Source organism: Rhyacophila brunnea, unplaced genomic scaffold, assembly GCF_057557595.1.
Source record: "Rhyacophila brunnea isolate RB1 unplaced genomic scaffold, BYU_Rbru_1.0 scaffold_23, whole genome shotgun sequence".
NCBI lineage: Eukaryota > Metazoa > Arthropoda > Insecta > Trichoptera > Rhyacophilidae > Rhyacophila > Rhyacophila brunnea.
Window position 1 is genome coordinate 821,421 of NW_028232893.1, and position 123,681 is coordinate 945,101.

At 35.5% G+C, this 123,681-nt stretch overlaps 2 protein-coding genes across 3 annotated transcripts; both read right to left on the reverse strand.

Moving 5' to 3' along the window:
* Positions 1-7,382: 7,382 nt before the first annotated feature.
* Positions 7,383-40,954, reverse strand: LOC147069312 (pfs47 receptor-like). Of its 2 annotated transcripts, none has more exons than XM_085950474.1 (4): positions 40,768-40,954; positions 13,205-13,294; positions 11,173-11,366; positions 7,383-8,907 (listed from the first exon to the last, which is right to left on the reverse strand). In XM_085950474.1, exons 2-4 carry the CDS (start codon positions 13,245-13,247, stop codon positions 8,644-8,646), a joined length of 501 nt encoding a protein of 166 aa, XP_085806600.1. In that variant the 5' UTR covers positions 13,248-13,294; positions 40,768-40,954; the 3' UTR covers positions 7,383-8,643. The 2 variants fall into 2 exon arrangements, with proteins under 2 accessions (XP_085806600.1, XP_085806601.1); XM_085950475.1 differs by lacking the exon at positions 40,768-40,954 and adding an exon at positions 16,256-16,617 and having other exon boundaries at positions 13,205-16,035.
* Positions 40,955-45,444: 4,490 nt separating this feature from the next.
* Positions 45,445-113,226, reverse strand: LOC147069313 (fatty acid synthase-like). The gene is made up of 38 exons (XM_085950465.1): positions 113,077-113,226; positions 110,976-111,168; positions 109,881-110,001; positions 107,728-107,931; positions 105,766-106,046; positions 104,463-104,605; positions 102,959-103,162; positions 100,074-100,263; positions 99,110-99,266; positions 96,288-96,457; positions 95,018-95,169; positions 94,036-94,219; positions 92,295-92,443; positions 86,852-87,036; positions 84,250-84,369; positions 82,977-83,086; positions 80,671-80,861; positions 79,237-79,406; positions 77,534-77,794; positions 76,297-76,417; positions 74,901-75,188; positions 73,129-73,572; positions 72,223-72,378; positions 69,720-69,850; positions 67,677-67,827; positions 66,485-66,656; positions 64,725-64,837; positions 63,965-64,126; positions 61,552-61,757; positions 58,006-58,161; positions 56,468-56,719; positions 53,739-53,892; positions 52,787-52,991; positions 51,927-52,077; positions 51,539-51,707; positions 49,544-49,720; positions 49,061-49,163; positions 45,445-47,025 (listed from the first exon to the last, which is right to left on the reverse strand). The coding sequence occupies exons 1-38, from the start codon at positions 113,224-113,226 to the stop codon at positions 46,445-46,447; spliced, it is 7,227 nt and encodes a 2,408-aa protein (XP_085806591.1). The 3' UTR covers positions 45,445-46,444.
* Between the last annotated feature and the right edge of the window lie 10,455 nt (positions 113,227-123,681).

Genomic DNA, 123,681 nt, shown 5'->3' on the forward strand with positions numbered 1-123,681 from the left:
AGGCGCTTCACTTGAAGAGTTAAAAAATACCAACAACATGACGTGTAATAATAATATGTATTTTATATTTAACGAAAAGAGAAGTATGAATGAAAAAGTGTGCACAAAATTGTAGGATTGCCCAAAGCGTACCGAAACTATTATGGTTTTATTTCGGCCTGGGTTTATCTGATTTTTAAAAACTATATAACACCATATTATGTAAATTATTGTAGTATTAGTTCAATAAAAACAAATAGGTACGTATGACTCACAATGCACTATTTATGTCGGATCTTAACAGTCTACCTCCACACTTCACCACTGAGAAATAATATAATAGTATATTATTATGTATATACCTACATCAGATTGAGTATGATAATATTTATTTATATAATAATATTATTTGGTAAGTACTTATGAAATTAGAATGATTCAGTAATCTTAATATGAATTTCTTGTACCTACATACAATCCACATATACATACATATTATTATATATAGTTAATAATAATATATAATATTATAACACAATATCATGTAAACACAACAGGTTCACTATGATTATTTATTTACATATTAGGTATGTAAGTAGGTACCTACTTTATAATTTTATTATTGGTACTTGTAAAATTAAAAAATAAAAATGCTGCAAACACTATAAAATATTTTTTGCAACTGTGTGTCTACTTCATAAACAAAAGAAACTCCACGTGTACTACCTAGTTGCACTTAAATTGCATTTGCTGACTCATTATTATTTTCGGATGAAAGCTATTATTAGTGATTTACGACGACAATACAATTTATTACGGTTCAACCATGGACCAACAAAATAATGTCTCATTTATAATCTTTTATAATTAAAAAAAACTAATATAGGTAGGTATTAGTAATATCGTCAAAAAAAGGATATTTTAGAATATCGTATTAACCGCACCGCACCGCAATTTACAAAGCTACAGTTAACTATAGATACAAATATATTATTATTGATGCTAGTCATTAGAACATACCTACATTTTCTGTAGCTGTCTGATTTCAATGCAAGGTATTTATTTTAACGGGTTTAATATTTGGGTTTGAATACAACATTTGAATGGGTAGGTACATCAATATTATGAAATTTATCGCATTGTATTATTTTCCTAAAATTCTAAAACAGAATGAAATAATATTACCCTTGCCAATATTTAACATATTGCATTGCCTAATATGATAATAGTATAAACATGTAGAACATGTGAATACGCCACGCCACATGCTGTGCTGTTTTTATTTAGCCCGCTCGAGAATTTTTTTCAATTGCCTATGTCCCACAAACTGATGTAATCTTTACAAACCTTGTAGCAAGGGTCTGTATTCTAAATCCGGGAAAAAAGGTTTTATGACTTGACTAGACAATGGTCAATAGCATTGGATCCTTTTCGTTAATTGTTTATGAATAAACGCCACATGTAGCGAAGTTAACACGGTAAAATGAACACTAATAACATTGCGTTAAGGGTTGCTTTGGCGTTTATCGTCAGATGTATTTGAACAATGTATACTTCAAGGTTCGATATATTATGGGAGGCTATAACTGATTGCATTATTCACAGAATTATGTTGAACAAAGACATACATTTCTATCTCTGACTAACAAATGACATTTTAAAATAGTGTCTCATGTTTACATTACTATTATGCGCGTTTCTCTAACGTATATCTTTCTAGATAGCCCTATCACTGTCTTATCAAAATATTGATTAGACTTTCAAAAAATGATTAATTTTACATATAAAACATTCAATTCAACCACCTATATATTTTTCTTTTTATGCCTAAATATTTTATCTACAAATAGCTAAAAGTAGACGTTTATATACATAATAATAAGTGGGGTATCTATGATTTAAGGTCATTTCTAAACTGCGAGACCATCGTGGCAACGGGAGTGTTAAGGGCGGATGTGCTCAGCGTGGGTCAAAATGGAGCTTTTATTCTATTTTCAAAGCATGATCCTGGACGTTCCTTAAATGTTGTAGATAATCTATTTAAATAATTTTGAAGCCTTATTATCCTTTATATTATTTATTTTAAACATTTGATGACTGCATAAAGTATTTTTATTACATAAAATAGTATTCTTTTAAACCTCTCGCTCTAATGTTTTAGAATATAGTCATATTTCAGTACATAAATGTGCAGTGGTTAAGATTTTTTAAGTTTATTAATTTTTTAACGCATTTATAAAACCATCAGTATAATTTATGTCGACATTATTATAGTGAAATATTTACGATAAAAAATTATATTGATAATCTCTGTGATCCCAAATTTGACAAGAATTAGGCATTTTATTATTCAAAAAATGGGCAAGATTAACACATTTGAAGATAATTCTAAAGATACTCATAAGCTATGTCTTTGACCATTCAAGTGCAATAAATATCCTACGAATAATGATTGCTTTATAATAATTATTGACCTTAGAATAAGGTAGTGTTTTTTTGAAATACGCCATTTCTTTTGGCATTCCCCAGTGGAAACACTTTGTTCACTACAGAGAGATGCAATTAATGGTTAACAAGTGTTGAATACTAGAGATGGGAAAACTGGTTGATTTTGAAGATCAAGTATACTTACTACCAGTATAAAAAAATACAACTCAACTCAACTGGAACTAAAACCATCTCCATTTTAGTATTTGAAATACGTATCGGCTCAGGGAACTCAGACTGTGTATCGGCCTCAATAGAATCGCTAAAAATACGCTGAGCTCCGCTTGTCAAATAGTCCCATTTACTATAAAATTTTAAACACATTTTAAATTTATGAGTTGTTTTTCTGTTAGGTTACAATATTCTTGTTAACAAAAATGAATAACAGTGTTTTTTTTTTTTAATTTTAAACATGTTTTGAGCGGTCATATAACAAGCCTAAGCCTGTGCGTCATCTCACCACTGTGCTGCGACACAAAATTTATGACCTATTATTCATACATTCGAACGCAATAGACTAATAAATTAAAATATACCTATATTCAAGTGCTATTTCGTTCGCATGCATTTAATGTCAATAGTGTTGAAAGTCTACCAACTGGCGAGTGCACAGAACAGCGACTCGAGATGATATCACAAGTTTTTTGGAATAAGTTTATTGGGCCACACATACCGAATATGGGTAGTTTCATCCGAAACTTGAGTACACAAACTGGTGACAGTATTTCCAACTCACCTCTATTGAATACCACCAGATTGACTTGAAGCATAATTTTAATTTGGGAAGCATGAGTGGAATTAAATAAATAAAAACATTTGATTTTTTCGAAAGCAATATAATTTTACAGTTACAATTTATTGGTAGTGTTCAATAATGTCCATAATTGAATACAACACAAAAAAAATGATTCTTATGTAGGTACCTTTTACAAAAATTATTTTACAAGAAAACAAAGAGATTTATAATAATTCTATGCAATTGAATTTTTGAAAATATTTTGGGTCGAATTCTGTCACGGTGGACCGACTACGTCTCTCCTCGACTATTACCTCAGTTCTAATAAAAATTTAGTTTCGAAAAAAAGTTTCGAAAATTTGTAAAAAACAAATTATTAGTTTGAATGTTGAAGTAGTGTAATTATTAAATTCTTAATTAAAATTCAAATGAATTATCTCTGGCTTTGCAAAAATCATGAAGATCTGCCGGAAAATGTGAAGTTGCAAACATAGTACCCAAAATAAAATTATATCTTTTAAACATGATTCTCAGACCTCCCAGATAATGGGTGTCGATGAAGACTTCTACAGCGAATGATAATAGTAATTTTTGATTTTTGAATTAACACTTTAGTGTGGTAATGTAGATGCATTTGATATAAAGGCTAAGAAATTAGAAAAGACTAATATTTATTTTACAGTAAGTAAGAAAAAGATTACATTGTTTCCTTCAACCGTTTAATGGGATCATATTCGAAGAGACACAAAGAGAAGAAGCAAGAAACATGAAGAGACAAAGCTAACTGTATTATCTTAATTTTTATCAATCATTCCTGCCCAACTTTAATTAAAATACATATTCTGTAATTTTTTAATAATACCTAATATTATGTTATAGGTAATTTGAATTTAAATTCCGATGGATTTAAGTTTTATACTATTCCATTTGAGTCGTTTTTTGCGACCCGGGTTTCGCCTTTACAGCCAGAACTCTGCCATTCTTGGTAGTATTGACCTGTGTGTCCCTGACAGCTATCTTAGAAATCGGGAGCATCAGTTGTTTGTTCTCCCAAGGTGCAAAACTAACCTGCCATTGGTAATGCCAATTGGGAGAGCAATAACTCTGTTCAACCAAATTACTACGGATATTGACATATTCCACCTACGTGAGGATGAGTATACATAGATATGTGTATGTATATATATATATTTTTTTGTATTTACATTTTTCTACTGTTTAATAACTTTTATATAATACTGTTTTATTAATACTTCTTTATTTCTAAATGTCATGTTGTGTATGTATTAAATAAATAAATTGTAATGTTCACTATATGTAAAAAATTAATAAATAAAATTTGAATTTGAAAATCTTGCGGGAAACTCACCAAAAGGCAAATACACACTGACAATGAATACAGTAAACTCTAGCTTATTAACAAATTAATACAATAAAGTAGGTAAAAACTTTATCACCTACCTATTAAGTCGAAGAATAAAAAATAAAATATGAATACCTAGTTGAAGTGTTTGTAAAAAACCCCATAACTTATTACTAATAATACACTCGATAAGCGTACTCATTGTCAAAACCTAATAATAAATCATTAGTAATTATAAACGGACCTCAACATGATGGGTTGATGGGTAGATCCATACAGATTGTGAAGAAAGACTTTGACCACCTCCAAAGGGCCGCACTAGAGATTGGCTTAAGAGTAAATGAAAACAAAACTAAAGTCATGGTACAAAGCCGACAAAATCATAGTAGGCCGGGCCAAAGTTCCAGTTTTGGAAACCATCAATTTGAGGTTGTCAACCGGTTCACATACCTGGGTTCCAATATTACAAAAGAGAACGAGGAACTGGAAGAAATAGAAGCCCGAATAACCGCTGCAAATAAATCATACTTCTCATTGCTGCCCATATTCAAATCCAGAAATGTCCATAGAAAAACTAAGACGCGACTCTATAAAACCGTCATACGCACAGTCGTTGCAGTGCGAGTCATGGACGCTAAATGTGAAAGCAGCTGAAATGGTGGATTGCTTTGAGAGAAAGATCCTGAGGCGGATATACGGACCCATGAATGATGGTGAGTGGAGAATTAGGTACAACACGGAACTATATCGCTTATACCAAGATTCAAAACTCTCCAACTTCATAAAACTCCAGAGGTTAAACTGGGCAGGCCATGTCCAGGGCATGCCTGAGTCACGGATACCGAAGAAGATCCTCGAAGGAAACCCAGGGGGGAAAAGGCCAGTGGGAAAGCCACGCACACGATGGGGTGATAATGTTACAAAAGATGCCAACCAGATACTAAAAATCAGGAACTGGAAAAGACGTGCGGAGGACCGTTCCGGCTGGAGGACAGCGGTGGAGGAGGCCAGGGCTCGACTTGAGCTGTAGCGCCATCGAAGAAGAAGAATTATAAACGATACAAATACTACACCCAAGAGGTGTAAAATAGTCCATTCTGGGAATCATGGTAAGGTATTGGGAATTAATGAAGTTAACTATGTCATGAGATATATCTATGATATCAGTCTTTAAAAGGTCTTAGTTAAACAATTAATATTCAATAATATTCTTACATGGTACCTACCTACTTTTAGCATGAACATACAATTTGTCTTGACCACCCGGGCGGGTTCGTTACGAAAACTTTGTCAGGCGACAGCGTTGCGAAAACATTGCACAGGCACAGCGGTAATGTTTAGTATAGTCACACTCTCCCCCGCCAAGCTCACCCGCTCGCAGCTATATTTAGTTTATTATTGTTCAGTCATTTACATACAACGCGCATGTTCATGTTTAATAATTTTAGGGTTTAATTATTTTAAATTAATCATTTCTTGGTATATGATATAATATATGACGAAACTTTTTTTATTTACTTTTTATAATATAATTTTTTAATATAACAAATTGACACATACCTGTTATCAACAGGCTTTTGTTGGTTTCTGTAAATATTAAATAAAAAACGGGCCGAACCGCTACCCTGATCTCTATAAACAATTGAATAAAACACCTGATCTGGTTCCCTGCTCAACTACGTTAATATTTTATTCATGAGGAAAGGCCTTCGTCCGTTAAGATAAATTTTAAGTGTAAATGATGATGGATGAAAGAGATAATTTTAATACTAAATATAATATAAAAAATATAGGATTCAAATATTGTAAATTTTGCGGTAAAATCTTCGCGCGCCGGCGTCAGGGTCAGGCTCCTGATTCGCCGAATCCAAAGATCATCCGATCAGATTTGGCTAATCACGAGAGCTCTTTAGTAAGTTGGCGTGGGTTCGGAGGAATTTCAAAAAAAGGGAACCCCAAAAAAAAAAAAAGTAGTGAGCGTCCGGTTTACAAACCATACGGACCTGACGACGGCAACTGTAAAAGTACAAATATAAATTTGTGAAACCAAAATTCAAAAATATAAGACAAGACCACGTTACGAGCACGAAAGACCTTGTTTTATTTCTATTCCAATCGTTGTGAATTGTGAATGAATGAATTGTGAATGTCAATTGTGAATCCAGGGTTCGAATGACACCCGAGCTAGCCCCTGGAACCCTGGATATCTCAAAATCCACTAATATGTACATACATATACACATATACATTCGTACGCATACATTTTTTACATTGGTACACACATACATACATGTAATTTTTTAATTTAATTTCGGGTCACAAAAAACGACTCAAATGAAATAGTACAAAACTTAAATCCATTAGAATATAGATAATAGGAATGCCCTAGAGCAGCGTTTTCCAACCTTTTTTGGCTCGCGTACCACTAAGCGCGTACTCGCGTACTGACTCGCGTCACGCTTAATTGTACCACTTCAGAAAAATGATTGTATTTCGAGAAATTTGTTATTCTATTTTCATTATAAATTTTAATTTCCCAGAACTCAATTTATTTAAGTTTAAAAAAAATACCAAAGTTTTATTTTTTCTGATAAAAATGAGACATTTGAACTTTAGATATCGCAATGTTTTTTTTTTTTGCCCAAAACCAGGACATTTTTTTTTTTATTAAAAAAAAATTACATAAAATTAAATAAAATTATTTGTATAAAAAAAATGAAATGTGCCGCAGGCAATTTTTTTCCAAAAATTACCGATATTTATAGAAAATATATATATAAAATTAATTAAACACGGTAAATGTAAAAATTCTTCTGATGAAAACGAGACAATTCACACTTGCATTTTTACAAATCTACAGCAATGACGCAGGTGAAATTTTTGTTTTAAATATGATAATATTAATGAAATTGTGTTTAAAAATATTTTTATTACCGAAATTTTCTATTTATTATCGAAAATAATAGTTATGAAAGTGTTGCTTAAGATTATAATACATTGTTATCAAGTTATAAGTTTAATTTTTAAACAAATTTTACGAAAAAATAAGCACAATAATATAAGCAAAATAAATTTAATGAGATCCTTGTGCTTGTTTCGAAGAACATAATTTTTTGAAATTTGGTTCAAAAGATGCGACATCTCAAGTTACTGATAGCTAACGCGCTAAATTTAAAAGTGCACTCCAAAAATACGATATTGATTGTTGGATTTTCGATCATCGACGATACATATTAACAACTTTACTGTATATTATTAATTAAAATTATGAATTATGGAACAAATACAATAGTTTAAATGATAATTTTATGACTGATTTTTTTTAACTTTTTATGTCTGCCATTACTGATTATTTTTCGCGTACCACCAACCATCCACTCGCGTACCACAGGTTGGGAACCGCTGCCCTAGAGGGATGGAGTTACACATTATGCAGTCTATGAATTGTATTAATGAAGCCACCTGTGTAACACAGCAATGGCGAAGGGTGGAGGTAGGATGTTAAGATCCGATCTATTATGACTTGGCTTACGCAGGGCTTCATTGACTTAAACTAACCAGCACCATCTGCATCATGTATTCATAGTTTAATGAAAACAAATGATATTAATACTATCGACCGACGGTACTTGATGGAGATTGAATTTAAATTCTAATGGATTTAAGTTTGGCACTATTCCATTTGAGTCATCTTTCGCAACCCAGGTTTCGCACTTCGGCATCTTCAGGCTCTATGTGCACTCACGAACAGGTGAATACATAATGTGTCATTGTGTATTTACCTGCTGGCGAATGCACATAGTGCCTGAAGATGCCGAAAGCCGAATCTTGGGTCGCAAGAAACGACTCAAATGGAATAGTACAAAACTTAAATCCTTTAGAATTGAAAACAAATAAGGATGCACTGACAAAATTTAGTGTGCACTATTTATGTCAGATTTGAACGGCCTACCTCCACCCTTCGCCACTGTAACACTTTCATCTCTCTCCTATTATATCATATGAGACAAAATATGAACTAATTACCTACCCATTGTTTAATATTATTTTGTCTACACTCTACCAACTTGTGAAGATACTAAATAAATTGATTTCCGTATTGTATAGTCATACTGGTGTCAACCAATATTTCGTATTCTTTAAATGCTATCTCAATACCGTTGTATGGGATAAAGCATACCCCAAATTTCGGCTGGACTTTGCCGATGATCATTGAACCGTTGTAAAAGACTCTACCGGCGAAAAGCATATCGCCATCTTCAGACATTCCTGCTGTTAACGCACCAAAAGGTATTCTTGATTCACTTGTTGGGACCCATCCGGCGGTGTTGCCGCAAAGCACCTGAAAATTTGATTATGTTTATTTGTACCAGTGATATCCCTCGTGCGGGGAGGGTCGGTTTGGAGGGAACAATTAGGTAAAAATATCGCACCGTGAGTGTAAAACCAATGCATCTGTAAATTTTTCGAAATTAAATCCAAAACAATTGCAAAAGTCGTGAACCTGATAATGTAAAAGTAAAATAACTGAAAGATCATGCAACATAATTAACCAAATATTATGGTTTTTTTTTAGAAACTATTTCTCTTCACAAAACGAAGACTTCAAACACTAATATATCCAAAATATGTCTTTTGTAGATGCCTTGGTTTTACACTCACGGTGCGATATTATGGTATTGAGGTGAATCATGCGTTTTTTAAGGAGAGAAAAATTAAGGGAATAATACGAATAATAAAACATTTGAGAGAAGATTTTGTGGAGATGACATAATTTTAGCAATATTTGTAAGTGTGTAGGTATATCAGAATTTTAATAAATAAGAATGTTTGGATACCTACATCCATTGCAGAAATAGTGAAATGCAAAGGTAATGAAATTAGGTAGGTAGCTACAGATATTAATGGCGGACAATTTTGGTCTAATTATCGTTGACATTTTTTGCTTACTGATTAACATATTTCTTCGAATTTACCCGTTTGGATCTTAATATGTGCCATCTGGGTAGAGGTTCCTTGAGAATTTTGAAAATGCATCAAGAGTTCCGCCAACCAATTAGACCAATGCTATTTTGAAAACTTTTGTACTAAATTAATGTTTTGTACCTCAAATTTGATTTAATAGTCATCCCGCCTGACTACGACTATAATAAATTAAATATTATTCTTCTTCTTTCCCGGCACTACATCCCGGAGCGGGATTTGGCCTCCTCTACAATTGTCCTCCACACGCTCCTTTCCCTGGCTGCTCCTCTCCAGTCTCCAGCCCTCCCCATCTTTCTCCAGTCCTCTTCGATACAGTCAGCCCACCTCTTCTTTGGTCTGCCCCTAGACCGTTTCCACTGTGGGATCCACTTGGTCATGATTTTTGGCGTCCTGTGCTCAGGCATTCTCTCAACGTGTCCAGCCCACCTTAGTCTTTGGGATCGACAGAATTTCACCACCGTTTCATGTTTTATTAACTCTTCTAACTCGTGGTTCATTTTTATCCTGTAACTTCCATTTTCCAATGTGGGCCTGAAAATTCTCCTGAGGATCTTTCTTTCGAATATGGCCAGTTTATGTTCCTCCCTTCGAATGAGGCACCATGTCTCACAGCCATAGGTAGCTACTGGTCGAATAACTGTTTTGTAGATAAGCAGTTTGCTATTCTTGCTTAGGATTTTCGAACTCAGTAGACCCTTACAGGCGTAGAAGCACTTATTAGCAGCTATGAGTCGTATGTTCACCTCTTCTGTTGTTTTATTGAGTGTGTTTAGGTTAGAGCCCAGGTACGTGAAGCTCTGAACCTCTTCCCATACCTGCTGCTCCACACAGATATTTCGAGGTGGACCCTGCTCTCGCGTGGATACCATGTATTTTGTTTTGCAGGCATTTATTTCTAATCCAAGCTTTTCCGCTTCCTTTTTCAATGTTGTGGCATGGTCGATCAGTCTTTGTTTGGATCGGCTAGTTATGACTATGTCGAATATTAAATATTATAGATTTCCTAAAAATACTTTTAATACTAAATGTATAGTGATATTTGAAAAATATATTAATATTAATAATATGAAGCTGTTTTGTATTCGATACGTCGTTTTGATACTCCCAGTTGATACAATGCTGACACCATAGATAATATGAGTGACACCGGGTATCGATACACAAAATCTTTCGATGTAACAATCACAGTCCACAAGACACGAGGAAAAGTGATGTCAGATTCTACCGCCATGCGGCACTCGAGTTAATTTGGTGTGACCACTGAGAAATCATTATTCCCCAAATTTCCATTTTTTTAATTAAAAAAAAAAATCTATAAAACTTTGCATTATTAAAAATATTGGTGGCATATCTGAGAGAGCTTATTGCACTACATTTTATTGATACGAAATAACCATAAAATAGTATAACCATATAATTTTGTATAATTTTAATACAATATATTATATAATTCACAAATGAGTCTATGAGCGCACGAAAAGGTGATCAAGGGCACAGAGTTGGGAATCTCTTTGCTAAATGCTTAAAAGTAATTCTGCAGTTAGTACAGTGGATAACATCAATACGAGTACCTTGCCTTAATATGCAGACATATTAAATTTAGAGACATAAAAACACCAACCTTGAAAATATTTTTAGTGTGTTCCTTAGTGCCCCATGCAATCTTGCATATTCTGGTGGATAGATCGACTTCACCCGGGGTGAAGGAACCATTATGAGGTGCTTGGCCAACACCCAGATTCCTTCCATTCTCATCTACAAAAATAACGGCCCCTACCGGTATTAATCCATTGTTGATGGGTTCCCATGTCAAACCTAGCAAATGTGAAAAATGTGTTTTTTTTTAATATATATTTGATACATTCATTGCTTCATTTTAACCGTTGGTTCACAAATTCATTTGTAGTGATTATGTATAAATACCATAAATTAAATGCAATATAATACTTATGTACTATGTTTAATACATCAGTGGGTCTATTCTAACACAAGGCAGCTATCGATGGTAGTTTATCATATTTATGTATTATGGTTAATTGTTACAATAAGTTAACCATCTAAACTGTCAAAAGGTGCTATATTTTAACAGCCCTCTCTCTCGGCTGTGTTAATTTTTAAAGCGAGATAGACAGCTGTGACAGTTTAGACGACTAACTTATTGTAACAATTATAATACTCAATACATAAATATGATAAACTACCGTCGATAGCAGCTTTATGTATAAAATAGACCCGTTGTCCCGAATAGTCGTTGATTGCTCTTGTTGACAGCGAACAAGCAAACCAATCTAAAGAGGTAACGTTATCACTGTTTTGGATATATGATACACTTGAGGTATCCAAGAAACCGGAAGAGACATTTTACACATTAAGAGGCTAAGTGCATGAACGATGAATTAATTGGAGAGTAGTATGAACAGTAATTCTTATGGTTTGAAAATGAGCCTCAAGAAAACAAAACTATTACTAGTATCAAAAGCAGCGACACCAGACACCAACACAAATTTTGTCATTAACAGCGAACCAATCGAACGTGTGACCCATTATAAATATTTAGGTACATGGGTCAATGAGAAATGGGACCAGTCTCAGGAAATAAAAACTAGAATTGAGATCGAAAGAAGCGCCTTTCTCAAAATGAGACGCCTCCTTAGCAATCGAGATCTTAACCTAGGTCTGAGACTGCGTATGGTACGTTGTTATGTACTCTCAATTCTTTTCTATGGTATGGAAGTATGGACGCTAAACCAAGAGATGTCACGGAGACTTGAAGCTTTCGAGATGTAGCTGTATAGACGCATCCTCAAAATTCCTTGACTGACCGGGTGACAAATGTTGAAGTTCTCAATCGAATGCGGAAGGACCGAGAAATTCTACGTAGTATCAAAACCAGGAAACTACAATACCTCGGCCACATTATCAGAGGACAAAAATACAGCATTCCCCAACTTGTTATTCAAGGAAAGATCAATGGGAAGCGTAGCAGAGGACGGCGCCGCATTTCATGGCTTAAGAACCTCCGTGATTGGTACGAGTGCAGCTCCACCGAACTGTTCCGGGTAGCAGACGATAAAGATAATATCGCCTTGATGGTGGCCGACCTCCGCTAGGGGATGGCACAATAAGAAGAAGAATGAACAGTTTTAATGACCATCATGATCACCTAATTGAAATATGCCAAGAACAACAATTTTGCACCATTATGTTACTCCTGAGAAGAGTCTTCCCTAAAAATAGATTGCTTCTTCGTCGGTCATGTCCGCCCCTTAGCTAAAGCATATCGACACCACACGGTGCCTCCAAGAATCCCTATCGCTTGCCAGTGTTCTTGTATCGTTCCAGGTCATATCAGCATCCTGAAGCTCCGCAGTATACACTCTATAGGTAGTATTTAGCAGGCTTTCGGAACGCCGGAATCCGGTTGGCATGAAGAACAGGCAAGCCAAGTAGAGGTTCTCTTCCGGCATCCGCAGCATGTGGCTGAGCCAGGTCCAACGTCGCATCCATAGCACGATCGAGTTAGTAGCTGAATTGTTCCGTGTATTTGGTATTTAAAGTCAGTCGTTGTTCACAATGGTCAACGTGGATCTTTGTAATTAAACCTTTAGTACATTTCACCAAAATTCTCTTAAAAATTTTAAGATTTTTCTTACGTGGTGTAACCTGAATATTGTTGTCATCATTACTCTCGCCCATTAGCCTTTTGATCTCCTTATTGTTTACTACCAACCGGATGAAGCGATCTAAAATATCCAAGCAGAATAGACAAAAATTATTATTCAAAGACTGTTAAAACTGATAATGCTTTCAATTCCAAGACGATAGATACCCTCTATATCGGATTAAATAAATTCTTAAAAATCTAATGTAAAATATCCTATTTGGTTGATTATATTAAAATTATTATTAATGAATACTATAAGTTTTTTAAAAATTAAAATACAGATAGTTATAGATACAGATTATTCCTGCGTTGGCAAGTATAATTTTCCAATTTGGTCCTTATGTGCGATGACTTTTATGAGCATACTATACTGCGATTGATATATTTTTATATCTTTCTTCTGATATATTATACTACGTATATCGTCGGTGTTTTGTAAAAAGGGCGAATCAACCATTTTAGCGAAATCGAGATTTTAATGAAAATACAATATGTACCCCACTAACTTTGTTGTGTAAAAACAGCGAATTTTTATCTCCACAGGAAAGTACTTAAAAACGATAATCGACTGAAATTAAATTAATTAAAATTACGAAATAAAAAGCAAATGTGACATATTAGGCCTTTTAAAATATTATATAATAATTCCTATTATAATGACAGTATTCTTTCTAAGCTTTGTTATAAACTTGTTAGATATTTACAATCATCTACAGGTAAAAAACAAATAAACGTCAAAAGTTAAACATCCTCCTCCTGTAAAGTAGCATTTTGGTTAATTCGCCCTTTTTACAAAACACCGTCGATAATAATGTATATTTCATAATTAAAATTAATACATAATCAGAAAGAATAATGTGTATATCAGTGGCGAAGGGTGGAATTAGGCTATTAAGATCTGACATAAATAGTGCACACTAAATTTTGTCAATCTAATGTACCTATTTGTTTTCATTCAACTAGGATTACAATGTGTAGATGGTTTTTGTTAGTTTTTAAAATTCAATCAAACCTTGTCTATTCCAAGTCATAGCAGATAATAGTCAAAAAATATTCATTTATCAATAAAATATCTTAAATTATAGCATTATAATAAATATAGATTCGATCGTGATCTCATTGAACTCAAAAACATGTGGTTTTTGTTTATAACGCTATTAATTTAAAAAATTGGTTATCACTTAGTATTTATTTACCACATAATTATAGATACTGTTTCTACGTGTTTCTCTGGCTTGGTAAGCTTATACAAGGGTACATATTATTACTATTTAAAGAAGATGCCACACCCAAAACGCTCTCAAAGTAATTGGATTTTTTATTGTATTTTATTGGTCTGTTATCGCGTATTAAATTTATCCTCTATCTTTTCTGGTCCGTTGGAGAAGCCAATTTCAAGATATAAATTAATCGAAAAGTGTTCGGTTTTGCTGACATTAAACGTTTCACACATTAAAAATGCTGACGTAATTTACCGTTTATTGCGATCAGAGACGACAGATTGGACATTGGACTTTACTAAAAAGATGGAATCCGTGACGTTTTCAAACATAGCCTTTTGCCCCGATTACAATTGTTAGGATTATGGTGTATTTCAATTGCATCCTATACAAAACATGACAAGTACCTCATGTCTTATGCCTAAATCTCACGAATGAAGTCAGATTTGCGGCTTGTCTCTATGAAGTGTTTGGCATTTGTTGACATTGTGTAATGTTTTAGCCGATATGTCCTCTCATGTTCACTTACAAGTCAATAATATATACTTATCTGGATATCACCATCATCAGTTCATGATGTTGAATAGTCTTGTTTAAGTATGTAAGTATCCGTTTGCTTGAATAGCTTCAAATATGTAAGAGATAGTAATGTCGAGGCTTGAACGACATATGTTATTTGTTTATTGGAACTACCGCCATTGATAATTTAGTCTTTTTGTATAGTCACCAAAGCAGTCTAATTATTATCATGTTAATAATATTATATTTTCACTTACATCCTACAGTTATGTACTGTGCATATTCCATCGTCGGAGCTTTCACGAAACGATAAGTGAACCGTATACTGAACTGAATAAAACCAGTGTTGTTATTAGTGTGAACGTGAGTTGGTAAAATTGATTTTACATGGGACCAAAATTATTAGGGTTACCCACTATAACGTACCTACATCAAATCCAGTATTTCCCAAACTTTTTGTATTTCTTCCACCTCATTTCTAGAAACTCATCTCCAGTGTCCCTCCTCCGTTTTGTAGCTTCGATAGAATTATCAGTGACATTCTTTGGCAAAGTACCACCTTAAACCCTTAATTGCATGGTGTTGACTCTCGGACACAAAATGTACCTGTTATTTTTAATTTTTTTGTGTGAATGAAATTTTATTTAAAAACTTACTGTTCTCTGTAGTGAACAAAGTGTGATGAAAGATAGTTATAGTTTTTATTCACAGGTGCCACTGTTAATTTATAACAATATTAAAAATTGAATGTGATCAGCGATTACAAAAGGCGAGTATCGACCGCTAAAGTGACAAAGTAATAGTGTTTATTACATACATTTTGTATTGAGGTATTATAATTGTAACAATCAGTTAGCTGTCTAAAAAGTCAAAACTGTCTCTCTCTCTCTCGCTCTCAATTTTAGCACAGCAAAGAGAGGTGCCGTTAAAATATAGCACTTATTGCAACAATTACAATCAACTTATTGTAATTGTTACAATAAGTGCTATTAATTCGATACAAACCTACCCTACCCTAGCGGCTGAAAGCAGCCTTGTTTATAGAATAGACCCGCAGTTAGAAAAGTAATATATGAGGCGTCTAATTCCAAAAAGCGATAAATCCACATTTGGTCAAAATCGAGAAAAAAATACGCACGTATTCTTTGTATAATTTTACACAATATGTATTGATCTATAAATTCCAAAACACGACATAACCCTACGAAAAAAAATATTTTAAGTCTGAAATAAGTCTCGATTTATTACAAAAAGCGCCATGTTTGTGTTTCATAATATTTAAAGCTTGGTTGATTTCGCACGTGTTTAAATCAACCAATAAGGGAACGTTCAATAATGAAAATGGCGTCTCCCATGCTGTAGCATCTGGTAAACTCATGACAGTGCCACGGAAATATGTGCCTTATGCGGAATAAATTTTAAAGTGAGGTACAAACAGCGCCACGTCCAATTTTATTTTGCCTATATTTATTACATTTAAGAGTTTATCGGCTGAAACAAATTGCCATTTGGTTCTAATTTCGACATAGAATACAACAGAAAAAATAATAATTGAAGCTTGAAACATAAAAACGTTGTTTCCTGAAAATATTGAATTGTGGACTTGTCGCTTTTTGTAATTAGACGCCTCATATAGGCAAATCGAAGAGTTGCCATCGTGCATTTAAGGGTTAAGCAGTTAAATTTTAAATGTGAAGCAAATTCATTGATATATAAAAATATTTTATTTTTAGCAATCCTATTCTATTTGGTTATTAAAAATTTTAACAATGTGTAATGACTAGCCTTAGGATTCTTAGGTATTTAAATTTTTTTTTTTGAGTGGCCCCACAACCAAATAACAAAAATATCTATCTGTTTCAGACAATTTCGAAATATTTAAGCCCTATTTGTTAGCACCTATTTTAAAATATTTTTGGATAATTACATATTTTTAGATACTCTAGGTTTAACCACATATTTTCACATAAACACAAAATTTCAATGTTCCTGGACCAATTAAATAGTGTTTTAAATAAAAATAGTGGACTTCAAACGCTGCAGAATATTAAAGCTGTTTTGGAAAATCCATCAGACTCCTCAGATGTTTAAATTTTTTCTACTTCAGTGGGTCCATTCTATACTTATCGACCGCTAAAGTGAATGGCGAAGACAATTGGCGTCAATTTCGCGCCGCTGTTACAGGGTGCAGTACATGGTGAAAATCAAACATTTTTAATCATGTTTTGATTTTTTTCAAGTTGAAATTACTTTATAATAGATGTAGCTATCACTTTATGATGTTAGTTATTTATAATCATATATATTTTTGAAGAATTATTTGATTTATAAAATTTATTGTTATTTAAATTTGTCAAAATATTGATCATTTTGGTAGGTATGAGGTGTTTGAATGAGTAAAAAGCATATAATGGCCCTCCATCTTCTAAATATCTTGAAAAGTATTATATACAGCTCCAGTTTTAGTATATCTTTATTTTATCATTTAGGGGAAAGTTGGTCAAGTCTTAAGCCTTAAGGGAAACTCGCTGTAATTCCTACCGTTTCGGAATTAAAATGCAAGTCTTCACATTATTTCATACTTTATTGTGTTTTTTTATTGATTTCAATCATAATCATCATCAGCCGGGGTCAATCCAATGCTGGATGAAGGCCTCCCCAAGCTTCTTCCAACTCTCTCAGTCCTGTGTCGTTCGCTGCCACGTATTTCCGCCGAACTTTACCAGTTCGTCAATCCAGTGGCTTTTAGGGCGACCCTGTGGCCATTTCGTGCCCCTTGTGTACTTGCATTTGTCCAGCGGCCGTCCTTTCGGCAAGCAATGTGCCCCACCAATCATATGTCATATGACAATCATAATAAAAACATAAAATTTCGTTTACACGTCGTGTATTTAGTTGATTCCTAAACATTTTCCCAAGAAAAGACTGTACTACGATTCCAATAGTTAAAGATTGGAAGAATGCGCTGATTAGGTCATGTACATTGTATGAATGACCATGTATCCAATGGAGTGCAGAAGAAGCTAGCTAAAATCATAGGATAGATGGAGAAATTAATGACTGTCATATTCTTGGGGTACCAAATATAAATAATAGCAAGGTTGACACACTTTATAATGGAATCATTCTACAGTGGCACCATGGGCGATTCATAGGTGAGTGGTATTGTTTGCTACAATACCTATGTCAATGCAAGCAAACAACTCTAATACAAATGGTCTTTGCTGTACCCACAATGTGCCACTGTAGAATGATTCCAGCATACTTAACGTGGAAATATACATAAAACTCAGAAGACGTACTAAAAAAATGTGTTGTTTATGTAATTTCTACAGGCGGGCTACCAGAATGCGTTGATTAAATATAATTAATTGACACAATAAGTATACTTAATTATATTATTTAATCACTACGTCATTCAGAAATTTGATTTGTTTGCTTTTTTATAGCTATTAATTATTGTTGGCGCTTTTCACAATTTTTATTTTGTTATTAAGGCAAAGATAATTTATTATAATAAAATCTCATAAAAAAAATATATTTAAAATAATCAATACTATGGTTAACTTTCTACCATCTTTCACATTTCTTGGTGCTCCCTAGTTTGAGAATCTGTTTCAATTGTTGTTTAATTTAATTTTTTTGTCGTACTTATTCCACTTTTAATAAAAATATATAAATATCTAATATAAATAAATTAAACAACGATACAATGCAGTTCCACCATGAATTGACAGTTAACAAAATAAAAAAAATCTGTTTCAATGTTGTATTACGTGAAAAAATATCGCTTGACGGTACCGATGTTTTATTTATACATTTCTTTTAGTAGCCATAAACGAACCATAGATATTAACGAAAATCTATTTTAAAGACTTTTTAGGTAGGTTCCTATCTAGTTCAAAAAAATAGACAGGAATTGGTTTGTAATGGTCGTTTCAGTCTGTATTACTAAAAGTTTTACACAAGATGGCAATCGTCACGGCCTCAGTTTGTTTGAAATAACAGCTAGTGAGCCGACGTCGTGTGATAAACAGATGGCATGTTTATTGTCTTAACCTACGCTCTGAGAGTAAAGTGATCTTAAACAGATTCAAAATAAAATTTAAATCAGTATGTCGTAAACCAACAAACGAATAAGAGTGCATCATAAACTGTCAAAAACAAACGCGTGTGTTGATAGAACGCCGGGAAAAGTTCAGTAGTAAACTAATTTTTGTATACAAATGTATGAAGTAGGTAGATTGCACAACTCTGGAAGGTGGCAAAGAATATGAATAAACGTCAGAATATTAAAATATTAAACAATATATTTGCACTTGAGTTGACAATTCCCTGATACACGACTTAATGCGTAGTTGAATAACGATTCTATTCAACGCTTGCATTCTGACAGTCTTCGAGAACAGATGTTTGCGACAGACTCTGGGTGTGCTGTGGAGGCGACGTTGGACTTCACTCAGCCACGAGCTATGGATGCCAGAAGAGAACCTCAACCTGGCTTCCCTGTTCGTCAAGCCAACCGGATTGCGACGTCCAGGAAGGCCGCTAAATATAGAGTGTATACGGCGGAGCTACGGGATGCTAGTACGACCTGGAACGACGCAAGAAGACTGGCGAGCGATAGGGATTCTTGATTGCGTCGTGTGGTGTCCATATGCTCAAGCTAAGGGGTGAACATAGCCGAAAAAGAATAATAACTGCAGCACAAAAATTCTTTTAAAAAAGAAACAAATATCATCGCAGTCTAACGGCATAGCCTAATAGTGTCATAAAAGTTTTTTGCTAAAATGTAATTCTTGGATCGACAATAGATCTTAGAGGTGGGTCTGCAGGGTATTAACTGGACGGGTACCAGTAAGTGCTAACGTTTTCCTTGTCTTAAAAACAATATAATATTATTATGTAAGTATGTAATAATTTAGAAAGTTAAGAAATATGTAGGAAAATAAGATTACCGTCAGTGACGTCTCGTAAGGGTAGTCAGGTCATGCGTTGCATAGGGGTGACACATTATAAATGGTGGCGAATGAAGGAACGAATACAAATATCACAACTTTTGAAAGCAGTGGCGGTTTATCATGAAGCAGATGATGTTGTAGCTTCATTAGAAAGAATCAACATTTTAAGGCTATACCTCAGCTGAGGTGTGGTCTAAAAAGATCGTGACTAGGCGATGCGCGGATTGTGCAAATGACGCGAGCCGAACGAAATATAATTTGTCATAAAAATTCAACATGCATCCTTTTAATGTTATGTTTATTATTATATTTGTAATAATAACAGTATATTCATTGACATGTTTTCTTTTTCAAGTACATGCGGAACGTTTTTTAGTCTTCTTCACACGATTTATGAATATATTCATACGACTCCATCACAAAAGAAATTGTTGTGTGAACAAGTCAACTATCCATCTCCGAATGGCAACGCGGCCAAAATTTCGTTCATAATTGAAAATGTTTGTTCACATATTATAATGTATAAGTATGTTAATCCAAAAATAACCAACATACTTCGAGCAGAATCTTTAAGTTGTACGAATTTGTCCGAATTAAGAGCGTTGTAAAATTTGCAGATTTCTTCTCGACGGTGCAATTCATGTACATTCAAATATTACTTTTACAAAGGCTTTAAAGTGTAGAAAAAAAGTTAACTCTTTTCAGAAATACGATTAAAACTCGCTCACAGAAATACTTGGCGGGCCGCAGTTTGCCCAGGCCTGGGTTAGTAGATACCTAACGAATTTTCACACAATATGAAACTAAATATGAAAAGGCACGGCATTCTAAGCCTGCTTCATTATCAGACAGTTCGCATACGTAGTGTTTAAACCGAGTTCGGATGATTTGTTGATTGTTATAATTGTTATACGTAATATGCTGAATATTAATAATATAAACATGATTATAATTTTGCTCATTGATTTTTGTTTGAAATGTCATCATTTTGTGATTAATTAAAAACATACTTAGGACAAATTAATATTATTATTAAACTGTTATCATTGTGAAAATTCTAACAATAATTATATAATAAATTACATTTGAACTCGGTTACTACGATCTCGGACACAGTGACAACCCTAGACAAAATGCCGCCCCTACACAACGCCAAAATGCCGCCCCATTTTTTTATACAGTATTTTTTATCATCCTTTCATGACTCTAATATCTAAGAAATGAGTTTTATGGATATGTTACACCGAATGTGCGAAATTGACTATTACACGAAATGGGCAAAATTTTGGCTAATTCATGTAATAGTCAAGCCTGTTGCCTTATTCATGAATTAGGTAAATTTTCTGCTGAGTACATGAATTCGCCCGGGTATGGAATTCTTGAACTGTCAACATGACAGAAGAAAAAGTAAATTTAATACGGATGGTTTTATTAGTTATAATTGGACATAATATAATATTATTATTATTAGGTTAGGTTAGGTTTTGTAATTCTGAATTAAATTATTCAACTGAATGTCCATTTTGAGGTTAGCTATCAAGTGTCAACAAACTATCACAAACATTCAATCGACCATTGCACGATTGATACCCAAGCACGAATCAAATCACGAAAATACTTTTCAATAAAATTCTTCCGTTATCATATAGTTCTACATTTTTTTTGCGCATAGTAAATTGATATGAACGTCATTGCAGTTATTGATTGGTATATTTTTATATTATAATCAATGATATTTGACACATTTGTTTAGTTTGATTAGTTGCAAAAAATACCACCGGAGCGCGATCATCTATTTTGACCATAGATAATAGATAATATATGTACATTTTGACCAATGCATGAGCATTTTGATACATTTAGTTTAGTTGCAAAAAATACCACCGTAGCGCTACTATCTAATTTGTCCAATACATGAACTAGGCAGAAAAATTACTGCCGAATTCACGCACTCTCCAGATATTTTGTCTAATTCATGAATAAGGCAACGGGCTTGCATTTTTCATGATTTAGGCAAAATTTTGCCCATTTCATGTAATATTCTATTTCGCACATTCGGCGTAACAGATACATTACTAACAAAATATATACTTACCACTAAATCTAATTATTACAATGCCATCTCTACTTCAATAGACGTCCACGGTTTCAGATACGTTTAAAAAGACACCTGACCACTTTCAAAATTCGCGAGTGACTTGCAAAAATATTTAGATAAATTAATTATGTAAGTATGTACCTACATATCTATAATTCAAATATAATTTGAAAATCTACATGTGTCATTCATTGCTGGTCATCAAGGTTGACATCCAAGGAGAGTGGAAGTAAACTAGACATCGCGAACCCGACAAAAAATTACAGTCCTGTTAAACCTTTTACGTTAATCAATACATTTTGCTTCCAACCAGTGAGCTGAATTTTTTAATGGCAAAATATTTCCGTTATTACTACTACGTTTATGTACCTATCTATTTCTGTATTCTTATCGATTTACCGCCCTTCGAATAACTGCCGCCCCCAAGCGACTCTCAATCTGCCTACCCCCGCGGGAAGTCACTGCTCGGACCTGGCGAGATCTCAGATGTAATGAGGAAACATTCGTTGACATTTTGGTTTCTGATTTTCTTCATACATTTATTCACTGTTATAACGAGCAACGTATCGGATATACCGAGCTAAAATACTGTTAATGTGTCGATCGTTTAAAAACATTTCGACCCTAAGCAATGAAATCCGATCAGACAAGATGCCGCCGGGGTCGGACTGCGTTTATGACACTAGTTAAGTGTCTAAGTACCTACCTAATTGGTGTTTTCGCCGACAATAATGAAAAAGTATCCACGCATACGGTTGAAAAATCAAAGGTTTGTGAAGTCTGTAGGTACCTACGAGCGTTCATTACAATAAACAACTTCTTTTGTAGTTTATGAATGCCATGCTTGTTTCGGGGTGATTTTTACGATGTTTTTCAGATTTTTTTATTTTCCACTTTTTGTGTTATGTGACCGCTCATTTAAAAATACTTATTCTCTGATATAACGAGTAACGCTTATAACGAGCAAATTCAGTCGGTCCCATCTTCCTCGTAATAACCAAGTTCGACTGTCTATGATAAATTATGTGCGTGAATTATGTACCCATATTATGTACAACATACTTATAGAAACTTATAGATACTTATCACAAATTGAAATACAAAGATTTGTTATGATTAATAACCCACGACAAATTAGTTAATAAATTATGTATTAATACTTTCAGTGCGTTTACCGATAGTATCTGCAATAATTTCAATGTATTAGTGCACATTGGTGCACATTTGTTCCATTATATAATTTTAAATACTATCATGATGGCCGCGCGGCTGAAGCTATAGCGTCATGGGTCCCAGGTTCGAATCCTGGATCTGGCAAGTACACATATTGTTTTTCAATTTGTGTATGAGTCAGAGTATGGACCTAATAGGTTGAGCAAGCGGCTGACATCTATTTCTCGTAAAAACAAATATCTGTTAATACAAACCCCACTCTGTGGAGGCCCATATGATCTTATTAGGATCGGACATGGTCGGTTTAGTATAGTATACCCCATTTACACGTGTATAGATTTGCTTTTGACAGTACATATTGTCGCGACCATAGCAGAGACTGAGGTCAGTGTTGGGACAAAGATTTTATTCATCTAAGAATGCTATCTGATAGCTTACAAAATTCTCCACAAGATGGCATCATTAACTCATTTTGAGATTTTTATGGAAAATGATCATTCTTTCTTCATAATAATATATATGGAAATACTTTTGAAATACGGTTAAATTGTAGTAAATATATTGCAGACATAAATTTATCTCACATTTAAATGATCAATTGTTTAAACATAATATTATATTGTAATAGCTCGTTGTGCATGGATTCACTGCTGGCAATAGGTACAGTAAAAACGAAACAATGATGCGGTTCGTCGATTGTATATGTACGAATACGCGGTCATCGACTGCCAGGCATTTATTACGGCTCCCCATACGCAGGCACACTATCGACCGACCGCATTATTGTTTCGTTTTTACTGTACAAAATTATCGCGACAAAAACTATAAAATACAATAGTGTAAACACGTATTATTGCGCAAGTTGCAAGATTGCATGCACTGATCCAAAAAGTTTATGCGCAGTAGAACAATTAATTGTGGCGAACCTGCCGGAAAAAATACAACCTACACCACCTCGCAAATCGTTTGACGTTTACCAATTTACACAATCTGTCAAATAGGACCATACAATAACAGCATCGTGTATCGCTTACGCTTGAAGAATGAGATTGGCGAGACATTCAGCACTTTTACGTGTAAACAGTTGTTATCGAGACGGTTTAATTTACACACTATTGCTGTCAGTAAATAGATGCATGATTGTGTACACAGGTGCTACTAAAATATGCGGATTTTGGTTTGATTTCTTTTCTTGTAATTTTTTTTTATTATGGTTAATAAATAAGTAATAAATTCATTGGAATTAGGGGAATTGTAAACCATTTAAAGTCTACATTTTTTCGCAATTAAGAATTTTAAAAAAACTACCTATATACTATCTTTAATGAAGTTATAGTGCCTGTACCTGTGCTTGGATTTACATGCAAAATTGCTGACTGTCTTGCTTTCTTACTACGCCCCACTCGAAGCCATCTATACCATTCTGCAGAGCTGCCGAGATTGCCGACCCTTTTTTTTTTTTTGCACGAGCCCTGGGAAGATTGTCTACTTCTGAAGACACCCCAGGACGCCTCTAGTCGAAAACCGCTCGCCGGGTTGGTCTTCTCTCTCCAAGGACCGGGATATTGTTATGTTTAAATACACATAATATCATGTATTCCTAACACCGAACCCGTCCCGTGGTATGGCAACACCATTTCACACTGGCTGGCAGAGAAACGAAGCCAGAGAGCGGGCGCAAACGTCAAAACAAAGCAAGATGTCGCTGACAGGTTCCACTGTTTAGGATATAAAAAGATGATCCGGCAGGATTAAAGGACGCTTGGTACCCAGCTGCCATCGAGTTCAGAGGTTGTGTAAGGCCCCGGTGAATTAAGTAATCGGTGGGCTCATTTTCAAATCAGTGCAACATATAACTTGACAAAATGTCGGAGGAGCCGCCAACATTGAAGATGTCTAATCGCAAGTAATGTTCTGTATCGTTCCCCTGTACTAGTGACAATTGGTATCAGCACATCGTGGCCAGCTTAATTATATATATTTCACCTTAGCTTATCGTTCCATTCTACTTAAATTCCATTTAAACATGGTGTTTTGTGTTATTACCATGTCAGATGTACCTTGTTTGCATACCAGAGAATTATATTTATTATCCACTAACGCAGTTTTTTATTTAAAATAGCCTTCCACATCTTTTGTTGCTTCTGACATTGTCTCCTTCGGGAGTGGCGTCCAACTTTTATATTTCATATTTCAGGAACTTTCTCGGCCATAAGTACATACAGTAAGTATTATTTACAGGATTTGGATGGCGCGTGAGCTGGATTAGGTTAGAGGATTGAAACCCACGTCCTAAATACTAACTTTCTCCTTGCTCTCTCCGATTCCCCCTTTTCCGTGTTTTATAATCCAAATAGCCTTATATATAGTCTCTGTTCTGGCAGAACACACTAACTGGAGAATACTAGTTTTGAGTAATTTGACTTTGAAGTTGTTAAAATGTTTGAAATGGTCTATCATGTGAGTTTATTAAGTAATCGTAAAAAGGATGACTTTAAAATAAAGACTGTTTATTTATTAAGAAGGTTTCCAGGCGGTAAAGTTTGAAATAAGGAACATTTTGGTATAACTAACTCAATATGCCATTTTTTCGAATTAGTGTCTTCTGCCAGAACAGTGACGAATGATATTCTGTCCTAGTAGATCCTATTTAGGTACGCTTAATTCATATCAAAGCGTAAGCAAGACACGTTATTGTCATTGTATGGTGCTATTTGTTGATTACTGTGGAATTCCCATCTAAAATCTTGAGTGTGGTTCGATTCCGACAACTGCAAAAAATACATTTTGGCTGTGTTTGATTCAGAGCAAGGTCCAAAATTTAGTAAATATCCAAATTATGTTGCGATATTGCGCTATTGAACGGTTTCAATTTCATCGAGTGTATTTTATAATGAGAAAGTTGAGGATAAAACAGAATATCCGTTGCAGACAGGCCACCCTAAAAAATCGGGTGTAACGAATAGTTATACTGCATTTGGTAAATAAATATACCGCAGAGGTGGCCATGAGATTTTATAACTTTCTTTTTAGACCAAACCAAACCTAACTTAACCTAACAAAACCTAATCTAGGTGCTTTTGACTGGTCTTCCGCCGTCTTTATCTGTCAGTCGCCATTTTGGAATTCAGCTATCATATCAGCGGTCCAAGAAATGATAGTATTTCAGGAAAAATTATAGGACGTGTTGAAAATTTAAGTTTTTTGTTTGTCACATAAACACAACGAAGAATTCGAGAAATTCCGATGCCCTGCTTTATTTAAACACCTCTTACGACCGAAAAAGCTAATCGGCGAATTCAATTAATTCCATCTTTCCATTTAACCTAACCTAACCGAACCAAGCCCAACCTAATCTAACCGGCGAATTCAATTAATTCCATTTTTCAAAATTGTGGTATTTTTGACATACTACACTTTTTTAATAGTAGGTACGCGGATGAAAATGTTACTTTTTTAATAGTACGCGGACCAAAATGTACAATAATTATAGTTCGGTTGGCAACACTGCGATCACTCACAGATGGCAGCGAGCGACGGCGGAGAACCAGTCAAAAAACCCATAATCTAACCTACCCTAACCTAAAATTACCTCATATTATAATCTTAGTTTTTAATAATGATGCATCAAAATGTATGAAAATGTCAAATTTTCAATTAACGATTAATGGATCGAAAAGCCGATGCACCGACAAAAAAAGGTATTTATTATAATTGTCTACATGGAATAAACTGTTTTCGTAAAAGAAAAATTATAAAAGCTCATGACGTCATCTGCGGCACAATTACCCTGCATTTACTTCTTCGGCCATATCCGCCCCTTAGCTGGAGCATATGGACACCACGCGGTGCCTCCAAGAATCCCTGTCACTCGCCAGTCTTCTTGCTTCGTTCCAGGTCAAACCAGCATTCCGTAGCTCCACCGTATAGGTACACTATAGATATTATTTAGCGGCCTTCCAGGACGCCGGAATCTGGTTGGCTTGAGGAACAGGCAAGCTAGGTTGAAGTTCTCTTCTGGCAGCCGCAGCACGTGGCCGAGCCAGGTTCAATGTTACCTCTTCACTATCAGCGTGATGAGAGGCTCCTTGGTGCGTTCTCTTATCTCCTCATTACTCCTAACGCCATACCACCCGCACACCCATTATCCGTAGTTCAGTATACGGTTGCTCTGAGCCTTCGTAAGGTGCCATGATTCGCTATCGTAAAGCAACACCGTCAGAATGCAAGCGCCAGAATCCGCCAGAATACAAACCAGGACTCAAAATGTGTTGGTTCAGCGCCATCTTTAGATTAATAGCCTGAGCATATCTTTTTGCACAAGTAACAAGTGGTCCACTGTTCAGCTATCAAAATCAGATCCCAGATTACTTGACATGGTATTGATTCGCCCTTTCTCATTTGAAATTGACTTTTTAAAAATTCTCAAATCAAATAAATTACCTAACTATCAATGTTATTTATAAACAATATACATTCCTGTTATTCATCACCTGTCAAAGTCAGACTAGTCCTTCACACAAAAACCGGTGGTAATATGGTTGTGTTAATGCTAGTGTATTATTTATCATCTAACTCATCTATCCATATCAAACCATTCCTTGTGTGAACACAACAGACGCGTCAATATAAGCACTCTATAGAACAATGACAGGCCAATCATAGACAACGGGAGGCGCGGAAAAAGTAGGACCAGTCGTTGTGAATTTATCGGCTTTCTACTTCAGTCGGCAATGAATGGTTGGTTTTATTTTGTAAACGTCACATTTTCAGGTTATGTATCATATTATCATAATCATAGACTAATATACTAATATTAAGCCAATAGATAATATTGTCAATATTACTTTCACTTGATGGTCAATAAAATATTAATTTTTTTAAATATTATTACCTACCTACATCAATATTATTTTATTTTCGTAAATATTCATTTACAAGGTTTTTTTATCAACGAATAATTCACAAGATTAAAGAATGTAATATTCTAATTATTGAACATACCTACATCATTTTGAAAACACTTCTGAAAAAATGTATTATTTTGGTATTATTCCTGTTAACTACAAGCTACTAACTACAAAAAAACAACTAATTTTGTCCTGTAAGTTGGCAATTTTCTAAAAACTAAAAAGGGGCAACATCTTGAAATTACGTGATTTATGGCTTTTCTCGGTCCCGAATAAAAGTAATTCCATGTAAATAACCATACCCACCGCCATATTTAGATTGATAAAGCCTGAGCATAACTTTTTGCACAAGCAACGGGTGGTCCACTTTTCAGCTGTCAAAATCAGATCCTGATTACTTGACATATTGATTCGCCCTTTCTCGTTTCAAATTGAATTATAAAAAATTCTCAAAGCAAATACCTATATTAGGAATAAATTATAAATAATATACATTCCTATTATTCATCAGCTGTCAAAGTCAGACTAGTCCTTCACACAAAAAGCGGTGGTAGGTAATATCGATTTCCAAAAAATATGTAACATTTATCTATGCATTAAATTTTTAGGAGGTGTGTTAATGCTAGTGTATTATTTATCATGAAACTTATCTATTCAAATCAAACTATTCCTTGTGTGAACACGACAGACGCGTCAGTATCAGCACTCTATAGAACAATATCAGACAATGACAGTTCATACATATACAACAACGGGAGGGGCGGAAAAAGTAGGACAAGTCGTTATGAATTGTATCGGCTTTCTACTTGAGTCGGCAATGCCATACCACATGGCTTGTATGCCGGCGCTCCATTGGCACGCAAGTCAGACGATTTACAGTCTTCGGACTTTTTTTTCGCGTGGAGCACCCCAGGTCTGCGGACTTTTTAATCCGCAGACCAGGCTCGTTGGATTTCAAACATGTTTGATATTTTACTCGCCGAGCCGCTGAAATTCGTACGTTCACCACGCTTTACCGTCACATTATTTATATCTATGCCGACGGACGACAGCGCCATCATTATTTTACTGTCATTCAAAGTGTTCGGACATCTCACATCGATAACAACAATGGTAGATCTACGAGTGCATTCGAAAAGTTTCTTGGAAGATTTTATTAGTTGTTTTAAAGACAACCCATCGTTGTGGAAGACGACCAGCCCACTATACAAGAATCGTGATGCCAAGTCCTTGGCGTATGCGGAACTTTTGGAGATGTTAATCAAGGTGGAGCCGCAGGCAAGGGTCGACGATGTTAAAAAGAAAATACAGACATTGAGGTCGGGTTACAGAAAGGAGAGAAATAAAGTAAGGACATCATATCGAAGCGGAGCCGGCACAGACGCAGTTTATCTACCCAAACTGTGGTACTATAAAAATTTGGAGTTCTTGAACGACCAAATGGAAGGTACGTAGGAATGCTTTAAAGCTATTTATTATACACGTGCAGATTATGAAATTGTCGTACCTAGCTCTGAAAGTGACATCGCATTAGATTAGCTACTATTAAGCAATTAAAACATACAGCTATGAATCATTTCTAGTCACAATAAAATTTCTTATTCTTTGCCGAGGTAGGTAATAAATAATAATAATATATAGGTACGAGGGAATGCTTTAAAGCTATTTATTATACACGTGCAGACTATGACATTGTCGTATCTCTGAAAGTGACATCGCATTAGATTAGCTACTATTAAGCAATTAAAACATACAGCTATGAATCATTTCTAGTCACAATAAAATTATTTATTCTTTGCTGAGGTAGGTAAGAAATAATAATATATAGGTACGATCATGGCGGTGGAAGCGCGGCTTATTGAGTCGTGGTCGGGTCCCAGGTTCAAATCCTGGGTCTGACAAGTACACATTGAATTTCAATTTGTGTATGAGTCAGAGTATGGACCTAATATGTTGAGCAAGTGGCTGACATCCATTTCTCGTAAAAACAAAATCTGTCAATACAAACCTCCACTCCGTGGAGGTCCATATTATGATCGGACATGGTCGAAAGAAGAAGAAAAGAAATGATCATAAAATCAAAAATCGCTCGAGTTAGGTTCCTTCAGAGACAATCAATAAATCGTCAATCATCAATCAAAATTAATGGTACAGTTTGGTTATGAGGAATACAGCGGAAAACACATTTTGAAAATACCCGATATACTGGATTACACCAATTATACCAATATCAATATTAACCGTATGAAGGAATGGGTACTTAGGGGAGAGATAATAAAAAACAAGTTTGAGTATTATGTTGTATTTTAACAATTTACATTTTGTTTTATAGAATCGAGCTCAATATCCAGCATGGTGGACGATTTGGAAAACATGTCTCCTGATGAGAGTTACTCCAACTCGTTAAACAACGAAGATTGTATTGAGGTAAAACATTTTAACTAAATTGTTACATTGGTTTAATTTATCTATTGCTTATCATACTTTCTTGCCATGTGACAGCCCCGGTAGTATTAAAATATTTTTCGAAATCTCCTCGCGCTTTCTTAGCATTGGCAGTCGAGTTCCGATTAGTCGTTGCTTCCAAAGGCGCTAAGGTGTCCTGTGACCTCAGTCCGAGCTCTATTAAACCTGTCTCAGGATTTTCCCTATCAAGGTCATGAGAAGGAGTATAAGTATGTGTTGATTTGCGACGAAGAAAGTTGTGCAGCACACAGCAAGTTAATACAACTGTATTGATATTTTCAATTTTCATGTTTATTGGAGCTTGAAAAATGCGGAATCTAGCAGCTAAAATGCCAAAAACATTTTCTATAATTCGCCTGGCTCTGCATGTCCGATAATTATATATTCTTTTACTGTGATTTAATTGCCTTTGTGAATACGGCTTTATGAAATCGTTACGTAATGCAAAGGCTTCATCGCCAATATAAACAAATGGCAGTGCATCAGAATTAGCAGTAGGTTTTTTTGGTGCAGGTATTTTTAATCTGCCTTCGTCTAAACGTTTGAAAAAATCAGATTTTCTCAGTACGCCTCCATCAGAAATACGTCCATTTGTTCCAACATCAACATAAATAAATTCATAATTAGCATTTGCAATCGCCATCAAAACAATGCTGTGGAAATGTTTATAATTATAAAAGTGGGAGCCGGCGCCTGCAGGTGGCACGATTGCAATGTGTTTCCCATCAACTGCGCCCAGGCAATTTGGAAATTGCCATTTACTATTAAATTCTTCTGCATCGTCTCCATTTCTTCGTGCGTATCAGGGAACTGCAACAAAAAATAATCAACATTTTATTTACAGATAGAATATTCGCCTTCAACATCCACGTTGTCGACTACTCCAAGGTCGAATCTCAATAGAGCACCAGACCCCCATCGTTCAAACGAAAAAAATCGAATGATAGCGCCAACAAAGTGTTAGAATTAATCACCGACAAACTAAGCAAGACTGAAGATGAATTTGATGTTTTTGGCAAAATGATGGCAATGAAACTACGATCGATGTCACAGGGACAAAGATTGCTGGCCGAGAAGCTGATGCATGAAGTTGCCTTTATGGGACAAAGTGACAAAATAATGCCAGCAACTACTGTTCATACTCAACCAGTTTATCGTATATTAAGCAAAAATGTACAAAAGCCGGTATAATAAATTAATGTTTTTTGTATGAATAAATATCTTGTAAAAATATTTGTTTTTTTGTTTGTTTTTATGCCTATAAACCTTAGCTTAAGCGATACAACAAATGGTAAGTATTTGAGCTATGTTAGCAAACCTATATTATTATGTGGCCTCATTTAGAAATCAAATTCCATGCTTGCTTTTCGAAGAATATGACTAGTATTACAATACATTCAACAGGAATAATTAAGCAGCTTGCTTACAGCCTATATGGAGAGTCCTGGCTAGGTACAGCATTCTAATGGTCTATTGAGTATTTAGCATGTCAACGATGGCCTTATTTGTGACTATATATATACCTATCTCAAATGCATCTTGTCTGCCATTCTTATGATGTTGCCGTCTATGATTTATATAGGTAAAACAATCCACTAAACGTTCACTTTATAAGACCAACCAATGTCTACTTGTTAATGATATATTTGTAAATTTGCCCAACTTTATTAGATGACGTATAATATAATACACACCTTGAAATATTCTCCTTTCAAAACGTCAATGATGACTTGGCAAGTTTCGGGAATTATCTTGCCCAGAGTTTGTCTTCCAATCGCAGTTCTATAATGCAAGTCAGTGAATGTTCCGCCGGCAGCCAAAAATCGCAGGGTTGCACATAATCTATCATGAGGAGAAATAGCTTCTCTCATCATAGTATTTTTTTTTTTAATAAATGGGGAGACCAAATTATACAGTTCTGTGTATACATCCTCCGACATTCGCAAATAATTGCGGAAATCGCTCGGTTGCAAACGCAATTCTCGTATTAAATTTGTGTGGGATAATGTCGTTCGTTTCCTTATCCAATGTTTCACCCAGTATTTGTGTACCCTTTGCTTCGTTATTACATTATCTGCCACCCAATAACCCAAAAAACATAAAACGTCGGTATCATTTAACGCCATCACGATTTAACTGTCAGATATACGTATATTATCTATGCTGTCAAAGTCGACTGTTTTACTCGTCAAATTAATTATATACTCGTTTCGTTGAACGTCTGTTGGCCAGTAGCAGAACGTAGAAAAATCTGAAGACTTATTGTCGTCGGACTTTTGGCTCGCCAATGGAGCGCTGGCAGTAGAGCGTATTTACGATTCCTCGATTAGGTTGTCACACACAATTTGTAATAATAAACCGTTTAAGAATTAATTTTAGAACAATAAAGTTTAATGCAAAAATTAAAAAAATATATCCCACTAGTCTCGAATAATCCACACAATTAGAAATTAAAATGATGTTAGGGTTGTCACAAATAAGGATTTTATAAAATTAATGACACGATAATGTCATTGGACACGATAAATAAAAATATGTTCACAATAATGCTTTTTATTATGTTCATATAACGTAGGTATTATATTAAAATGTATCGTGCTTAAAATTAAAAACATGGTGGCGAACCTATGGTATGGAGAGCGAAAAATACCCATAATAATAAATGACAGATCGCATTGTATAAAAAAATAGCAGGCAAATACTCTTCAAGAATAAATATTATGTTTAATGTAAATATATAATTATTTAGGTTGGTCCTTAAGCGTTATGCGTCAGATATAATATAATCGCACTAACCTCATCAGGCGACGGGGGATGCCACGCCACTAACCTCTAATTTTGATCGATTTACAATGCATGAGACCACTGTAGCGAGAGAATTCCTCATCCGATCGGAGCAATTCTGGTGTGAATTTGTACGTAAAGAACCAACCTAATTAATATATTCACAAACAACCTCATTTCTAATCACAAAAATGACTGCACCGAATAAGAAACTAAAACTAGGTAGTAGTAGAGATTCTGGCAGACAGTTTCAAAATTGGTGGACCGAAATGTATGGCATAAATTGAAAAATGTGATAAAGCAAAATGTGTGCTGTGTTCTGTGAGTGGTATCTAGATTCTAGATCATCATCATTTTTTAAATAGGATTTTTAAAAACTTTTTTTTCCGGTGAAAAACTGCACGGCATGTCAGACAGTCAAAAAATAATATTTGGGAAATTTTGGCACGCGAACGTAAAAAGGTTCGCCAACCCTGACCTAGTGGATTGGTGGACCAGTGAGATGTCGCGTTTCTAGAATTTAGTTGAAACAGTTAAGTGCAAGAACGTTGTGGTCGCGCGGCGGCGTCTTGCGAAACTCAAACGTATGTATTATGCCCCAAAAAAGACACTGTCTACGAACATTTTACACACGGTTATACGTTTGAGTTTCGCAAGACGCCGCCGCGCTGTGCTTGCCTGATCACTACGGCCGAGCACTAACAGAATCGCCTAAAAACGTACGTTTCGTCATTATTTGTGTCAACCCAACGTTTATGGCGCATAGATAAACTGTTTTCACTTTCTGCAATTTTTCAAATTTCTGCATACCTATAATTAGTTTTGGTAACCAAACGAGTTACGATTTCCTCGTCAACAAAATTTAAAAAAAAAAATCTGATTCTTTGTCACCTGCGCTTAGGTTAATTTTGCACCCCGAGAGGCCATCATCGAATGAGTGAATTTTTGATTGTTTGAGTGTGTTTGAAATATATTTGTTTGATCCAAGTCTTTATTGTAGTCTAAATACTCTAAGTCTAAATCAACTAACAAATAATTATCTCAGGGCTCGAATTGGACCGGAACGCACCGGAGCGCCGTTCCGGTTCATAAAATCGCCAAAATTATCGCTCCGTCTCGTGGAAATATAAATTTGACCATCTGAGCTAGATATGTAATATAATAAAAAATCTAACAGACTTATTTTTATAAAATACATATACAATTAGATAACAACGTTAATATTTTCATAAAATTATCGAGCGCTCCGGTTCGTAAAATTTTCCATTTCGAGCGCTGAATTATCTTCATTATCAGAAATTCATCTGTATATTCGTCTTGTGAGAAGTTATCACTAAAATCACTATCACTATCCATTTTCGGGTAAGTATATACAGTGACATCCCTAGAGAGAATGCCGCCCCTAGGCAGTGCCAAAATGTCGCCACATTATTTTATGCAGTACTTTATATTATCATCCTTTCATGACTCCAATATCTAAGAAATGTGTTGTAGGGATACGTCATTACTAACAATATATGATATATGATTATATATTACAGGGCTCTAAATGGACCGGAACGCACCGGAGCGCCGTTCCGGTTCATACAATCCCCAAAATTATCGCTCCGTCTCGTTTAAATATTAATTTGTCGAGATATGTCATATTAAAAAAAATCTAACACAATCGTTTTTCTTAAATACATATATGTATAGAATTAGATAAGTAACAGTGTTAATATTTTCGTAAAATTATCAACCGCTCCGGTTCGTAAAATTTTCCATTTCGAGCGCTGTTACTAAATCTTTAAATGCCATCTCTGCTTCAATAGACAGTATTGCGAGTCTATGGTTTCAGATAGGTACACTAGTGCTCAGCCGTAGTGCTTTGGCGGGCGCGGCGCGACGGCGTCTTGCGAAACTTGAACGTAATACCGTGTGTGAAATGTTCTAGACAGTGTCTTTTTTTGGGGCATAATACACACGGTTATACGTTTGAGTTTCGCAAGACGCCGCCGCGCCGCGCCCGCCAAACAACTACGGCTGAGCAGTAGGTACTGAGCACTTCAAAAACACACTTGACGACTTCCAAAACTCGTGAGTGACTGGCAAACATATTTGGATACATTTTAAATTAGGTATGCACGTGTCATTGCTGGTCACCAAGAACGTGACGTTCAAAGACAACTGAAGTACCGTCGTGACCCCGAGCTTCGCCTGCAGTACCTTACATCGCCTATTTTAGTTAAACCTAAAAAATACCCTTCTTTCTTTGACAATGGCATTCCTACTATCTTTCCAAAGATATATTTTTTTATAGTGGTAACATTTGTGCCAAAATTTGAATCTAAGTTCATGTGGATGTGTCAGGAAAACAGCGTTGCCATGTCTACTGAAATTTCAGTAGATCTACTGATATTTTTTGCCAATATACTGAATTTTTGATTTTTTTTCGAAATTCATGAAATCTACTGATATTTGGCTATTTCCCATATTTTTAAGTCAACTGATGGTGAATTTATTAATAAAGTTGAAAAGATTTACGCACGCCTTTGTTGATTTGGATACTCACTTCTAAATTAACAAAGGACGCATTGTTACGCTACCCAATAGCGGCATTTTAACCCACTGACATCATCATTGCTTAGAAAATAATAAATTCATACCTACCTATTATTATTTATTACGTAAAACGTCACACCATAACGTAACATGACTCAAAAATCATTATATTTTAATCCTATGCTATGTGTGACCAGCAAAAATAAAATTTAATGGGGATGAACAATTGCATTATTGTTAAGTGATAAGCTGATAAGAAGGAAACCGAAGAACAAGAGACATTATTCAAACATTTCAATCACTTAGTACAAAGGGTTTTTGTCCACAAATATTTTTTTTAGAACGCAAAAATCTTATTTCTTCTGGTTTCAAATATTTTCCTTATGCACGTAAGTTCGAATGAATGATACTTTTTGGATCTGGCTCAGGATACATAAAGTTAATTTGAACATTTAATTTGGTTAGTTATTGATTACTGAATAGCAATTCTAAATTTTAGATCAGGTTTCTCAAGAACCTTTCAGTAAGTAAAGGTGAAGGTACATAATTATATGATATAACAATTTATAAGTCTTCCGATTAGTGAGAGCGGCACAATATGCTGATTTTGATATATCATTCAATATTTTTATACTGTGGTGAGCTTAGTACTAAATTCGAAAACCGGAAAATTTATGGTGGCATATCTATAACTAAAACTTTCTCATGATATTTAGAATGAAAATAAAACTGAATAAAACATCGCGAATGGAGAGATTTCCTTTCTATAACTAGGACTTATTTTAATTACACCAAACAATGGGATCTCGAAACTCGAACAAGGAACAACTGGGTACCTACCTAGTACCTACTTTTTATAGTTTTGTTTTCATCAGATTGTTTAGAGTTTAGACAGTCGAAAATGGTTTCTACTGTGCCCTTAATTTTCATCAGTTTTATTCTAGCATTCTCCGATAGCAGCAGTTATAGCAATATTAAAATTATTAATACAAGTTCGTTAATATTGCTACCTATTAATTTTGAACTTCTTAAAATATTTTTCCTGATTCATTTGTTATTCAGAAAACATTTTAAATTGTCCTTGTAGTAATCGTGAAACCAGTGATATAAAAATAACTAAGTGCCTACTTAAGTTTAGTGATAAATCGTATTTTAAACTAACATTATTTTGTGTAGAAAACAATAATAACGAAAAAAAACAATAAATAGATGGTGATGAATAGTTTTATTATTGTTATTTTATTTCATTATTATTATTACAAGACCATAATACCTATTCTAAAGTGCATCAAGGTCGTTTGTTATCTGCACAAGGTGAGTACCTTCCTTATTTTTAAATCATACATATCTGATATACTTATTGCATTTTCTAAAATCTACTAATATTTGTGTTTTCCATAATATTTGTGAGCAAATTCATGATTATGTTAATAGTAAACTTGACATGATTAATGCACTGAAATGAAATGAAAATTTGGAAAATAAGTTTGCAATGGAATATTCCTAAAAAAAAGCCCTCGCTAATTATTTTTGAACTTTCTGAATTTTTTCTAAAAAAAACGAGACGTTTATTACTTTACGCGGTATTGTACTCAAAAAAACGAGACGTTAATCACTTTACGTGTATTTTTTTGAAAATGCAGAAAAGAATTGGTCATTCAATGAGTAGGTATTCAGAATCTGAAATCTACTGATATTTTGTCAAATCTATTGAATTTTTTTGTCACATTCTACTGAAATTTTATATTTTGACTTGGCAACACTGCAGGAAAACACGTTTGTTTGTGATGCGGGAGTGTCGAGTTACGAATTGTCTTACAAAAATTTGTCTGTAAAAAGAATCTGTTGAAGGTAAGTTATTATTTTTGTATTCTATAGGTTTAATGAAGTTTTATATTTATAAATTGAAAACATTTAGAACTCTATCTTTGATTATAAGCATTTAATTTGAATTAATAAAAGACTCGAGCCTTTTCCCGCCAAAGTGATCCCAGCTTCGCCTACGCGTAGGGTTGGCACCACCATGTGTACTTTTTATTATTTTACATTCCATGAATTATGTTTTTGAAATATCTGTATTAAAATAATATGTCTGCATGATCTTGTCAACAAATATTACTTATTAACTACATGAGTATATTTTTTGTTTCAGATAAAATATTTCGTGCGAAGAAAATGTCTAATAAAAAAAGAAATTACACCACCAAACACGACGAGGAGATGATGAATATTGCATTAGAATTAATGCGAGATAAAAAGTTATCGTCGTATCAAGCGGAAAAACAATTTGGCATTCCAAGAAGAACATTGCTGGATAGGCTACATGGTAAACATGTAAAACCAGTTGGTTCTCCAACCCGTCTTACTCAGGAAGAAGAAGACAAAATTGTGAAAGTTTTAATTGCTGCTGGAGATTACGGTTGTCCACTGACTCTGCTGGACTTAAGACTTGTGGTGCATCGATACCTTTTGTCCAATGGGCGACAATTTTTATTTGATGGCAATCCGCCAGGGAAAAAATGGGCATATTCTTTTCTTAAACGTAACAAAGTTAATTTAACAACACGATCCACTCAAAATATAAAAAGATCACGCGCCGAAAAAAATTCAAGTGAAATCGAAATGTATTTAAAAAACTTGAAAGAGACATTGAAAGATGTACCACCGGAAAATATATTAAATTATGATGAAACCAATTTGGTGGATGACCCGGGTGCGTCCAAGTGCATTTTTCGCCGCGTTATTAAATATCCAGAACGTGTAGTGAATTACACAAAAGGATCAATTTCTGTGATGTTTGCCATATCTGCATGTGGTGTTTGCTTGCCACCGTATGTGGTTTATAAAGCGAAACATTTATTTCACCAGTGGCGAATAAATGGACCTATTGGAGCAAGATATAACAGGAGCAAATCTGGCTGGTTTGATTCTGTTATTTTTGAAGACTGGTTCCAACAAATAGCTATACCTTGGGCTAATTCTAAAATTGGACAAAAGGTTATAATTGGAGATAATTTGGCGACACACATCAATCATTACGTTGTAGATTTGTGTCAATCAAACAATATTAAATTTGTTTTTTTGCCACCAAACTCGAGTCATTTGACTCAACCGTTTGTTTGTTGTTATGATGTTTGTTACTTTGGGCCCATGAAGAAGTTGTGGTGTACTATATTATTAAAATATAAATACCAGAATCCAAGAGAAACATCTCTAAATAAGGCACATTTTCCAGAACTTCTTAAACAGCTGATTAACGAATTGGACGAAAAAAGGCATAATATTACTAGTGCTTTTGTAAATACCGGCATATACCCTTTTAACTGAGAGAAAGTACTGCGGAAATTTCCTGATGTATCAAATAGAAATGAATATTCAATAGAAAACTCATTTTTAGATTACCTGAAGGAAAATAGGTCACCCAACCCTATGAAGAAAGAAAGAAATAAAAGACTTTACATCCAGCCTGGTACGTCTGCGTCAACTTACAATTTCCCCCCAGAACATTCTAATACATCTAATGAAATAATTCTACCTGGAACATCTAAATATCCAAAAGATTGGAAATGCTCAGAACACGAAAGGCATCAAAACAAAAAAAAATACAGTAACTTCGGATATTCAAATAATTCCACCCACTAAAACTAAGAAGCGAAAAGAACACATTATACTTACAGATTCATCAGATTCTGAAGAGACTATTGGTACCATTAGTAGATATTCGCTATTAGATGAATGAATCTGATGACTTTTTGCCTCGAGAAGATAGTGATGTTGACACCGAATCTATTCAATTCGGTGAAGTGTCTGAAGAATTTGAGAGTAGAAACATAAAAACTGATGTTGATTTCAATATAACGAGCGAAACACCTGAACAGTATGACAATCTGGCAGTTCATTGTTTTGTTTTAGTCAAATTTCCTGTCCAGAAATCGGATCGCTTTTATATTGGGCAAGTGATTAAAAAAATAAATGAAACTTATACGATAAAATTTTTGAGAAATAAAGGAAGAAACAGATATGGCTGGCCGGTGGTAGATGATATTTGTCAAATTAATAAAACCAATATTGTTTTGGTTCTACACGAAGTGAACCCATATTATCGCAAAGAAATTTTGATTTTGATTCAGTAGTTTTAAACGATTTTTCAATATGTTAATAAGTTGTATTCTAATGATTATAACATATTTTAAAATAGGTATAGGCATATGTGTAGTTGATTTAGTTTATTGCAGTTGTGAACAGATGTTACTTTTTATACTTACTACTATGTTCAAAAAAAATTCATAAATAACTATTAAAATTATTCCACATTAGTTTTATTGACAACCCTGACAGAAGTTTATCTAATGTATGAAAACACGCCAGAACAGGTTCGGTACTTCGCCTACTACCAATATCTTGCTAAATTGAACCTTATACACCCATCACTATGGTTCATATTGTTTTGAACACATCTATTTACTATTAAATCTTTTCCTTTATTTATATATATGGTTACATTTGAAAAATACAACGCTGGGCGAAGTTCGGATAAATACACCATGCTTCGCCTGGTGTCTTTCAATGATCAAAAATTAATGTTTTTCCTACAAAATGTGAAATTTCATGTCACTTGTACAAAATTGACAACGCAATACTTCATTGGATATAATTACTAGTTACGAAAACATTTCAATTTTTATGATATTACGCAAAATCACACTAAAACTAGGCGAAGTTCGGGGTCACGACGGTAAACTAGACATCGCGAACCCGACAAGAAAATCCTTTATTGTACCTAATTAATACATTTTGTTTCCAAGCAGTGGGCTGAATTTATTAATGGAAAGATATTTCCGTTATTACTAATTAGTCTAGGTAGCTATTTCTATATATACCTAGTGATTCTCCTCGATTTGCCGCCCCCAAGCGACGCTCAATCTGCCTACCCCCACGGGACGTCACTGAGTATATAATTAAAAAAAAAACCACAAACTATTTCATCATAAAAATTTGGAACAAATAGCAAAATATTCCCAAGAAAATATGTCAGGATGGTAATCTGAACAAGTTCCAAGATAGACTGAGGGTAGATATTATAAAATGTATTATAATTATTATGATAAGTAGGTAATGGAACATATTGATGTTGAAAACATTAACCACATGTAAATAACATATTTTCTCATAATATAAGATCAAAAAACAGATGTGAACCCTGACCTAATTTAACCTTTAAACATAAATATATAGATAACAGCAATAATTACAAGATAAAACGATTTTTACAACATTTTTAAATTTTCCATTGAATTATTATGCTCAATATGCTCAAACTTGTACTTGATATTATGAAGTAAATAAAAAACAAACAATAATATAGAATACCGAAATGTCATTTTGACATTTCATTTTGATTTCCATAGTAACGCACATATATATTAATAATTTAGTTGCTAGGACCGCCCCCTTAGCAACCAACTACTTTTTACGGATTTTTCTGAAATAACTTTCCACACAAAACAGAATTAACTGAAAATTAATTCAAAACTATTAAAAGAATGCATTGGCATCGTGTTCTGATAAAGGTATTCTAAAAGTGTCAAATGTCTAGCTAGTCGGGAAGTTAGTTAAAAATCGATTGCAAGACTGGACAAACAAGAATACGAGCTAATAAAAACGTTGTAAAAAATACCTACCTACCAAAATATTTTGTGATTACCGCCCTGCAGGGAAGGCATTTTGAACGAGGGGAATTTTTTTAACGTCAACTGTTTTATCATGAAATATTTTACGTAATTTCTACAAACAAATCAACAATTTGACAACCCCTGCCACCTGTACGATTTTTGTTGAATTTTTCTTATGAAATTATGAATAATTTAATATATTAAATTTATTGAATTGATTTGAAATCTATTTGACACACCTTACGACCTCTATACACTTATTGTTGAATTTATCTTATGAAAACTGTCGAAACAAAAACTTTACATTCATTTTGTGAGTCTTCAACAGATGTCGGAGTTATATTCAATAACGCCAACTGAAAAATAATAATTATTGACGTATAATAATGTGCACCCACCGGTGGGTTTTTAGCGTGTACTGCCTGTGCTCCATTGGCGAGCCAAAAGTCCGAGGACAATAAATCGTCCGATTTGTCTATGCTCTCCTACTGATCAACGAAAGAATAAAAAAGCCGAGCTGTCAAAAGTCAAAAGTTGTGATTATCGTAATGTTTTCCGATAATCCTATAGTTTTGTGTTATTTATAATATGTAGACTTGCATAAAATAATATAGCAGTGAAAACAACACAAGTTTTACGTTTTATTTTATGAATTTCATAAATAGAAATAAAAAAATAATTAATAAATCTCTCATTTTTTAATGTGTAAATTAACAAATCAATCAATGAAAATGTTTAAAACAATTAAGTACAGTTTTTTTTTCAATCCGAATGGTCGCGTATTAATGTCAAATTGAATTTGCATAGTGATCGACGGACGAAGTCCGGCAACTCGGAGGGTAAAATATCAAACATGTTTGAAATCCAACGAGCCTGGTCTGCGAATTAAAAAGTCCGCAGATATGGAGTGCTCCACGTGAAAAAAAAGACCGAAGACTGTAAATCGTCTGACTTGCGTGCCAATGGAGCGCCGGCTGTAAGACCTACAAACTTATCTGGAGAATGGCCAAAAATGGCTACTACCATAGGACGCCATATTGAAAAACGTCGTTCGAATGTCAGATTTTGCCAGTTACGAGTCGTGATTGGGTAGTTTTCGACAGTGGCTCCCCCATCTCATTCTCCAGATAAGTTTGTAGGTCTGTATGGTTAGTAGGTATGCGACGCAACGATAAGTCGTTAGCTTTTAACGAGTTCAATTACATTCCTATAATTATTATGGTTCATATTAATTAGTCTAACGCATATTAGCCACTGCAATCATACAGATAGACTCGCGCATGCGCAGTGCAAAACGATGTCATCCATCTGCGCCATCTTTAGGGAAACACTGCAAAATATTCTGTCATCCATCTAGGGAAAACTTAGACCATCCGCTCACGCAGAAATTAAAATCTGACGAACTGGTTGGTGATGGAACTCATAAACTGGCCAGTGACTGATGCTTCGCACACGGCGTTACTGAAACCTAATAATCTCATAACCTCAAACTATTAAACCCATTGTCTCTCCTACTTCATTCTAAGCTTTTTCCGTAATACCTTTACGGGAATATTCTGGCAGCCTGTAGTTATACAGACAGGAGTATTTCTCAGCACCTTCCACATATTTTAAATTAAAAATCGGTTCGCCCATCTTTAACTTTCACGTCTTGGCTTGTTATTTCTTGTTCAGTTCAGTTCAGTGCTACCAATTTTGGTAAGAAAATATAATTTTTCATCGAATTTACTGATATTAGTACCACTGTTTTATGGGTGACTGGAAAGTGGAAAACTGGGAGACCAGCATATTGCGTCTCTCCGGTTTCAGTCGCGGATGTTTTGAAACTGAGAGATTTCAGTCTTGCCGTCAGCGAGCCTCCATTGAAATACATTAGCTAGATACTGGAGTTTCAGTCTCGTCTTTTTTGAGTATTCACATGAGCGGAAGGCTTTAAAAATAAAAATTAATAAATCCGTCAGTGCAGTGCTGTCAATAATATTAAATATTATTTTAATTACACTATTTTAAAATACGGTATTAATTCTATTATAGTAGTACACTGAAAATATTGCAAATTTTCAATAAAAAATGAAATCTCAGCAGTTTGGGCAATAGAATAATTATTAACCTACCATTTTTTTTAAATTCTTTTTACGCAGCAGTTACCTAGCTCTTCAATAACTGCGTACATACCGAACATGACCGTATTATTTAAGCTAGATACATTATAATTTAAATGAATTGAATAATTTGGTTCCTTCTCTACAGTAATCTTACTAGGCAAGTCCCCATTTACTAATATACCTACTATGCAAGGACCTATTGCCAGTGCAAGTATTGTTAAGACCATACTTCAGTATCACAATCAGTTTAGAAGTGATGAATGAGTTCAGAATATTCTCAACGATACATATCCATCTGTTATTATTTGATGGGAATTAAACAAGACAATGACTAATTCTACGATACCTTCATCTTTTAAATTTGTTTGTTCCATTATATAAAAAGTACTAGACGATACCTATAAAAGTGATAAAACTTGCGCAGATTATCGTTGTTTGTGCCAATTTAGTAAATTTTCATCCTATAGTAATCGTTCAACACCAAAAATGTCAAATGCGATGCAACCAAGGGATTAGGTGCGGAAGCTGTTCCCAGTTTACATACATACACTGTCACGTGGCACGTCACAGCGCATGCGTGTTAGGATAATTCGGTATATAATTATAGCGGCTCGCTGCAAGTCGCTTTACCCGTGCTGTAGTGTTTTTAACAAGTATTACCTTTTTACAACGTTTTTCTTAGCTCGTATTCTTATTTGTCCGGTACAAATCTTGCAATCGATTTTTCACTAACTTCCCGACTAGCTAAACATTTGAAACTTTTTGAAACACGATGCCAATGCATTTTTTTAATACTTCTAACCATCTTTAAGTAGAATTGAATTCATTTTCAGTTAATTCTGTTTTGTATGAAAAGTTATTTCGACACCATTATTAGTTACTAGGGGTCTGGGGTCCTAGCAACTAAATTATTAATATATACGTGCGTTACTATGGAAATCAATATGACATGTCAAGTACAAATTTTTTTGATCGTTTAAGCTAGTCAAGTCGAATTTATATGGTTCAACAGAAATTTAAAAAACGTATATACCAAGTTCTTTTTATCTTGTAATTATTTATTAATATATACCTAATTATCAGTATAGTGGCATCTAGTTAATTGTATTGGATTATAATTGGAATTAGATTCTAATAATACGTTACGTATGTACGTATGTACGTACTTCGTAATTCGGGTAATGATGTCTCTATGGAATTGCAACGTTTGATGTGATCTCCCTTAATTAGGAGACGAGATGATCCTAGAGGCCAATGGCACCATACCAAGACTCGAACCGTCTGAATACAAAGGTTTAAGAGTAGATGCTTGTAGCGGATTCAGTAAAATGACTAGTCTGTAATGAATGAGTTATAAGAGCAGGTCATGCATTCTTATTAATTAGTAAATTTACGTAAATGAAGAATATGTATGTATTACTTTTTGCACAGAGGGGTGAAATTTTATTTAATCGGATGTATGCCATAAGCAACAATTCCACGTGCGCAAGGCCGGCCATAGAAAATATGTGTGTATTGTATACACGCTGTACTTTATACTAGTTCTGGTCGATTGTTTTAAATAATTTAATGAATTGTACACACACTGCCATCTTTTGCAATCGTGGTGAAATACTTAACTGAAATAAGTATATTGTTTCATAGAAATTCGAAGCCCGCCGACTACAGCCATGCATTCCTCCGGCATTTAACGAGTTTAGCTCAAAATAAAAATAAAAACAAATTCAATTAAGAAAATGATATTCTTTTCTTTTTATTGATTATGTTTCATTCAGTCTCCACCATATAAATCTAATACAATTGTAATAAAAACAATGTTTCACACTTTTCATCTGACATTTTCATACCATAGATAAAAAATAAATTAACGTTTTATAGGATTGCTCATTATTATGGGTATTATCAATTTCGTGGAAATTCAAACAGAGTACATTATTATTCATCATCTGAATACAGACCTACAAACTTATCTGGAGAATGAGATACGGGAGCCGCTATCGAAAACTATCCAATCACGACTCGTAACTGGCAAAATATGACATTCGAATGACGTTTTTCAATATGGCGTCCTATGCTAGTTAGTAGTTCCATTTTTGGCCATTCTCCAGATAAGTTTGTAGGTCTGTAAAATTATCTTCTGACATTACTAATATACATTGAGATGCTACCAATTTATTTAAATTTATTTATTTTTTAATTTTTTATTTGGTTGTTGGGTACTTATTTGAAATATTGTATTTCTCTTCTGTTTTTATATAATTAATTTACTCACTACTGGCAATATTGAGGATTGAAAGTTTTGTTTAATAATTTTGTAATATTATGAAGAAAATAAGTAATATAAATAACCTGGGGTGCCCACTTCTAAACTGAATCTCATAATATAATTATTATTATATTTGGATAACATCCTGCATTGACAGAACGGATTGTGTGTGCCATCTGTTAGGAAAACATTTGAACTAAATAACAGACAAAATAATATCAATCAATGTTTGAATTCATTGCCGCATGAAAAAAATCTACAGGCAAAAATGTTGTTCTATAAAAAATACAGTTAATCGTCATCGATAGGTTCCAAAAGAGTTCTGGTTCCATTTACAGCTTTCGTTCCATATTATTATTAGTGATAGACAATAATATTATTTTGCTCTGTGCCTTATATAACAATTTAGAAACAAGCACCCTATTCAAATAATAGACTAACATCAATCATCGATTATTAAATTAAAAATCAGCGTTGCAGGATATTTTTTATTTACATCGGTGGAAATACATTATTATGCATTAACTGACGCTTCGAACATGTTCAGAATCTCTCCCGTAGCCTTGGCGGCCGCTTCCTTGACGAGGTCCATCATGGCTCGGTTGATAATGTTGGCGCAATCCTTGTTCTCGCAGATGGTAACGTGGTTTCCTTCCAGCATGTGGATCTTGATCGGTTGCTCAACGTAGTTGTGAAGACCGTAATTCTCATCGATGACTACGCCGAGCGGAGATTCCTTTGGCCTCAGCAACATAACAGGAGACTTTAACTTCTTGAACGATACATTATCCTGGTAGTTGATTACCGCTTTTAACCTTCCATAAACGACTGTAGCCAAAGCTCTCTGGTATTGCTTGGAGTGTTTAACCACGGCCGGAACGTGTTTGAGGAATATCTCCAGTTTGCTCTCCCAGGTGTGACATTCGGCGAGCGCCCCCGTGATGTTTTGCTGCTGTTTCGGTGACAATATGTCGAGGATGTGACAAAGTAAGGTGTCTTGCAATTCCGATTCTTCCATGCTCTTGAAGTTGACTTTGAGTAGGGTGTAGAGGAACTCTGGGGCACCATCTATGCAGAACACACGACCCTCGTGACCTGTCAGGAGAGACATTTTTAATTAGTATACCTACTATATACATTCATTCATACTTTGTCACTACAACCCTTGACAAGTCTTGGCTAAGTTATACACATTTAAAATTTTATAGAAAAACTATATATTCAAACTGAATATATCTTTTGGGTTCTTATTTTTTGCAAAAAAGATTTTTCCTATTGGTTATAATATAATATTTTCTCAGAAGTGTTTTCAAAATTATGTATGTTCGATAATTAGAATGTTACATTCTTAAATCTTGTGAATTATTCGTTGAATAAAAAAAATAGTTGATTTAAAACTATTAGCATGTTCAAGTAAGCTACAAACAAAAAATCTTGGAGTGGTCCGTGACGTCGGTTAGTAATTAAAGTAATATCTACTTTGATTTAAAATACAAAAGCCGATTGCCAGTAGCAGCTCTATTTGGATAGCGCTTCAGTGAGTATTAAAAATCTGTTAGTTAAAATTTGTCATAATTAAGTATGACTCCTTTAGCATAGTGATATATGTGCGTGGGCGCAATACCCGAGAGATGCAGGTTCGATTCCTGTGGGGTGGGGTGTCTTACTTTTTTCAAAAAAGATTTTATCTATTGGCTATTTTCTTAGAAGTGTTTGCAAAATTATGTATCTTAAATTGAATATAAACTACATTAAACGATTTAACCATGAATTATTAGTTCCTTTGATTAAATGTCAGAACAATGAACTTCAGGTGAATGCTCAACCTACCAGAGACATCTAGTAGCAGAAAATTTGGCTTATGATAGTTTTGATAATTTTTATTTTAAAGTGTTTTAATTATCAATACGTATGTATCCAAAAACATTAAAAACAATTTTTTTTAAGTCAAAGATAAACTTACAATTTAAAAAACGATCCCATACAAGGATCAGACTTAAGACAGAACGATAAAAGAAGTCTTAATACCAATTCTGTACATATTAGGAATTTTGAAGCAGTTCAATTTTTGAATCAAACGATTATATGTGTGGTTTTATTAGTAACAAGTTCATTGATTTCTTCTTCGCAATAAAATGCCAATGCAGTCCCAAAAACAAAATGGCGACTTGCATTCTAATTTGAAGTCTTTGCTTTGTTTACATAACACAGGTGCAGACCTACAAACTTATCTGTAGAATGGCCAAAAATGAAACTACGAACTACTCCATTTTTAAAATGTCAGATTTTGTCCAGTTACGAGTCTTGATTGGGTAGTTTTCGACAGTGGCTCCCCCATCCTATTCTTCAGATAATTTTGTAGGTCTGTATCTGTGCATTTCTCAGTGTTTTACGTAATTATTCATCTTAAAAATAATGGTCAATACATTATTGCTATTGGTTACCTACATAAAATTATAGATATTTTATATCTGTGGTTTACGCAAGATTGAATTAATTTTTTTAAATTAACCAACACCATCTGCAATTTGTATTCTTAATTAAATGACAGACAAAGTTTAGCATGCACGATTTATGTCAGATCTCCACAGCCTATGTGACACCCCCGTATGGTCCCCATTTGGGGATGTCTTTGTGTATCTGGAGACGCCCGAATCGGTATCAAAGCCAACAAATAATAAAGCGCTGATTACGAAAATAAATAATGTTAAAAGTCGGCCGGCAACATTGTCTTTGACCGTTGGAGATATGCAACGTCGCCCAAGAAAAAAAACCGTTGGGAATGTTTTTTCAAGAGCGCGCAGATCGCGACAAGCAGCAAAATCGCGAACGCGTACATTTCGCCCTCCGTAGAATTAAATTATTAAAAAATGTAACCATATAGTATAATAAACGTAAATAAACTCGCCGCTTCCATCACAATTCCGGTGTCATAATTATCCACCTTCCATCCCGAATCCAGACGAAAAAAAACACAAAGTGACAGTTGAGAAATTCTCTTACCAAAATGGAGGGAAGTGATACCTACCTCCACCCTTCGTCACGGTTGTGAACTTCTTTTCTCTTCAATGGATGTAAAACTAGTATACAATTATGTGCGATTATAAGATAATAATTATTGTAGTCTTACCTTCTGATTCAAGAATTTTAACTATTTCCAGAGCTACTGTCACTCCGAAGGAATATCCTAATACAGTGAAGACAGATCCTGGCGCCAAACGTGATCGAATAGGCTGAAATGAGATAGTTGAAAATATAATTATCACCGATGAATCTATAAAAAAACTTCTTCTTTTTTCTTCTTTGGCCATATCCGCCCCTTAGCTGGAGCATATGGACACCACGCGGCACCTCCAAGAATCCCTCAAGCAGTCTTCTTGCTTCATTCCAGGTTAAACCAGCATCCCGTAGCTCTGCCGTATACGCCGGAATCCGCTCGGCTTGAAGAACAGGCAAGCCAGATTGAAGTTTTCTTCGAGCATCCGCAGCATGTGGCCGAGCCAGGTCCAACATCGCCTCTTCCCTTTCAGATACTTTTAGACTTAAAAAACTTCTAATACCTACCTAATAAAATACAATATAAATGTGAAGACAAGGAATTTCATGAACTCACCAATAGAAGTCTCTGTGCAACTTCAGGAATGGTCTCATTCGCATTGTCATATCCCAGCTGCAAAACAGTGGCTTTACACTTCAGTCTCCTGCACATTGGCTCCAACATACTGGCCATACCTTCGATTCCCGGCACCATGAATATCATTGGGTCGGTGTCTAAGATAGAGTCGTGGCCCTGAAAAAAAACACCATATGTATTGTAAAGCCTAGATGAATTTTGATGGAAACATTCACATCGGGCACTGAACTATGAATCTGACTTTTGAGTGAGTGGATACAGTATGTCTTTGAGAGAAGTCTTTGAAGACGTATTTGACGATTGTGCATACCTAGTACAGCCAGTGTCTCTATTATTTATAACTTACTAGCTCTTCTTTTTTTCTACCACATTTTTATTAGCTCGTATTCTTGTTTGTCCGGTACACATTTTTTCTTGGGCAGTACAAATTTTTTAACTAACTTCCCGACTAGCTAGACATTTGAAACTTTTATAATATATCAGAACACAACGACAATGCATTATTTTTATACTTTTGGCCATCTTTAAGCAGAATTGAATTTATTTTCAGTTAATTCTGTTTTGTATGTTTCGGAAAAAATCCGTTAAAAGTAATATTTACTACTCACTATTATTGGTTGCTAAGGGGGTCCTAGCAACTAAATTATTAATATATACGTGCGTTACTGTGGAAATCAATATGAAATGTCAAAATGACATTTCTGTATTCTATAATATTTATTCAGTATTTCTATCAAGTACTATAAAAATTATTTATTAATACATAGAATTGTCAAGTTTATGTTATTATGATTCAACAGAAAATTAAAAAAAACGTTTATAAAAAGTTCTTTTTATCTTGTAATTATTCTTGTTTTATATTGGTTGCTATTAGTCGTTTTTATTTCTTATGACTCTGACATCTGACACCGCGTTGCGTGCACGGCAGTGGCGTTGAACAAAACGCATTTGTTTTTTTCCAAATATAAAGTGACGCATGGAGATAATCAGATTAACTTCAGACCATTGGACTTCACAGTTTTTAACCGGACACTGTGGTTTTACCTTCAACCTCCGTCAGCTTGACCTAATAGAATATCTGATATACGTATTTGGTTAGTTGCAGGATACCGATTACATCCTCTGGGAGTGTCCTCATGTCGGTTGAAAGGGAAAACCTTCTCAGGTCGGTTCGACCCTCAGTTGGACTGATTGGCCATTGCGACTTGGTATCTACGAGGGAAAATTTCTCAGCTTTCTAAAAGTTTACAGCATTTTCGAGAATTAACCGTAATATAGGTATTATATCAAAATAGGAATCACACACAGTCTAGTTCACGCCAAACATGGCTTCGGGATGTTACTTTTATGCCATAAAACTCTTTTCTAAATAAATAAATGATCACATATAAAAGTAAAAATATGCTATATCTCGAGAATGTAAGATTATTAACCGACCATGACTGTTCTTCAATGGATCTGAAGAGAAAATAAGGGTTGAAGATCTAAACTAAGATAGTTAGACAGTAGCACAGAATCACTGGAACTAAGGAATTCAATACAGTTCACAACAGACAGCGATTAGTGAAGAATGTGAAGATGATCCCCAATTCACAACTTCACATCTCACGGTCATCTGCTTCATTCAGAGCAGAATGACAGTAATCCTCAGTAATCTCCTTCCCCTTTCCTACCCAAAACCAAGGCTACCCATAACCACCGGTCTCCAGATTCTATGGTCCATAATGAACAATAATAGAGATATCCTTGATAGTTACTCCTTTATTTTGAGCCTTTGGATGATTGATTTTTTCATTTCGTTCTCTATTTAAGGAGTTTGAAACATTTGGCAAAAACACCACATTTCAAAGAGTTCAATTTCCTTGCATTCTCTAGCCTCTAGAGTCCATAACGAGTTAGGGTGACTGTAGACAAAATAAATTTATAATTCTTTAATACCTAATCTTTACAATAGTATAAGAAATAATCAATTACCTCCCGTCCATCGCTTGTCATGGTGGTCATGCCTACGATAGGCTCTGAAGCCGTCAGCTCATCTCCGATATTCCTCAGCAAAATTTTGAAACCAGCCAGACCGTCAATGGGCTTATTTGTGGCTGATGTACTCGCGTCAGCTTCACGTTGTGCAGACAGTTCCACTAACCTAAAAAGTTAAATAACGTCAATATGTAAGTTTTTTTATTCCACAATAATTGCATATAATATTGTTAGTGTAGATAGTGTCTATCCACCTATTATATTTCATCCCTTTACCTATAATATTATTTTGGGTTGATTTTATACAGTTAATATTGTTTGAGTATCAGAATTCTATTTTTATGGAGGGAAGTTTGAATGGCTCACTAAAAGTATGTTTGTTTACCTAGCGAATGTCAATGTCCTGATATCCTGAGCGGTGAGGAAGATTTCGAACTCTCTCTCCAAACTCTGTTTAATCTCCACAGCCATCATGGAGTCCATTCCGAGTTCTGCCAGAGTCACTTGCTGGGATACTGTCTTCAAATCCTTAAGACCTGGATGGATAATCAATAGTTAGTCACTGTCCTATTTGAAGATAAGTATAGGGGAAAAAATGGATGACCTATTCCATCCGAATAAGGATTAAGTAATAAGAATATTCTTTGGAATACATATATTGCCAAGAATTCTTGTAACTGTGTATTTTTAATGCTCTAAGATTAATTGTCAAGGCCGTGATATTAAACTGTATATTTAGATCGTAGTGCTAGTTATTGCTAATACTTAGAATGCAATAAACTATTTGTATAAAATGATGATTGTTACATATTTAGATAAGTACATGGTAATAATTTGGTTGTACCACATTGCATTCAAATTTACAAGGCTCGAAATGGACCGGAGCGCACCAGAGCGCCGTTCCGGTTCGTGAAATCGGTAAAATTGTCGCTCCGTCTCGTGGAAAAAATAATTTGACCATCTATGCTAGATAGGCCACGTAACGAAAAGTCTAACACACTTATTTTTATAAAATACACATAACATTTGATAACTATGTTAATATCTTCAAAAAATTTCGAGCGCTCCGGTTCGTAAAATTTTCTATTTCGAGCGCTATTCAAATATAATCAATAAATAGCACTACCATCGCTAACTCGCAATTCAGTGCCATGGCCCTGAATTTAATCAGCCTCTGTTGATTGTAAACGTCATGTTCTTTATTAACACAGTGAATGGAAGACAGTACTATGAATGGTAACGAACCCATGATTCCAGCAACAGTGCTCACAATATCTCCATCGCCAGACCCTCCGATCCTCTTCTCAGCGACCACCATCGAGGAAACGATGGTTGATGTTCCTTTCAGGAGCTGGTCCAGCGTTTTGAGGCAGCTGCTGATTCTTTGCTGGAGAGTTCCACCGATTTCTATCTCGCAATGTTCTTCTTGCATGTCCGCCACTAAGCCCACCTGAAGAAAGTTGATCACACATTTTAGTCCAGATTAAAACAGATAGAACGTCCAACGTATGGTATAATCAAAGACGTCCTGTTTAAGTCAATAAAATTCAATTAAACCCACAGAGTTTAGTGTGCACTGTTGGATCTGAATAGCCTACCTCCACCCTTCGTCACTGATATTCATGGCCCCAACATCCTGAAGCCGGCCCCCAGGCCAGGATCTTTGGCGGGGCCCCCTACCTATCACTGAGGTTAAAGGCAATCTGACGCTCTACAGTGGCGTTTTCAAAATGGTGTTCGAGGCCAATAAAATTTCAGTGTATTTTTAGCGATTTTTAACACATCGAATTATGTAGTTGTCGAGTATCAATACACAATAAACAAAAATTGCATCGCATAACCATATATTTTAAAATGGCAATAACTTTGAAGTAAAATAGCCTTTTTTTACTATTAGGGCATATTTAAGATGTGAGTTTATCTCAATTATGTGGTCGACCCGCCACGCCGGGCCCCCAAGGCTAGAGCCCTGTCAGCCCCCCTTTGTGGGGGCCATGCTGATATTTATTACTGTAAGAGCCGTTTCGCACATGACACCTGTGTCTCGAGATGCTGCATTTACCCGTATCCGGTGTACAGACATCAGGGTCTCGTGTGAAACGGCTCTTACAGGACCACGTGGCCATGGCAATGTTAATAATGATAACAAAAGCTAGGTAGTTGTCTGGTTGTGGAAGAATTATTTCTTATTGTTTACCTCTCCAACAGCTCCCCACTGAACTGCTAACGCGGGGAATCCCTCCTTCTTCCTCTTCTCACAGATTCTCTCCATGACGGAGTTGGCCATACCGTAGTTGGACTGTCCTGCATTTCCTCGGCCGCATGACACACTTGAGAATATCACAAAGTCGCTAGAAAGGATGGATATTTTTAGATTATATCATTTACTCGAAAATTACAAAATCAGTTTTAATGTGTTCCTTGATTAAAAGTTAGTTTAGGTATATTTATTGTTTGTCCTAACCACACGTACCACATTTATTATCTACTATTAAAACGTGGCACCTGTCCTACGGCATTAATGTGGTATCCTGCGGTAGAATTTGGAAGCAGGCCCGCTACAAGGATTAAAGCCGCCCCATTGCAAAATCACAATCACTTTTTTTATTTTTTCTAATTGTAATAAAATAGTTTTTTTTCGTTATGAACTAAAACATTAAAAAAATAATAATATGTAATTCCAAAAAACATACAACCCTATATTATTTTTTACATTCGAATAAGTACAATATCTACTCATCTATATATTTAAATAGATGAATTGAGGCGTCTAATTCCAAAAAGCGATAAGTCTACATTTGGTCAAAATCGAGAAAAAAATACGCACGTATTCTTTGTATAATTTTACACAATATGTATTGATCTATAAATTCCAAAACGCGACATAACCCTACGAAAAAAAATATTTTAAGTCTCGATTTATTACAAAAAGCGCCAAGTCCGTGTTTCATATTATTTAAAGCTTGGTTGAGTTGGCGCGTGTTTAAGTCAACCAATAAGGGAACGTTCAATATTGAAAAGGGCGTCTCCCATGCTGTAGCACCTGGTAAACTCATGACAGTGCCACGGAAATATGTGCCTTATGCGGAATAAATTAGAAAGTGAGGTACAAGTAGCGCTACGTCCAATTTTATTTTGCCTATATTTATTACATTTAAGAGTTTATCGGCTGAAACAAATTGTCATTTGGTTAAAATATTGAATTGTGGACTTGTCGCTTTTTGTAATTAGACGACTCAATTGTAAATGAATGTAGTTGCAAAGAAAATTCGCGCATTTGATAACTGCTTGTGGATGCGACAAGTTACAATAACTCGTAGGTGGACACCCCTTAGTTATAGCTGCAGGCCAGGTGTCCATCGCTATATTAAAAGGGTTTCTGGATATGGGGAATCTACTCGGAAAAGTGCGGAGTTCCGCGGTTGAGCGACGAGAAGCTATTAGTAGTAGGGATAGATCCATACGTCAATGACACTTGAGAGTTTATGTTAACCCCACCCCATCTCACCTCCGTAAAATAAATAATAAATTATTATGGTTATTATTAAAAATGGACCCACGCCCATACCATTTTTCTTCTTAGGTTTCTCTTCTGCGCCAACCAGCGACGTCCCTAGACAAAATACCGCCCCTAGGCAGCGCCAAAATACCGCCCCATTTTTTATACAGTATTTTTTTTATCATCCTTTCGTGAATCCAATATATAAGAATAAGAAATGTGTTATATGGATACATTACTAACAAAATATATACCTACCCTAAAGCATACAAAATTAAATTTAGATATAAAAAGCGAATAAATACAATATATCGAGGGTATACTGACAGAACGCATTATTTCAGTTTTTGCTGTTTTTCTGTTTTAAATGCCAAAATGTATACAATTTTATCTATGGGTAAAACGCACAAAGGCATATGATATAATGGTGAGAAAATAGAAACATTATTAAATCATATTGTTATTTTTTTATTCTGATAGAAAGCATGATAATGACCTAATGCGTTCTGCGTATACAAAATACAGGACTTGTAACATGTCGTATATTGTGTTTGCCATAAAGGTTAGTCTTTATAATGTAAAAAAAATGTTTTTAAATCATAAAAAAATCTACGTGGGAGAACGCTTGGAAAAAATAATTAAAGTCCTTTTTGCGATTATCTCAGAACTTGTTTTAATGAGTTAATGCTTTCTGTCAGTATACCCTCGATATGTAATTATGTCAGACACTATACTTACTCAAATCACCTGAGTCTGAGGTTCTATTTGGTGACACATTTGGTTTGTACCATTTAGCAATATACAAATTTAATATTTTCACACCATTTTTACCATGCTAATATTGTACCACATGTAAACATAATAAGTTTAGCTATTTCTATATATACCAAATGATTATCCTCGATTTGCCGTCTTTCGAATAACTGCCGCCCCCGAGTGACGCTCAATCTGCCACCTCGCCTACGTCACTGGTGCCAACCCTCGATATTCCCACTGATGGTGACCCTCTGTAAACTACTATTTTCCCTTCTGGCCATATGACCAAATAACTACATACAGAACTCTCAGCAGCCCTATGTTCTAACTGGTGATATGAACTCACCCGACGACATGACGTAATTGTGACGTAAGCCAATACACGCTCGAGGCAAGCCGCCCAACACACACTGCTCACCATAGATATTATTATGCTGAAACACCTATTTGTGTATGGGGACAATGGATAACGCCACTATTTTAGTAACGTTATTTTCTCGAATGCTATTATCACTCCGGTAGTACGTCACAATGATGTCATATGACGTCATGTCGACCGGGCGACTACAACTCGCAAGTTCTAACATAAGGCCGCAGGAGACAATATATTTTAGATAGCCCGTCTTTCAGGTGAGTTTCTTTCAAATCGGAGAACATTGTTATACACTCACCTTAATTCTGGACACAGTTTCCTCGATTCTATATCCAAGAACTTAGTAGCTCTAGCCTTTGGAGCGAAAGAAACTGCGAACGTCTCCGCAGTCTGGTTCTCGAAGAGCGCATCCTTGAGGACCACAGCCAAGTTGAAGATTCCTCTCACTGGGGCAAGAGCGTTGGCTGTTTTCAAGAGGGCCACGCAGCCTGCTTGGGTTGTGATGTCGTCGCGGGATATTATGTACTCTACGCCGTACGATCGCCACGCCCTGGTGCACAAATACATAATATTGTAGTAAACATTGAACCAGACTGAAATAATACCCCAACTTACATAATATAATATGGAATCTACATATTATTTTGGATATTTGATCGCACAAAATGTTACTAAAATATTAAATTTATAGAAAGTAGTAAGTCTGGTATACTGGATTTTTGGTTTGCAATTGCATTTTTTTCGACCTTGTACGATTCTAATAAAATCATAATACGGGCCTCCACAGAGTGGAGATTTGTAATAACAGTTTTTATTGTTTTTTTACGAGAAATGGATGTTAGCCTCTTGATTCATCTATTAGGTCCATACTCATACGCAAATTGAAAAACAAGATGTGTACTTGCCAGACCCAGGATTGGAATCTGTGACCCACGACGCTATAGGCCGACGCTTAAGCCGCGCGGCCATCGTGGGTCGGCACAGCGGCATAATAATTTGACGAGTTCATTTAATGACGTAAAAAATGTTTAGATAATTTATTGTACAAATTTCACTGGTCAGGTGAGTTTATAATCCGCGAACAGAATAGAAACACTTTGGATAATTATTCAGAGTAATGACAGATGGATCGATGGCTCAATGGATAAAACCACTCCTCCGGATAGTGGAAGATGTTAATACAAATTTATAGTAGGTGTGTTTCTGACAATGACATTATTAATGGACAGCGCACTTAATACAGTAGGTAGCAAGTAAATTCGCGCATGGTGACGTTCGCACATGTATATGCAATTTCCATTATGCGATATCACGCATCGGGAATTTATAGCAATATCACCTTTATTGTAATGGCGTTAGAACAGTGTTTCTAGTGTCAATGTTCATTTGAGCGAACCCGTTCGGCAGACCCGACAAAAAGCATCGGGAATTTATAGCAATATCACCTTTATTGTAATGGTGTTTGGACAGATTATGCCATTCGGCAGACCCAACAAAAAAGTGAGTGTCATTTTTATTCCCAGATGCTTCGTCCATATTAATGTCATTGGTTTCTGAGCTATTTTAAATTATGTAGGTATGTTCAATGAAATAATTTTAAATCTTGTAAACTTTAAAATTTGGTATAACTCCTGGTGCAAGCTATGAATTTATTGTTAGCGTTAATAATTTGAGGTATTTCAAAATTGCCTGTTTTTACAATATATACAAAGAAATCTTTATTTTTCCAGTATTAGATAATACCTATACACTTAAATTAATAAACCATTGTATTGGAATGTTAAAAAATAATTATATCGACTGTAAATAATAATTATAATTGATTTCTCCAAATACCTCAGTCTCGATGATTGATATCCATTGATGATGCCTCGACGCGAGTTCATGACCACTTTCCTGGCTCCCTGGATGACCAGCCAGTCCACCAGCTCCAATCCGAAGCCTCCGAGTCCTCCGACGACCACGTATGTAAATTCAGGTCGGCACACGTATCTAGGAAACAGAATCGTTTTTCTCTAATTAAGTACCCACATGGACAAGCAGGACATATTCAGTAATTAGCAGCTATATTTTTATGATTATAATATATTCAACATCTAGATATAAACGTGGAAGAGCAATAATTAGTCAGTCCAATTCCGATTATACTTGAAAAATTAAATCTTTATCACCCCGACGCTTTCTAAAGGAAATTTTGTGAGAACCTCACCGTCGAATCATGCATTAGAAAAGCGATTTCCAAACCGGGAGGCGCGCCTCCTTGGGGAGCCGCATACTAGGGCAAAAGGAGGCGCGATCAAGATGATGAATTTCGATTGACTACTATCGAAAAGTAAAAAAAACTGATAGAATTGTCAAATCAAATCAAATTTATTTATTTTACATATAATGAACATAACAAATTATAAATTCAAAGCGTTCACGACATGACATAAAATAAGTGTTAATATTTTTAAAAAATACAGGGAAGTGTGAGTTAATAATACAATAAGTAATAAAATAAGAAATAAGATAAATAACAAAATAAAAGTAGATGGAAGCACACAGAGTGAACTTTGATAGACCCTATCTTAAAAACTTATAAAACAACGTCCACCTAAATTCACCCTCACGTATGTGGAATATATCAATATCCGAATCGATTTCATTAAACATGGTTATTGCCCTCCCAATTGGCATTACTAATGGCAGGTTAGTTCTGCACCGTGGAAGAACAAACAACGGATGCCCTCGATTCCTAAGGTAATTATCAGAGACACACAAGCCAACACCACCAAGAATGGCAGAGTTTACGCCGCGTATAACTCTGAAAAAATATGTAGCTAAATAAAGATCCCTGCTAAATTTTAAGCTACAGTATGTAAGCATCCCTAAGAGAAAATCAGTCGGATAGAGCCACGGATAATATCCATACAGCCGAAAGTAAAGGAGTCTTAAAAAATTCTTTTGGACTCTCCACCATAAGGCCGTACTTCAACTGATGCGGGGCCCAAACGATAGACCCACTCTCAAGTCTGCTTCTAACTAAGGAGTTATAGAGAATTTTTAGTACCGTAACATCCGAAAAGACCCGGGAAGTATGCAAGACAAAGCCCAACTCAACATCATGCGATACTTCATAGAAACCAAAAATTCAGAGTGAAACCCTTGTTCAATTTTAGTTGAATCGAAGTGAAGAATATAATACGCTGTCAAGCAAAGCAATGCAAGAAATGTTGCTATTCGTAACATCATATTTTTGCGAAACGGGATTTGCTAAATAATATGCAATATGATAAACTTTGTGCTAATATTATAAACAAGTACATCCATCGCATTAAAAATTAATATATACTTATAGATTTTTTTTGTATTAATACATTTTTTAGCATTTAAAAATGTGTGTATTATTTTATAAAATAAGAGGGGAGGCGCCAAGATAAGATTTTTTTAAATGGGGGCGTAGTAACATAAAGTTTAGAAACCACTGCTTTAGAGAGAATGGAAAGGATTGTTTGAAACAGAGACCAGGAACTATTTTATTGATCTCTACATTACTGGACATAATACAAAGTGTGGAAGTGGAAATGGGCGGGCACATCGCTCAAAGAAGAGATCGCTGACAATTCTCATCATCCAATGATACCCAAGAAACATAAAAGCAACAAAGTATCTCCGTTTATTTCCACATCAGTTTTTGTTGATAAGACTTCGATAGGCGGGCCATTAGCAAGAATAAACGAGAAGCATACTGGATAGCAGACCAAACGGTCACAAGTTGACTGGCAGACCCAAAGTTGGTGTTTAAGATCTCTTCACATAGTTTTTGCTGTCCGTATTATTATCATTATTTTTGTTGTATATTATATACACTAGGATGATTTTTATTTTTATAATTTCCTTGTGCTCTTCTCTCCCCGGCTCTTTGCATTAGAAAGTAACTTCTTTAAACTCAGTCAGAGCTCACTTTGAGCGTAGCGACCTTAGTCCTGGGCTCCTGGGTATCTTCTTCTAGGGCATTCCCAGTCTAAAACTGAACTAGTTGCTTCACATCGCCAATGTAGGGCCACGTGATACGTTCGATTAAAACCGAGTGTGGTGCGTGGCGAATTTTGTTTTGGAGGGATTAACTTCAATGGTTCAACAGTGTCAACAAAGATACTATGCGGCCATTGAAGATAGTCCTGAACCTTTATTCCAATGCACACACCGCGAGTTGAATGTATCGCGTCGAGATTATCTAGTTGTTATTAACCAAGCAACGATCCACTTGGCTTAAGCGTCGGCCTATAGCGTTGTGGGTCCCAGGTTCGAATCCTGCGTCTGGCAAGTACACATATTGTTTTTCAATTTGTGTATGAGTCAGAGTATAGACCTAATAGGATGAGCAAGTGTCTGACATACATTTCTCGTAAAAACAAAATCTGTTAATACAAACCTTCACTCTGTGGAGCCCCAGATAATCTTATTAGGATCGGACATGGTCGAAATAGAAATAGAAGTAACTAAGGTAAATGGCACAAAATGATCTCGACGCGATAGATTCCACTCACAATGGATACATTGGAATTCTTCTTCTTTCTCCTTGGTCATGCACTCGTGGCTGAGGATCGTGACCACATTTGAATTTTGCCATACTTTGAGCGACCAAGACTTTCCATCCTTTTCGATCTTTCGCTTCTCTCAGGGCAGAATGGATGGTGCTCCCAGTCAGCTCTTTCACTTGGTCGCTCCATCGCGCAGACGCTCTTCCTCTGCTTCGACTTCCCTGGAGGCTACCCAAAACTACCAGTCTCTCCAGGTTGTCTGGTCCGCGCCTGACAATATGTCCAAAAAAACTGCAGAATTCTTCTCAGACACACTGCCGAGAGCCGTTCCTTTATCTTCAGTCTCTGGATGATTGACTGGTTCGTCCTGTGTTCCGTCCAAGAAATGCGAAACATTCGGCACCAACACCACATCTCAAAGGCATCAATTGCCTTCCGTTCCCTTGCCTTCAGGGTCCACGACTCGACTCCGTATAGAAATATCGAGAACACCAATGTTTGCACAAGCATCATTTTTGTGGCAATCGAAATTCTCCGATCCTTCCATATAGTGGTAAGGCGTGTCATCGCATTTTTTGCAATCTGTGTGCGCCTTATTATATCCGCTTCGCATCCGCCCAAACTCCAATACAAACTCATCGACTGTTTCGAGGATTTGGAATGTACTTGGTACCTTCTACCAACACCAAGTAAACTCCAAAACCCCAAGTACATTGGAATACAAGCGCTATAATAATATGATACTGTGAGATCACCGATTCGATGAGATATGGTTTATAGGCACTAAGGAGAGGGTGTGATTCATCAATGGGTCTAGAATGGATGAGATTATGACGATTATTTCAATTGATAATACCTTGGCACTGCTGGAATCAAGAGCTTGGTAGGTTTAGCCAACCTGTCTGGTTCTTCATCTCTGATCTTCAGGAGCACTTTTCCGATGTGCTTTCCAGCGGCCAAGTAACGGTAGGACTTCTCCACGTCAGAATAGTTGAATACAACTCTGCAGAGAGGTTTCACGGAGCCGTTTTTGATGCCGTCGTAAACCACGGCATGAAGTTTCTAGAAATATAAACATTTATTTATTATTCAATAATAAATATTTAATTAATAAGTTTATTGTGTGGATTAACTACGGAAGTTGGATGCTTTCTCTTCACCAGTCGCTACATCTCTCCACTAGTGTTATCAACCGTCCCAGAATAGATGTTCTTGATCATAATATCTGGGTTGCACAAGTTTAGAAAAAGACACTGATCAATATATACATATATATAACACCCCACCAGTGACGTCCCTATATAAAATGCCGCCCCTAGGCAGCGCCAAAATGCCGCCTCATTTTTTTATACATTATTTTTATCATCCTTTCATGAGTCCAATATCTAAGACAATGTGTTGTATGGATACATTACCAACAAAATATCAGACTAATCGCAAATCTGCAAGTGTGGTCTCTGGTTTATGGTCACCAAGGACGTTGAAGGGCAACGGAAGTAAACTAGATATCGTGAACCCGATAAAACCAGTGAGCTGATTTTTTTAATGGAAAGATATTTTCATAATTACTAGGTTTATGTAGCTATTTCTGTATATTCAAAATGATTGTCCTCGATTTACCGCCCTTCGAGTAACTGCCGCCCCCAAGCGACGTTCAATCTGCCTACCCCCACGGGACGTCACTGCACCCCACTCTTTATAATAGTTATTTCTACTTTGGTATGGTAACATTTCAATTAAAAGTTTCGAAATGTACGAGGAATTACTTGGAAAAGAATTAGAAATAATTACAAGATAAAAAGAACTTTTAATATAACACATTTTTAAATTTTCTGTTGAATCATATTATAAACTTGACAATTCTATGTATTAATGCCTAAATACTTTTTTTTACTTGATAGAAATACTGAATAAATATTATAGAATACTGAAATGTCATTTTGATTTCCATGATAACGCACGTATACCTATATTAATAATTTAATTGCTAGGACCCCCTTAGCAACCAATAATAGTGAGTAGTAAATATTACTTTTAACGAATGTTTTCCGAAACATACAAAACAGAATTAACAGAAAATGCATTCAATTCTGCTTAAAGATGGCCAAAAGTATTAAAAGAATGCATTGTCGTCGTGTTCTGATATATTCTAAAAGTTTCAAATGTCTAGCTAGTCGGGAAGTTAAAATAAGTAAAAATCTTCAATCGTCCAATATAAATCTTGGACAAACAAGAAAAAAATTGTACTGGACACACAAGAAAAAATCTGTACCGGACAAACAAGAATACGAGCTAATAAAAACGTGGTAAAATAACCAAAAAGCAAGAAGAAATATTATTCAAAAACCCCTTGCTCAACCAAAATGACCACTACTTAAATTACAAAATTATTTAGATGAGTATCTATAAAAAAATATTGTGTTGACTTAACACCAGGGAACTCAGAAATAATGGGAACTTATAGTATTTTGTTTATTTATAAAATAGAAACACTTCCGGTTTTGGTATTTATTCAGAGTTCACAGAGATTAATCAACAATAACAGAGAATACTTCAAACGGTACACGAAAACAGATTAACAAGAAAAGATAACTCTCTCGACAAAATAACCAGATGAACTTGCCAAAGGATTAGTTCAGTTCAGGTAGGTATCACATCTGACAACTAGAAACCACACTTATCACTAGAAACGAATCTCGATAGTGTAAGGTGCTTAGTTTCAAAATAGAGGACCTGTATGATCAAAAGGGTCAGAGCTAATCAGACTAACTGACTGGCTGTACAACTGTGAGAGATACCAATTACGGAGTTAACATAGAGTTAAATCCTAATCCGTCTACACAGCGCTTGCGGCGTCCAGTCAATGGACCGCGCCATCTATGGGTCTCTTTTTGAAGTCACGCCACTACAAACTGGAATACCTAACGGGTGTGGAGTAACAGGTAACCGATCTCGAGTGTGGAATAATATGTGATAAACTAAAATACGTGTCGAGTATACGCTTATGCTTCATTCTGACAGCTGCTATCGGTTTATGCACTGACGCTCATTAAATAATGGTGTATTTGAAGGTTGCAATATAGGTACACTATTGCACGTCTATAATGTGTGGTTCATTTTTGTAGGACACTTACACATTCAAAACCCTGCATCAAAATGTAGGGTATCCTACTTTCAATTGGTTGAATTGTAACGTCTCTGTCGACGTTTTTTGGCCCTATATTAACATCAACCAAAGACAATAAGTTAGTATTAATAATTATTGTTACCTCTCTATCACCGGATTCACTGTCGAAAAGGAAGTCCATCATAATCCCGTGGAAGGATGCCTCTTTGAGGAAGAACTGCATTCCCAGGCTTGAATTGTTCACAATATCGAACTTGCCAATCTCCAGGAAACGACCCCTGTAGCCCAGACACCGGACGGAGGCCTGGAATAAAGATGATATTAAAATCAATTATTCAAGATTAAGTGTTGCATAGTATAATATCCAATCAATCACATAAATATACCTACTGCATACAGCGTACAAACATAAATTAGGGGTAGTTATTCTTCTCTTCTTTCACCCTGTCACGTAGGGCAAGCCACATGCCACTTCATGCCACTTCCATCGATCCATCGCCAACCCTTGCGCCTACTGCCTTTGATGGCTTTTGTAGCACAGGTGAGAGAGGGCCGGCCACGACGACGGAACCCTTGAGACTGTGCCATAAGGGTACGAAGTGTCGCACTCTTTGGCGGCATCCGGAACACATGTACCAGCCTCGTAAAACGTTTCTTCGTGATTACCTCAATCACCGAAGGCTGCTATGTTTGCTCACTGTACCCCTAAGATTCGGCAGAGACATCGATTCTCAAAGCTCAAAAGCCGAGACCTTTGAAGCTTAGTAAGATGCCATGTCTCAAAGCCATACAGGAGCACAGGTCTCACAGAATACAACTTTGACCTCCATGCATACCCACCATACCCATGCGGATTCCAATCTCAATAGAAATAGTTTACTATATAATATTATTTTGCTTACCTCTAGTTTTTCTTCAGACAGCGAATTGAGGACGATATCGACACCCTTTCCATTTGTCTGCCTCATCACTAGTTCTTCGAACGAAGTGTCACGAGAATTTCCAATGTGATCGTCTGGAATACGATGAGAAATATTAAATCATTTAGTGCTGACACCGCGACTGGCGCGTTTGCTTTACCTGGCCATTCGATATAATTAAAATGCTATTTAAATATGGTAATTAAAAATTAATTAACAGGTCAGTGATTGTGTTGATTTCAATATCACTTAGTTGAGTACATTTGTATATCTCCAGTAATTCGAAAAATTCAGTAGTTGAATTAAGTTATATACATACAAACTCGACTCAAGCACGTCGAATTGATCAATATGATTTTTTCACAATCTGAAAAACACATGTAACCTAATGTACTACATTTTGGTAAAAAAACATCTGCTTGTCATATGTATAGAGATATAGAATTAAAAATTAAATATCTATTTTCCGTAGTGTCAAATTATAGCAAACTCAGTAAGGAGCTGACCGCAATAATAATTTCCCCATATCCGTTTTTTCACTAGTTAGTCACCATTGACGCAAACGCTAGAAAATAGCTGACTCGATTATTTCAATAAAAAGAATATTATTTTGGTTGTATAAATAGCGAATAATAATTCATCGGAAATGTCACTCGAATATAAATTCCCGGTCTGTTGGTATCTCAGTCTCTACATCGCTCCGCATAACATCTCACGTGACCGAGATTCGTACCTCGGAACATTATCATAAGTATTGTAACATAACTACTGTAACATACTCTTGTACCGACTGTTTACGTTGCAAATAAAATTCGCTCCTCCATCCATCGGAACAACCACCATATCTCGACTTCTTATCTCTCCTGACGACCGCTTCATCCATCACACCATACTCCCCCATATATGTAACCAATTTCACTCGACATGGGCCGCAGGTATAGGGATTGCAATACCGAATGAAAATGCCAATACCGGTTTTTCGGTATTTCTTAATGAATACCGGTATTAGTACCTTATTTCTTAAACATTAAAAAAACGGAAGTAGGTGCTAAAAATATAGATATTAAAATCTTTTAAAAATCTTATTTTATAGCAAAAACCTACATTTATTATGTTGACATTTAAAAATATTGTATCGATCATAATTCTAAAACTAGTGATTTCTTACAAATAATTTGAATATATTGATAATTTTAACAAAAGCCCTAAAAATTTCATCAAGTGTAAAAAGTCCGGCTGCAGGAAAAGCTGCTTAAATTCAACGCTAGTACTTACAGTACAATAATTATAGAACATTTTTGTCACGGATGTTTTCTATTTCGAAATAATATTATGATAATTCATCGCGACAATTACTTATCGAAATATATTTGATGAAATTTGTTTTATTATTTTTTCACCTCTGTTGGATTCGCTCAATATATTTTTTGCATTTCAGCAGCACATAACTTATAATTCATTTTCAAAAACGTAAACGAGTGTGCTTTCTTAATACCGAAAATTCCGGTATTTTGGATTTTTAAAACCGGTATTTCGGTATTGATAAATAGTGGAATACCGGTTTTGAAATACCGGTATAGCAATCCCTACGCACGTAGAATAGCAAAATGTTGCATCGGCACATACGCAGATGCTGCTTTTAAATGTTAAGAATGTTGCTCTTCGACCATCGCGGGCGTAACAATACCTATACCTAATATAATAAAATATTTAATATACTTAATATGAATTAAGTTAACTACCATCTATCGTCGGGAATAAATTCTTGATGAACGCTCTCTTCTCGGGAGTGCCGACAGTTGTGAAGATGTTGCAACCGTAGTAGAGACAGATGTGGATGGCCGCTTGACCAACCCCTCCTGACCCTGCGTGAATGAGGACCGTCTCACCACGTTTCAAACCACCAGTCATTATCTGAAAGTTGAGATAAATTAAACCTAACTAAGTGCTCTTTTTAACAATTTTAATGGCCATATAAATCCACTTCAGAGAATTTATGTGTAATTACAACAATATGGGACTTGTACAGCGGTTTATTTGGGTCGAATAGGCAGAATTCGTATTACCAGGTGGTGGTGCTTTTGCAGTGGACTGTAATTTTGAACATGGTAGAGTGATCGTGATGGTGGATGTGGATGGTAGGTGGGGGTTACATTGACGTTAATCCCTCCGAACCAAAACCTGCCCCGCATCACACTCGGTCTTAATCCAGCGTATCACGGGACCCTACAGTGGCGATGTGAAGCATCTATTTCGATTTTGTCTGGGAATGCCCTGGGAGAAAATACCCAAGACTGAGGTTGCTACGCTTAGATTCAGCTCTGACTGAGTTTACAGAATTTACTCTAATGCAAGGTGCCAGGGAGAGAAAAGCACATGGAAATTACGAAAAAGAAAATGAATTTAAGGTATAATATATAATGAAAAAAACGAAGCTAATCATATGGACAGCAAATATTATGTGAAGAGATCTTCACGCCCGCAATTTTTTTAAATGCAAGATAATTGGCCTTAGTAGCAACCAAGTCGGACGGGTCGGATGGGCCCAACAGCTAGTTGGACCGACGTGAACATCTCCTCCCGTTCGAATCAGATCCTCAGACATTCCCAGAAGATGTGGTTGGCATCCTGTATTTACCCTCCGCATGGACATGTCAGACGGCTTGCAAGTCCAAGCTCAAAGAGCTTGCCAGTGAACCCACCGTGACCAATCACAAATTGACTGGTGTGACGGTCAGGAGTCAAATATTTGGGCATCTCTAATCGCCATTTGGGGGGGGGGGATAGGGGGGCAGGTAGGATGCCAGGCACTGACTTTTTTGATGATCTGCGGTCTGGGGTCTGCGGGCATATTTTTACAGTAGATAGGTATTCCTGTTTCTATCTATTTAACATTGATCGCACATTAATTATAGGTATATAAATAAGTATTACCATAGCATAGAAGACCGTTCCGTATGTAATTGGGATGGTGCAGCCTTCTTCCAAGCTCCAGTCTTCGGGCAGTGGCCACAGCAGGAAGTTGTCTGCAGACACCATGTTGGACTGGGCACCGTACGCTACCATGCCCATCACCCGAGAGCCACTGAAAACAAGAAAATATATTGAACATACCTATATAATTTTTGAAAACTCTTCTGAGGAAATAATATATCAAAACCAATAAAAAAAACTTTTTGAAAAAAGTAAGACACCCCACAGGAATCGAACCTGGATCTCTCAGTTCAAGGAAGCTACAACACTAAAATATCTTGGAGTGATCCGTGATATCGGTTAGTAATTAAAATACCTAATACCTACTTTGATTTAAAATACAAAAGCCGATAGCCAATAGCAGCTCAATATAGAAAACGCTTCAGAGAGTATTATAACTGTCATTACCGTTAAAATTTGTCGTAATTAAGTATGGTACCTTTAGCATTGTGGTATATGTGAGTAGACGCGAAAACCGAGAGATGCAGGTTCCATTCCTGCGGAGTGTCTTACTTTTTTCAAAAAGATTTTTTCTATTTGTTTTGATATATATTATTTTTTCAAAAGCGTTTTCAAAAATTATGTATGTTCAATAATTAGAATGTTACATTCTTAAAGCTTGTGAATTATTCGTTGAATAAAAAGAGTAATTAATTAAAAAGTAAAATATAACTATGTCATTCCTCATAGTCAAAAAACGAATCGTGTACTCGTGTACACGTCACGCAGTAGGCAGATTTCTATATAGCTGGTTTGGGTCGAAATCCCGAAAGCCTATTTCCGATTATAGCCGATTTCGGCGTTCGGGATTTCGGCCATTCGGAATTTCAGCATTCGGGATTTCGGCCTTCGGGATTTCGTCCGGCACCCCCATATAGCATGTCTTTCATTGCAAATTATGAACACTATAAGATTTTTGCAGACAAAACATTTTGCTTATTAATTCATTTGCGTTATTAAACACTTCGGCTACAATGTTAGAAGATATCCGAACAATATTGACAGTGTGGTGATCACTGGTGTTGTCGAAGGAAGGAACAGACGAGGAGGTGCGCCTTCAAGACCGTCATCAAGAAAGCGACTGAATGACTAAAGCAAGCATATTATCACTCAGGATAGTTTTATAATAATGAAAGAAGATTGTCATAGTATCATAACATGTAATACACAATCCTCAATCATAATGCCGAAGAATATATGAGATTACCCACCAATCCCTATAATCAGCCAAAAAGTGAATGGGATAATCCTACTGGCAAAAATTCTATTCGGTTTACAGACTCTTCACGAATACTAACTAATAACTACACACCAAGACTCAGAAAGAAAATAAAAATAAATCCCATTAAATCCCTCATCTGGTCCATGCCTTATTAGTGATCCAAAAATGGCCAAGGCGTAAATCCGTAAAGTCTAGAGTCTAGATCAGTGATTCTCACGTGAAACTTAACTGTGGCCGCACAATTGACATTGACAGTTCTATGGAAACGTCTGGTGGCCGCACCAAATTTCACTTTTGTTGTGATTGAAAAAATTAAAGCTAAATTTTAATTACTAAAAAATGGATCAATTTATTTATAGGTAAGTCCATTTAATAAAAGACATTTGAACATTTCAGTACATATCTATGTATTTTAAAATAATGCAAATGGAAATTCCTGAATACTCCTTTTTTCCAATGCAAGCCGCATGGCTGCCTCTAAGATAAAGATAAGATAAACTCTTACTGAAGATAATCACGCAATTACAACATGCATAAGCGTAGGTTGTCGTGCAACCGGTGCAACTGACTGAAACATTGTACTGCAGCCCGAAGAGTCCAACAAAAACAAATTTAAAAATAGTATAATTGTTACAATAAGTGCTAATACTTCGATACTTTCCTACCCTAGATAGCTGTTGTAGCGGCCGAAAGAAGTCTTGTGTATGGAATAGATGTGCTGTATCATTATTGCATCTGGTAACCGAGGATAGTGATTAATTATACGTGAATCGGTTACAAACCTCTCGGTTCTTCCACAGAACTCTAAGCCCTGGACACACTCCTGAGCGATGCGGCCTCTGGCCACCGTCTCCACGGAGATACGACCTGTCGATGTCATGACATCGCGGAAGTTCAGCGCTGCATAATATACCTGTAAATAAAATTAATGTAATATTATAATTATACCTACCATAAATTGAACAACGAATAAACATTTAGGTATATAACGTAGTGGCGAAGGGTGGAGGTTGGCTGTTAAGATCCCCCATAAATAGTGAATATTAAACTTCGTTAGTCAAACGAATTTGTTTTTATTGAACTAGGACTATAAATTACAGATGGTGTTGGTTAGTTTTTAAAATCAATGAAACCCTGCCTAAACTAAACCATAATATTTTTGGTTTATTTTGGGCGATATGAAAAAATTGTACACACTTTTCCATGCATACTTATTTGTTTACGTTGTAGTAAAAATACATATTACACATATTTTAAAATCCATAAAGCCCTGTAAATAAAAAAAATATTATTCTATCTGTAAAATATCTAAAGTTATGTATGATTTAATTGCATAATTTTAGATATTTTATAGATATACGAGTATTTTTTGGCTATTATCTATTATGGCTTGGTTTTTGCAGAGTTTAATTTAATTTTAAAAACTAACCAACACCATCTGTAAATTGTAGTCTTAGTTCAATGAAAACAAATACGTATGACTGACGAAGTTTAGTGTGCACTGTCCACCCTTCGCCACGTATATGGTTTTTCAATAGGTGAATGGTATCTTTGACTACAGTTAATTGATATTATGACTGTAGCAAAATCATTTCCGGCCAGTATCTGAGAACAAGTGTACTGCCATTAAAATTATTAATATGATCCATTGTACAGCTATTGAACAACGTACTAAATACTAAAACAATTCAATGTTATCATCCCTGTTATAGCCTGATTCTGCCAAGAAAATTGCGCTTGGCAAAAGAGGTTTATTATTGTCGAATTCGGGCTAGTAAAAATCATCAAGAGATCCAAGAGCGTTTATAACATTTCGGAAAGTCTACCGTGTGAAAATGCCTCAAGAAATTCTCAAGAGTAACTGTAAATAATTTTGGCGAGATTGTATCACCTTGCCTGACGCCTTCACTTATCAACTTAAGATTGTTACATCACTGAATTTGTTGCTGAGAGTATTTTAGGAATTCTTTCGTTTTTTTTTTTCGCTTCTTTAATATGACATAGCCGTGGGAGCGTCAATACCTTCCCTCGTTGGTGGCTTAGTCTGGCAGTAGCATTGGCCCATATGTCTTCCAAGCAAGACTGGTGCTGCAATGTCGGCTTAAACTTGTTATACTCCGATCAATATTTTCCAATACATAATTATTAAAAATTCTGATTAGAATCTGGCACAAAATTTAAAGTGGCATATTTTATCATAATTATTGACAAGTGATACATGATTTAAAATGCCCTGCAAATCAGTGGCGAAGGGTGGAGGTAGGCTGTTAATATTCGCCATAAATAGTGCACACTAAAGTTTGTCAGTCGTGTATTTGTTTTCATTGAGATAAGACTACAATTTAATGATCGTGTTGGTTAGTTTTTAAAATTCAATTACCTAAACCCAGCGAAAACCAAGCCATAATAGACAATAGTCAAAAAATACTCGTCTATCTATAATAAATCTTAAATTATGCAATTAAATCATATAACAACTTTGGATATTTATAGATAGAATAATGTTTTTTATCTATTATTTAAAAAAAAAAAAATGAATCAACAATATGACCAGTGGCGGCTCGTCCATATGTACTGCGGAACTGCAGCACCCCCAAGCAAATTGAGAAAAATGTAATATTATAATATACATAAATTTATGACGTATATTATATGAAAATATCAATATTATTTAAGCGTGAATTTAGCTCGCCCGCGCACCGATATATCCAATAATTATCATACACCACGGCGCCGTATCTGCGTTCGTATGTGAGCCTGCGCGCGAACGGAGGAAAGAAATATAGATTTAATGATTTATTAACATTGTTAAAATTTATTTCTGCAAGCAATTTATGCAAAGTTCTTTATTTTAATTACTTATTTACATAATTAATTATTTATATTTAATTTTGTTGTTAATAGTAAAATATAATCCAAATAAACATTTATTTTTATTTTTTATCAACCGCAGTACCCCCAGATATCTTATCCACGAGCCGCCACTGAATGTGACGTGTAATATTTGTATTCATAATCCAACGAAAATAAATAAGTATGAATGAAAAAGTGTGCCTAATTTTATCGTATACCAAAACTATTATGGTTTGGTTTAGGCAGGGTTTAATTGATTTTTAAAAACTAACCAACACCATCTGTAAATCGTAGTCTTAGTTCAATAACAACAAATACGTATGGCTAACAAAGTTTAATGTGCACTATTTATGGCGGATCTAACAGCCCACCTTCACCCTTCGCTACTGCTACACATACACAATATAATATGTAAACCTCATTTGTACTTACATGCACGAGTCGTCTATTGGGTCCTGTCTGTAGAGGTCCTTCGATCCATCGGAGACTGGAAAGATCTCCTCTGGTGGTGACGTGAACGTAGGCATGCTCGGAAGGTACGGTTCCCATTTCTGGTATCAGCATATGGCGGTAGGATCCCCAGGTACCCTGGAAACCAAGAACACACCATCAGTATTTGCATCATTATCATCGATTATTGCTTCAAATTATTCAAGTTTCGAAACTGGATACGTTACTCATGCCCAGACACTCCAAGCTCTTTGATTCCAGTAAGAATACGTCCAGGAATTCATTCATTACCGCATAAGTACCTATAGTGTTACGACTGGTTCGTTTTTTATACACGTTCACTTCACCTAAAGAATTTATAATTTTCTTCATTCCTAGGGAGGTGGAGGGTCCAGACCGCCTATGTACGTACCTGCTAGTACCTATTCAATATATGAATAATAATATATCTCGACTACACCCACAATGACTACGCGGCTTAAGCGTCGGCCTATAGCGTCGTGGGTCCCAGGTTCGAATCCTGGGTCTGGCAAGTACACATATTATTTTTCAATTTGTGTATGAGCCAGAGTATGGACCTAATAGGCTGAGCAAGTGGCTAACGTCCATTTCTCGTAAAAACAAAATCTATCATTTAATACAAACCCCCTCTCCGTGGAAGCCCATATGATCTTATTAGGATCGTACATGGTCGGAAACTCAATTTGTCAGAAATGCGCAATCTTTTAAAGATTTTGGTATAAATTATTATAGATCGTATGACGAGTTTGGACTATTTCGAGGTCCCCTTTTGAGTCTTCTGATGATCCCCGTTAAAGAAAATCGCAGGTATGCATAAAAACTGTGTAACTAATTCACAAAAGAAATCAAGATGGTAGCCAGACTTACGTCTTTGAACACGTTGATAGCCAAGTCCTTGTCCAGCTGCTCCTCGAACAGTTGAGAGTCAGGATCGAAAGCCGGCGCGTTTTCGTCCATGATAGCAATGCAGCCGACGACTTCTCCGCCCGGTTCTCGCCGCAGACAATTGACCAGTCCAACGATACCGTTAAGCGGTTCCCTCTGTGCCACCAGCACCATCTTGTCGCACTCCTTGAGTTCCCCCTTCAGTTTATCCACCCACGCGAACTTGTCATCGGTGGCAGCGATGTGGAGGAACTTGGCTGGCTTCGAGGGTACGCGTTTGCGGAGTAACACGAGTCTCTCGTTGCCAGCAGTGGCGGCTGCAATGATGTCGAGCTGTTCGTTGACTTTATCCAGTTTGACGCTTCGACTCTCACGGGAGATGATAAAGCCTTTTTCTTTTAGGCAGTCGAGAGCTTGTTGCAACACCTGTTAGTAAAACATTAACATACGAATCAATTATTTAACAATACAAACTACAATAGGCCACGAGGGCATCAATTCTTACAGCCATTAAATAAGGACAGAAACACCCAGGCTTGATGTATAATTAATCTCACCTCACCGGGAATCGATCATAGAGCCGTTAGAGTGGTAAGCCAATTCAGTGACGTCCCTAGACAAAATGCCGCTCCTAGGCAGCGCCAAAATGCCGTCCCATTTGTATACAGTATTTTTCAACATGGAACATGTTTTACTCATGATCTCCGACGCAAAAGCATTACGAAAAATAGACGTAGAATAACTATAGACGCGAAGCCCGCCCACGGCTCGCGCCCCGCCCTGATTACTTACGAGCGCCGATTATTTTCATTTTACTTTCAGTAGCCTACATTCTGTGTGACATATTTTTCGTCTGTTAATATTACTTCTTTAGTTTTATTATTGTAATTAGGTACTTACATGATTTTCAGAAAAGTAAAATTGTTTGAATCCTTTGGATTCGGTTACTTTGACAAATAAATTTTCTTTCGAATTTTGACAACCAGCATTCAGAGAATCAGCAAAACATGTTCCATGCTTAATAATTTTAGCCCTCAGGGCTTAAATAACCATCATCTGAGGGGCTCAGGGGCGCAGAGTTGCGAGGCGCAATGCGCCGAGTTTATCATCCTTTCACGACTTCAATATCTTACTTCTATTCATAAATACACTATTAATAGTCTCAAAACTCACCATTAAAATAAAAATAAAACTTTCCTGGCCTATTTTGTTGCAAAGTCAGTAGCTATGTCATCCAAATCTAACTTAAATGCCATAACTGCTTCAATTGACAATATTGGGAGTCTAGGGTTTCAGATATATTTAAAAATACACCTGATAACTTCCAAAACTCACGAGTGACTGGCAAAAAAATTTGGATAAATTTTAAATTAGGTAAGTAGGATGTAACCTACATAGGTATAATTCGCAAATCTGCACGTGTCATTTCTGGTCACCAAGGACGTGACGTCTAAAGTAAACGGAATTAAACTAGACATCCCGGCAAAAAATACAGTCCTGTCAAACCTTTTCTGTTAATTAACATAATTTTGATTCCAACCAGTGAGCTGATTTTTTTAATGGAAAGATATTTCCAATATTACTAACTTTAGGTAGAGATTTCTATATATACCTAATGGTTTTCCTCGATTTTTCCCCTTCGAGTAACTGCCGCCTCCAAGCGACGCTCTATCTGTCTACCCCCAAAGGACGTCACGGAGCCAATTCCTTATATTATAATAATAATATAAATAAGTAATTTTAAAAAAACTCACCTCAGATCTTTCCAGCATCTTGGACCCGACGAAAATGAGGGCATTCGTTTCTCCGGCCAGTTTTTTACTCTCAACAGTGATCCCAGATCCGAGCTCTAGTTTCTTGTCGCTGATCACCAGCATCTCGGCCTGGATGAGCGGCATGTCTCCGAGAATGGACTGTACCAGCGGAGCGAGGGGTTCGGCACTCGTTTCCGTGGCAGAATCGATCAGCTCGATTGCTTTTACTTTGATTCCCATCACATTCTCCAGGGCCAGTTGGATGTCCACTCGGATTATGTCGTCGACCTGCGAATAGAATTTTAATAAGTTATTTAAAACCGTATAAGGAATTATATTATCATATAAAGACTTAAAATGCAGCCAGGAAATAAAAAGGGCCGACCATGCACCTCTCGTCTAATTGAAAGTGAAGAAGCAACCTTGGACTTGGCTAAATCTAACCTGCCTTCTCTTCAAGTTAAACATATTATTTCGGCATCCAGGAAAAATTGTACGAATTGTTCAGAGCTCACTTTCGATTTCGATTTACCTGCTTCTTAGCGCCATAAATCCTCATTGACTGCAAACAATTCGATACCAATACGCAGACACCTTATTGGCTAGTTGATACCAACAGGCATCGAATGGACCCGACTGCTTTGGGTGATATAATGATGAAATGTCAAAAACTATGTACGCGTCAGAATTATTTATTTATTTAAGAAAACAAAACCCTGTGGACATAACAAATCTAAATTCAAGATGTACACAACATGATATTTACAACTTAACAAAAAATATTACCCTCACAAGAGAGAATAAGAGAATGTATAAAATAATTAAAGAAAAACATTCTTAAGTACAATTTTATATAGAAAAATAAAATTTCGATTACAAAATACAGAGCACGTCACTGAAAATATCTACGTCTTTGAGGAGTCTTGCACCCTTCGCTAATGGTGCCTGATAGGCTTGACACGAGGAAACGGTTCCGATCCAGAATAAATCATGGCTGCGACCACGTAGGTAATTGACAGGCGCATGCATATTCAAATTCATTAGGACACCAGGATTGGAAACCATCCCTCGCGATAACAGGCAAAAGTGTTTCAAGGGTCTGAGACCTACGAGATTCAAGAGAGTGAAACGTAAGCATGCCTTGTAGAAAGGCAGACGGATAATAATCATTTAACGAATTATCGAAAGGAAAATTATGTGAATTTAGCTAAAAGTCTATAATATATGGTAAATCTGTACAGCCAGGATGCATTTGGCAATGCTGCGGATTCTGGCATAACCTGAAACGACGCTAGACGATTAGCAAGCGACAAGATTGTTGGAGACACCTCATGATGCCCATACCTTAACGTCTGGAGACATGGATCATAAATAAACTTGTATTATTGTTACATACCGTCATTTCGTATTTGGGGAAGTTGGGTACGAATTCGTACTTCTCGAGAACTGGTACTCCAAGTGGATTTCTTCGCGTGATCGGTGTTGCGTTTAGACCACGGACTTCCACTCCACCGCACCTAAAGAAGAAGAATAGGTTACATCAATAGTTTGTTATAAATTGGAAGCCAGCTTATATTATTATACACCACCATCACCAATGTCTGGTGTCTATCTGTTTCTGATTAGAGAACTTCTTGTCTTGTGAGAGGGAATCCATGCTGAAGAATGTACATGTACCGACTTTTTTCTTAAACAGCCAACAATAATGAACTTCAAGTCATTCGGGGGTTCAAATGTTGTAGACCCCTAAGTTATTGATTATTTTGAGATGTAAGTCGCGTACTGTCACGCTGTTACGGTGAAAAATTTAGTCTATGGTTTCGTCATTTTGCAGAATATTTTGAACGAACATGATGTCAAGTTTAATGATGGATTTTGAATGGAACTCAACCCGCAGACCATAGATAATAGACAACATTCTAGTGCATTCAAAATACATAGTGCCAACCGATAAAAACAAAAAACACGTGATATTGACATGATTCGAAAATGTGTATGCATGTAGAAAATGATAAAAACGTTCATTGAGTCATTCATGTGTCGATGCAGTCCAGTACAACGGGAGTTGACCTCATTGGTGTTCTGGTGATTTCGGCAGGTTTGACTGAACTGACAAAGTTCGTTTCAACTTTAAAAGTTTAAAATGTGTTACGGGATGGGAGCATCAGTCAACACACCAAGAAGAAATTACACACCTTTTTCCCGTAGCGGCAGCTAACTGTGACGTCACGTGATAGTACGCGACATGCACCTCAATTTTACGCTTTAGACGCCTTCATATGACATTACAATAATTAAGAGTATTATTTTACTACTTCAGTTTTCATATTCAAAATGTGTTGATTCTAGCATGTGAACAATTGGAAAATAAAATAAGTGATAACATTAATAATGACACAATGATAATTCATAAGAAAAATAAAAACCAATTTAAAAAAAAAAATCAAAAACTCAGGCAATCTACGGAATTTAACATTGAGATTTGAGACCTTACGATGATCAAGAGTGTGAATGCAAGTCATACTTTATCACGGCCTATCGTAATATTGAAAACTAATGATATTCCGTTTATCTGAGTTGGATTTACTCCCTATCACGCCTAAAGAAGTTTGACTAATATATTGACTGTATACCTGATGACATCCACGTCATTGTAGCACGTGATGGGCAAGCTTTTGGTTTCATCTTCAGCAATTGCAGAAAGAATGGCGTAATGCTTTGTGGAGTCGATGGAGAGCTTCTCAATTCGTGTCGGTACAAACAGTCCGCGCGTGTCGATGGTCAAGATCTTCATCTGCAGGATGGTGTCCATGAACGTCACCCAGTTGTTCACCCAGCTGACGGTGCCTCGAGTGCCCTCGATATTGCTGGTCTGGATGCCTCGGAATAGGCCGCTGGAATGAAAGATTTAGTTTATTATATTGTTATCAATAATAGATCTGTAGGTAGTATTAGAAAAAAAACGTTAATATACTTTATAATACATTGTTCTCATTATAGAATACTGATTGAGCCAAATTGTGGTTGCATTCGTCCTTAGTGCCCCCCTACTCAAATTCCTCTATTTAGTATTGTCACAAGACGAGCCGATGAGCAATTACGGGTCAAAGAAGACCGTAATACCGAACAACCTTCAGTTACTCCAAAACCGCCGAGCGCATAAGGCTTGCTAAAACTGTCGAGCTATATCTGATACGATACGAACGAGGCCGTATTAGATACAGAGTGATTCAAGAGTTAGCTCGAATGACATCCAGTAAGCGGACGTGAGCAGGTTGTTATACTTCACCGTCGCTTCCTATCAGCAGCGTGACTCAAAAGTTAACTCAAAACATATCTGTTCAACCTTCGTTACAATAAGTCTGTTACGGCTTGAGTGAACGTCGCATTCTCATCAATCATACAGCTGATCATCATTAATCCACCCTCACAAATCATCCATAAACAGTGTACCGTCAAGTGCCGCGCACCGGGTAACCCAAACAAACAAGACCGCGCGAGTGACAGTGTAACCAGACCACGTAGCCATCATAAAAGTTAGTGTCTGGCATTCTGTTAAATCGCCACTACCCCTAGATCCGAAATCCACATCACCTTAAAATTATACAGTCCACTTGCTAAAAGCGCCACCAAATACTACTGAGTAATATAAGTTTAACGGCCCTACGATGACCGAGCGGCTTACACGTCGGCTTATAATGTCATAGGTCCCATGTTTGAATCCTGGGTCTGGCAAATACACAATATATTGTTTTTCAATTTGTCTTTGGAGTCAGATGCTATAAAGTTTTTAACAGGACTTTATTTTTTTGTCGTGTTTGCGATGTCTAGTTTACTTCCGTGATCCTTGGACGTCGCCTTCTTGAATGACACGTGCATACCTAATTTAAAAATGATCCAAATATGTTTGCCAGTCACTCGCGAGTTTTGGAAGTAGTCAGGAGCATTTTTAAGTGTACATTTCTGAAACCGTAGACTCGCAATATTGTCTATTGAAGCAAAGATGGCATTTCAATTAGATTTAGTGGTATATATTTTCTTAGTAATGTATCCACACAACACATTTCTTAGATATTGGAGTCATGAAAGGATACTGTATACAAAATGGGGCGGCATTTTGGCGCTTCTTAGGGGCGGCATTTTGTCTAGGGACGTCACTGGTTAAAACACACCTTTATTCTGTGGTGGCCCATATAATCTTGTTAGGATCGGACATAGTAAAAAAAAAAAAAATAACACTAACCACTAAAATTCTTCATTGAAGATTTCGATTCCATTCATAATTCATATTCTGCCCAGGCATGCATGGCTGAAAATTTCGAAAGAGAATACTTACGAATATCCATATCCTCTCAGTCGAAGTTCTTTGTACACATCCTTCCCGTTGAGCTGCCTGATGAAAGGTCCTGACTCTTCCGTTGGATCAGGGAAGGGTCTGTAGTCCTGGGAGACATCTTTCTTTGCGTAGATCTTGCCGGTCACAATCGGGGCGTTACCTTCAACGATCTGCACAATTCATAATACTACAATTATATTATATCTAGGTATATATATTATACGTAGGCAATTTTAGAATTATAAATTTTGTATATGTTAATAATCAATCGTGAACGAATGATTTTTCTTTAATCCAACCCGATCCAACTTTGAGGGAACCCCGAACTCCTTGAAGGTTGCTAACCAACAGTGGCGAAGGTAGGCTTTTAAGATTCGACAGAAATAGTGCACACTAAGCTTTGTCAATCAATCGGATTTGTTTTCATTGAAGTAATACTACAATGTGTAGATGATGTTTGTTAGTTTTTAAAATTTAGTTAGATCTTGCCTAATCCAAGCCGTAGTAGATAATAGAAAAAAAAATAGTCATTCATTTGTAAAGTAACTGAAATTATGTATGATTTAATGGTGTAATTTTAGATATTTTGTAGATAGAAGTATTTCTTTTGTGGAGTAAAGCTTGGTAAGGCTGGGCTTAAGACGATACATCAGTGAAACGGGAAATAATTTTCAACTATAGGCGCGACGAAATTTTGGACTCGCTGGCATTCGGAGAGAGAACGTCGAGCTGGGAACACGTCATTTTGTTTCGTGATGGCGACGGGGGTATTAATTTTTAAATCGTGTAAAGATGACTAAAAACGTTACCTATTTACTTGAAAAAGAAAACATGTCAATGAATATATTATTATTGTTACTAATAGAACAAGAAATATAACAATAAATGGACGCATGTTGGATTTATATGACAAATTATATTTCGTTTGGCATGCGTCATTTGCACCCGCGACCCGCAATCTGCGCATCGCCTAGCCACGATCTTTATAGACCGTGCCTCAACTGAGGTATAACCTTAATATTTTTTAAAAAACTAACCGACACCAACTGTAATGTGTATTTTTAATTCAACGAAAACATATACCTAGGTATGACTGAAAAAGTATGCACTATTTTTATCCGATTGCCCATAGTGCCTCACAGCATACCTATACTATCATAGCTTGATTAAGGCAGGGTTTAATTGAATTTTAAAAACTAACCAGCACCCTTTGCAAATTATTGCAGTCTTATTTCAATGAAGGCAAATACGTATGACTGATAAAGTTTCATGTGCACTATTTTATCGTGGATCTTAATGGCCTACCTCCACCCTTCGCTACTGCTAAATAATATCCACCGAGTGAAATCGGTGGAACATGTTACACAAAGAAGACGAAGAAATTGTTTTTGTCGTTTTAGTTGCCTGAATATACATACATATCAATAATCTTACCTCAAAGTTTCCGCTGCCCTTTTGTACCATGATGGTAAACTCAAGGTTGCCCTCCTTGGGGATGTTGGTGGCCCTCTGGAAGCGGATATTCTCGAACACAACGGACACTTCCGTGTATAGTTCTCCCATCATCATGCCCAACGTCTCCCACACCAGCACCAGATATCCGGTTGCAGGGAATAAGTTGCGTCCTGAAGGCATTTACAAAAAGTAAACTATCATTTTCGTTCAAGCAGAGCATATACCTTACTCAAGCCATCCGCATGAGCCGATTTTAGTGAGTAATGTTTTACTGAGTGCATAACCAACACGCCAGTGTTGCCATAATATAATTTATAAAAACATCGATTGTAAAATTATAACATTGGAATAAATATTCGATATCTGGCAACACTACGACACGCACACAGTCACACATATTTTCGAACAACCCATGAAATGATCGCGGAGGAAGCGTGAAGGGGGCGAGGCAAGTGCGTGAAAAAGTTCATCATGTTTTGAGGGACAAACACTTGCAATAGCCCTATCTATATTTTTCTATAATCTAAGACCTTACTATTAAGACCTCGTAAGTCCGATATTATGGAAAAATTAAGTTTGTTCGACAAAATTTAAACAAAAAAAACATTTTAAAAACCACAATTCTTTAGACTAGTATGCTGTCCATGACAAATTTTAAAACCTCGTATTTCACAACCAGTGTTAGCAGATTCATCGATGTGCTTAAAATATTGTTTTTGTTACGTTTTTTCCTTCCCCTCAACATTGTTCATAAACAGACTTACGAGGTTTTAATAGTAAAAAGACGATATGTAAAACCACGGAGTGAAGATTATAAACAAATTTTCTACGAGTAATGGTTACCTATTAATTAGCGATTCGCTCCATCCTGTATGAAACATTCATTGAAAAAACAACATGGGATTTTTACCAGGGCTCGAGTTTGAGTCCGCATCCATGTGCTCTGACACTACTACGCCATTGGGATGAATACATTTTACATAGGTATTGACATTTATTCTAGTTACACTGTACCAATAATTAAATTGTGTGGAGGTATTGTGACAAAAGTTTTATGATTTTTGAGCCCAATGACTAAGCGTAACCAAAGATGGTTACATCTAAATTGTATGTAAAACATTTCACCGTATCACAGTTCACCGTGAGCTTTCTATCGGAAAATGATGACCGTATACTATACGGTCTCCAATTTGATTAGATTCAATATATCATTAATTCAATTTTCGTAGCTGATTTTGGTAAAATTCATGAATTCAAGAATGAATATCTAACCTAACCTAACAAATAATCCAATATATTGGCTACCTGTAAATGTAAACCGACAAGAACCGTGTTTTATTTAGACATGAATTTTATGTCAGTACTATATAATATGTATTAGCGTTAATTTGTTCTTTACTACAGTTTTTAATATTGCCTCTACGTGCTCATCTCTCTCATGGGTACATTAACTTAAAGTCAAGTAAATTCAGTCAAAGCACATTTGAGTGCATGGCTACCTTAGTCTTGGGTAACTGCTCCTGAGATATTCCCAGTCATAGAAATAAAAATGATGCTTCACATCCAAACGTAGGGTTCCGTGATACGCCCGATTAAGACGAGGGTGTGGTGCGGGGTGGTGTGGTTTAGTAGGGCCATTGGCTTCTAAAGTACTATACGACACAAAGAGGTTGTACGATCTTTAATATACGGCCATATATTTCCGATACAATATTTCATGGTGAAGTGTGTTACGGTGAACTGCTTACGTACAAGTTTCCAGAGACGAACAAATACACACATTGGTTTAAAAAAAACAATACATAAATTTGACCCAGCCAAAGATTTGAACCGGCGACTCATAGAATAAGATGTTTCTAGGCTTTGCTCCACGGCAAGGACGTATAAACAAATGCAATTGAAATCCCATTATTCAGTGACCATCAAAATTACTGTAAGTACTTCTTTAGTTGTTGTTCGATATCACAACCCCAAATAATGATCAACACAAACACGCCCTCCAAGCCAAACCCACCACGCATCACATTCGGTCTTAATCGAGCGTATCACGAGGCACCACGTTTGATGTGAAGCATCTGTACAATTGTTTACTCCTGGTAATGTCCCAGGAGCAGTTACCCGAGACTGAGGTCGCCACGCTCTCAAGTGAGCTTTGACTGAGTTTACTGATTTTACTCTAATGCAAAGTGCCGGGGAGATAAAAGGCGCAGTGATCAAAAATAACACTAGATAATAAGTATTCGTGTTGTTAGATAGAAAATAAAAAATATCGTGTACTAGCTTACCATCAATGACGTGTCCAGCCATGTATTCCATGTCTTCATCAGCGATGGTCATCCTGACGGTCCTCTCTCCAGATTTCATCTTCTCTTGGGCGCGGTAGGACGTCACATACCTGAATAAATTATTTTAAAAAATCTGAATTTTAAGTATTTCTACACCGAATAAGTGCTATATCGCCAGCATTCCTCTGCTGATTTTCAGGCTGCTTGTGGATCTGGGGCCTTATGTTGTAGCTTGCGAGTTGAAGTCGCCCGGTCGACATGACGTCATATGACATCATTGTGACGTACTACCGGAGTGATAATAGCATTCGAGAAATTAACGCTACTCAAATACTGGCGTTATTCATTGTCCCCATACACAAATAGGTGTTTCAGCATAATAATATCTATGGTGAGCCGTGTGCTTGGGCGGCTCGCCTCGATGCGTGTATTGAGGTTACGTCACGATTACGTCATGTCATCGGGTGACTTCATGTCACAAGTTATAACATAAGGCCCCTGGTGACTAAGTTTAAATACGTAGATGCCAGAGTTCCCGACGATGATAGCCTTTCGAATGTACTCACCATCAGCATAGACATGGCGAGCTCTGCGTTAAACCGATTCGCACGGAGACCAAAAATGCCAATTGTCCAGCCCATCGGCCCCACATCCTGAAACAGGCCCTCAAGCTACGATCTTTGGCGGCCCCCTACCTACCGTTAAGGTTAAAAGCAGTATGAAACACCTACATTAACGTGTGTTTTAGGTCAAATTAAAGGTACTTACACATACATCTACTTTAATCATATAATTTAAAATATTAATGGCCATGAAGTGTAATAGCACCCCAGGCGACTTTTTTTTTATTATCAAAGCTTATTTATGATGTGTATTTATCTCACTTATCTGGACAATCCGCCAGGCCCCCACCTCTCTTGTGGGGGGCCATGGTCCAGCGCGTCCGTGATACACGTGTTGGTCCTATACGACCGTGTGCTTGTCTATGCTCCGATGTTGAATTGTAACGAGGTGGAAGTAAGAAATTTAGCTAAGATTACAATATAAGGTCAACTACCTTCTTTGTATCAAGTCATACCCTGTCGGAGGTCGGCCACCATTAGGGCAATCTTATCTCTATCACCTGATACTTGGAACAGTTCAGTGGAGCTGCACTCCAAACCACGAAATATGGCGTAATAAATCATCTGCAACGTTTACCGTTGATCTTATCTTGGTTAATGCGTTTGGAGAATGTTGTCATTTACTATCGAGCTATTATGTTTTTACTCACCAATCCTCACTGTGTTCCCATTCAACCAAGTTGGACAACATCGGCGTACCACTTGAGACAGGGAACTCAACCTTGGGGTAGATGTTAGCCAATTGGGGATTGAGTCCGGCCTCGTAAAGCCTAGAAAAAATACATTATATCCGGTCAAATTTTCACAATTTTATTATAGCTATGGATTCATTGGACTTGGAATGAACCAATGAACTATCCATAGACTAAAAATAAAAGAACGGCTGTCGACCAGAGGCAAACTAAAGAGTGGAGGTAAGCTGTTAATATCCGCCATAAATAGTGCAAACTAAACTTTGTTAGTCATACCTACGTACGAGGGTGGGTCAATAAGTCCTTAGAAAAGCCGACAGGTGGCGCGACTAGTACTGTAAGCGGTTTGTTTTCATGCAGCGGCACTACCGATTCAGTATGCTGCGAAGTTTCAATCAGATTGGTCGGGTTGTTGTTTTTTATTTTCGTACATTTAAAAAAAATTTGCTTGTTTACAAAAATGGAGAAAATTGAGTTTAGAGCTGTTATTAAACATTTTAATATAAAAGGGTTAACAGCAAAGGAAATAAAAAATGAGTTGGATTTAGTTCACGGCATATCTGCTCCTTCACTTGCAACTATTTATAACTGGTTAAATGAATTTAAACGTGGTCGTACATCAACAAAGGATGAACCACGCTCAGGACGTCCTGTAGAGGTGACTACACCAGAAATGATCAAGAAAATCCACGATATGGTGTTAAGTGACCGAAGATTAAAGTTGAGTGAGATAATTGAGGTTACAGGGATCTCAAAAGGTAGCGTCATTTCTATTTTACATGACAAATTGGGCATGAAAAAAGTTTCTGCAAGATGGGTGCCGCGTTTGCTCACAGTCGACAATAAACGCAATAGGGTGGTGGCCTCTAAAGCCTTGCTGTCGCTCATGCAACGCAATCCGGATGAATTTTTTCGTCGCTTTGTGACTGTAGATGAAACATGGATACACCACTATACTCCCGAGACGAAAAAACAGTCAAAGCAGTGGATTGCGAAAGGCGAACCATGTCCAAAGAAGGCGAAAACCGTAAAATCAGCTGGTAAGGTTATGGCTACTGTATTTTGGGATGCACGTGGAATTATTTTCGTTGACTATTTGAAAAAAGGAAAAACAATAACAGGGGATTATTATGCATCTTTATTGGACCAGCTAAAAAACGAAATTGAAGAAAAACGGCCTCATTTAAACAGGAAAAAAATCCTCTTTCATCAGGACAATGCCCGTGTTCACACATGTTTACGATCAATGGCTAAAATTGAAGAATTGAAGTTCGAATTGGTCGACCACCCACCGTATTCGCCAGATTTAGCCCCCAGTGACTTTTTCCTTTTCCCAAACTTAAAAAAATGGCTAAGTGGACAACGTTTTTTTTCAAATGAAAAAGTCATCGATCGGACAAATGCTTATTTTGAGGACCTTCCGAAAACTTATTTTTCTGACGGTTTAAAAAAAATTGAGAAACGTCTAACCAAGTGTATTGAGCTCCAAGGAGATTATGTTGAGAAATAAAAAAAAATACAAAAATAAAAACTGTTTTAATGCTTTTTTCTAAGGAATTATTGACCCACCCTCGTATATTGTTTTCATTGAAATAAGGCTACAATTTACAGATGGTGTTTGTTAGTTTACCGCGAAGCATTTAATTACCACATTTAAATAACATGTTAATTACATAGAATGGCCAATTAACGAGGGCACAAAAGGTGTGCCGTCAGCGCTGAAAGGATTATTCAATTAAACCCTGCAAAACTCAAGCCATAATAGATAATAGTCAAAAAATATTCGTTTATCTATAAAATATATAAAATTATGGAATTAAATCATACATAAATTTTATAAATAGAAAGATGTTTATTATCTAATATAGTTTGGTTTAGGCAGGGTTCAATGAATTTAAAAAAAATGAACCAACAATATTGTGTAATATGTGTGAAAAGTGCTACAATTTTGTCCTGTCGCCTACAGTATGTCAAAACTATTGTCGTTTAATTGATTTTTTTTAAACTTACCAAGACTATCTGTCAATTATTGTGGTCTTAGTTCAATAAAAACAAATACGTATAACTAACAAAGTTTCATGTGCACTATTTGTGGCGGATCTTAACAGCCAACCTCCACTCTTCGGTACTGATGTTGACAATGTTACGTCAAAGACATATTGTAGAATTTTTCGGTCATATCTATCATTGTGGCATCCAGTGAAGGTAAACAACGAAGGAAAGTGTCGTAGCATTGGAGTGACCAAGTCAAGAAGTTTACTGGGAGCAAACTTCACTCTGCGAGAAGCAGTAAAGCATGAGGACAACAAATTGTTGTTTACTCTAAAATAACTGCATTTCAAAATAATCGAAATCCTTGCTTTAGATTGAGAATAAAATAATGCATCGACATTGAGCATCCCAGCAGTTGTTTCAATCGTGATAGAAGGTGTCTTACCTCCACAGCTTACCTCTTACCAAAAGTCACCCTTCGCCACTGCTTTGCCATACTATCTTATTCATGGATACAAAGAATATTCATAGTATAGACTTCGCTAATCAGCATTATCTTCTGACTTACTTTCCGATTGCAGTGAACATGCACTCGACATTATCGGGATGGTCACGCTTCGTGAGGGCAATGTTGGTGCACTCTTTCTTGAGAGACCTTCTGAGGATAGCCTGCAGCAGACCATGAGGAGCGATTTCGATCGTGATGGCATTTCCTGGGATCAGCCGAGAGGTTTCTTCGAAGAGTACTGGACTCTGGAAGCAAAATCAAGTAAGTAAGTAAGTAAGTTTAGAAAGAAATCGCAGTTGTTTTTAATAATTCTTTCATCTTCTTGTCTCTTCACTCTTCTCTTTTTACCACGTTTTTATTAGCTCGTATTCTTGCTTGTCCAGTACTAATTTTTTCTTGTTTGTTCAAGATTTGTATTGGACGATTGAAGGTTTTTAACCAACTTCCCGGCTAGCTAGACATTTGAAACCTTAAGAATGTATTAAAACACGACGACAATGCATTCTTTTAATACTTTTAGCCATTTTTTAATCATAATTGAATTCATTTTCAGTTAATTCTGTTTTGTATGGAAAGTTATTATTGTTGGTTGCTAAGGGGGTCCTAGCAACTAAATTATTGATATATACGTGCGTTACTATGGAAATCAATATGAAATGTCATAATGACATTTCAGTATTCTATATTTATTCAGTATTTCCAGGGCTCGAAATGGACCGGAACGCACCGGAGCGCCGTTCCGGTTCATACAATCCCCAAAATTATCGCTCCGTCTCGTTAATATTAATTTAACCGTCTGAACGAGATATGTCATAATATAAAAAAAAATCTAACAAAATCGTTTTTTTAAATACATATATCGATGGCTCAGTTCCATAGAAGGACAAGTCCAAAATTTTATGTTTTGAGTTATATTACCCATAATATTTGAATATTGCTCCTTTTCAGTTCCACAAAAGGACAACTCATAAAAAATACTGGTTTTCTCTCGTTGGACAGATGTCTTCATATGGAAATAAATAAACTTAAACACTCTCTCAGTTCCATAAAAGGACAACTTGAGATATCGTTTTGTAAAAATATTGTTTTGTGAATTATTGCATTTCATAAAGGGACAACTCAAAATGGCGGTCTATCATTATGAAAGTAGGATCGCCGTGTGCTGAGAAGTGCAGATTAACATGTTATGATAAAATTGAATTCAATCAAAGGGAACAAATCCACCAAAGTTTTTGGTGGATCGGAGACGATGATCGACGAGGTGAGTTTATTTATTAAGGTACATCACGCCAGTTATTCCAAAGTACAGAATGTAAATTCCTGGTAGTACACGTACAGTTAACAAGGCGTACTGTTTTGATATAAATGGGATCCAAATAAGAGCGTGAATTTTTTTTATATGAATACTTTGAGCATAATAAATGCAAGACAATGATTGAAATTGCGCATAAAAACACAAACATGGAGTGTTGCATTCAGATTTAAAGGGAAGGAATGGGAAAGGTGGAGTGAGAATTGATGATGAAATAAAGGAAAACATCCGAAATCACATCAAATCATTTCCAGTAATGTCTTCCCATTATTGTAGAGCTTATAGTGAAAAAATGTATCTCGATGGAAACCTGAACATTGCTACAATATACAGGCTATACCAAGAATTTTGTACGGAGAAAGATATGCCGATTGTAAAAAAAAACATATGTAGGATACAATTTTTAACACCGCGGTGTTAAATTTGGATTTTTGTCCCGATTTTATACCAATGTCCTATACTAATGTATCACATCTTGTCAAATTTTTAAAAATTCAAGCCCGGAAGAAAAAATTAGAAAAGAGGATCAATTAGGTACCTAAACAAGCATATAAAAGAAAATGACGTTTCTTCGAGTTTGGTCAAAGTTGCTTGCTTCGATCTGCAAGCTGTTCTAGCAGTGCCCTCCGGAAACATTAGTAGCTTCTCTAATAAACACCGGTTAAATACATATGATTTTACTATATACCTACGACATAACAAAGAAGCAAGGCCACTGTTACTTATGGCATGAGGGCTTAGGAAAAAGGGGTTCAAACGAAATAGGTAGCTGCTTGTTAACTTTTTTACAAGTTCACAAAATAATGTATTATATTCGGATAATTGTGCGGGTCAACAAAAAAAATAATTTGTTGCTTCCCTATTAATGTAGGTACGCAGTCAATTCAATAGATCTCATTGAAGAAATCTGCCATAAGTTTTTGGTTGTGGGTCATACCCAAAATTAAGGTGATGATGCCATGCATGCGTTAATAGAGCGAGAGAAAAAAAGATGTCTAAGAGACCTATACATACATTTCTGTAGCCCCAATAATACGATTAGCCAATAAAACTGGCAAACTATTTACAATATGTAAAGAAATGGACACTGGAATGGATGGCATGGCCCCCACACCCTAAAGCGGGCCCCCAGGCTAGGATCTTTGGCGGCCCCTACCTATCGCTAAAGATAAAGGCAGTGTGATACAATAGCGTTTTCCAAATGGTGTTCGCGGTAAAATAAATGTGTATATTTAGTGTTTTTTTTGCATATTTTAATAAGTACATCCATTTGAATTATGGAGTTGGCGAGTATCGATACGCAATAAAATTTGTATCGTACAGCCACAGTATTTTAAATAATAACATTATTGAAGAAAAATAGCTCCACAGGCGACTTTTTCTTTTACTATTAGAGAATTTGTTTTTGAATTTTGAGTTTTGAATGTGTTTAGATCACTTGTCTGGTCGACTCGCAACGCCGGGCCCTTCCTGAGCTCGGCCCCCCAGGCTAGAGCCCTGTCAGCCCCCCTTTGTGGGGGCCATGATGGATGGATTTCATCGACTGCAAGCTTTATTGATTTTTAAAAACTTACTAACACCATCTGTAAATAATAATTTTAGACGTTCAATGAAAACAAATACCTATAACTGACGGAGTTTATTGTGAACTATTTATGTCCAATCACAGCCTACCTACACCCTTCGCCACTGGTGGTTACCCAATATGTGGATATACTGTTATCAGTGACTGATGTTTTGAGATGACGCCAATAAAGAACATTATGTTAACTCAATATTGTAAAGTTGTCAGTTCCAAAGTGATAAGTCTAATTATTGTCAGTATTCATGCAGAGTTGTCAGCTCCATAGAGGGTTATGTCCGATTATTGCTCAAAACTATTAAAATCATTATGATAATTAGCAAAAACAACAAAAGCAAGATAATACAAATAATAAACCGTCACTTTTCTACAAGTCAGTTTAGGTGAGTCAAAACTTTGATCAGCCATTACTCGAAACTACCAATTCCTAGTTGTCCCACTATGGAACTGAGCCATCGATATGTATAGAATTAGATAAGTAATAATGTTAATATTTTCGTAAAATTATCAAGCGCTCCGGTTCGTAAAATTTTCCATTTCGAGCGCTGAGTATTTCTATCATGTAGGTACAATAAAAAGATTTTATTAATACATAGAATTGTCAAGTTTATATGATTCAACAGAAAATTTAAAAACGTAGGTATATATAGGAGTGGAGAATAGGGTTAAACCAATAAATTAGTATTATCTTTCCTACAATAATTAGTAGAAATACACAAATAATTTCCTATGTAATAAAATCTATATAAACGGCTATTATGACGTGTTGAAAATACTAGCCAGGTGGCGAAATGTCACCGTTAAATTTCATCTATCAAAAATAAGTAGCACCGCCACCAAACAGTGGCACACCCGAGAAAGGCACTTGGCTCCACCAGTCAAAATAGTCAAGCACATGGTTTCCCAAACTATGGGTCGCGACCCACCAATGGGTCGCGAGCGAATATTGAGTGGGCCCTCGCCACTTTTGGGGAAGAGATGAAAAAGTTTGATTCGTTGCGTTGGATTTGTAACCCATTTCAAGACGACTTACCAACTAGTATGTCAACAAAAGCAAGTGAAGAATTCATTGATTTATCAGAAGATACGTCACTGAAAAATAGTTTCAATCGTAAACAGTTAACGTAATTCTGGCTCTCGTTGCTGATAATTATCCTTGCCTGTTTGATGAAGCTATGAAAATCCTCCTCCTCTTTACTACCTCATATCTATGTGAGGTCGGATTTTCGGCTAGGTTAACATTAAAACTAAATACCGAAATATATTGGATATATCAAACTCACTGCGATTAAAAGTAACTAAAGTTGAAGTTGATACTAAAACTGTAATGAAGAAAAATAAGAAACAAATACATCATTCCCATTGAAATAACTTTGTAAAAAAACCTTGCAGGTGTAGGTATTTAAGTAATATTTTTTTTTTATTTAAGTTGTGTTTCTTATTTCAACAGTCTTTCATTCATAATGGTAACACTTATAAAAAATATATTTTTTATTTCAATTAGAACAAATAAAACAGTATTAAGTAGTTCCACGACTCGCCACTAGGGAATCTGAGCATTACCAATATGTATACCCTCTTTTCTCTAAGACAGCTAAGAGGTGGGTCCCAAGATTGGAAATTTTTGTTAGATGGGTCGGAGTCCAGTCAACTTTGGGAACCACTGGTCAAGCACATCGCACAAACATTCCAGAAAATACAATACCTACTACATTTTCTTGAATTATTTGTGCCATAAGCTTGATTATTTTGACAGGTCCCAAAGCATTTCTCAAATCTGCCACTGTCTTTAACTTAACTGTTCAATTTAACGGCGTTATATATACAGCTGGTTCTTTGTATTTACTCTTATTCTCAGAAAGGGTTTTGACATTAAAAAAATGCTTATGCTTCACATCATATTTAGAGCCCCGTGATACGCCCGATTAAGATCGGATCTGGTGCGGGGTGGGGGACTATTGACTACTGCCATCTCCCCTCAAGTCGGGAGCGAAGATTGTTTCCTCTCCTCGCTCAGTATGCTGGTTGTTGGACATCGTCTGTCAATATTGGGACTTGGAAGTGAACAATTTAAGCACCGGAATGATCGAAAACGGCGATTTTTATTTAGAAAATACTATTTGGTTACTACATTATAGGTATAATTTTTGCGGAGAACGAAATGTACGTGTTTACAATGTCGATATTTAGGAGCATCTGCTGCGCGGGAAAATCGTTCGCTCTCAGTGGGTATAAAATTCGGCGTTGCGTTTTTTGACACTCGGACAAACAACGTTGCCTCGTATTTAGTTATTTTTTTCATAATCAACCATTACTATGCGTCGGTTATAAAGTGGTTCAGGCCTCTTTAGACCCCCAGAGGAGACATCCCCAAATGGGGACCATTCGGGGGTGTAACACTACCTACTGAAGTGTCAATAAGTAGTTGAGGTAAAAAAACGATTAACTATAGTGCACTCAATTCACAGCTAGGATCTTGAGAACTTAACCCTGGGATATTTCCAGCACAACTTTAAATGGCAATAATGTGGATTGATGGAAGTGATGCAACGTGCAAATTACGGCGGAGTAAATGACTACCAGTAACTGCATTATCTTATTTAACTAACCAGTAAATTGTTGGTGTGATACTCTGCAGACGACAGCTGTGCACTCTTCTCATTCCACAGATGTTGAGGAACGGATGACGAGACCCAGCGCTTGGTGCGAGGTTGGGGATTTGGAATTACGGCTCGGAGGTACTTCAAGAGAGTGGGTCCTGGAAGTTAATTAATTTTTTTATCTTTCAATTAGTCACGTTATTTTTTCAAAATGGTTAAAAATTGATATACCTACCAAAAATATTAAGAACAGAGCTTTTATATAATATTATAAAAGTGGGATTTAAATATGTTAATAAGGCTAATGATTATATTTGTCTACGACTTTGTAATTCATAAAAGTAATGATTATTGACAGGTGTATCATTTACGCTTGTAGAATTAATTTTTTCCTTTACTTTCATATATAACGACCGAAATAGCAATCGACAACTAATTAATTTCGTAGAATTCAACACCATTAATATTATATTGCGTCGGCCTATAACGTCATGGGTCTCAGGTTCGAATCCTGGATCTGGCAAATATACATATTGTTTTTCAATTTGTGTTTGAGTCAGAGTATGTACCTAATAGGTTGAGCAAGTGGTTAACATCCATTTTTCGTAAAAAAAAAAAAACAGAAATCTGTCAATACAAACCTCCAATCTGTGGAGGCCCATAGGATCCTATTAGGATCAGACATGGACAGTAATATTCTATTGATGTAAAGTTAAAATGAAATATTCTTCTTCTTCAAAGTGTATTATGAAAATGCAACTAATGATTAAATGAACTGCAAGTTTTGTACACAATTAACCACCATTATTTAGTTTAGATGATAAATTACATAAAATAACACTACCATCACTGGCCCTCAGGCTAGGATCTTTGGCGGGCCCTCTACCTATCGCTAAGGTTAAAGGCAGTGTCAAATTAGGGGTACCTATTCAGTATATTATTAGAGATTTTTTCTATTTTGAATACACCTAGGGACTTTAATCATGGCGTTGTCGACTATCGAGACACAATAATCAAAAATTACATTACATACTCATATAATTTAAAATGTTAATTATCTTGAAGTATGCGACTTTTTTTACTATTAAAGAAAATTTATGATGTTTGTTTTGTCTCACTTATCTGTTCAAGCCGCCACCCCGAGGTCATCCAGAGCCTGGGCCCCCCCCCCCCACGAACTAATGGGGCCATGACCACAGTCAGAGTCGTTGCGACCGGTGTTTATAATTTATAATTCAAGTGCGCATTGAATATCACGATTTCATATTACAGACCTACAAACTTATCGAAAGAATGGATGGGGGAGCCACAGTCGAAAACTACCCAATCAAGACTCGCAACTGGACAGAATCTGACATTCGAATGACGTTTTCAAAATGGCGTCCATATTATGATAGTCCGTAGTTCCATTTTGACTGTTCTTTGGATAAGTTTGTAGGACTGTAAATGATGAACAGTGGCCGCAACGACTCTAGAGTTGTGGTCATGGCCGCATCGCAGCGTGCATTGTCAACGGGCATTGTAATCAAAACAATATGTCGAAAGCATGCTGCTATTTTGTTTCATTATTTACAAAAACTACGCATTCAATGCTGACAATACAGAGAATATTATTATATAATTGTAGAAATTCTACAATGATAACAATTGCTGTGGTTTCTACTTAGAAAGTAATCGTATTACTCCCATCCATTATAGAAATTCAACCGCTTTGATTAATTGAAAAAAGTCACAATAGTTGCCATCTCACCAGCCTCTGCGATGTATTTGGAGTGATAGGCGATGTTGGAGCAGGGCACTTCCTTGGCGAAGGTTCCGCTTGCCGTCAGCTTGGCAACGAACGCCTTCATGGCGTCGGCAGGACCAGAGATAGTACTGGAGTCAGGACCATTGTGGCAGGCCACTTCGATCTCAGGCGGACACAGGTCTTTTACCTATTGATAAGAAATAAGAATATTAATTAAATTATGTTTTATTTATTGATGCATGAAAGACAAGTACCTTCTTTCTTTCTTTCGGCCATGTCCACAGAGGCCTCCACATAGTGGAGGTTTGTATTAACATTAACAGATTTTGTTTTTACGAAAAATGGATGCTAGCCACTTGCTCAACATATTAGGTCCATCCTCTGACACAAATTGAAAAACAATATGTGTACTTGCCAGATCCAGAATTCGAACCTTGGACTCACGACGCTATAGGCCAACGCTTAAGCCGCGCGGCCATCGTGGAAGCCGTGGGTAGGGACTAAATTATATTATTAATACAATTTTGAAAAACCCATTAGAAGTGGGGTTCGAACTCACATCATTCCACTGTCCTGGTGATTGTTCTTATTAATCAAGATATCAATTCGTCTATGACAAATGCGAAGTATTTCAAATAAATCTAAAAGTCAACCTTTTTTTGAATATAAGTAAATAAAAATGCTTCGATCCTCCTTCAATATCTTTTGAACAAAGCACATCATAAACCTAAAATACTTGCGTTGATCTTGAATCACCTAAAGAAATTTCAAATCTCGAAAGTCTGCTATCGTAGTGCCGTTGTGGCCCGAATAAGCATTAATATTTAGGTATATAATTAAGAAGGTACATACTTAAGATTGTAAGAATATTTTTTCTTTTCTCATGCGTTCAATTTAGTAGAAAAATTGTATCCAGGACAACGAATATGATCAATTTTTCCACTTAGAATATAAGCAATACAATAGTGAAAAGTTTCGCATTTACCTGCTGGTATCCCATGCCAACTGCTGCCATAGACCCCTTGATGAAAGGAGTTTCAATACTAGCGAGACCTCTGGAGTATGCAGCTAAGATCATTTGTTCTGCAGTGAAACACCCGTCAGCGTAGGCGCAGCCCAATTCTCCTACACTGTGACCTGGATTTTCATAAATAATAAAAGATTATAAATACGAATATTCTCGGCTGCTATGGTTCAAAATTTAATGGTGATTACCAGATTGACTCTATACCATTTGACTTTATCCCAAATTTTTGACAGTTCGACGTAATAGAATAGCACATATTATTATTATTCCTATGTGGCACGTTTTCCTTACAGCAGACTACAAGGCACAATTGATTATTGTAGAATAAAAGTAGTGAAACAATAACAGTGAGCTTCCTTGGGTCATCCAAAGAGATTTTGGAGCCGCTGAGATGCAACTACGCGGCCTTCTCAATATTGCCTGATGAGAAGCTGTTTCCTGGAGGTACGCATGACATCGCAGTTTGGGGGACAATGAATCGAATGCGAACTGGAGTAATTAAGCCCAAAAGCAATGTGAAGAAGTGAGGATACTTCGGTGATCCTTCAAACTATGAATGTGGCGCAGAGAAAACTGCAAATATGTGATGGGATGATCGCTCGTTGCAACCAGCTGCACCATCGAATATAATATATTTGAAGCCAATAACGCAACCATTGTGGTGCTTATGGCATGGTTGAGAATAATCTGGCACATATCTAGCACAAACACGACAGAAGAAGAATGAAACCATCACGTAAATACTCAAATTAGAAAAAAAAACAAAAAGATATGGTGTAATCTCACCGGAAATCGAGCCTGGATCCCTGAGTATGATAAAAACAGTTCCTTACGCATTAGACTGCGTGTTATACGAGTGTTTGTGTTCTTTATATGGATCAGTTGGCTGTTTCAGAGTTCTACAGGTGAGTGACAAATAATAAGAATTCGGTAAAATCGTGGCGTTATACGGCAAGAATGTAATTCTTATCTAGACTTGAGTAAACCAACAATATATGTAGTTTAGTACTAGATAGTTAGAAAATCATAGTTCCAGACGGCAGACTTCGTGTTGATACAGTCTTCCTTCAGCTCCAAAATAGTGAGGTCCACGAGGAGCTGATAGCCATATGAGTCCGACCAGGAAGAAATAAATAGGCCTAGAAAAACGACAGATGCTTGATCTGCTGCAAATAAACATTTATATTGTGCAGAATTAGTAGCTGATATTAAAGTCTGTGAATCTTACCAATGATGTAATCTGGTTCAATATTTATTGCCTTGAGGATGTCGCACAAGCCTATCTGTATGGCTGCAATGCCCACAAAGGAGTGGAGAATGTTGTCGAAGGTTTTCGGGTTGGGATCCGTGATGATGCTAGCGATGTTTATGCCCTTCGGTTTCAAAGCTTGGTGACATCTGCAAAAAATAGACATTTAAAATCAACTACACATATAGGTACATGGAAATACAACGAATTCAGTGAAAACATACATTTAATAGGTAACCAATTGTGATGGTGAACTTCTTCTACTTCTTCTTCTTCTTGCACTACCTCTCTTGTACTTCTTGTACTTGAACTACTTCTTCTATGTTTGTATTGTATAACTATACCACAGGATGGACCCTGTTTAGCTCCAACATTGTTAACCTCCACCTCCCATTATCCAACGACTTGACTCTGTAGAACTATGAGCATCCTAGTGACGGGTGGAACTGTTTTGTTCTCGTGCCTCTTTTAAAATAAGTTGATCCAAAGCTGCATACTAACCGTTCAACTGGATAATTACTGTAGGTAGGCACAAGTGGCCAAGGGTGAAGATAGGCTGTTACAATCCGCCATAAAAAGTGCACACTAAACTTTGTCAGTCATACCTACGTATTTGTTGTCATTGAAACAAGACTACAATTTACAGAAGATGTTGGTATTTTTTTTAAATTCAATTAAACCATGCGAAACCAAACGATAATAAATAATAGTCAAAAAATACTCGTCTATCCATAGAATATCAAAAATTATGCAATTAAATCATTTTATAGATAGAATATTTTTTGTTGTCTATTATAGTTTGGTTTAGGCAGGGCTTAATGAATTAAAAAAAAAGAACCAACAATATTTGTAATATGTATTCTTAATCAAACAAAAACAAATAAGTATGAATGAAAAAGTGTGCAAAATTTTGTTGTATCGCTCAAAGTATGCCAACACTATTATGGTTTGGTTTAGGTAGAATTTATTGAATTTTAAAAACTAACTAACACCATCTGTAAATTGTAGTCTTAGTTCAATGAAAACAAATCCGTATGACTAACAAAGTTTAATGTGCACTGTTTATGGCGGATCTTAATAGCCTACATCCACCCTTCGCTACTGGTAGGTACTGTTAATATTATTTATATTATATTGAATTTCATTTTTATATGTTTCATTTTTATTCTCTGGCAGTCTGTTTACTTATACGAAATAATTTGAATCTACTCAGTTTTAATTTATCTCTCCACTGTATGCGATTCGTTTGTTTTGATAATGCATTTTGTGTTCCTCTGTTATTGGGACCATGACTTATGAATTATAGTATTCATTTATTTTGTAGAGTCTTATATCTCTCAATACTGTTTACTTCTGTGTTTAGTCCTGTTAGGTAATCGTAATAAAAAATATCAAAAAAGCCATATTCCTTTACGTCCAGACACGGAGTCTCGACCCATCAATGCCCTCCTTCTACCCCCTATTTGAGAAACATCAGTCGACCGTCACTTAGGCGATCCGCTCACGCAGAAACTAAAATCTGACGAACTGGTTGGTGATGGAACTCATAAACTGGCCAGTGACTGATTTTCCGCACACGGTGCTACCGAAACCTAATAATCTCATAACCTCAAACTGTCAAGATCATTGTCTTTCCTACTTCATTCTAAGCTTTTCCGTAATATCTTTACGGGAATATTCTGGCAGCATGTAATTATACAGGCAGGAGTATTTCTCAACATCTGCCACATATTTTAAATTAAAAATCGGTTGCCCATCTTTAACTTTTAACGTCTTGACTTATTATTGCTTGTTTAGTTCATATCAGTGCTACCAATTTTGGTAAGAAAATATGATTTTTTTTTTAATCGAATCTACCGATATTGGTACCAATGTATTATGGATGACTGGAAACTGAAAGACTGGGAGATTAGCATGTCGCGTCTCTTCGATTTCGGTCGCGGACGTTTTGAAACTGAGAGATTCCAGACTTGCCGTCAGCGAGCCGCCATTGAAATAGATTAGCTAGACACTAGAGTTTCAGTCTCGTCTTTTTTGAGTATTCATGTGAGCGGATGGCCTTACTTGTTCTGTAGAGGTATAACTAATGTGACCAGACGTCCCGTTTTCAGGTGGCGTGTCCCGGTGTCCCCGACTATAGCTTCGGGACGCCAAAATGTCCCGTTTTCGAAAATAAAGAAACTTGTGACCAAGATACAGAAATATTTGATGAGTATTCACTTTTTTCTAATTACATTACACCGCAAAAAGTGTCTGAATGGAACACTGGGAATGTTTCAACCGAAAGTCGTTGGGTGGAGTTGTTTCTCTTATGAATAATTTGTAGACGAGTGAAAAATCACAGTTGAAAGTAGATGTCCTTAAAGCAATGTTAATTATAAAAGTAAATTCGAAAAAATCTTGCCAAGAATTTCATTCGTTTTTGAAATCAACACCAGATATACTAAATTTGTTTTACGGAAAAATATAACATCAGATAAATTGTCATGTATTTAATACCTGTGTGTACTTTTCAATAATAAATAAAATAATATGTACTATTAAAAATATATATATGAACTCGAGCGTTGTATGCGTCTACTCAAACATACCTACCGATAATGTTTAAATAAATAAATAAAATAGGCACCTAACCTAATATGACATGAAAAACATTACTATCTTGTCAATTGTATTGTATGAAAGTGTGAGGCGCCTAAAATGGATAAGTACCTACCTACCTTTTTTTAGGTGTCCCGGTTTGGGGGGGGAAAATAAATGGTCACGTTAGGTATAACTAAACTAAATCATTGTACACCTACCTTTCGATAGCAGCGGCAAATATGGGAATGCGCATGAGGTGAGTACCCATGCCAACCCACTGTGATCCCATGCCGCTGAACACAAACCAGACTGGACGCTTCACTCCAGGGAAGTATTGAGCCTCTCGGGATACTCTCATCACGTCGCTGCGAGGATCTGTGACGAGAACCATGAAAACATAGATTAAAGAACCAATTGAATAAGAAGAAATAACTGTTTGTGCCGAAGCATGTAATTGAATAATTCTATTCAGCAGTATTCGTTCTGATATGACCTCTGCAAAGAAAGAGAGGAATGTAGGGTCTTTCTCTCTTAAAATATGGCTGTATTTAAAAGTCAGTAGTCACGCTCCTTATTACACTAGAAGACTGACATACCTAACCCTCATCAGTGGCGAAGGGTGGAGGTAGGCTGTTAAGATCCGCCATAAATAAAGCACAATAAATTTTGTCAGTTATACGTATTTATTTTTATTGAAATAAGACTACAATTTACAGACGGTGTTGATTAGTTTTTAAAATTCAATTAAACCCTGCGAAAACTAAGCCATAATAGACAATAGTCAAAAAATACTAATCTATATATAAAATATCTAAAACTATGTAATTAAATTATATATAACTTTGGATATTTTATGGATAGAATAATATTTTTTATCCATTATAGTTTGGTTTAGGCATGGTTTAAAAATGAACCAACAATAAATGTGTACCTAATATGTATTCTTAATCCAACGAAAGCAAATAAGTATGAATGAAAAAGTGTGGACAATTTTGTCGTATCGCCCAAAATATACCAAAACTATTATGGTTTGGTTTAGGGAGGGTTTTGATTTTTAAAAACTAACCAACACCATCTGTAAATAAAATTGTAGTCTTGGTTCAATAAAAACAAATACGTATGATGTAAATACCCTTCGTTATTGACCCTCTTAATAATATGGCCAGATCATTTTATACTTACGAAGAAGTGTAAATCCTCGGAAGACATGTCCAGCGATTTCGTGGTCGTGAATGGCATGTATCAGCCGGATATGTTCAGAATCTACTGGTCTGGATTCCACGTCATCTAGGATTCGGTTAACGGCTGGTTCAGAGCGACCCGATACACAGACCAATCGTGGTAGTCTGTCACGGGGTTGACCTCCATCCACCTGAAGAAATAATGGTCAATTTAGTGATGGAGGCAATACCGTGAACGAGTTTTCAACGTGCAAGAAATCTGATATTAACTTTGTTTCAGACAGTTGATTCTCAATAGGTAATAGATAATCCAATTAATAAGACGATTAGAAGTTGACGATAGATTCCTTTACGGACCTGGTATGCGAATCAAAAAAGTTGACTTAAAAAGTCTGCGAGAAATTTAAGGAACCCAACATAATTAAATTCAATTCATTTATTTTTATCATATTGGGAACATTACAAATTACAAGTTTAAGACATTCACAACATGACATGAAACATTATTATAAAGAAGAAAAAAGGTAATAAAAGCGATAAAAATGAAAATATAAAAAGAGAACATATTATAAACATACAAAAGCAGTGAACATACAATAATTATACATCTATATACGTTCAAAAAAGTACACCGAGTTTGCTAAGGAGCCCCTATTTTAAGAATTTATAAAATATCGTCCACCTAAACTCACCCTCACGCAAGTGGAATATATCATCACCTGAAGCAATTTGGTTGAATATAGTTATCGCCCTCCCAATTGGCATTACCAGTGGGGTAGGTTGGTTCTGCACCTTGGGAGAATAACACTGATGCTCTCTATTTCTAAGATAATTAATTATCAGGGGGAAAAAATAGGTAGCTAAATAAAGATCTCTTCTAAGTTGCAGATGTATGAAAGCTTACCTAAAACTCCTAAGAGATACAGAAACAATAGGAATCTAAGTCCTAAGATCAGAAAAATATAGCTGTGGATAGACAGGAATGAGGACGACAACTAAACGATATTAAGGTCCTAAGATGGAGAAGACCAAAGACTTGACCAAGCTATCTTTCGTTAATTTCTATATGGCACTGCTTTTCTTATTTTGTTTGAGCTATTCGATACCTATTCTGAGATTAATCTTCCTTTCGAAACGTTTAGATCAGGGGTTCACAAAGTGTGTCCCGCGTGACTTTTTGATGTGTCCCACGAGAGTTATGTTAAACCTGTTTTATTTTATATTATTCATAATATCTAATATTAAAAACTACATTTAAAATTAAATATCCTCAGGCAAGAATGAATGGTCCTGAAAATTTGAGCCTAGATTGCAGGATTTAGTTTCAAACAAACAATTATTGCATAAATCACATGGTGAAAAAAACTAAATATTGTTTTTTAGTACTCGTATATTAATAAGAGGAAATAATTACAAGATAAAAAGAACTTTTTATATACTTAGAACGTTTTCAAATTTTCTGTTGAATCATATAAACTTGACTTGACTAGCTTAAACGATCATAGAATACTGAAATGTCATTTTGACATTCATATAGATTTCCATAGTAACGCACGTATATATTAATAATTTAGTTGCTAGAACCATCCGCTTAGCAACTAATAATGGTGTCGAAATAACTTTTCACACAAAGCAGAATTAACTGAAAATGAATTCAATTCTACTTAAAGATGGCTAAAAATATTAAAAAAATGCATTGGCATCGTGTTATGATATATTCTAAAAGTTTCAAATGTCTAGCTAGTCGGGAAGTTAGTTAAAAATCGATTGCAAGATTTGTACCGGACAAATAAGAATACGAGCTAAGAAAAATGTTCTAAAATAATGTATATTTAGTTAAAATTAATACACAATGAATTATTGTTTTATTTTTTTGCCTTATGTTTTTTAAAAACAGAAAATATTTACACAAGAAAGGTCGGCCCGCAAAATATTTTTGATTTGAAAATTGTCCCTTTGACGAAAAAGTCTGTAAGCCCCTGCTTTAGAAAACAAAATCATCAACTATCTCCAATCCTTGAAGTGCGTTGTTATTGATCTGACATCTTCGATATATGGTTATACAGTTAACATCTTTTTCCAAGATACGAAGATACCTACAGTATATAATATCTCCAAAAGGGAAGTAAAATAGAAAATATTTACATTACGATACCTACATGCTTTGAAATGTCACAATTTTGTCACCATTTTGTAGCATAAAATGCTCTGAGAATAAAGTTCTGATCAAATTGAGGTACATGTCGCCTACTATCACGTGACGTACAGTAAGCTGCTGCTACGGGGAAAAAGGGTGTAATGTCGTTTTTCTTGGTGTTTAAAATGTTATCAGACTGATTATCGCATCCTGTAGCACATTTTCAACCTTTAAACGAACATTGTCAGTCGGCAAAATCTGCCGAAATCACCAAAACAACAATGAGGTCACCTCACGTTGAACTGCACTGCATCTACACCTGCATGACTCGATGAACGTTTTTTTATCATTTTCTACATGCCTGCATATTTTAGATTCATGTCTAAATCCCGTTTTTGTTTTTAGTGGTTGGCACTATGTATTTTCTATAATAATGTTGTTTATTATCTATGGATATAATATCGCAAGTAATTTTAACGTATGCACACGTAGAAACTGTTAAAATTAATTGAAATTAGCATGAATAATTATTAATAATTCAAAATACTAATACATTAGAGTTGGTACTCTCTATAATTGAATTTAGAGAGGTGGTGATCGTTCAAAATATTTTGCGAAATAACGAAACCATAGACTAAATTTGTCGCCGTGACAGCGTGACAGTGACATGACATGCATCTCAATATGCTCAGAACTTAATTGTCTTCCATCTTTAGTTATTACCCTTTGTGGTTTTTTGAATTTCTTACCTTGGGTTTGGCGAAGTGCTTGAGCAACAGATGAGCATTGGCTCCGCCGAATCCGAAACTGTTGACTCCAGCTAATCCTCGATTCCATGCTCTCTTCTCGTCCACGACCACCATGCGTCCAACCGCCAAGGCTTCCACTCCCTCGCGAGGAGACTGGTAGTTAAGATTGGGTGGTAAGTATCCAGTGTCGTACGCGATGCACATCTAGAAAATAACAAAAATTGAATATTCCTTAGTTACTGTAATATACTGCGAATCCCTCTGAGGCGGACAAACACGCGCGTTAACATGATTTTACTCCTAACTTGAGTTATAGTTTGTCAATAATTTATGGCTACGGCCGTATGTTGTAGCTTAACCACTGGGGAATGCGAATAGAAATGGCGTATTTTAAAAAAAAACTACTTTATTCTTAGGTCAATAATCATTATAAAACAATCATTATTCAGAGGATGTTTTATCACATTTGAATGGTCAAAGACATAGCTTATAATCAGTATTTTTAGAATTTTCTTTAAATGTGATAATCGTGTCAATATTTTCAATATGCCTAATTCTTGTCAAATTTGGAATCACAGAGATTATCAACATAATTTTTTATCGTAAATACTTCACTATATAATGTTAAGATTAATTTTACTAATAGTTTAAAAATTAATAAATCTAAAAAATCTTAACATCACTGCACATGGATGTACTGAAATATGACTATATTCTAACACATTAGATCGAGAGGTTTAAAAGAATACTATTTTATGTAATAAAAATACTTTATGCAGTCATCAAATGTTCAAAATAAATATAAAGGTTAATAAGGCTTCAAAATTATATTAATAGATTATCTACAACGTTTAAGGAATGTTCAGGCTAATGCTTTGAAAATACCATAAAAGCTCCATTTTGACCGACGTTGGGCATGTGGGCCCTTAACCTTTATGCACCGCATAATATTATCCTATTGGCCTCATCGGGTGGCGAGGTAACTTTGATTTTGATCGATTTACAATGATTGAGACTAAGCGGGCAATTAAAAATAAAAAAATATTAAACCAACACACCTGATGCAATTTATCGGCAGTCATTAAAATATAAATAGCTGCTTTTTATTTTGCCTCAAACATAATCGCTAAAAATGGAAAACCGTTCAGTGATAGGAAATATTAAATACGCGTGGTTAAAAAATATTTCTACGATCTCTTAACAAGGAAAAATTATTTAAAGAATAAAAGACACGCCTTCGGCTAGAAACACGATAGAAAATAGAATCTTGAACTCAAATGTAATTTTTAAACTTTTTTAATAGCATTCTTAAAAAGTATTTTTCCCCGTGTAAGACTGCTCGGCACGTCGAAAAATAATATTTTAGAAAATTTGCCACGCATACGTAAAAAGGTTCACCAACCCTGTACTACACTAATACAGTTAACTGATTATCTCACAACTATTTTAACGATGTATGCTTCAGCAGTTTCTTTAATTTTCTAGTGATATTATTTGTTGTTACCTTTGCTACGGAGCAAAGACCAGAGGCAGGCTCACTGTGTCCCAAGTTTGACTTGACCGTTCCAATGAGGAGAGGTCCAGAACGTCCCGTGCAGAATATCTCGTCCAGAGCCAGCAATTCTTCAGGATCTCCTACCCTTGTTCCTGTAATTTACGTACATCGTATTAATACTATGAATGATTTTATTACAGTGTGCGCAAACTATCTACCATACATTTTTTTTAAAGTTATTCTTCTTTATGCGCGTTTGGAAAATCAGATCAGAGTGTATTTTTGGCGTGTGACATGTGACACATAATTTATTTTCACACAAAAATAAACGCACTCGATTGGATTCGAACCACCGATAGTTCGGTTATCAGCCGAACGCGCTACCATTACGCCACAGTATGGTACTCCAATCGTGACGATTATACAGTATATTATAATAGTTTAGAATTGTTTCGTTGCCTAGGCAGCGAATTTATTATTGTCTGCCATTTGCAATTTCTTACGTAAACAAACGCTACATCAACTTTGTTTTGAAACTATAAAATATTTTAAATATGTGGTTATGCGTTGTATTTTGATGTGATACTTATATGATGATTGCTATAGGTACTTAAATGATAGCTCATGTGTATAATTTAGGAAATACTACTTTAGAGCACCACACTGCCTTTAACCTCAGCGATAGGTAGGTGGGCCCGCCAAAGATCTTAGCCTGGGGGCCCACTTCAGGATATGGGGCCCATGCTAGAATCCATTTGTCAATTAACGATGATGAATTTGGATTGACTACTATTGAAAAGGAAAAAAAAATATTGAATTATCATGCGATAATTCATTGAAACAAAACCTCTAGTTCAATTTTGTTTGAATCGAAGTGAAGAATAATATTATACTTTGTCAAGAAAAGCAATGCAAGTTGTAAGTAAAGTACTGCTTCCATTCGTAACATCATATTTATGCGAAACGGGATTTTCTGCATTGAAATCCAAATATCGACCCCGTTCAGTAGAAAAAGAGCACTTTGTGCTAATAAACAAGCACATTCATCGCATGAAAAACTAATTAATTTAAAAATGAATATAATAAAAGTAGTAAAATCTTGTTTATTATTATAATTAAAGTTTTTTTCATTGTCTTATTAAGTAGTAGGTACATTTTGGCTATTAATAAAGATGTCTGTATTATTTAATGAAATAAAGGGGGGGGAGGCGCTAAGATTAGATTTTTCTCAAAAGGGAGGCGTAGTCACATTAAGTTTGGAAACCACTGCCTTATGTAATGACAAAGAGAAGATAAATCTAAATCTATTTACCTGTTCCATGGGCCTCAACAAACTCCAATTTCCTAGGATCAATCGAACACTCATCGTAAAACTCTCTCAGCAACATTTTCTGCACATGTCCAGCAGGATAGGTGATGCCCTGCTCCTTGTATCCGTCACAGTTGGTCTTCGCGTGGAGCACCTGCGCGTAGACTCTCCGGGCGTCTTTGCTCTTCTGGAGGAAGATCACGACGATGGCTTCGGATCGTACGTAGCCGTTTGCATTCTTGTCAAAACTTCTGCAGCGGCCCTCTTGTGATAACACTCCCAATCTAAAACCACATCACCAAGGTATTACAAACAATAATAAGCTGAATTCTTTTGGTTAAATGATACGTGTGGGTAGAGTTGGGTTTTGGGAATTTCCCGACGGGAATTCTCGAGAAATTTTCGTGATTTTCCATCCCGAATCTCGAGAATTAAAATTTTTAACATTTCGGGAAATCCCGGATCCCGGGAAACTTTTCTCGGGATTCGGGATTTCTTTGTTATCAAATATTAATTGAAAAAACGACTTTCTATATGAACAAAGTGGACAGAAAACACAAAACGTTCGAAGACTTATCGGAGCATTTAAAACAATTAAGCCAACGTCGACTCGAAATGAGCCCAATTTTTGCAACATCAGGGAATTTTGTGCCTCAAAAGCTTACACGATTGTCAGTCTGTGTTTTTTGAAATTCTATTTTAATAAGTAATGTTTTGAATTATTTTTGTTTTTCTACTTCTATTTTGTTTGTCTTCTTACATAAATAGAAAAAAATTTTTTTTTTGGAATTTGTCTGTTTCTACACTGATTTTAGGATATTTATCTCGAGAATTCTCGAGAATTCTTTTCTGGAAATCCCGAATCTCGAGATTGAGATTTACTCGGGAAATACCCAACTCTACGTGTGGGATATTGTATGAGGAAAAATAGGTGACCCATTAATTTAATTGCTCTTTCGGTTATGGGATTCGGGAACCATTGTATTACTAGATTCGGTTCATTTTTAGTTTTGTACAACTAGTGAGTAAAATAATGAGTAGTTCCCATTGAAATAAGACTACAATAATTTACAGATGGTGTTGGTTAGTTTTTAAAAATCCAATTAAACCATGCGAAAACCTAGCCGTAATCCCAAGTCAAAAAAGACTCGTCTATCTATAAAATATCTAAAATTATGCAATTAAACATATAAACTTAAATAAGTATTTTATAGATATAATAATATTTTTTATCAATTATATTTTAATGATTTTTTTTTAAATGAGCCAACAATATGTGTAATATGTATTCTTAATCCAACGAAAACCAATAAATATGAATGAAAAAGTGTGTAAAATTTTGTTGTATCACCCAAAATATACCAAAACTATTATGGTTTGAATTAACTATTTCTTCTATTCAACGAATAATTCTCGAGATTTTAAGGATGTACCATTCTAATTATTGAACCTACACAATTCTGAAAACACTCATGAGAAAATATAACCAATAGAAAAAATCTTTTTTGAAAAAAGTAAGACACCCGGCAGGAATCGAACCTGTGTCTCTTGGGTAGCGCGCCCTGTGTATTACCACTATGCTACGACTGCCATGTTTAATTGCGACAATTTTTAGCTATTGGCCTTTTTAATACCTGCTCATAAGCGCTCTCCAAATTGAGTTACGATTTTTTTCTAGAAAAAAAGATTTTTTTCTATAGGCTATATTTTATCATGAGTGTTTTCAGAATTATGTATATTATGGTTTGGTTTAGGCAGGGTTTAATTGATTTTTAAAAACTAACCAATACCACCAGTAAATTATAGTCTTGGTTCAATAAAAACAAATACGTATGACTAACAAAGTGTAATGTTGCACTATTTATGGCGGATCTTAACAGCCTACCTCCACCCTTGTTAAGAGTTGTCATGTTAAGATGTTTAGGTACATATCAAACTACCTTTTGATACCACCATTAACTTTACCTAGAGAACTGTAACGAGACGTATGGATGCAGACAGAGATTGGAGCCTCCTACGATGGCTGAATCGCAATGACCATCTCTGATGGCTCGAAAGGCGTGCTCAAGAGCATACAGAGAGCTTGAGCAGGCGCTGTCCACCGTGTACGAAGGTCCGGTGCAGCCCAGCCAATAAGAGATTCGGTTTGCCAACATGGCACGGGAGCACCTGCGATAGAATTAAATCATTATTTACGATATATATTTAATTATTCATTTACCTAAATAAAAACAAAACATTGTGGACATAACAAATCAGAATTGATGACGTTCACAACATGAGATTTAAATTGAAATAAAACTGGTTCTATTTAACGGCCCACATGCCCGACGTATGTCAAAATGGAGCTGTTATGGTATGTTCAGAGCATAACCCTGGACATTCCTTAAACGTTGTAGATAATCTATTTAAGTTTATAATTTTGAAGCCTTATTATCCTTTTATTTTAAACATTTGATGACTGCATAAAGTATTTTTATTACATAAAATAGTATTCTTTTCAGTGATGCCAACCGTACTATAATTATAGCACAATACTATAATTTTAATTCCGCGAAAAATGTGAAATACTACAATTTTACGCCAAATATACCAAAATACTATAATTTGAAAGAATTCAAGACGAAAAATGTTCCTGTACTATATAATTTTCAGAAATACTATAACTTTTACGCCTTTGTTCTATAATCAGCATAGAAAAGATGGCAACACTGATTCTTTTAAACCTCTCGCTCTAATGCTTTAGAACAGGGGAGGGCAAACTGCGGCCCGCCGGGTATTTTTTTGCGGCCCCCGATCATTAATTGTACATCTGATTACGAATACCTTTTTTATAATTCTTTAAAAAATATTGACAATAGATTAAAATTTGAAGAATTTGTTGTTTCGTAAATGTATTATCTCAGTACGTCTTCTTTACGTCTCGTCTTACACTATGTAACCACTATTTTCTACGTTGAACATCGTGACACATTTAAATACGTTTAACTCCGCGTTGCAAGGAAAAAAAATATATGCCCATGATATGGTAAAAAGTTTGAATGGATTTCAATTAAAAACAAGTTATTCCTTCGACAAATATCGAATAACAACATGGACCACTTTCTAACTTTGAAGTTGCTGAATATACTAGAATATAAATTTGAAGAGTATGGTAAAATTACTAAAGCTCTGAATGACGATTTTTCACAAAGATTTGGTGGCTTCCGAAACATTGAGACAAGTTTAGCAATAGTACGCGATTCCTTTTCAATAGATATTGATAGTGTACCGACAGAGCTACAATTTGAGATTCTTGATCTTCAGTGTGACACTGATTTAAGAGAATTGCATCGACGTGAAGAAATCTCCCTTAATTCAGACAAATTCGACCAACTTAAAGATTATGCAAAAAAAAGTTCGTTATTTTTGGATCTACCTATGAAAAAACATTTTCGATCATGTACCTCAACAAAATTCTTTATTCTCAAAATAGTGTATATCTAAAAATGGTATTTTACTTGCGGCCCGCCGCTCATTTCGAATTCTTGAATTTGGCCCTCCATCCAAAAAGTTTGCCCCCCCCCCTGCTTTAGAATATAGTCATATTTCAGTACGTCCATGTTAATATTTTTTAAATTTATTAATTTTAAACGCATTTACAAAATCATGAGTAAAAATTAATGTTAACATTATATAGTGACATATTTACGATAAAGAATTATATTTTATAATCTTTTTGATCCCGAATTTGACAAGAATTAGGCATTTTATTAGTCAAAAATGGGCACGATTAACACATTTGAAGATAGTTATAACGATACTTATTATAAGCTAATTATGTCTTAGACCATTCAAATGTGATAAACGTCCTACGAATAATGTTTGCTTTATAGTAATTATTGACCTAAAAATAAGGTGGTATTTTTTTGAAATACGCCATTTCTATTAGCATGTAGCATGTGCACCCTTAAAATTTTGAAGCCTTATTATCCTTTCGATTCCTTATTCGATACGAGTGAAAAGCGAGCATGCCTTGTAGAAAAGCAGTCAGAAAATAATCATCCCAGTGACTGTGATCTTTACTGAGAATCAACGATGGTTTACATCATTGCTGGACGTTTATCTTGGAGACTTACCCTGTAATACCGAACCCGTTGACCTGCATCTTTTCGTAGAACCAGGTTTTCTCTGACTCCGAGAAACATGCTCCGATGAACACCCCTGTCTTGGATCCCTTCAGCTGCCTTGGGTTGAGTCCTAGATTTACAAAGGTGACATTAATTTTTAACACAAATATCACCAATAAATTGGTGCAAATACAAAATGTGTTGATAATTAAAAGTTGGCACACAAAGGCTGTTGCAATATGTAAAATGTACATATTACATTTCGCCGTATCACAGTTCAGCGACAGCTCACGTGTTGTACAGGAAAAATATGACCGAATAGCATTGATATAAAAAATACACGTTGTTTGTGGAGCATTGCTGACAGTAAAGTTCCAATTTTATTCGATTCAATAAGAACATTATATTAATTGACGCTTGCTAGGTACGACTTGATATTTACGAGCACCTACTTGCCAGCCTACTTTTGTATCATTCGTATCTTTTATTATTATAATCTATCCTGGTTCTAATAACAGCATATGGGCCTCCGCGGAGTGGAGGTTTGTATTAACAGATTTAGTTTTTACGAGAAATGGATGTCAGCCACCTGCTCAACCTATTAGGTCCATACTCTGACTTATACAGAAATTGAAAAACAATATGTGTACTTGTCAGACCCAGGATTCGACCTGGGACCCGCGACGCTATAGGCCGACGCTTAGGCCGCGCTTAATTTAGTTACCAACCTATTTTAATACATACTGGGGAGTGAATCAAATAACCCCTCTAGGTGATTAAAAATGTTCGCTTTATGTCGTTGTTCAAAACTGATATTGGTAAGTCAATAATAATTATTATTAATAATTAAGTTATTATTTTTAAGCACACTCTTTAGATGTGATTAAGTAATGACTCAGATAATCATATTATTTATTCTGAAAAATTACTCATTTCCTCATTAATAAGATTATATTATTATAAGCAGCTTGGTACATTATGTATAATATGAGAAAGAAGGTAGGTCTGTATATTTTATAATTGATGGCTAAACCCCACCACCTTGAAAGTCGTCGAGCCGCCACTGCTGGACTGGAAACTCTTTTTGATTGAATAATTAGTTACCAGCGTCAATGACAGCCTCGTAAGCCTTCTCCAGAAGCATCCTGCACATGGGATCCATAGTGTGCGCCTGCTTGAAGTGCACTCCGAAGAACGAAGCGTCGAAACGATTTACATTATTGATCTTTCCTGTCCGCTGAGGAATTTCAGGATGACTTAGCTTCCAGCGACGGTCGTCGTCAGATATTAGATCCACCTGGAAATAAAGCACTTACATTATTTAGCAAAGTAAAATAAAATTACACTTTATAATAATATATTTATCCATGTGTTTTCATACGCAGCGACTGGACATTGACTGTAAAATGAACGAGACCTAAATATTTTTGAAATAAAAATCTTCTGCCGTATAGATCCAAGTAGGTATGCATATTCCAGCGCAGTCCAGTCAATCATGGTTAGGAGCAATGTTTCCTGTAAGGCACGGGTTCTTAACCTATGGGTCGCGAGGGGTTTTCTTTAGGGTCGCCAACTTATACAGTCAACTAAAAAAATATTCACTATAATGCAATTTTTAATGGTGTCTTGAAGCTGGTTGTCGAAAGGAAATGTTGTGAATCGTGTCTTTGAATTGAAAGATGAAATCAAGTTGTTTCTGGAAGTGCAAGGGAAACAAGACCTTTTGGTATACTTTAACGACAAAGCTTGGTTGAATAGAATAGCATATCTAGCAGATATATTAGAACAGCAAAATAGGCTTAAGCTGAAATTTCAGGGAAAGGAAACGAATATTATCGCATTTCACGATAATCTCGCGGCATTTTTATCCAAGCTACAAAACTGGCGAAGAAAAATAAATCTTGGAAACATTGCCATGTTTGCAGTGTGGTAGATGAATCTGAAGGTAAAATAAATGAAAATTTGAAGGAGGAGATTACTGGGCATCTCGAATCCCTTGTAAACGAACTTCAGCGTAACTTCCCTGAGCTGAAAGAAGAAGAAACTACATTGGCACAAAATACATTCTCTGCTTGCCTTGATGTCGCCAGCATTCCCGATGAATTACAAGATGATTTCTTGGATTTGCGGAATGATTCCTCGACACGTAACTTGTTTAATGAAAAATTGCTCACACAATTCTCGTGTGGTATGTATCATTCAGACCCAAATGTGAAGATGTTTGCCTTTCGAGTTTTAGTTCCGTTTGTGTCTACATATCTCTACGAGAGTGGATTTTCAACTCTTCTTCGTTTGAGAACAGAAGAGAGAAATAAATTAAATGTTGAGAATGACATGAGGTTGGCGTTAACAAAAACTCACCCGTAAATTTTGAGGCTGGTTAATAATATGCAATTTCAAACATCGCATTAAATTAATTATTAAACATAATTTAAAATAAAATTATACTAAAAAAAATATTTTCGTTGTTTTTTTAATTACCTTATTAAAAATGCCTTTTTCAATTGCATCAGGGTCGCGGGTCACACGGCTTTTATAAAAAGGGGTCCCCACCCGAAATAGGTTGGGAACCTGTGCTGTAAGGTGTGCGCGCGAACACCTACCAAAATGTGTCAGCACACGTGTTTTCATCTCCCGCACAGTCTCACACAAAATTATTGTAAAAGAAAGCTGATACTGAGGCGAAGAACAGGGCATATAATTGGTAAAAGATTTGATGTCCTCGTGGGAAAAAACGATTCGCAGCTCTGCGATGAATATGATGCTTTGGAGGACATTGCACATATAGCAGTACAATGCCCTAAATATGAACGACACAACGTACAGCTGCGAATTGCGGATTTTATCTTTGAGAATGTCGACGTATTGAAAGGTGCCCTGGCGGCGGGTGAAATGGAAGAGCTTGGCAAAATTGTAAAGTTCTTTAACATAATTGGAGTGAAGACCTGATTGGCGGATCCCCTTCTAGAAGAGCAGAGGCGATATGACAGCGAGTTGCAGTCAAAGCCTCGGTAAAATTATTAAAAAATGGTCTAGAATGATTTTAATAAACTCTTAAATTCATCTATAAAATTATTATAGCTGTATGTTGCAGGGTTGGCAAAAAGGCGGACCACGTTAGTAAATGTTGAGCTCGCTAAAAGCTAAGGATCACATACCAGACTGTGTATATCTGTATGAAGCTGGTAAAGGACTTTGTATTTACCTTATTGAATAGGTTCTCTCGTAGTGCCATGACGTTGTCGGAGTCGGGAAAGGCGCCGGAGACGCCGCTGATGACCACCTCATGACCCGGTGCCGGGTGAGACAGCCTATGTCCTGAAGGCGTCTCGTCATTTTTAGGAGTAGGTGCCATACTGCAAGCAACAACAATAACATCATAATATAATATTACATTAAAACTAGAAGAGCCAGCTGCCTCGCTAGACCTTGCAGGTCGCTTGACGTCCTTATCTAATAGAAATAAGTCTAGGATTTTAATCAAATCGTATAAACATAAATATGCGGTAGTTATAGTTGTGGGAGTCATCACAGTGGGAGTCATGGTATTATGGATGAAGATGTCGTCAGAAGGAGAGATGAGAAGTCGAGATTTGGTGGTTGCTCCGATGGATGTTGGATCGAATTTTATTTGCAGCGTAAACTGTACGTACAAGAGTATGTTATAGTAGTTATGTTACAATACTTATGATACTGTTCCGAGGTCCGAATCTCGTTATAATGAGATGTTGTGCGGAGCGATATAGAGACTGAGATACTAACAGACCGAAAACTTATATTCGAGTGACATGTCCAATGAATTATGATCCGCTATATACTGACAATCTAAATAATATCTTGAAAAGAATATTTAGGAAATAATTATTATAATCGATTCAGCTAGGTACTCTATATGGAGTTTACGTCATTGAATACGGCTGACTATGTGGAAAAATGGGTATTACGAAAATTATAATTGCAGTAAGCTATTTACTGAGTTTTCCATAATTGGACACTACGAGAAATGGATATTAAAGAATTTGTAATTGCGGTAATGTATTTAATATCGCCGATAAATATGTTGACGCGGATCGAGTTGTTTATCCCCATAAATATAATTAATGCATGAACAATTGAATCGACCGCTAAGGTCATTATACAAAATCAAACAATCGATATGGGCATTATCCACTACTTGTAATAACTACCTAAAGAAAACTCCATTTTATCGTACAGAAAAAATAAGTGCACAGAATAATCACCCTGATTTACATCAACAGGATATAACCGGTGTGTAAATAATAATAATTTTGATTCAATATTGTAAGAACATGTGAAATTATCATAAGGGTCGTGACATTTTATGAATAATTGAAATTCAATACGCACAAGAAGCTAATTATTAATCCAATGTCGTACTTAGTTTACACAATTCAACATTATATTAAGCTAAATATACAGGCGAGGGTTGGCAAACCTTTTTACGACGCGTGCCAAAATTTCTCAAATAATATTTTTCTACCGTTTGACGTGCGAAGCAGTTTTTTCATGTTTTCTAAAAAAAAAATATTTTTTAAGAATTCTATTAAAAAGGTTTAAATATTACAATTGAGTTACATATTGATATTTTATCATTCACCGTATTTCTAGCCGAAGGCATATCTTTTATTATTTGAATATTTTTTCCCCCTTGTTATGAAATCACAATAGTGGAAGCATTTAAACCACTCTTCTTTTATATTATATTCTCCATCACTGAGCGGTTTTCCATTTTTAGAGATTATGTTTGAGGTAAAATAACGAGCATTTATTATATTTGAGTGACTGCCGATAATTAATTTCATAAGATTTGTTGATTGTGTATTTTTATTTTTAATTCCCCGATCCTAAGGAGCGACCAATGCAATCTTAAATTTACATTAAACGCAATGATTATTCTTTAATATGATTTGCCTGCAATATTTTATACAATGTGATTTTATGGATGTATTTCGTCGTTTCTGTTTCCTGATCGATTGGTACCTAAACATAATATGAAAAACCGAAGAAAATACGCATGGCTATGTCGTCATTATTTTTTAATATTATATATAAGTAAGTACTTACTTAGTATATAAGTATTTATTTATTTTGTAAAACTTTTTTTATAAAAAAAAAACATTTTTTAAACAATATATAAAATAGTAATATTTATTTTCTCTTCAAAATGAAACATTCGCGTGCCACTGGTGGCACGCATGCCATAGGTTCGCCATCCATGATATAGGCAGATACCAAGTAATATAAATTATCACATTTCTAGGTAAAAATACGAATCGGGGTCATACAAAATTATGCCGTGCATATTCTGGAATATGACAATGACATAAATATAGTCGCAAGATTTGAACCAGTCCTAAAATATGAATTTATTGCTCTGGAAAGAATTATCAATAGGCTTGGATTTATCACGGGGTTAAAACAACTATGACACAGGGTGTCCAACTTGATAAGGGCGCCGGGAATATCTAACTTATAATATATTATGATGTATAATAACATTAAAATACAATGACGACATAGCAATGCGTATTTTTTGGTTTTATTAATAAAAGTATTCAATCAGTAAACCTAATGAACTGTATTGGCTATCATTCAAATAACAGCCGCTTGTTTTTTGCCTCAAACATAATTGCTAAAATTCAAAAAACGTTCACTGATAGGTAATATAATATGAAAGAAGCGCGGTTAAAATGCTCCCACGATTAGAATTGGGTTTCGGGAATTCTCGAGAAATTTTTGAGATTTTCCATCCCGAATCTCAAGAATTGAAATTTTTAACATTTCGGGAAATCTTTATTATCAAATATTAATTGAAAAACAAACGATTTTCCATATGAAAAAAGTGGACAGGAAACACAAAACGTTCAAAGACTGATCGGGGCACTTAACACAATTAAGCCAACGTCGACTCAAAATTTGAGCAATTTTTGCAACATCAGGGAATTTTGTGTCTCAAATGCGTAGGTACGCAATTGTCATACGCAGCGATTGACAGTCTGGGTTTTTTGAAATTCTATTTTAATAAGTAATGTTTTGAATTATATTTGTTTTCCTACTTCTATTTTGTTTGTCTGCTTACATACATAAAAAATCATATTTTTTTGGAATTTGTCTGTTTTTACACTGATTTTATAATTTTTACAGTTTTTTTTTAAATTTCCCGATATCTCGAGAATTCTTGATAATTCCTTTCTCGAATCTCGAGATTGAGATTTTCTCGGGAAATACCCAACTCTACCCACGATCTTGAAATCTTCGAAAAAATTATCCAAAGAATAAAAGATATGCCTTCGGCTAGAAACAGGACGAAAGATAGAATATCAAGAACTCAATTGTAATTTTTAAACTTTTTAAAAAAACTGCTCTGCAACCCTGTTCTATTTTAATATAATAACATGTCTAGTAATATTAATATATTGCAACGTCAAATTCAGGGAAAACCATGTTGCAGTATTATTACAGTATAAAATATTTTTTACTTTACACTTCGTCATTACATAGTGAAATAGGATTATGCATACAAAACACACTATTATTTAGGCTACACAAAACGGCTTTGACAATATTAAGGTTAAAAATAATAATTACACAAAAATGTCATTATAAACGAAAACATTCACATTTTTATCAAACATATTTACAACGTTTTTATTAGCTCGTATTCTTGTTTGTCTAGTACAAATCTTGAAATCGATTTTTAACTAACTTCCAGACTAGCTAGACATTTGAAACTTTTAGAATATATACGATGCCAATGCACTATTTTAATACGTTTAGCCATCTTTAAGCAGAATTGAATTCATTTTCAGTTAATTCTGTTTTGTATGGAAAGTTATTTCGGAAAATCCGTAAAAAGTAAAAGACTATTATTGGTTGCTATGGGGGTGGTCCTAGCAATTAAGTTATTAATATATACGTGCGTTACTATGGAAATCAAAATCACATTTCAGTATTCTATATTTGTTTGTTTTTTTTTTTACTTCATATCAAGTACAAGTTTGAGCATATTGAGAATAATAATTCAACAGAACATTTAAAAACGTTGTACTTATATAAAAAGTTCGTTTTATCTTGTACTTAATTATTTTCTATATGACGTGGCAAAGAATGTTCCTAGACTTTTTGAACTTGTAATACTAGGTACTTACGTGTATTTTTCTTACGCTTTATGAAACACTGCTCAAAACTTTTGAGGAACCACTAGTTGACGAAAGAATAAAATTATTTAAATAGGAAACCTTTTTAAACAATTAAATAATAAAAAACATATTTTAGATCTTGGAGTCACGTACCTCGATGAATTGTGTTATCGAAACTGAACTGCTTTTACACTTTGATTGAAATGACGGTGTGATTGATTAATTAAATACTGAATAATTAAATATTTATTTATGAATGATTGTCGCTCGCCTGACCGGACACCACTGGAGATCGCTATGAATAGCGACCCCTTTATATAAACAAAGGTTTTGTGAAAATATGCATCGGTGGGACACTGCTAAAAGTGCCAACTCTGTCTCAACTGGGTTCAATTATTAATTATTTATTTCAAATAATAAAATATATTAAACATACATAATTTTGAAAACATTTCTGAGAAAATATATTATAACCAATAGAAATAAAAAAAGTAAGGCACCCCGCAGGAATCGAACCTGCATCTCTCGGGTATCGCACCCACGCACATAGTCCACTATGCTAAAGGAGCCCAACTTAATTACGACACATTTTGTATGTTCTGTTATTATTATGTATGTTCAATAATTAGAATGTTACATTCTTTAATCTTGTGAATTATTCGTTGAATAAAAAAAATAGTTAATAAATTAAAAATTATTAGCAAGTTCAAGTGAGTTACAAACAAAACATCTTGGAGTGATCCGTGACGTCGGTTAGTAATTAAAGGGTGACCGGACAAAACAGAACATGACAAAACAGAACATGACAAAACAGAACAGTGACAAAACAGAACAGCCAGGGGAAAATGAAACATTAATTTTTGTGGAATCTATTTATTAATTAAATTTTAAACGAAATACATATTATACTAGCGTTAGTATAATTCTTTGAGTACTACAGATTGGACCTCTTTATATGAACAAATTGATGTAAACACGGCATTAGATATTTTTTATAATAAATTTTATAACTGTCTGGACTCCTGTTTCCCTCGCCGGCTCATTCATCTACCGAAGTACTCATATCCTAAGTGGTTTACGCCAGAAATTATTTATAATCTAAGGTCAAAATTGAAGTGTGACATCTCTTCGGCTCACAAATCATATCTAACGTCGATTGGTCGAAATATTGTCTCAGATCCTAATTGTTTTTGGAAATATATTCATTCGCTCAGTTCCAGTATTACTACAAAAGACAATGCCATGATGACATTGAATAATGATCCTATAGAGAACCATGGTATATCTGATGCATTTGCTAAGCATTTTGAATCACTTTATAGCTCAATAGAACCGCTACTTGACCCCGATTCTGTTGGTCCTTCGTCTGCAACGCAAGATATTCAAATCTCAGCTTTTGACGAGAAAGATATGGAATATGGGTTTTCAAATTTGTCTCCCAAAAGTTCATTTGGTCCAGATGGCTTGCCACCTTATGTGGTTAAGGGCTGTTACGAACATATATCCTTTCCGCTTAAACATATATTTAATTTAATCATAGCATCCAGCACTTTTCCTGATGCATGGAAAATAACCCGCCTAAGGCCGCTTCATAAAAAGGGATCTAGATCAGAGATATCTAACTATAGGCCAATAGCAGTTCTTTCGGCTCCATGTAAATTATTTGAATCGATATTACATATTCACATCAACCGTCAAATAGACTCTCGCCTCTCCGATTCGCAGCATGGTTTTCGACTTAGGCGGTCCACTGGTAACAAATCTTATAGTGTATAATAATTTTATTTCAAATACTATGGATAAGTCAATTCAAGTTGATTCTGTGTACACAGATATTTCCAAGGCATTTGATCGTGTTGATCACGATATTTTATTACAAAAGCTTTGTACATTTGGCGCGTCATATAGTATAATATGTTTTTTTGCTTCTTATTTGAAAAATCGCCGTCAGTTTGTTGATTACCATGGGAATGAATCGCGGATTTTTAGAACAAACTCTGGTGTTCCTCAAGGTTCAAATCTTGGCCCAATTTTGTTTTTAATATTTTTTGATGATATTGTCAAAGTTATAACCAATTCTTCTTGTTTGCTATTCGCAGATGATCTTTAACTTTTTCGAACTATTGATACCCCATTATGCTGTGCGATGATGCAGTCTGACCTAGATGCTATCTCGCAATGGTCTATCTTGAATAAACTTGAATTCGCTACCTCCAAATGTAATATTATTTCATTCAGTCGTTCAAGGCAAACCTTATTGTTCCCATACACATTGTCTGGTATAATATTGAGTAGGGTAACGGAGATAAAAGATTTGGGTGTATTGTATGATGCAAAGTTTACTTTCAATCAGCATATTCTTAACATCAGTACTAGATCTAGCAAAATGCTTGGTTTTGTTATGAGGGTTTCAAAATCATTCGAAAACGTCCGAGTGCTACGTACATTATACGTATCATTTGTGTTGAGTATTCTTGAATATGCCAGCATTATTTGGAGTCCTAATAGGTCCATCCACACAATTAAGTTGGATCGAGTCCACAATAGATTTCTTAGATTTCTCTACTTAAGAACATACGGGTTCTTTCCTTATGATAATGACAATAAAATGAATTTCCCGACTCGTTTTCTTCTGGGTATGCTATCAATGCAATCCCTGTCTACCCGAAGAGTAATTGTTCTTTTAAAGCATTTCTTTTTACTTCTTCGTGGGTTCATTTACAATCCGTATATACTGGCAAATATTAATTTTCATGTTCCCACCAATATCACTCGCAGCTCCACGGTCTTCAAGATACCTCGTCGCAGGACAGATGTTATGTTTCACGATGCTGTGTATCGTGCAATTCGCTTATTTGATGGCACCATAAAGGTTGATTTGTTTTTTATTAACTATATAATGTTTGTAGACGTATTAAATAAGTTAAATTTATAATTGTATATATCATCATATTTCTTTAATATTTTAACATGCTGTTTTTTCCCCTTGTTATATTAGTTGTTATTTGTAATTAAGATATTTTTATATATTTGTATTTATTATGTATTATGGCGCATTGGCCAATAGCTGTAATGCCGTAATACTCTTTTTTATAAATAAATAAATAAATAAACTTATATATAAATATTTAATATTAAAAAAAAACAATTTTTAAGTGAAATCATCAAGTTATAATATAATCTAATAAATAAAAATGAATATTTGTTTGTTTGTGTGTTTGTTTGTTTGTTCGTATTGAATGCACTGCCATACCGTTCATCCGATTGCAATAAAACTTTGTAAACTTATTGCTTGCACTTCCGTGAAAAGTATAGGCTATATCTTATATATAAAAATGAATGTCTGTCTGTATGCCTGTTTGTCTGTCTGTCTTTCTGTCTGTCCCCTATGCGTTCATATACCATTCATCCGATTGCAATGAAATTTTGGTAAGTGGTTGTATGCACACCTGCAAAGGTTTCTGAATTAAAAAAATCATCATCTTCTTCTTCTTCATCATTCTATTTTTTTTTTATTCGTATGGTTCCTATACCATTCATCCGATTGCAATGAAACTTTTGTCAGTTATTGTACACACACCCGCAAAGGTTTCTGAATTAGGAAAACCACCTGCTTCTACTTCTTCTTCATTATATCTTCTTTTATTCGTATGGTTCCTGTACCATTCATCCGATTGCGATGAAGCCTTCGTCAGTTGTTGTGGTAACACCCGCAAAGGTTTCTGAATAAGTAAAACCATCTTCTTCTTCTTTATCATTTTATCATCTTTTATTTGCATGGTCCCTATACCATTCATCCGATTGCGATGAAACTTAGTGGTTGTGCCAACACCTGCGAAGGTTTCTGAATTAGTACAATTATCTTCTTCTTCTTTTTCATTATATCTTATGGTTCCTATACTTTATACATTATTCTTTATACTTTATACATTATTCGTATGGTTCCTATACCTTTCATTCGATTGCAATGAAACCTTCGTCAGTTGTTGTGGTAACACCCGCAAAGGTTTCTGAATAAGTACAACCATCTTCTTCTTCTTCTTTATCATTATATCTTATTTTATGTGTATGGTCACTATACCATTCATTCGATTGCGATGAAACTTTCGTTAGTGGTTGTGCCAACACCTGCGAAGGTTTCTGAATTAGTACAACTATCTTCTTCTTCTTCTTCATTATATCTTATTTTATTCGTATGGTCCCTATACCATTCATCCGATTGCGATGAAACTTAGTGGTTGTGCCAACACCTGCGAAGGTTTCTGAATTAGTACAATTATCTTCTTCTTCTTTTTCATTATATCTTATGGTTCCTATACTTTATACATTATTCTTTATACTTTATACATTATTCGTATGGTTCCTACACTAATCATCCGATTGCGATGAAACCTTCGTCAGTTGTTGTGGTAACACCCGCAAAGGTTTCTGAATTAGTACAACCATCTTCTTCTTTTATTTTATATTCTTCTATTCGTATGCGTTTTTATTCCATTCATCCGATTTCAATAAAACTTTCGTCAATAATTGTGCCAAAACCCGCAAAGGTTTCTGAATTAGAATAACCATCTCCTTCTTCTTCTATTTTATCTTCTTCTATTCGCAATGAAAATTTGGTGAGTTGTCGTGCGCATGCCCACGAAGATTTATGAATTCTTCTTCTATTCGTATGCGTTTCTATAACATTCATCCGATTGTGATGAAAGTTTTTTTGTCAGTTGTTGTGCGCACACCCGCGAAGGTTTCTAAATTAGTATTATTAGTATTATATAAAATACAACGTTTATTGTTTGTTTGATCCATGCAATTTTGATTTTTTTTTTACTACATATTAATAACATTAATAACGTTGGCATATTTTGGACTCGATTTTAATTTAGTGGTCTTTTGTTTGACCTTTACTCCTATTAGAATTATTTTCATATTGCCATATTGTATAACACAGATTAAGATAAATATAACCACGAAGCGACCCTGTGCGAAGCCGGTAATATTATATTTTAATAGATAATCTTTTATTTGATGTATTTGCATAACTTAATGGTATTTTGCATAAGTACATGGAAATTAAAATTTCAAAAGTGTGTCGCTGCATGAAAAAGTTGGAGATCATTTATCTAGTCCAGCGCTCGAAATGGAAAATTATACGAACCAGAGCGCTCGATAATTTTATGAAAATATAAACTATATTATACTATCTTACTACATTAATTGTAAATGTGATTTATAAAAATAAGTGTGTTATTTTTTTTAATATTTGAAATATCTAGCTCAGACGGTCAAATTAATATTTCCACGAGACGGAGCGATAATTTTGTGGATTTTATGAACCGGAACTGTGCTCCGGTGCGTTCCGGTTCATTTCGAGCGCTGTACCATACCAGTCAGACAAAACCCCATTTACTCTTACTGTCTTATATCAATAAGCCGACCGATATATCTTGATCATTGCCACACGAAATGTCAGAAATCATTTACACGCCAAACCTATACAAATTTAGCAGAATATATTCCGTAAATCATTGAATTATCTTAAATTCTTATCAATCTAATGGCATGAGTATAATTTAAAGGCAGGGGAGTATCGAGGTAATACAATTCTAGTCCTTATTCAAATATCTACCTATCAGAGGCGAAGGGTGGAAGCAGGCTGTTAAGATCCTACATAAATAGTGCACATTAAACTTCGTCAGTCACATTATTTTATTTGTTTTCATTGAACTAAGAATACAATTTGCAGACGGTGCTTGTTAATTTTTGATATTCAATCTAACACCGCCTAAAGCGAACCATAATGTATCCTATGGGCCAGGGGTCGGCAAACTCCTAAACCAATAGAGCCAAATATGAGTGGCACAATGGTTAAAAAAAAATTCGAGAGCCATAACGTGTATTTTTATAAACATGATTTATTTAAATGAATTAATTACATTTTATAATTCTTTATTTATTAAGTGAAGAAGATTTCCCGAATAAAACTAACGTAAATACTTAATATTATAAGTTTTTATTGTTGAAATTATAAATATATTTTTTACAGAATATTAATTACATACAATTTTTACGCATTCCTTAAAATTAATGTGAAAAATTACCTTCCACGCATTTCTTTGGAGAGTGTGTATTTTTGGTATGTAACTTGTAGTTTTTAATTTCAGGCGCGACTCCAAAAAATTCTCATCGGTTATTAAATTTGGCTTCTCTAAATGCTATTTATACTGTTCATGTTTGAAAATGATAGTTCACATACGTATTATTATGTAGACTTGAATATGAGTTTGAAAAGCTATTCCATAATATGTATTAAAAATCGTACTATCTACTTTATGTAGATCTTTTAGAGCGCCCCACTTGTGTTGTGAAATTAAATTGCATTTTTCACTCTCCAAATCCTCAATTTTGGTGGCAAGACCTACAAATTTTGAGCTCCATAACTATTTGCTTGTTAAATCCACCAATAAAATTGTATTTCAAAAGTGCTCGTGTCAATATGAAATGGAGAAAAAATTGATTTGTCGACTTTTGCAATGGGCGAATTTAAAACAACAACGATTATACTTTTTTGCATCAACCATCACGGAGGAAAAATTAGGCTCGCGATAATGTCATTATATAATATAATAAGTGTACAAATCAATGACAAAAAATTA

Coding starts and splice junctions, on each gene's coding strand:
- LOC147069312 (XM_085950474.1), bottom strand. CDS start 13,247: ATGGGCGAGAGTAATGATGACAACAATATTCAGGTTACACCAC. Junction 11,367..13,204: donor CAATATTCAGGTTACACCAC/GTAAGAAAAATC, acceptor CACATTTGCTAG/GTTTGACATGGGAACCCATC. Junction 8,908..11,172: donor ACACTAAAAATATTTTCAAG/GTTGGTGTTTTT, acceptor TCAAATTTTCAG/GTGCTTTGCGGCAACACCGC.
- LOC147069313 (XM_085950465.1), bottom strand. CDS start 113,226: ATGGCACCTACTCCTAAAAATGACGAGACGCCTTCAGGACATAGGCTG. Junction 107,932..109,880: donor AACGGGTTCGGTATTACAGG/GTAAGTCTCCAA, acceptor ATTCTATCGCAG/GTGCTCCCGTGCCATGTTGG. Junction 56,720..58,005: donor TATCAATCATCGAGACTGAG/GTATTTGGAGAA, acceptor TTTGTGCACCAG/GGCGTGGCGATCGTACGGCG.